Consider the following 144,179-nt stretch of genomic DNA (forward strand, 5'->3'; position numbering starts at 1 on the left):
GGCTCGATCGTAAGCCCTGAAATTAGGGTGGTTTGCCCAAATGAAAATTTCGGAAAACCAGTCTAACAACAGGGGCCTTCTTCCAAAATGACAGCAGAGAGAGAAGATAGAGTCAGGGGCTGGTCGAAGGAGAGAGTCGTGGGGTTGCAGAGAAAGCGAGAGTCAGGGGTAGGAAGAAAGCGAGAGTCAGGGATTAGCACATTGCACTAAAAATAAGGCAGATCTAAGTCTCAGGTGGGCCACACCACAGCGAGCAGCGGTGCTAAGGATGTCCATCATTGAAACCTTTTTAGACTCAAGTGGGCCTCAATCTCCACATTTGAAATATTTGTGGGGCCAAAGAAGTTTTGAATCAGACTAATATTTCGGTATGGATGACATGTAAACATCATTTTCGACCCTGGGAGGTTTCAATGGTGTGAATTTTCCTACCCACTTTTTCCTTTAGTTCAGCCCACTTGAGTCTTAGATCCTGCTTACAAAACGGATGGACGGAGTGGATTTCTCTCCAACATCACGGTAGGCCCTCCTAGGTTTCCAGCGCAAGCCTTCGGTAGAATATCCGCGTCCTAGACGGATTGGCTGGTGTACCACGCACCGCCAAACTGTCTGATGTGTTTATGGCACTAAGTTATGCAGGTCTCGTCCGTCATGAGGTATATATTATATCCTTACCGTCTGCCCATCTGACGAGCTTGTCATCATTCTTGAGCAGAAAAATAATATGGATTCAATGATCAAATGGACCACAATGCAAAAAGAAGGGATATTGAAGCTCTACCATTGACACCCTTTTGGGGTAATAGAAGTTTTGGATGAATGATGTTTGTTACTACCTTATGGATTTAAGGTTACGAATAGATTAAATGTAAAATAAATATTATGGTGAGCCCTAAGAATGTTTTAACTGTTAGAATAATTGTCCTACTGCCATTTGTGGTTTGGTCTACTTGAGCTTTGGATATAAATTGTTTATAGGCTAATGCTCTAAAATAATCTATCTAAATGGACGAGGGTGTGAATCTACGGTCATGTACCTTTGATCTCATTTCAACCTATCGTACAACGGAAGCGGACTGCCTGATGTGCCATCACCAACCTCCCATGCTTTAACGTAGCAAATTGCCGTGGGTCTACCATAATGTATGTGTTATGTCCACACCATTCATCTATTTTTCTGGATCATTTTAGAGCATTAGGCAAAAAACCAAGGCAGATTCAAATTACAAGTAGGCTATACTACAGAAAGTACTGGAACGATAAGGCCTACCGTTGAAAACTTTATGGGCCATAGAAACTTTGGATCAACCTAATATTTGTAATTTCCTTTCATCCTCGTGTGTGATACCTCATGAACGGGTTGGATTTCAAAAAAGCATAGTGGTGGGCACTATAAAAGTTTCAATGGTGGTATGTCGGTAACCATGCGTGAGAATCTCCCGAAAACGGACGCGGATTTCCCGTGAAAGCCTCTCGCAGAAAGTTCCTGCGCTGGGAACCAGGTGGGGCCCACTGATGTTTGTAAGATATCCTCCCTGTCGATTTGGATGGCATCTAAACATCACCGTCGAACCCAGTAAGGTTTCAATGGTAAGAGGCTCACTTTAGCTATGGATACGGTTCATTTTTGACAACATATTCTAAAACGAACTAAAAAAACGGATGGACGGGGAGGATTTCTCACAAACATCACAGTGGGCCCCACCCAAGTTCCCAGCGCAGGAACTTCTTGCGAAAGGCTTTCCGAGGAAATCCGCGTCCCCGGAGACGGAAACGGATTGGCTACTCGCCCTGCCACCAGCCAATGGCTGTTGGTCGGTGCTCTGTGGGCCCACCATGATGTATGTGTTTCATCCATGCCGTTCATCTATTGTTTTAGATTATTTTATTTCATGAGAGAAAAAATGAGGTATATGCCAATATCAAGTGGACCACATTATAGGAAACAGTGCTGAATGAATTTCGACCATTAAAAATTTTTTGGGGGCCATAAAAGTTTTGCATCAAGATGATCTTTGTTTTTTCCCTTCATCTGGGTCTGTATGACCTAATCAACATATTGGATGTCAAATAAATAGTACAGTGGACCTTAGGAGGATTTTAATGGGGGATATCGAATCACTATTGTTTTCGCATGGTGTGATGTACCTGAGATTTATATTCTTATCATTTTTTTGCATCAAGTTCATAAATGATCTGTAAAAATTAATGAACGTAATGGATGAAACATATAGGTCATGGTGGGCCCCACAGAGCACCGACCATCAGCTACGGAGCTGGCGGCAGGGGGAGTAGCCAATCCGTTCCCCAAACCGATATCGAACTCCTTATGGGACTGCGACCTACCCCGCCCGCCTTCCGCTGGTAACGAGCAGGAAAATTGAGTAGCCACCGTTATGTATGAGCCTTATCCACACCGTTCATCTATTTTTTTCATATCATTTTAATCATTAATTTCAAAAATAATAAGATCTAAGGCTCAAGTGAACCACACCACAGGAAGCACCGGTGATAATGATTCTCACCGTTGAAACTTTTCTACTACCCATTGAGATGTTTATTTTTCATACAAACCTATTCATAAAGATACATAGACTTGGACGAAAAGAAAACACAAATACAATCTCCATCCAAATCTTCTGTGGCCCCAGAGAAGTTTTCAACAGTAAGATTTTAATCCACATTGCGTAGCCCACATCTGTCTAGGATCAATATTAATTTTGGTCTTATACTCTAAAATGATACGAAAAACTGGATGGACGGTGTGGATTTGGCCCATACATCACAATGGCCACTCAAAGCTCTGACCGTTCTGCGAATGAGACAGGGCGGGGTAGCACGCAACGGTGTTTCCTTGTGTCTTTCTAATACCGTAAGACAGCCTATAAAAGCCCACTGCATCCTACTAATACCGTAAGAGATCTGAGAGCCTATAAAAACCTAAAACCGACTGCATATCCGAAAGGAAACAAAGAAAGTAAGAGAGAATCCGGAGAAAGAGAGAATACGGAGTTGAAGAGAGAGAGAGAGAGAGAGAGAGAGTGATCCAAGTTTGCTCAAGGTTAGCTGCTCAGGTGAGTTTCAAGGTTAGTTCTAATTCTAAATAAATTAGATTTTTATAATTTTCAGATTCTAATTCTAAATAAATTAGATTTTTATAATTTTCTAGTTAAACTGGACGAATCATTCAGTTGGTTCAACCTGTTAAGTTGAGGAGTCTATTGAATTGCTTATATGTTGAACTTATGTCAGATTTGGAACTGGTCCATATCGATGGCTTCGAAGACGGTGACCCTGAAAAGCTCAGATGGCGAGGAGTTTGTGATCGATGAGGCAGTGGCCCTCCAATTGCAGACGATCAAGCACATGATCGAGGACGACTGCACGGACAACGGCATCCCCCTCCCCAACGTCACCAGCAAGATCCTCTCCAAGGTCATCGAGTACTGCAACAAGCATGTCGAGGCGGCTGGCTCCAGCGACGAGCTCAAGGCCTGGGATATGGATTTCATCAAGGTCGATCAGGAGACCCTCTTTTATCTTATCCTAGCCGCAGACTATCTGTACGTAAAGAACTTGCTTGACCTGACTTGCCAAACAGTGGCTGACTTGATGAAGGGAAAGACTCCTGAAGAGATCCGCCAGACATTCAATATCAAGAATGATTTCACCCCTGAGGAAGAGGAAGAGGTCCGACGGGAGAACCAATGGGCTTTTGAGTAAATGAAACCTCTCATCACATCGCTTACCATATGTTGTTGATCATACATATACATGAGTCATTAAATTAGTAGGGTTGGCGTCTTAGAAGTTTTTAAGTGTATAGAGGGGTTGGTTGCAGAGGCAGACTATATGGATACTGGCTTCCAACCTCAGATTTGCTTTCTTTCCTTTTTAATCCTTTGCATTCTACAGTTGTGTTTTATACCTTCTTTCTAGTCTTCCATGCTTCGGATTCTTTTCACTTTCTTCTTCCTTTTTTTTCTTTTTTTTTTAAAGAACGCAAAAGAGAGAAATAAAAGAGAAGAAAACGATAAAGCTGCGATTCAGCCTGATGTATGGGCTAAAAATCTGAAAATCTGAAAAGTTAACCTATGTGTTTGAGTTGTAAAAAGGTAAAATGGAAAGTGAGATCTCAATTTTGAGTTGTAAAAGGTAAAATGGAAAGTGAGATCTCAATAAGGTGTTCCTTGGTATACTCAATGGCTATTAATCGGTGTTATGTGGGCCCCCACTATGACATATATGTTTCATCCATGCTGTTTATCCATTTTTTCAAATCATTTTATGATATGAACAAAAGAAAAAAATAACAAGGTAGATCCAAATCTCAAGTGGACTACAAAGGGTTGATTGAACGCACACCATTAAAAACTTTCTGGGGGCAAAAATAATTTGAATCAGCCTTATATTTGTTTTTTTGCATTCATCCACAATTTTAAATGACCTAATAAACACGTTCTGTCAAATAAATATTATCGTGTGTCCCACCTGAGATTTAAATCTCTCATTCTTGGTATAAAATGGATGAACGGTATGGATATAACATATACATCATTTTAAGGCCCCGAGAGCACCAGCCACCTAACTAGTAGCAGTGTTACTTGCCAAACCTTATCCTCGATGACCGGGTAGCCAGCGTACACCATGTCCATCCGTTTTGACGGTTGATTTAGGGTATAAATGAATCAGATTCAAATCTTAAGTGGACCACACCACAGGCAACATTGATGATTGAATGCCCGCCATTAAAAACTTCTTTATAGCGGAATGTTTATTTGACATCCAACCTCTTGATAAGGTCACAAAGACTTAGATGAAGGGGTCACACAAATATCAACTTGATCAAAAACTTTTATGGCCCTAGAGAATATTTTAATGGCTGGCGTTCAATCACCAGAGTTTCCTGTGGTGAGTCCACCTGAGATTTGGTTATGCTACGCCCTAAAATGAGTGGGAAAAACAGATGGATGACGGATATAAAACACACACTTTACTGTGGACCCACAGTCAAGGATCCTCTGAAGGCACCTCCCTCTGTTCATGGCGCGTGTTTGCCACTCGGAGCCATGCATCAGGTGGTTCATGTGGTAGTGGTACCCTCCGATGAATGGAAAACACAAATATTGGTATGCTTTAAGAGTTCTGTGGACCCCTGAGAAGGTTTCAGCTGTAGACACCATTTCCTGTGTAATGTCTCACTTGAATTTTGAATCTGACTTATTCCAGATATCACATCCTAACGTCAGCCAGAGAAACAGATAGACGGTGTGGATATAACACGGCCATCAGGGTAGGCCCTACAGAGCTTAGTGTTTGCGTGAAGAGGGATAGCTAGAGTTGTAGTTTTATTCTTCAAGGAGATGGCGAAGAGTATTCGATGGCGAAGAGGTATAGCTAAATAGAAGCTTTTTCAGGTTCCCGAAGTAGAATATCCTTGCGGTGCTGGTAGTGACACTACGAATTAAATCCATAGCCATAAAACTCATGGCTACCAATAATCCGCAGCCATAGAGCAAATCTTTTTCATCAACAGCAAGAAAAAAAAAGAAAAGGTGACCCTCATGTATCCTAGTTTTTTTTTATCATCCTTGCTCAGGCCTTCTCTTTCACTGGAGATGTTATCAAATGATGCAATGTGGTCGCTTGGACAACTGTGCTTGGACCTGAATCCCAAGAGCAGATCAAACTGGTGGGCTTGAGGCTGAAATTCCTCTCTTTGCCCTTGTGTAGAAAGGTCGCAGTGGCCGTGGAAGGACCGCTACCAGGCACGATGAACTAACAAGTAGAATCACCCCAATGATGATAAGCAGCCTGCAGGCAGACACATGGTACACTTGTCGTGAAAATGAAATCCAAGGGGGCATTTGGAGGCACGACACTCCGACATCCAAAATACAAAATGGGTGGCGTATGCAAATCAACCAGGGTGGTGATTAACTTTTACTGGTAACATTTGGAACTGATTTCAAGCCACAGAAATCTGAATTTGAAGAATGTAGAAGCTAATTTGAAACAAATCTCAAGGCATAAACTGGACTGAAGCAAAAAATCAATACAATAGAAGGAATCAGAAATTAAATAAATCGGTATAAGAACAATGCGACTCACACTAAATGATGGTGTAGGACTTGCATTAAACCCCCCATAACCATAATGTTAAGAGAGATGTCATTTAGTTGGTAGAAAATTTCAAATGTTGCAGATGTTGTGAGGTTTTTGGTTCTGTTTTTACCTGTTCTGAGGGTCCTTCCGTTTCAATCTACCATGGAAGCTTCTGATGGTGAAAGACAGTACTTTGATGAAGTTATAGAGTCCATCTCCTAGGATGAGAGCTATGGAGATAAAGACCTGCAAACCCAATCAGCAACTTATGGTTGAATGAGAAAAAAGACAATGGTTGATGACTTAAATCAATGATGCTGATGCTAATGATGATGTCTTTCAAAGAAACAATGCAGTCAACTACAACATTCAGAAACTGAAATTTGCATTGGTTATCTTTAGGCTGTGTTTGGATGCACTATTCAATTGTATTGCAATAATTTGTTCAACAAGAGGAAATGATGAAGTAGAAGGCCTCAAACGCATCTCTATTCCCTTCGACATCCAACTTGAAACTACCCCATGATCATTTCCACTTTGTTGAACTAATCGCAGTTCAATGCAGTTAGAAATCTGCAGTTAGAAATATACAAAACTGCTTCAAAGGAACACCTGAAATTTTTATAGCTTCCTTGATCAGACAAGAAGAGAATTGTAACAGACACTGGAAATGATTTACAGTTTTATCCCAGACCTTAAATAGAAAGGTAGAAAAGCAACCAATTCATGGTATTTTTGTTATTGAGAAGATATGTCATAAGAAGAACATACACAACAGGTGCAATGATCAGATGATGAGTCCAATGTAGGTCTGCTATGTATTCAACTACTCTCTGATTCTCTCAGTTAGAAAATATTTTCAATTTTTGTTATGTATTTTTCATCCCAATTATTTTCTGCTACACCATTATTTTCAGTCAGCATGGTTCTTCTTACACTATATCTTTTCAAGCAGAACCCAACAGGCCTGAATTACTCTATTCAAGATAAATTTCGATATTGGAGATGGAAGAATCTCTATTGCAGTCCAATGTACTTGTGACAGATGCTCCTCTGTGATCTTTTGCAGCCCACAAACTTCTTTAATCTCATGGTATAGACGGTCCTAGAACAACAATCGGAATCAGAAACATATAAAACTGAAAGGGTAAAGATGAAGAGATGATTGAATCTACTGAGAGAGCTAGAAAATAAAATCTGATATCCAGCTCATTGTTGTTCCTTCTTACCACATCAACCCAAAAAGTAGCACCTTGGACAAGTTCCCTTTGGTATAATGGCCATGGAAGGTTGTAATGGTAATGGTCTTAAGTTACAGAGATGTGAAGGCAATGGTTGTCAGTTGATTCGGAGGTGACTAAACTTTCTCTAATCATCATAATGGGAAAAATAGTGGCGGTTATGGATTGTTTGTGCTATAAAATGGGTCTTTAGGAACCCATGGAAATCATCCAAAAAAAAAAAAAATTTGTATGGTTCATTAGGAAAACCTATTGACAATCAGCAATTACTAGTCTTGTGACAAAAGTCACCTCTTCTGGGCTTCAATTCTTTCCAAGCATCAATGATTCCATTTTAACTAAGAGTAGTTGAGCAACAAAGTGCTCTACACAGTTAAAAAGAGACATGGGAAGAGGGGAGCAGTGCTTTTTTTTTTTTTTTTTGTCCACCTGAAATTTTGGCCTGCTACAGACAGCCAGCCTGATAGTTAGTTTCAAACCCAGCAAATAGCAGCTATAAATAGAGCTAGAGTCAGAGTCAGGCAGGGCATCAATTGAACAAATGTTGCAAAGTATTTGCCCAACCTAGCCCATTTATTTGTTAAGGCCTGAGCAAGCCAACAGGCTTAGAAGTTAAACCCAATTTCAGTCCATGTGGCTGAGCCCAAATAGCTAAGCACGCCAGTTCTTACCTCTGTTCAGCATTTTATATTTTAGTAAATATGTGCATGGACCAATTTACTTTGGAAATTATATTAACTAATTTGCTACTCAGCCCATGTTTAGATATATGCTAAATTCATTCTACAATAAATTAATGATTGATTATTTCAGTATTTTCCCACCAAGAAATGTTAGTTGTCTCTCTATATAAATGGCATTTCTTCTTCTTCTTCTTCAAATTCAACTTGAAATGGAATTAGTCAAATTCACTTAAAACAAGATGGGACTAATCCAACTTTAGGTTAGTTTCAGTTTGGGGTTGCTTAATTATTGCAATCTGAATCGAATTTCCATATCCAACAGTCTCTAGCTAACTGATGAATGAACAACCACTTACCTTGCTCTTGATGATAAGAGGACTGAAGTCAGGTTTGAGATGATCGGAAAGCAATACCCCCAAGAAAGCTGTGTCCTTAACCATTGCATTCGATTTCGCCGGAAAATTGATGTATTAGTCATAACAAGAAATAGAAAGTGTAGCTATACTAGCAATGCAATTGAAACATTATAACATGGATTAATTGATGACAAATTTGTCAAACCATACCATGACATCAAGAAGCTCATTCCGAAAATTCATCTACAAACATTGAGAGAGAGCAATCACTTGGCTTAGTCAGGTTGGTCAACTGCATATAAACAGAAGAAATTAGGTGAAAAATGGAAATGATAAATGAATTTGTAGGATTCAAGTTTTAAAGCTCCTTTGTCAAAGACAAACTTCCACTAATGTTGCAATAAAGTGCACCATCACCATCCATTTTTGTTCTTCTTCTTTCTTTTTTCCCTAATACATGCAAAACAGGTCTACGATTGACAAAATGGTCATATTAGTGGCCAAGTTCATTTCATGATGAATCATAACCCATGCCCCTTTCTATGATGCAATTTTACATATTGTAAATAGAAACACAAAGTAATGTAAAAAATAAAACAATGACTACCAACAATGCTCAACAAGAGAGGGACCTGATTTCATAAAATATCACTTAGTAATTTTCCATTAATTTCAACAAATTCTGCAGTTTTCAAAAGGCAACTAATGATTTTGTAACAATGGCATAACAAAGTAAAGACCCAAAGTAAGAACATGGAAGATGAGAAAAACTTGGATACTCTGGCAGTGTTATGGGTGAAACACAGGAACTTATAAATTACTTAGAAATGGCACATGTGGCATAGGCACAACTTATGGTATCTAGTGTAGATGTGTCATGAACCAAAAATTAAGCTTGACTGATTACATGGTGAAAAAAAAAAAAATGAAGAATGAAGCATGTAGAATTCTCCTTTATAGTCAAAAGGCCAACTCACCTGAAGCTTTGAAGCATTGTACATTGATATGATGAAAGTCATGCTTACACGTCCAACTTCCTTTGTGATGTTTCTTGATAAAGGAAAAAAGAAAAAAAGGGTGCAATGAAAGCATTAATACAAATGCATAGCATGTGCATGTGCAAGTGCATGAGCCTGTGCATGCAAACAAAAAAGAAAACACGTAGGATTCTAGATGTTCTATTCTCGGCAACCAACTGTTCTTGCTATGGCAATTCTAATGTGTTGCTACCGATGCAGTGAACGCACTACCTTTGAAGGCAATATTGTGTGGCAGTGCATGTGGTCCACTTTTATCCCTTTAAGGATGTCTTTTGTGCGTGTTTGTGTGCCGGGGCTTTCGTCCTTGAAACTGGGTTGTCTCCCAATGATTATAACCATTTAGACAATGAGTCTTGCTTTGTATCATGGATAGAAAACAATAAAAATCTTTTAGTTGGATTATCTTAACACTTCGAAATTCGGCTCTTTTGCTTTGAAAATGTTAATGGATGCTTACCTTTGTATATAATCAAAAGATTGAATCATTTAATCTGAGAGATTTTTTCAGGACTCCACCATCCAAGAGAAGCCTTATCTGATAAATGGATTGAGTTATTGATAAAATTCAATTCAAAAGGCTAAAGCACTGACATATCATATTGTAATACGTTGGGATGCATTCAACCAAACCTCTATCATGAGATCAAATCAAATGTCAAAAAAAAAAAGTTTATACAATGTCTTACCATTGCCATGTAATATTGTGTTGGGAGCTGCAAAAATCAAGCAAAATCATATCAATAAATGTTAGGATAGCATGTTTAGCTTGCAAAAAAATTATATGCTAGATGCACAAGGACTGATGAACTGTGCTTGGAACAAGAAAAGCTAGACCGTTGGTCAGTTTCTATCACTTAACTTGTTGTGATTCACTTTCTGTACAAGTGGTACGCATACAAGCGCCCTCCAATAGAATGGTTAGGATTGTCAAGGTTTTTGATTTGATTTTGAGTATGGCCCATCCAAGGTATAGCCTACTTGATGATTGGATTCAATCTCATACACCGCACTTACAAAAGTCAAATCACTGATAAGTTGAACAAAAAGAAGTGGCAAACACCATAATCTAGATACTTGGTATTGCTACTAATTTCAGGCTATCGATTTGTTATCTTTTCCTATGAATTGAATAAGAAGTAAGTAGCCCATGTAACACCTCCGAATCAAAGCAGTAAAGCAAACGCAACGGAACTCTACTGTGCTAGAGACGGATGGAGTTGAACTGGAATCAATGTTTAAAAGCTCATGGCTTCACTCAGATCTGTGCCAAGTTAACTCGGGATTGTTCAACCTCCATAAACCAAATATTGAGTCCAAATGATCATTTCATAAAATTGGACTGGTTGGTGATCAGCCCGACTAATTCTTATAAAAAAACCCAAACAATGATTGTTGATTTGTCGGGAAGTTGTCCCATGCGGTCCCACTTTGCAATGCAAGGGACATCCAAACATACCCTTTAAAAAGCTGGCCCAGATGGTCCACATTTGAAGTAGAAAACAGTTAACTAATAACAATGAGGTGAAAACAAGCTGGCTAATTCCAGAATGTGATGAGACATGTTCAGAGTCAGTTCAAAGAACACAAGAGATACTGATATTCTTATAGAATTCTCTAAATACAAACTATCTACATAGCTTGTAATGATACACATATCTAATAAATTACAACTAACGATGACCGCCATGGTGGTGGACAGTTCATGCCAATTTCAGTACTGAATTCGAAGATTCGAATGAGTTATATATGACCTCTATTTGTAAATGTACATGATAAGAAGTGCTGACTACAGATCAAAGCTGTGGATGTTGAAGTGGGAGATTGGTTGGTCTCGTCTGTCCCATATGTTTCGGGATCTGCACACTGCAGCAACACTAGATTGAAGGCTTGGTGGGCCGCATACAATGACGCCAATGTCGATGTTCCCCCAACGGTCTGAGACAGAGTTGAAGATTCAGAAATTTGAGATGGATCTTGATTCATTGATAATTTTGAAACTATTTAAAGATAGAAATATAAAATTTACCTAATCAGATGCTAAAATTTCAATTTTTTTTTTGGGGTGTAGATGATGAGGCTAAAGTAGAAGATGGGAATTCCTTAAGTCTTCTCATTGAAGGTATCTGATATGCAATGAACGTATTCGACTCCGATGATATCAGTGTTTTGGAAAATCCCACCTTGAGACAAGAATTCCCCCATAGTCAATGGTTGGGATTTTGTTGGCAAAAGGCCTGACTACAGCTAGTAGAAAGATTAGCCATCTACATTCTATTCTTCCCAAATCTGCCACATTAGGTGGGCCCCACCATGTATATGTAGTAGCCTGATACTGTTTGGGTCATGAAGTAGGCCCCACTGTGTATGTACATTGAATGTGGATCACTGTCACTCCTTAATTGTTGCTTTCTCATACATGGGTGGCCCACCTGATGAGATTTTCGGTCCATGGCACATGTAGATGAGCAAATATCTAACAAACACATACATTAGCTAATGTTCGGAGGCGGGATTTGTTTCAGTTCAACAGAGGCAAACTCTTTTGGCTATGCATCACCAGTTGAAGTGATACTTCAAACAGAGGTTTTCTATCTAGCAATGAAAATCTAATCATAAGCCAAATGGATATTCCAAATGATCAAGGACTGTATTTTTCAAGTTCATGATTTCTTGAAATAGGCGGTTAATGTAGGTTTTATAGTTACCTTGTATGTTCGGTCAGCATCTGTATTGTGTAGTGCTCAATCTATCAACATTTGTATTGCACAGGCCAATCTGCAACTTGAAGATGTCTGTAGAAACAACCATAAGGGCCTGTTTGGATTTTGGATAAAAAAGAGGAAATTATACTGGTTATCCACAAAATACAAGTTAATTAGGGATTCAACATAGTAAATCCCTAATTAGGAATTCACCATTGTAAAATCCTAATTAGGGTTTCAACATTGAAGATGCTCGATCTCAAGAGAGAGATTGAGCGTGAGAGAGAGAGAGAGAGAGAGAGAGAGAGAGAGAGAGAGAGAGAGACCTGAGAGAGGGAGACCGAGAGTGATTGTGCCACGGAGGTTGCTTCGCCGCTCGATTGAGAGAGAGCTCTTGCTTGGCAGATGGAGAGAGAGAGAGAGAGAGAGAGAGAGAGAGAGAGAGAGAGAGAGCCGCGGCGGGTAGCTGCTGGAGTTGCAGCAGAACGTGGTTCCCGCCGAGAATATGGGTCGTGGAGCTGCATAGAGAGAGAGAGAGAGAGAGAGAGAGAGAGAGAGAGAGAGAGAGAGAATCGGGGTCGTGGAGTTGCAGAGAGGAGAGAGTCGGGAGCTTTGATCCAATGAATCGTGATGTGTCACAATAATGTGGGGACTCTAAGATGAACCTGAGTGATCGGATGCTTTTTGGTTGCAGCATATATTTTGCAAATGCTAATGCAGGGGATGATGCGGATGTCTTCCAACTTCTGTCTCAGAAAGGGTAACACCGTACCCGGTGTGATAGTTTTTATATATAATTTTTTTTTTACTTTAATGATAATTGTATTTGCATTAATATAATTTATTTAAACTTGGGAATCAGATGGTCATAACATATTATATTCAATTGTTCATATCTTGATTTAAATATTTTGATTAATCGCCCTCTATCATGTCACTTAGGGGTGCACATGAGTTGGTTCGGTCCGGTTCTAGGGTGAAACCGTTCCTAACGGTTCTAGGATATTCGGAACTGGAACCAGACCGTTAGCACCCTAGAACCGAACCGGAACCGAACCATTAAAACTGGTTCGGTTCCGGATCAGTTCCACGGTTCTGGACTTTTTATAATCCAGCCCAATTGCATGTTTTATTTTATTATCTAGCCCATGTCCATTCATATTGTGATCCATTTGATGAATGGTTTAGCTATTGTATAAGGTGTGCAAAAATACATTTATAAAAACAATCAAATGGTGCATTATAAACTATAAATTATGAGTCAAATATGGAAACAATCAAAGGGTTTTTAGTTCGGTTCCAAGTTCGGTTCTACAAATCATTCACGGTTCGGTTCAGTTCTACATACTCCTAAACCGAGAATCGAACCGATGTAATCAGTTCATTGATTTTTGGAATCGGAACCGGAACCAATGCACTCTAGAACTGGACCAAACCGGATCGTTTGGTCAGTTTCGGTCCGGTTCAACGGTTCCACTGGTTCAATGTGCACCCCTAATGTCACTTGCTAAAACCATAGCAAAAGTATGGACAGTGAGGGAGATTCTGAACAAGTAGAATTATATGATACATGGCCGATTGTTTGGGGACGAGATGTATATGTTTTATCCATGCTGTCTATCTATTTTTATAGATAATTTTATAGTATGAGCCCAAAAATGAGGTATATTTCAATTTCAAGTAGAACACATTAAAGGAAACGAAACAATGTTGATTGAACGTCAACCATTAAAAACTTTTTGGGGGTCATAAAATTTTTGGATCAAGCTAATCTTTATTTTTTCCCTCCGTCCATGTGTAACGTCCTGGATTTTCACTGTTTTGGATTTCCGAAATTCCTTTCATTTTTTTTTAATTTAAGTAACTTATAATATCACTTAATGACCATTAGCACTCATAGTTAGTTTATGCAGGGGGTCGTACCAGTAAAGAACCGCACAAGTCCAATTAATCAGCCGTAGGAAGCCAACGAATCCGCCCGATCACTTGAACATCAGGTGTAACCTCATGATTTACTCACATAGGACCCAGATCTAACCGACTCATCGCTAATTAATCAAGACAAGCATAACTAAATTAAAGATCTAACCGAATCTGAGTCAAATAAGGCCCGGATCTTAACTAATAGACCAAATCAACCTTATTACTCTTTTAACCTAAAACCGACAATTTAGAGTAGTCATGACCATATCTCTACTTTCACTAGTTATAAATAGGTCACACTATGAAAATAGTTAATCCAAACCCTAATTAGTGCCCACGAAAAATCTCATTACCTAATTCATTCAAGAAATGCCCCGATTCTCTAAACAAGCTCTAGACTGCTCGTTGGTGGGCTGCTAGTTCCAAAACTATAGAATAATGTCCATCTTACTGAGCTTAACGTCCATCGCGGGAGTTAGACCAGGGTACTGTCCAGAACCGCTCAACTTGAGCAGAAGGACAGTGCATAAGAAGTGCAAATATGTAACGCCCTGAAATTCGGGGGTCGAGCATAACTCAGCTCCCGAGTTCCAAAACATCACTTATGCAACATAATTAATGAATGATGTATGTTGACTGTATTAGCACATAAACATGGGATAGATTAAGCCAAAACACAGATATGATTCAGGGATAAGTGAATAAAGCAAGCGGAAGACTTATAGTAAAATACGTGTACAAGTGTAAGTCCCTGAATTACATATACAACCAGATCATGTAAAAGTGTTATTTATCAAAATTATAAGTACAAGTTACATCATTTCAGTTCCCAAAATAATCATCCCATAGATCCCGCGCAACAGACCGAGGCTCGCTAGAACCCGTCTCAAAAACTGCATATAGGAGAAGGCGGCCTCGTCGTCATCCAGCTCCCGCTCTGCCTCGACGTCGCATCCACATCTGCAACATCGGGGCCTAAGACAGTCCGGTGGGTGTGCAACACCGCCCTGAAACATGGGAGTGAGTGATCAACTCGGTGGAACAATAAGGCCTTTGGTTAACATGTTATCACTCAATCAAACAAGAATGATAAAGCAGACAATTAAATAAATCCTAAGTACTCTTATTAATGCGTATGAATGCAATATGATGCGTGCCCTCACGCGTACACCCTCGCCGTCTTCATCTTACGTTACGCATGACATCGCCTCAAAGTGCGCCACATCTACAAAGCACATGCAAATGCGGTGCATGGATATGATTACCAAGTTGTTATTAGTCCATTTCACACGGCAGGATTGGGAAGCTAAGATACCTTCCTCATATCACCATCCAAACCATGATCCATACTAGGGTCGTCAATCCTAGACATCTCATACGATCATATAGTTGAGGTCCTAGCAAAGGGCACGTCACCAATCAATGCACGCCATTCATGCCCAAACTACCACAGATCGGCTCGTCACCTCCTTGCGGTATCCAGGTATGCTCGAGCTCACTACAAAGGGCTCGACACCAATCAATGTAGGCCGACAACAGCACGAATATAGTGTCCCATACCACCATAATCGGCTCACGAGTTTAGTTGCTCACCGGTCACTACGGGGAGGCTCGTCACCCCAGCGTAGGCCGACGGCTCGACCACGGTGTCCCATACCACCATGTCCGGCTCATGAGTCTTAGCGGATCAGGGTACCATGGTTATTAGGATTTCACTGGTAAGTTCGGTACCCTAGATTCAAGCAGTGGCGTCCATACATGGTTAACATACACTGGACAATCGGGTTAGTTGACGAACTCGACTAGCACGAGCGCACGTTGAATTGAACGACATAGAGTGCGCAAACACTCCGCGTGGCCAAACCACTGCCGCCAACTCTAATACGACTCGGGTTCGTCTAATGCGTCTCACGTGGCGAAAGCAATCTCAACCACGACCATAGGGTCAATTACCGATTTCCTGGACTAAGGCATAGTCCCAAACATCCTACACTACGACAAATATTCATATGGAATGTAAAACAGTAATGGAACAACCACTCAAATCATGGTGCATACACATCTGAAGAATATCAACTTAACATAAATGTAAGCATAGGAATGCTTGAATTTAAATAACTTGGAATGTAAATGCATAAGGGAAATCATGCGCATCCATAGAAGTATTGAGAATCACTTCTCAACGCCAGCATATAGTTTAATCATTTACACGTAGATCATTCATGCATTTCTACAAACACTTAGCATTCATGGAACAACATACATGACGTATGTTGAAACACATGCACTTAGACATTTCCTTTTCCCAAGGAGTTGTCATACATGCATCTAGCATACATACATGACCAATAATCATGGCAAGCACAAGTGCGTATTTTATACGTATACGGTACTTTATAAATACACTTAGAATACACAAATCTCAATATAGAAAATGCATATCAGAAAGCAATGCAAACATAACATTTGACATGTGAAATCTCATCCATAACAAGAATAAATCACTAACGGGATTGAAAGCCTTGAAAACCATAACCTAGACACTTAAAGTCCGCACCTTAAGCGAAGAAAGAACCGCCGAACTGATTTAGACGAGTTGTCTTCGTCAAAGGCGCAAGAATACCCTAAAATAAGGATAGAAATGAGATACAACAAAACCAAGTCTAATCTAAGATCTAACACAGTTAGGGTTAGGTTAACTTACCCAAAAGCTCACAGAATCGTCAGAGGAACGATTCAAAGTGAAGGTTCAAAGGTGAAGAAGAACAAGGAAGAATCAAGATGATTCACCAATCAATCTCTCTCACTAACTCTCTCTTTTCCACTCTCTTTCCAAGCTAGGGTTAGAGAAAATTCGTATGGAAATGAGAGCTAGGGTTTAAGGACTATATATAGGCCTTAAAATGATGGAAATAACCCTGGGTCAAGGTATACTTAGGTTATAACCAAAGTACGCCTTTCTCGATTCAACGAAGCACTTGGTGGGCCTATAACCACGAAAGGTCGGACTTAAGCTCACCGACCATGGATCTAGGTCAGCCTGAGTTTTCGTACCGACCGCTCTTAGATCAACCGTGGCGGACCACACTCAATTCAACGGTCACGGAATCTCGATCGAGTCCACAAGCACTAGGATATGCATGGGCCAAATCCTGATTCGAGGGTGAAATTGGGTCGAAATCCAACGGTCCAAATGCTTAAAATCGTCGCGCAAGCGACACGACTCAGATTTCATAAAAAGCTTATTAAATTCCAACCGTTCTCACACTCTTCACTCCGAACTCAACCAAATCGACCCAGAACATCAGATCGACTTGATTTTCGAGGTGAAGACCAAGCCCAACTCAGTGACCGCAACAGCCTAAGATCATCGCCATCGGACTTTCGACGCGCGGTCTAGGTCCGATCCAGATCTTCCAAAAATTCCCCAGAACAACTGGATTTAGCGATGGATCCCAGATTTCAGAGTAACGTAGCGCTCACTAATCTGCACGTTTAGAGCCATGCAGATACAATTTAAAGTGATTGATGCGAATTTCACAAGCAATCAAGTAGAGCGCTAATTACCCCAAAAACAACTACTTAAGGAAAGATTAGCACCAAAAATTCCAAGGTCGTTACAAAATACTCTAAAGGAAGAAGCTGAAACTTAAGTGAATTGGGTCGTCCACTCTTATGCAAAGTTGAGGATTTTGGACCATCAGTTTACGACCAAAATTTACCCATCGAGTAAAGATATGTCCCTTCTCATATCCGTATAGCCGCGGCCCCGATCGACTATCGGTGACCATTGAACAGACTTCTAATCATATCTGTCGATCAGCACATCCGAATGACGGGCCGATCATATACGTACATAGATCATCATTAGGGCTTACTATCTGGCGGTGTATATCAATATGTACACCCCATTGTGAGCCTTAGAACTTAGAAAGACCCTCCCATAGGTCTAGTATAGTAAAAACCTAGCCCTTGGGGCCATTTACACCAAATCCGATATTATAAAAGGGCCTCATTTGGGCACCCCCTCTCCCCATACGATTTTTGCCCTAGAGAAAAGAAAGAGAGAGAAAGAAAGAGGAAGAGAGAGGAAGAGAAGAAGAGAGAGTAGGGTGGGGGAGGCTTTAGTGCTTCCCTTCATCAGTCTCCTCCAATCAAGCCCTAGCGTAGATCATTTCCCTCCGCCGAATCCTCCTCATTCGCGATTAGAAGGTAAGAAACAAAACCTACTCCCCAACTTAGGTTTTTTTAAAATAAATTACATGAATCCTACCTAATTGCTTCTAAATTGATATAGAAATCATTTTCCCCAATTTTCTAACCCAAGGAGCGCCATGAGTTGGGCGAAACGTCACAAGATGCGGACTATTATCCTTAGGTGGCCTAGTATCAATTCTATTATGAGTCTAATGATTTTGATTGCTTGGATGCTATATTTGGAGAATCTAGAGGAACCCTAGGATTTGGATGTTTGCTTGAGGATTGTATGAGATTGTTTGCTTGTTTAGTTCTCATGTGATATTGTTCATGCTTCTCACATGATTCGACTACCGTGGATGATTACATGTTTTTGTCTTACTTGATCTCTTATACGATGTGTCTTATAACATGTAAGATTCTTTGATTTTTATGCATTTTAGTTCTAAGGGATGTAGGAAGTGCTTAACTTCCTCACCAACCCACACAACACACACATACCTTGTTCATGATATTGTTAGCTTTATTTGCTAGGAGAATCTGAATTGTATGTTGAGAAGTATGAGAACATGATATTGTGTATGCTAGATGATTCATTGATAGTTAGCATATTATGAGTCACCACCCCACCCTTGGGTTGGTCAGGAATACGAGGAGAGCGAAGGCGGCCCTATTGGTAGGACCGTCTCGAGGCTAAACCTATGGATTTGGGCAAGTGCGTGTGGGTGATAATAGTTAGGTTACATGGGTCGCTTGCATCCGATGCCGTTACGCCACGTACTTGCCTGGACTCATGCGGTCTAGTCTACTGGCTGACCAACCTTGTTTGTTAACCTTATTTATCTACATATGTATGGAACCTAGAACACCTTACAACCGTTATAGCCCACCGATAACTAAATTGAAATCGATCCACCGTCTCGTGAGCCGGGCATGGTAGAATGGGACACTGTGTCCGAGCTGTCGGCTTACGCTGGGGTGAAGCGCATCCCTGTAGTGAACGCGAGCGATCCCTTTCTCTCAGCACTCCCCTTGTGCTTGAAGTCGGGGATGGGGAATCAGACGGGATCAAGGATCGCGGGGTCTCGGCCTCACACATTGGGGGGCCTTGGCCTAGTAACCAGTTCAGGGCATTGATACGTGAGATGTATCAGTTTTCCTAACCCGCTGGATGAATGAAATTAATTAAGAACTTGGCTAACATTATCATCTCATCGCACTAGCTAGGTTGGTGACTAGGCAGTCGAGGTCGCTCTGAAGGAGTGTTGGTCATACGCGATTATTAGACGAAGTCGCTCGAGGAAGTGTTGTGGCGAGGGCATGCATCATACCATCCGTCATGCATGCACATTAATAAGATTAGTTAGGTGTTTGTGAACGTTTGTTTTTCATTAAATTCATAATATAACTAATGCTTGTTACAACTTAAGACTAATAGCACCCACTGAGTTGATCACTCACTCCCACTCTAGGACGGTGTTTTAAAACACTAACCAGACCCTTTTCTAGATGTAGGTGAGGCGGAGCTCGATGAGCCGAGCGAGGTAAGCAAGGATAAGGAAGATGAGCTTCTCTGCTTCCAGACTTTCGACAGATCCGTTTATTTGAATTCGGGCTACCGCAGGGTATGGACCAGGTCCCTAGTCGCTTTGGGTCATATATGGGTGGGACTAGTTCCCTATTTAGATGACTTTGGATTCATTATCTGGATATTTTTATAATTGGTAGCAATTAATACTGCTTATGACGTACTTCTACTTCATGCCTTACTAAATTCTTCATTGTTTATGAGATCATCCAAATGTAAGTAAAATATGAAGCCCATTAGGACACCCATGACACCTGGGAATTCGGGAGCCGAATTCTTACACGGCCCCTGAAAACCCGAGATGTTACACCATGTTTGTATGACCTAATCAATAGATTGGATGTCTAATAAATAGTAGAGTGGGCCTTAGGAGAATGATGGATATCCAATCACTATCGTTTGTTTTCTTGTGGTGTGGTCCACCAGAGAGTTATATCCCTCTCGTTTTTGGGATCAAGCCCTAAAATTATCTTTAAAAATGAATGAACGGCATGTATGTAAAATGATTTGCCTTAAAATAAGCTTTAAAAATGGATGAACGGTATATAAAAAAGACATACATCATGGTGGGTCCACAGAGCATCTATGATATCTGATGCATAGTCAATCCATGGTGGGACACAATAGATTACTGGTCTAGATTATCAACCATGGACACTGCTGACCTGATTTTTTAAATTGTTCCAATTTGGATAATCTATCTATGTGGCCCTACAATGTTCTCAGGGCACCGCAAATTGTAGTGCACTAGTTGCATAGGGACACCTAGACAGTCCAATCCATTGATCTAGACTATTTAATAGGTACAACTTATATTTCATGAGCAACCATGAAAGCATCACACTGGTTTGACAAATATGAATCATTTGATCAATGACGTTCAACATGGGCAATGGAGATCATCTAAAAAAATAACAAGCCTAATAAGCAATTTGATCCATCAACTGTGGACTTTTAATTATCACGTTTTTGGCTCACTTTACCTTTGGATATGGTTCATTTTTTGCAACATGTTCTAAAATAAACTCACAAAACAGATGAACGGGGAGGATGTCTCACAAACATCACAGTGGGCCCCACCTAGGTTCCCAGTACTGGAACTTCCCGCGGAAGGCTTTCGCGGGAAATCCGCGTCCCCCGCATACCGACGCCAAACTCCCGACGGGGCTGCGTCTTACCCCGCCCGTCTTCCGCTGGTAACCAGCAGGAAAATTGAGTGACAACCGTGATGTTTGAGCCTTATCCACACCGTTCATCTATTTTTTTCGTATCATTTTAACAATTGTTTAAGAAATAATAAGATTCAGGGTTCAAGTGAACCACACCACAGGAAGCACTGACGATAATGATTCTGACCGTTGAAACTTTTCTAGTACCCATCGTGATGTTTATTTTTCATCCAAACCTATTCATAAAGATACATAGACTTGGATGAAAAGAAAACAAAAATACAAGCTCCATCCAAATCTTCTGTGGCCTCAAGAAATTTTCAGCGGTAAGAGTCTAATCCACATTGTGTAGCCCACATCTGTCTTGGATCAATCTCAATTTTGGGATTATACTCTAAAATGATACGAAAAACTGGATGGACGGTGTGGATATGGCCCATACATCACAATGGCCACTCAAACCTCTGACCGTTCCGCGAATGAGACAGAAGGGGTAGTACGCAACGCAATCGGCGTTTCCTTGTGTCTTTCTAACATCAGCCTATAAAAACCCACTGCAGCCTACTAATACCGTAACCTGCTGCATATCCGAAAAGAAAGAAAGAGAGAATCCGGAGAAAGAGAGAAAGTTGAGTTGAAGAGAGAGAAAGAGTAATCCAAGTTAGCTCAAGGTTAGCTGCTCAGGTGAGTTTCAAGGTTAGATCAGACAGATTCTAATTCTAAATAAATTGGATTTTTATAATTTTCAGATTCTAATTCTAAATAAATTAGATCTTTATAATTTTCTAGTTAAACTGGATGAATCATTCAGTTGACTTATGAGTTGAGGTTAATTTCTATATGAAAGTTGGTTCAACCTGTTAAGTTGACGACTCTATTGAACTGCTTATATCTTGAATTTATGTCAGATTTCCAACTGGTCTATATCGATGGCTTTGAAGAAAGTGACCCTGAAGAGCTCAGATGGCGTGGAGTTTGTGATCGATGAGGGAGTGGCCCTCCAATCGCAGATGATCAAGCACATGATCGAGGACGACTGCGCAGAAAACGACATCCCCCTCCCCAACGTCACCAGCAAAATACTCTCCAAGGTCATCGACTACTGCGAGAAGCTCGTCGAGGCAGCTGACTGCTCCAGCAACGACAAGCTCAAGGCCTGGGATGCAGATTTCGTCAAGGTCGATCAGGCGACCCTCTACAATTTTATCCTGGCTGCAAACTATCTAAATATAAAAAGCTTGCTCGACCTGACTTGCCAAACGTGGCTGATATGATAAAAGGAAAGAGTCCTAAAGAGATCCGCCAGACATTCAACATCAAGAATGATTTCACCCCCGTGGAAGAGGAAGAAGTCCAACTAGAGAACCAATGGGCTTTTGAGTAAATGAAACCTTTGACCACCGCTTACCATGTGTTGTTGATCATACATATACATGAGTATGGAGATGGCGGTGGTGGTAAGCACATAGTCATTAAATTAGTAGGGTTGGCGTCTTAGTAGTTTTTAAGTGTATAGAGGAGCTGGTTGCAGGCAGACTATGGATACTCAGCTTCCAACCTCAGATTTGCTTTCTTTCCGTTTTTTTAATCCTTTGCATTCTATACCATGCTTTTTAGTCTTCCATGCTTCGGATTCTTTTGATCTTTTATTATTATTATTTTTTTAAATAACATAAAAGAGAGAAATAAAAGAGAAGAAAACGACAAAGCTGCTATTCAACCCAATGTATGGGGAAAAAAAATCTAACAACCTAGCTAGTGGCAGCGTTACTAGCCAAACCGCATCCTCAGTGACCGTGCAGCCAGCGTACACCATGTCCATCCCTTTTAGGGTATAAATGAATCAGATTCAAATCTTCAGTGGACCACACCACATGCAACGTTGATGATTGAATGCCCGCCATTAAAAACTTCTTTAGGAATAAAGAATGTTTATTAATCATCCAACCTCTTGATAAGGTCACAGAGACCTAGCACACAAATATCAGCTTGATCCAAAACTTTTGTGGCCCCAGAGAATATTTTAATGGCTGGAGTTCAATCACCAGAGTTTCCTGTGGTGTGTCCACCTGAGATTTGGTTTTTCTACGCCCTTGGGAAAAACAGATGGACGGCGTGGATATAAAACACATGTACTTTACTGTGGGCCCACAGTCAGGGATCTTCTAAAGGCGCCTCCCTCGTTCATGGCACGTGTTTGCCACTTGGAGCCATGCATAAGGTGGTTCATGTGGTAGTGTGGTACCCTCCTAGTAATGGCAAACACAAATATCGGACCGCTCTAAGAGTTCTGTGGACCCTTAAGAAGGTTTCAACGGTGTGCACTGTTTCCTGTGTAATGTCTCACTTGAATTTTGAATCTGACTTATTCCTGAGATCACATCCTAACGGAGCCGTGAGGGTTGCAAAGTCATTGGGCCCGGGCACGCTATCGTGGCAATCCTGTGCAACAATGGGACGAGGCATTCGAGTAAGTTCCACAATCTTCGGTACCTGTCTGACCTTGAATTGACACCAACTGCAACTGGTCTGGAGTTCTTGGGAACTGCTTGAAATGGGGCCGCTCGTTGTTGGTATGGTTCTACATATTACCGGAACTGAGTCGACTAGGCCGAGTTTTCTCAGTTTGGGCTTTCAATTCCAACAAGTTGGGTTCAGGAGCGATCCAGACCATTGGACTGTTGGACCTTAGAATGGATGAACCAGGTGGCCCAAAATTCCCCTAAACAGGCCAGCCCCAACATTTCAATTTGTGTCCTACTAATTGACGATTCAGAAGAGGACTGCAGCAGTGGTCCACGTTCAACTGAAATAGGCCCTAGATTGGCAGCTGGGATCTTTTTGCATGGTTCATCTAGGGTGGGGCAACAAACCAATGGTCTGCAGGATTACTAAACTGAGGGGCCCAGATGTCAACTGAAAACTTGAGCACAAGTCTCAATTTTAGGTCTTATAATTCCTTGTTTGGCACACCCAGTATCCAATTTTGTAAAAATGAGATCTGAGGAAAACAGAAATGCACTCCAACTATCTTTCACGAGGATTAGATGGCATGGAAAGGTGATCATTAATTTAGTTCAGCTGATTGGACCGTACTGTCGTGTTTAGATGCGATATTGATGAATTGGATTGCAATAATAGTCTGGTAAAGTTGAAAGAACCAAATTGCAATTTTTTTGCATCGCATTCCCAGACTCCAAATTCTTATTTACTTTAAACTCTGGCTTGAAGTCATCAATTTTCAACATTTTCACTTGATTAAGCTGAATATTTGCAATTATTCAATTTGTGCATCTGAATGCGACCAATCTCCAATCCAATTGCAATTATTCAATTCGATAAAGATGGGCTAGCCACAAAACTGTAATTACTATTGTCTCAAATCCCACTTGTGATATGTAGAATTTTAGTTAGAGGTATGGTTGTCATGGTAACATCTCATCTTAACATCTACAATTTCGATTGAATGAATTACAATCTGGTTGGGTCTCAACTCATGGCTTAGTGGTAGACTCACAAGAGTTTCAACACCAAGGTCATGAGAGTATGCATTGTGGCGGTGTGTGTGGGAGTGAGGGTGTGTGCGTTAGAGAAAAGAAAAAAGAATTGCAATATGGTTCATAAAACATCCAAATGTCAAATGACCACTTGCTCTAAAAGCTCTAGCTGCTAGAGGATGCACATGTAAGGGTGGAAGCGGGCCTGATTTTCCTGGCCCCCATGGGAGAATATACTACGAAGGCATATTTGTTGCTCTCAGGATTCAAACACTTAACCTTCCACTCTAATACCGTATTCAATAATTGCTTACTCTAAAAGCTTGAGCCATTAGAAGATGGTGTATTAATGTATGTCAAGGGACTTTAAGAGATCATTTGGATTCCACTTTGACAGGCTTAATGCCAATAAGCCAGTAATCTAGGCTAGTTGTGTTGTTTTTAATATAAACATTTAAATGACAGGGGACTAGCATGTGTTCCATTAACATGAAAGCGGCAAATGCATTATGGAGTTTAGGGTGTGAGGATTTTAAGAAGCTTTTATGATTAAGGCTGGAGTGGCTGATTCAATACCGACACATTTTCTCTTGGTGTGGATGTGGTAGGGAGATGCCGCGGTATTTAAAGTGTTGGTGGATCCTATTAGAATTTGATTTTCTCATTGTCAACCTTATATCGTCTAGTTGTGCATAGAGATAAGAACTGTTTGTTGTAATTGCTCCTATAGATAACAATTTTTTGTTGTAACTGTTCGTAGAGATAGGGATTAATCTCTCTATAAGTTGTACACATGATATAGAGAAATACTATCACTACTTTCTTTCTTTTTCAGATGGTATCATATCACACTTTGTTGTGTTCTTTATATATTTTCCTTTCTCATGGAACCATCTGTCAATTTTCTATAAGCATTCTTCGAAAATCAGGTCATCCTCTATTAGCTCAGGCATATCTAGAGTTGGAATCAACAAGGAAGTAGCTTTTCAGATACTAAGAATAGAAAGCTTATGCTGCCAAGCTACCGTTATTTTGTGCTCCTGCACGTGTACCACTGAACCGAAATCCATCCATCTCATTGAGATTTTTCACTTCCAAGAACAGAGCATTTGGAAGCAAATATCCATCAGCAGTGCCTTCATAAATCTTTTAATCTTTTCTTACCAAAAATGATCTCTTCATCTTCCAAAGAGAGCTACAACGACCCATTCTATTTTCACTCTTACAACCTTGGGAAAAACATGGGTTCATCGACAGCTCTCTACCCCAACATGAACTTGAAATTGCGCGATCGATGACTGGAGTTTCTCAGTTAGTGGTACTTTCTTTGGTGGCCAACTCCATGATGATAACTGAGATTGCAAAAATTCATGTAGTGTGGTGGTCGGGATGGTCTGATTAGTGCAATGGATGGTTCTGATTGTTGAAGATGTTTATTGTCTCTTTCTATTATTTATTTAGTTGGATTTGAAATTAGTCTAATGTAAGAAATGTTTTAAGGCAGACCTCACATTAGGGATGGGATGCCCATGTTAAAAACCTTCCTGTTTGTATGTGGGGCCCACCGGCTATTTTTATATGCCATCCAATCCATTTCAGAAGATAAGGGTGTGGATGCCCCAGTAGATCCTGAAACTTAGGTGGGACACACCACCCACACTGTCCATCCACTTTTCCATATCATTTTAGTTCTACTGAACCAAAAATAAGTCAGATCCAGTCTCAAGTGGACCAAACCATAGTAAGCAGCGGCGCTAAGGATGCCCACCGTTGAAACCTTTTTAGAGTCCACCGTGTTGTTTATTTTCCATCCACCCTCTTGATATGGTCACATACACCTGAATAAAGTGAAAAGGCAATTATCTTCTTGATCCAAAACTGTTCTTTAAGAGAAACTTCCGACTGTAAACTCAACCTTTTACGTATTGTCTTTTCAACTTTACTTCCCCAAACAAAAAAAATACTGTACGGACACATTATTTTCAGACGAAACTACCCTTGCATTCAGCATGGTTGTCCCATCCATTCGCTAGACACATAGCTACGAATTATAACCGTAGCCAGTAACAGCGTGACAATGGCTTCACAAGCCTTCGCACAGCACGCATGTATACCTAAGCTACAAATAGCTACGGGTTTCCATCCGTAGCTAAAGGTGTAGAAAATGCAACCATGATGAATGCAAGGGTATTTTCGTCTGAAAGTTTTATGCCCGTACATAATGGCGTAGTTTGGGAAAGTAAAGTTTGGGAGCTCTTGTAAAAGATGGTGGGCAAAAGGTGGGGTCTACGATGTGTAATTTCTCTCCCAAGAAAGAAGTTTTTATCTGTTTTAGCCTTCGATCTTCATTATTTTTTGGGTCATTATATAAGATGATTGACAAAAACGAATGGACGATGTGTGTCAAACAATCATTTACTTCAAAAGCTTAAGTTGTCAGAGTCCCCCTCCCCCTCCTTCTACAAGTGCGAGGTGGGAACTCCACACGAGAACATATTGACGAAGGTGGAGGGACACTCACACCATAAATAGGCTAGACTTAATTTCCTGATCTTTGGGTTGGACTTGATTTTCTTGAACCCCCATAAGAAAATAATATATTAGCGAACATAGAATCTTCTGCTCTGATACTATATCAAACAACCATTTACTCCAAAAATTTAAGTTGTCAGAGTATGGTATATCAATGTATATCAAAGGACTTTATCACTTCAACAATGTGGATAAAAATTAATACATCACATTGGCCCACCCCCAAGCCTCCGCCTCCGCCTCCGCCTCCGCCTCCGCCTGCCCCAAGCTCCAACATGCGGGGCTAGTACATAATCCGCGTGCTCATTTTAGGACATATGGACAAAAGTGAGCTAGATCCAATACTCAAGTGGGCCTCAACGTCCACAGTTTAAATATTCATGGGGCTGCATAAGTTTCGAATCCGGATAATATTTTGGTATGGATGACAGGTAAACATCATTTTCGGGCCAGGTAGGTTTCAACGGTAGTAGTTTTACTACCCACCTTTTCCTTTAGTGTGGCTTAGTCGAGTCTTGTATCCTGTTAAATTTTTAGTCCTAATGTCCTAAAATGATCTTACAAAACGTACAGATGGAGTGGATTTCTCACAAACATCAAGGTGGCACCACCTAGGTTTCCAGCGCAGGCTGCGAAAGCCTCCATAGGAAATCCACCCCTCCGAGTTTCGGAAACGGATTGGCTACTCCCCCTCCCACGGCTGGTGGCCAGTGCTCTGCGGGCCCCACCATGATGTATGTGTTTCATTCATTCCGTTCATCCATTTTTGCATATTATTTTAGGGCTTCATAACAAAAAATTATAGGGATATAAATCTTAGGTGGACCGCACCACCGGAAAACAATAGTGATTGGATATCCACCATTAAAATCCTCCTAAGGCCTACTGTACTGTTTGTTTAACATCCACTCTGTTGATTAGGTCATACAGTCCCAGATGAAGGGAAAAAAAATAAAGATTAGCTTGATCCAAAACTTGCATGGTCCCCAAAAGGTTTTTAATGGTCGACGCTCATTCAATACTGTTTCCTGTAATGTGGTCCACGTGAGATTGACATATATCTCATTTTTGTTCTCATAGCATAAAATGATATTGAAAAATAGATAGACAGCATGGATGAAACACTTAAATCATGATGGGCCCACATAGCACCGACCACAGGCCATTAGCTGGTGGAGGGGAGTAGCCAATCCGTTTCCGTTTCACAGGTAAGTGGATTGGATGGCGTACCCCACACCACTGAACTGGCGGGTGTGTTTACGCCACTAAGTCATGTGGGTCCCATCATGAAATATATATTATATTCCAACCGTCCGCCCATTTGACAAACTAGTCATCAGGCTTGAACAGAAAAAATAAAACAAATCCAAAGATATAGTGGACCACACTGCAAAAAGCAGGGTGATTGAACGTCTACCAATGAAACCTTTTTAGGGTCATAGAAGTTTTGGATCAATATGATATTTGTTATTCCTCTTCATCCATGTTTGTGTGACCTTATGAATAGATTTGATTGAAAATAGACATTATGCTGGGCCTATGATTATTTTAACAGTGAGAATAATTGTACCACTGCCATTTGTGGTGTGGTCCACTTAAACTTTGGATATGACTCATTCATAGGCTGATGCTCTAAAATGATCTATCCAAATGGATGGACGGTGTGGATATAATAAACACGTCATTACGAGCCATGTAACTTTTATCTCAGTGTCACCACCGAACTTCCTGGTATAGCAAACTGCTGTGGACCCACCATAATGTATTTGTTATATCCATACTGTCCATCCATTTCTTTTGAGATTATTTTAGAGTTTAGACAAGAAACTGAGGCACATCCAGACAGAAAGCACCGGGGACAATAAGACCTACCGTTGAAAACTTTGTGGGGCCGGAGCAACTTTGAATCAAGCAAATATTTGTAATTTCCGGATTGCAAAAAAGCATACGGCGGTCCGTAGGAAAGTTTCTAAAGAAAGCGGATTGCGTAGTGAGTAACTGACCACGCTTACTGTAGTGAGTAAACTCTGTGGGGTCCACCATAATTCATGTATTTTATCCACTCCATCCATCAATCTTACTAACTTTAGGACTTAAGTCTAAAAATAAAGCATGTATAATGTTAACCATAGGAAACATTTGAATTGAAAGTCTATCATTAAAAATTTCATGGGCCCACAAAAGTTTTGAATCACGCTTATATTTGTGTTTTCCTTTCATCCATATCTGTATGATCTGTGAGGCCTAGAAAGGTTTCAATGGTGGAAATCATTATCCCGCTGTTTACTGTGGTATCATCCACTTGATATTCGGATACACTTCAATTTTGGGCTCGACCCTTAAATTAGATGGCGTGGATAGACAACATACGTACAAGGTGGACCCAACTGAGATAACAGCGTACTGAGTACGCAATCCGATTTCGTTTCAAAAGGTTCTATTAGGACGCGGACTGCGTCCTACCCCCGCCCGGACGGTAATCCGCCCGGGCAGGGCTCTGTGGGGCCCAAGGTGATGCAGGCGTTTCATCAACACCGTTCATCGCTTTTATAAGATAATTGATGTAGGTGTTTTATCAACACCGTTTCATCGCTTTTATAAGATCATTTTAAGGTATAATACAAGAAACGAAACAGTTCTACAGCTCCAGTGGACCACACTAAAGAAAGCTGCAGTGATAATGACACCTACCATTGAAACCTTTCTGAGGGCCACCGTGATTTTTTATTTTTTTTACCATCCAACCTATTCATGAGGTCATGTAGACGTGGATGAAGTGAAAACACAAATATCAGCTTGATATGAAACCTCTCCAGAGTTCCCAAGAAGTTTTTAACGGTGGACGTTCAATCCCTACTTCGTGGTCACTTAAGACCTTTACCTTCCTCAATTTTAGGATGTTATTTTAAAATGATATGGAAAAAACTATGAACGGCGTGGATAAAACAAATACACCACGATGGGCTCCACAGATCCCTGCCCGGACGGATTACTGTCCGGGCGGGGGTAGGACGCAATCCGCGTCCGTTCTATTCGTGGCCATAACGTATCCTGTCTCCCGCTGGGAATAGGCAGGAGCTTTGAGTGGACACCGTGATGTATGGGACTTATCCATACCGTCCATCCATTCTTTCATATAATTTTAGATTATAATCCTAAAAATTAGTAAGATCCAACGGTCAAGTGGACCATACCACAGGAAGCAGCGGTTATAATGATTCTCACCGTTGAAACGTTTTTAGGGCCCACCGTGATGTTTATTCACCATGTAAACCTATTCAATAAGTTACATAGACATGGATGAAGAGAAAACACAAATATTAGCTTCATACAAAACCTCTGTAGCCCAATTAAGTTTTCAACGGTAAGATTTTAATCCATATCGTGTAGCCCACATAGGTCTTCGATCTACCTCAATTTTAGGATTCTACTCTAAAATGAAATGAAAAACGGGATGGACGGTGTGGATAAGGCCCATACATCACGGTGGCCACTCAAAGCTCCGGCCCGTTCCCAGCTGGAGACGGGCGGGGAATGGACGCAATCCGCGTTCCCTTTTCCTAGACGCGGGTTTCGTGCGAAAGCCTTTCGCATTAAGTTCCTGCATGTGATGCGAGGTGGGGTCCACCGTGATATTTTGGAGAAATCCACCCCGTATATCCGTTTTCTGAGATCAATTAAGAATATGAGACCAAAAATGGGGTGAATGTAAAACTCAAATGTCCCACACGAGAGGAAACAGTGGAGATTTAGAGATCACCGTTGAAACATTCATGCGCCAACAAAAACTTCGTATCAAGCTACACCTTTTTTATTTATTTCACTTATCTCAGTGGTAATGACCTTATAAACGGTTTGGATGGGATATAAACATCAAGGTGGATCCCAAAAAGGTTTCAATGGTATGAAACTATTTCCCCAATTTTCCCTCTCGCATGGCTCGCTTAAGTTTTAGATCGGCTTCATTTTTTTCCATGTATGCTAAAATGATCTAGTCAAACGGATGGACGGGATGGATTTCTCCAAAACATCAAGGTGGGCCCACCTAGCATCCGAGCGTAGGAAACCCGCGTCCGCTTGTTTCTAGTAACGTAGTAACGTACGATAGCGGATTTACTGCGAAAAGCTTTCGCAGGAAGTTGCTGGGCAAGGATGCTGGGTGGGGCCACCGTGATGTTTATGAGAAATCCACCCCGTCCATCCGTTTTAAGATATCAGTTTTAGGACGTGAAACAAAAAAAATGTGGAGCCCAGGAAGGTTTCAACGGTAGGAATTTCTTTCCACAATTTTTCCTCTGGTGTGACCTAATTGAGTGGTGTATCCACCTCAATTTTTTTGTAGAATGTTATAAAACGATCTCGAAAAACGGATGGACGGAATGGATTTCTCACGTACATTGCAGCGGGCCACACCCAGCATCCTTGCGCAGGAACTTCCTCCGAAAGGCTTCCTGCAGGAAATCCGCGTCCGTATATGAGAGCCTAGTATAAAAGAAATTCCTAAGATAGCTTTTGAAAATCGCATAAGAGAGAAAGAAATAGCTTTTAAAAAAGTGCATAAGAGAGAGAGAATAAGAAGCAATAAGAGAGAGAGAGAGAAGAAGACAGCTGAGTCAGTTCGAGTTTGGACTCACAGGTAGAGTTTTAGACTGATTCAAGGTTAGCACAAGTAAGTCGCCTTACACAGATTTAAATCTCAATCAAGTCAAACTAATTTCATATCCAATTCGTTTCATTAGTTTAATTTAATTCCTGTGATTTTATCTTTGTTAATTTACTTCTGTTGATATTATTAAAGTTCTACCAGTGTCGGTTTGGAACTTTAGTTTATGGTTTTTGAAGTCGATTTTCTATTGACTATTTCTATCCAACCTGACGGATGCGCTAAAAATCCGAAAGTCTGAAAACCATAATCTGAAAATCTGAAAAATTAACTTATTTTTGAGTTGTAAAAGGTAAGGTGGAAAGTGAGATCTCAATCAGGTGCTCCATATTGGCACGTGTGCAGCCAATGGCCAGTGATGTGTGTTTTGTAGGCCCCACCATGATGCATATTTTCCATTACATCTATTTTTTCATATCATAAAATGATATGATCAAAATAATAATAATAATAATAATAAGATAGATCCAAATCACAAGTGGACCACACAGGGTTGATTGAACACTCACCATTAAAAACTTCTTGGTGGTGCATAATTCAAATCAACCTTATATTTGTTTTTTCCTTTCATCTAAACATAATCGTGTGTCCTAGGATATTTTGAATGCTGGACATTCAATCACTACTGTTTTCCCATGGTGTGGTTCACCTCATATTTAAATCTGCCTCATTCTTCGTATAAAACCTTATAATGATCTAGAAAAATGGATGAACGATATGGATATAACACATACATCATTGTGGGTCCCACATAGCACCAACCACCACCGGAGTCCTTTATTTTTCTTCTTCTTCATATATCCACATGCTTATTTTTATTCTTCTTCATAAATCTACAGGCAGCGAAGGGAGGCTAAGGAAGGAGATGGCGAGGAGTCTAAAGAAGAAGGAGACGGCGAAGAAAGATAGATTAGAGAGATTAAAGGAGAACAGAAATCTATGGTTAAAACTTCCCACAGAAGTATTCGTCAATATTTTAATGCGTCTATCTTTGCTTGATTGCATTCGTGCCAAAGCAGTTTGCCTTACATGGCGGGCAGACGTGATAAAGATGGTGGCCTGCAATGCTCATCCTCCATCACATCAAGTCGCAATGCTTATGCCTACAAAAGATCGAAAAACCTTAATATACAGAGTCCTCAATTTACCAGATAACAACGTTTATAAGCTACATCTCTGGCAGTTTAGTCCAGCAATTTGTTTAGGATCTTCTGATGAATGGCTGATTCTAATGGATAAGAATACCAAGGGATGTTTTCTATTGAATTTAAGATCCAATGAACAAATCCAACTCCCTCGTCAGGCTACGGTTTGTAACTCAGGCAAGTACCGCAATGTGGAAGATTTTTGGAAGCACGGCACAGGGTTAAATGCTAAGGCTATTTTATCATTTGACACAGCTTCAGGTGAATATACGGTTGTAGTCGCATGCTTAGAAAATACATTAGCCTTCTACAGACGAGGAAATCCAGCATGGACAGTCCAAGAATCAGATGAACATCGATGCATAACCGATATCAAATTTTATAACAATCGATTACATGTAGTAAAATACCCTACAGAACTCATAATATATGAGTTGGGTCCCCATCCTAACTTAACTAAATCGAAGATTCTTCTGGGTCCCGAAGTAGAATATCCTTGTGGTGCTGGTAGCACTGATGTGGCACAAGTCTTTCTCGTGCAATCATGTGGGGAGCTATTAATGGTAATAAGAATATACCATTGGTTACCTGAATATAGACCAGAATCTAGGCAATATGATAGATTTCGATCTACATTCTGTCTTTTTAAGATGGGTCCAAGTGATTCTGGTTGGATTAAGGTGGAAAGCTTAGGTGATCGGATGATTTTTTTTGGCTACTCTAAGTCTATTTTGGTTACAGCATCATCTGCCGACGGCTACAAAGCTAATTGCATATATTTTGCAAATGCTAAGAAAGGCGATGATTCGGGTGTCTTTCACTTACAGGATGGTAGTATCGAGGTATTTCCTCCCAGCATTTCTTACCAGATTCTGTCTCAGCAAGGGTGTTACCTGTAACAGTTTTTATATATGATTGGGTATTTGTTTTTTATTTTTTTCCTTTAATAATAATGGTATTTGCATTCGTATAATTCATTTAAATTTGAATTTGGGAATCAGATGGTCATATATTCAATTGTTCATATCTTGATTTAAATATTTTGATTAATCGAGTGTTTCATTGTATTATTATTATATGGGAATTATGTGCCATTCCATTGCCAGAACCCATCCCCTTCCCCTTCCTAAAAACTGTGACTGTGGCTAAAACGGATGCCAGTTCGTTTTGTATTTTGTATATGGTAAACATGTGACTGTGGCTAAAACGGTATGGACAATTATTTGGTAATATGGGAAACGATTGGCTACTCTCCTAGTGGTCGGTGCTCCGTGGGCTCCACCATTATGTATGTGTTTCATCCATGCCATCCATTTATTTTTCTAGATAATTTTATGGTACGAGCCCAAAAATGAGGTATATCCCAATCTCAAGTGGACCATATTATAGGAAATAGTGTTGATTGAACGTCAACCAATAAAAACTTTTTGGTGGCCATAAAAGTTTTGGATCAAGCTGATCTTTGTTTTTTCACTTCATCTAGGTCCCTATGACTTAATCAACAAATTGGATGTCAAATAAACAGTACAGTGGGCCTTAGGAGAATTTTAGCGGTGGATATCCAATTACTATTGTTTGTTTTCCTGTGATTTATATCCCTCTCATTTTTGGAATCAAGCCCTAAAATGATCTTTAAAAATGGGTGAACGGCATGTATAAAAGACATACATCATGGTGGGGCCCACAATGCACCGACCACTGGCTGGAGTAGCTAATCTGTTTCGGATAATGAGGACGAGGACCATTGATTTGTTGAGTCCCACTGTGGATGGAGCACTCAATTAACAAATATAAGGAAAATTTTCAGTTGAATACATTGATGCTGCCGCCACAAATAAAAGATCCTAAGATGGATATCTGATGCATAGTCAATCCATGGTCGGACACAATAGATCAATGGTCTAGATTATCAACCATGGATGCTCCAATTTGAATAATCTCTCTGTGTCCTACCATGCTCTTAGGACACTATAAATTGTAGTGTCCTAGTTGCATTGGGACACTTAGACAGTCCAATCCATTGATCTAGTTTATTCAATAGGTCCAACTTATATTTCATGAGCAACAATGAAAGCACCACACTGGTTTGACAAATATGAACCATTTGATCAATGGTGTTCAACATGGGCGGCGGATATCATCTACAAAAACAACAGGCCTAATAAACAATTTGATCCATCTATGGATTGCTCATTACTATAAAGAATCCATTTTGTTAGTCAAGCCTAGCCCTCTTATCCGTGGTTTAGAAAAAAGGGAAAATAAAGGCCAAATAAAGTATGGTTAGTGCAGGATCCACAATCAAAAGGAATGAAATACTTGAAATACTTGGCAAACCCATTCAAAAAATCTTGCATAGCTTCTTTTCTTCTTCTTCCTTTTGATATTGTATGGTGAACTTAGCAAACCATAGCTCTAAAACTAGATGACTCGACTTGAAACTCAACCATGTCAACTTGACTTGGAGAGATTTTATTTTTATATTTTTTTTAAATAAAGAATTTTATTAAGAAAGTCCAATGGCAGAAAAAAATACAGACGGCCACCTACACTGAACCAAAGGCCACCCCTTAAATTAGAGAGCCGTCTCCCTGATATACATTAGTACCCTATAGAGGGCAGCTGAAAGGTACCCACTATATTTCTAAAACAGTGATTGTTCCTCTCAGCCCAAAGAGTCCAAAGGCTAGCAATTAAAGCCAACCGCCATTTTGGCACCTTCGTGCCAAGCAGCATCACCCAAGGGATTTTAAAGATGTCCTTCATGCCTTCCCACACTCCCCTGACAAAAGGGTAATGGATAAACAGATGATCCGTCGTTTCCACATCTTTCATGCATAGGAAACACACATTAGAAAGCATCATAACCCTCTTTCTTAAGTAATCAATAGTCAGCACTCTTTTCCTACCAACAAGCCAAGTGAAAGCTGCTACCTTAGGTGGGGTTTTCAGAGGACCAAATAGGGCCAGCATTGCTCGTCAGACGACGCGCTCTGAATATCAAACCCTTTTTTTTTTTGGTGAGAAGTGCCTTGGATATCAAACCACAGATTTCACAGTTTTTTTTTTTTGGTTATAGATATCAAACCACAGATTTCACAGAAATCTGTCCAATCTTTCCTTCAGCCAAACCAGCAAGTCAACAACCTCAGTCTCATAAAGATTGCACCTACAAGGTGGGGCCTGAACCCCACTAACGCTTAAGCCAGAGAAGCATCGGGCTATTAAAACATTCGAAGAAGGGGAAAGGGCAACAAGGTTAGGAAGCACCGATCTCAATGAAGACTCCCCAAGCCACATATCGTCCAAAAACCATATTCTCTCAATGGCCCCAACAGAAAAGCCGATACCTCAAAAATTTTCCCCGCCAACCGAGCAACTCCCTCCGAAGGAAAGAAGCTCTATAGAGGGAGTGCTAGATCCACAGTCTAAGTGTAACACACCATACATTCCTGCGATGATGGACCTCCAAAGACTAACCTCTTCTGACCCAAATCTCCAAGACCACTTCCCCAACAAAGCAACAATGATGTCCTCCAAACACCCACGCCCCCTTCCTCCTCTTCCATTCCAATAAGAGCCAAGTCATAACAAAATATCCTTTACCCATTCAAAAAACCCTTTATGGTGAAATTATCAAACCATAGTTTTAAAATTCGCTGACTCAACTCGAAACTTGGCCATGTCAACTTGACTGGGCAAGAAAGTCACTAGTAATTAGTAAAATCGAATCTTCCTAGCTCACAAAAACCCGTTGACTCACTAACTCGGGCAACTCAACACAACTAGCTGTGACTCAGGCCAAGACGCTTGCCTTGTCAAGGGTAAAACAGGGGGAAAAAAAAAAAAAACCAAAGGCAGGAGTTGAACCCACAACCCTTACAAGAGGTGCAGTGCAATCAACGAGGGAGTTATGCAGCTGATAGCAATGTTGTCAAAATCAATTATTGTATCGCAAATCATAATGGGGGTTGAATAGTATAGAATTGAAAATCATATCGTCAATCCTTTTTTTTTAATGATTTTCTTAAAAATTTGAAATAAAAAGTGAAAAATATAAATCAATAAAAAATTAAAAACTTATCAATCATCCTTTTGCCTTCAATATGCACCGTGTGATACCATGTCATGCTAGTGTTAAAGGATTCTTGTCTTTCCTTTATTTGTTTTTTCATTCAAGAAATTTCCCCAATAAAATATACAAAGATCCATTAATAATTTATGTTCTTGTTACCTTTCAAATCAGGTTGGAAAAGTGTCATTTTATTCTGCTGACTGACGAAAAAATATTTTTTGATTTCTAACCATTATTCCACAATACATACAAGTCAACATGATCATAACCATCCATAAAAACATTCTAGATAAATCATACATCAATTTAGTGTTTCGACCAAGTAAGAAATCATTAAAAAAAGTTCCATGATTTAACATTGAAAAGAATATATATCATTTAATCTCTTATAAAGAACAAAATAAAATAATTTACCTTTTCTAAACAATTATTGAAGCCACTACCAATTTAAAAACATAAAATGAAAGCCAAGTAAAGCTTAAAATAGAAGAGAACAAGCATAAAATAAATCGTAAATTGAGTTGACCTGAATCAAATGAACATCGAGTCGAGTCGAGTTTTTGAGAACTATGTATCAGACCACACTGAGATAATCCATCTATCAAATGAACTATGTTAGGAAAATAAAGAACAACGTAAAAGTGATCATGCAATAGGATGCGCATACCTTATCATTGGCAGACAAGGTGTACCAAAGCTCTTATATAAAGCATCAAAAGTTCCTAAACATGTATGAACATCAAAATGCAATTCCTTTCAAATACAATTGAAGAAAATACAAAGTGGGGCATCCCACCTTATAGTCTAGGCTGCAACTAGTTCCGGCGAACTCCTCGACTCCAACCATGACTCGGCTGCAACCTTTGTCGTCAAAAACCATCCTACCTTATCCGGCGCCTCATGAAATGGCGCATTCAATTCCCTCAAATGGGACTCGAACACAGCTGCCAGTCCATTTTCTGAGTACTTATGTTTGCCATGGCCCGTATGAATCCCAAGCAATGGAGGAAGCTCCTCACCACTCTCCACTGCTCTCGACAAGTCGTTCATCCAAATGTGCAGAGCGGTCAAGGCTGCCCCGAGCGAGAGGCTTCTCAGATGCAAAGACCATTGGGTTGGAGATTTAGACTGAATTGAAGTGTAAATCTGGAGTGCAAGCCCCAATTCTAGTAGCTCACAAGATTTCCCCAACAAATCAAGATTCACACACAAATCGATCATGCAATTACAGTAAGCTTTCCTCACATCCTTGCTAATGTTGTTAAAGAGTTCCTCGGCTTCCCGTTTAAACACCCCACCACCCTTTTCCTCCACCAAGAGCTTCACCACAGAACCCAATTCAGCATTAGCCCTTTCGATGCATCCGATCAGCTTCCCAAGCTCTTCCTTTGGTGTGTGTGTCATTACATTCAGAAGACACCCACAGAACCGGTCATCTGGAGCTATACCCAATTCCAAAAGCCGATCAAATGTCCGGACAACATCATCTGTCCGTTTTGCTTTCCCATAGCATTGGATAAGCGATGTTAGCACAAAGATGTTGGGCTCAAATCCCACTTCCATCATCTTGTTCAGTATCCTCTCTGCCTCCGAAACCTGCCCACTACAAGAATATATGGTAATCAGAGATGAGAAAGTCCAACTATCTGGCTTACAAACCTCTGATCTTTCCATCTCTTGAAAAATCTCAACTGCTTCATCGACGTATCCTATATCAGCACACATCGCTAAGAGTGTGTTATACAAAACCACATTCAATTCCATTCCCTTCTCCTTCATTTCCCTATAGACGGCGAGTGCATCGCCGGCATAGCGGGCCCTACCATATGCGCGCAAAAGCGCCGCATACGTCCCCCAATTTGGCAAAAACCCATTACTCCCCACTTCCCTATAGATGCTCTTCACCTGCCACGGCCGCCCAGCCCGCCCCATCGCATCCAACAACGTATTATATGTCACCAGATTCGGTTTCACCCCAAGGGCCTTCATCTCCTCATAAACATTCAACGCCCCATCAAAATTACCTGACATCCCATATATCCTGATCAACGTCGTGAACGTCACCAGATCGAGCCGCCACCGTTCCTTCCTCGCCCGATCATACAAACTCAATGCCATATTGACGTTCCCAGCCTGCCCATACGCGTCGATCATCGCTGAGTAAGTGACGTCATCCGGGTTACACCCGAACTCAGCCATCTTCTCAAACCACTCAATGGCCTTATTCGGCAACGAACACCGCCTCGCGCAGCTAATTATAGTTGAAAACGTGACGTTATCTGGCTTGATGCCTCTCTCAATCATTTCTTCGAGCAATTCCACAGCGCCATCCCAATTCTTATTCTTCCTATATACCTTCATCGTCACATTATAGAGAATGGCCTCCCTTTTCGGCTTCAACTTAGACTGGAAGTGCCGAAGAGCAAGGAGTGCAGTCTCCGCAGTCTCCATGTTATTGAGCACAATTACAGCGTCTTGCTCAGATGGTTTCTCACCCAATGCAGATAAGATATTCGATACATGTTCTTGGGATGGAATGCAAGAATTCAAAGATTCGGCAAGCTTGGCAAGAGAGGAGTACCTGAAGTCGGAGGATTGGCGACGGAGTGTTGAAGCTCTGGGGCTTTTGGGATTGATCCAGATGGAATTCTTGGATTTGGGAGGAGTTTTGGGGTCTTCTAGGGTTTGGGGAGGTGGGTCTTGGGGGGTTTGGGGAATTGGGTCTTGGTGGAGAGAGAGGTAGGGTTTTAGGAGGGTTTTAGACAGGGGAGAGAAAGGGGTGAGTTTTAGATTGTATGGGAATGGGGAGGGAGAGATTTGGAGGAAATGGGGAGAGGAGATGATGGGTTTGGAGAAGAAGAGAGGTGGGCCATGGGAGGGATAGATGGAGGAGAGATGAACGGCCATCCTTCTTTCTCCTCTCTGGGAAATGTTATTTGGTGGTGGTCGACTGAGGAGGAGGGGCCTTATCAACGGTTAGGCTATCGTGTTAGTTCACCACCGTTTTGGAAAGAGAGTGATATTGATACTCTGGCAGAGTGTGATCGTTGATACGCAGGCACTAACAAATTGTACGCGTCGTATACAAGAAGCTCAGCTTAAACCGTCCAAATAGTGAGACCTTATTTAGATTGGTTATAAACCAAAATTATTAATTTTTTTACAGGAGATTTGTGGACATTAATGGACGGAGACAGTGCGGCCCTTACTGTGGGGCCCACCTTGATGCATGTATTCTATATCCACGCCGTCCATCTGTTTTTCCAGATCATTTTATGGCATGAGACTAAAATTAAAAGTAGATCCAAATCTCAGTTGGACCATACTAAAGGAAATAGTGATGATTGAACACCCCACCATAGAAAACTTCCCTGGGTCCACCGTAACGTTTCCGGAATGTTTATTGCTATCCAACCCGTTGACAGTCACAAAAACCTGATGAAGGAGAAAACAAAAAAAAAAAACCAAAAACAAAAATCAGCTTGATCCAAAGCTTTTGTGGCCGACAAGAAGTTTTTAATGGTCAATCACCACCACTGCTTGGTATGGTCCACCTGAGATTTTGATCTGCTTCATTTTTTTTGTCTCATGGCCTAAAATGAACTGGAAAAGGAATGGACGGTGTGGATATAGAATAATACATCAAGGTGGGCCCCACTGTAAGACCAGGCCGCACCTAATCCGCTCCCTTAATTGACGGTTGATGTTCAATAAACAATGCCTCTTGATCGGAGGTTAGGATTGCTCAGTCAATCTGAATTTTAGATGCTGGCCTATCTGTGGGAGGGCTAGTAACTTGGACGGTCTGATTTGAATTCATTGGTACCATGGATGCAATTTAGGCGTGCCAGCGCATGGACCATCATCACGGTCCACCAAAGTATCAAATCACTCCCTTGAATTGAATGGACGGTCCGAATTTTTATGATCATCGGTGCAAATTATATTGGAAAAATTAACGGTCTAGATTGTTTAGTGTGATATCGAGTGGGGTCCACCATTTGATCGGTCCCGATTGTTGTTGATGTATGCCGAGTAGGTAAGATGAGACATCACCGTTTCTGAATGACAGTAAACTATCATCCGACTCACGTGTCCTTTACGCGTGTGTTGAAATGCGGACGCCATACGAGCGGCGGACTCGCGCGTACCAACCTGGAACACGTGTGAAGGATCCAGGCCGCTCGTCAACTGTTGACAGGAGCTTGGGCAACAGAAAGCTCCGTGGGACCCACCTTGATGCGTGTTTCATATCCACTCCGTAGATCATCAGCGCAAGCTCATGTTAGTACGTGCGCCCAAAAAATGTGACCGATCAGAATCGTTAATGGGCCACACCACAGGGAAAAGTGGGGATGGGAACACCCACCATTAATTCCTTCTTGGGCCCCACTTAAGCTTTGGATCAGGCTGGTATTTGATTTTGATCTTCTTGGGTCCATGCATTTCTCTAACGCCCTGAAAATCAAGAGTTATGCATACACTCGACTCCTGAGTTTCTGGGGTCACTTATAACCGGTTTCGTTAATATGCGTTTAAATCAAGTTTAAATGCGTAGCCTGGAATTTCTTGAAACATGAAGCACAACCACACAAGTCTACTGAAAAGGAAGAGATCTAATATATATATATACAAGTCCAAAACATAAATGGGTCGCACAAGGCGTTGCCCAATCAAAAATCGTAAAAGAGTAATACGTCCAAAAGAATAAAGCTGAGCCCACTGCTCAACGATCCAAATCCTGCCTATCAAACCGATAGAGAACCGCCCATCAGCTGGAAGTAAGACAACTCCTCCTCCTTGTCTAAGCTCGAGCCGCTAGGCTTCTCATACTCCTTGTCACCTGTAATTACGAGAGAGTCTGGTTGGTGTTTTAAAACACCGTCTCAGAGTTGGAGTGAGTGATCAACTCAGTGGGTGCTATTAGTCTTAAGTTGTAACAAACATCAATTATAATAAGAATTTAATGAAAAGCAGTCAATCATAAACACCTAACTAATTTTATTAATGCGCTTGCATGACGGATGATATGATGTATGCCCTCGCCACAACTGTAACGCCCTGAAAATCGGGGGTCGTGCATACGCTCGACTCCCGAGTTCCCGGGGTCACTTATAATCGGTTTTCATTAATATGCATTTAATTATGTTTAAATGTGCAGCCTGGAGTTCCTGGAATATGAAGCACAAATGCACCTGTCGACTAAAATGAAAGAGAACTAGCATATATATATATATATATATATATATATATATATACACACACACACACACACACATATACATGACCAAAAAAAAAAATAATAAAGGGTCGCACATGGTGTCACCCAACAAAGTCACAAAAGAATAATATGTCAAAAAAAGAATAAAGTTGAGCCCTCTGTACAGCGATCCCACGACCCATCTACTGATCTGACAGGGTCCTGTTCATCAACTGGAAGTAAGGGAACTCGTCCTCCTCCTCGAGGTTCGCATCGCCAGGCTTCATGAAATCTGTATCACCTGCATCTATGAACGGGTCTGGTTGGTGTTTTAAAACACCGTCCCAGAGTGGGAGTGAGTGATCAACTCAGTGGGTACTATTAGCCTTAAGTTGCAACAAGCATCAATTATAATAAGAATTTAATGAAAAGTAAGCAATCATAAACATCTATCTAGTCTTGTTAATGTGCATGCATGCAGAATGATATGATGTATGCCCTCACCACAACACTCCCTCGTGGGATAACATCTAACGATCGCCAATGCCAACACTTCCTCAGTGCGACCTCGACTGCCGAGTCGCCAATCTAGCTAATGCCATGCAATGATGATGTTAACCGGGTTCTTAGTTAAGTCCATTCATCCAGCAGATTTGGGAATCTGATACACCCCACGTATCAAATGCCCTGAACTAGTTGCGAGGTCAAGACCCCCCCATGTGTGAGGCCGAGACCCCGCGATCCTTGACCCCGTCAAGTTTCCCTCATCCCCGACTTCAAGCACATGGGGGGTGCTGAATGTGGAGTCGCTCGCGGTCACTACGGGGAGGCGCGTCACCCCAGCGTAGGCCGACAGCTCGGACATAGTGTCCCATTCCACCATGCCCGGCTCACGAGACTGTGGATCAATATTCCATCCGGTACTGATGGGCTACAACGGTGGTGAGGTGTTTCAGTTTCCATACATATGTGAGCAAACAAGGTTAACAACTAGGTGGGTCAGCCAGTGGACTAAACCGCATGAGTCCAGGCAAGTATGTGGCGGAACGACATCGGGTACAAGCGACCCATGTAGCCTAACTATTGCCGCCCACACGTACTCGCCCAAACTCATGGGTTTAGCCTCAAGGTGGTCCTACCAACGGAACCACCTTCGCTCTCCTCATGTTCCTGATCAACCCAAGGGTAGGAATAGTGACTCATAGCATACCAACCATCAAGAATATCATCTAGCATTCAGTATCATGTTCACATACATCTCAACATATGATTCTAACACTCCTAGCAAGCAAACTACAACAACATGTATAAGGTGCATGTGAGTGGTGTGGATTTGGGAGGAAGTCAAGCACTTCCTACACCTCAAGAGATCAATTACACAAGAACAATGAATTATACACACTAGAAGCAACATATATGAGAGAAAAGAAAATCAAACAAACATGAGCATGTGATCATCCATACACTAGATCATAATAAGCAAGATTTGACATCAAGGAGAACTAAACATGCCATTTCATACAATCCAACAACATATCATTCCTAGGTTCTTCTAGATTCTTCCATACAATATACCAAGCACACAAAATCATTAAACTCCAACTACAATTGGTGCTAGGCCACTTAAGGATAATAGTCCGCACCTATGGATCGTTGAGATCTTGAAAAACGACCTAGAAGTGCCAAACTCGATGTTGATCGGCCGGAATCCTAAGACAATGCACTTTCATGTTAGGATTTCATGTATTTCCTAACTCAAACCCAAATATTACCAAAAATGATAGGTGCTTACCTCCCCATTCGGATAGAAGTGACTTGTAGTTGTGCATATGGGAAAGGAAAGATATTTCTCTAAGGCCCCAAGCTTCCTTGGGCCTTACCTCCTACCACACACCCCTTTCCTTTCTTCTTCCTCTCTCTTTCTCCTCCTTTCTCCTCTTCCTCTTCTCCCTTTCTCTCTTTTCTCTTTCCTTTCTCTAGGGTAAATTCGTATGGGGAGAGGGGTGCCCCAAATGAGGCCTTTATATAGTGCCAGATTTGGTGACAATGGCCCCAAGTGTTGGGTTTTTACTATACTAGACCTATGAGAGGGTTTTTCTAAGCTCTAGGGCCCACTATGAGGTGTACAAGTCAATATACACCGTAGGATAGCTAGCTCTAATGATGATCTACGTATGGATATGATCGGCCCGCCATTTGGATGTACCGATCGACAGATATGATAAGAAGTCTGTTCAACGGTCACCGATAGTCGATCAGGGCCGCCGCTATACGGATATGAGCAGGGAAATATCCTTACTCCAAGTGTAAAGTTTGGTCACAAACTGACGGTCCGAAATCCTCAACTTTGCATAAGAGTGGACGACTCAATTCACTTAAGTTACAACTCATTCCTTTAGGGTATTTGCACTTCTCATGCACTCGTCCTTCGGCTCAAGTTGACCGGTTCTGGACCGTACCCAGGTCCAATTCCCGCGATGGACGTCAAGCCCAATGAGATGGACATTATTCTATAGTTTTGGAACTAGTGGTCCACCAACGAGCGGTCTAGAGCTTGTTTGGATAACCGGGGTAGTTTTGGTGGCCCTCTGACCATGAAACTTATAGGATAGGTGCTCCATGGCCCGATGAAGGGCCATGCAAAATTTGGGGATGATCAGATATGGGGTTTGGTCACACGGGTCTGATTCGCGATCAACGGTCACCGTGCCACGATCGGGACCCAGATTTTTGTGGGTAGGTGTAGAAAAATACATTAGACCCTCATCGTAAATTATGAAGAAATCTGACAGCTGAAATGTCTTACATTTCAGTTTTATTTACACGTGCCAGATTCTAATTTTGGCATTGGTGGGGCGCATCTGGCAAGTGCCAGATTACACTTCTGGGTGTCCACTGGGTCCGTGGTCCGCGATGGTCCCCAAGCCCAGTGAGATCTATGCTCCCCTCAATTTTTATAATTTTCTGACCTTCCTATGTTGCGGTATAGCCCGCACGGGCTGCTGCCAAGTGTAAATGGCCATTTGGCTTGACGGCCCGCACTTGGCCCAATCACAACCCGACTGGTTTACTCTAATGGGCTAATCCTAACTTAATTTAGTTATGGCACCAAACCATGAGTAGTTTAAACGAACGGTCCTGCGGCAAATCCTACGAGGACGCCTCAGTACACTGTTCTGGTTGGACAGGACGTTACATGATTAACCGGACTTGTGCGGTTCTTCACTGGTACACCCTGTATAAACTGACATTGAGTGCTAATGGTCATTAAGTAATATTTATATTAATTAAATAAAATAAAAATAAAATTGATGGATTTTTTTGGAAATCCAAAACAGTGAAAATCAAGGATGTTACATGATCATCCATACATCGAATCATGGGAGAAACATAAACGACATCATGAGAGAGAGAGTCAAACATATAAATCCATACCATTTCAACCAACATACAATTCCTAGGATTTCCTAGGCTTTCAAAAATAACATCCAAACAATCAAAATCATTAATCTCGTATTAAAATTGGTGCTAGGTCACCTAAGAGTAATAGTCCGCACCTCCGGATTGTTGAAGGCTTGAAAGACGACCTAGGAAGATGGATTTTTGGAGTTGAACGGCTGGAATCCCTAAAGCAAGCATTTGTATGTTAAAATCCATGCCAATCTCTTCTCAATACATGGATTTTAAGAAAAAAGGGTGAGAGGTTTTACCTACATGATCAACGGATGATTCTTGTGGTTGTAGTGGAGGGGTCTTCCTTGAAGAAGAGGTAGGGAGGTGCAAGATTGAACTCCCTTGTGTCCCACCTTGCCTATGGTCCACTTTCACTCTCACCTTCACTCTCTTCTTCCTCTCTTCCTTCTCCTTTTTCTCTCCTCTCTCCCTTTGTTCCCTAGGGCAAATTCGTATGGGGGAGGGGGTGCCCCAAATAAGGCCTTTATATAGTCACAAATTTGGTGTAAATGGCCCTAAGGGATGGGTTTTCACTATACTAGACCTATGAGAAGGTCTTTCTAGCTTCAAGGGCCCACTATGGGGTGTACAAGTCAATATACACCATAGGATAGCTAGCCCTAATGATGATCTACGTATGGATATGATCGGCCCGCCATTTGGATGCACCGATTGACAGATATGATAAGAAGTCTATTCAACGGTCACCGATAGTCGATCAGGGCCACGGCTATACGGATATGAGCAGGGAAATATTCTTACTTCATGGGTAAAGTTTGGTCGCAAACCGACGGTTCGAAATCCTCAACGTTGCATAAGAATGAACAACTTAATTCACTTAAGTTCCAACTCATTCATTTAGGGTATTTGCACTTCTCATGCACTCATCCTTCAGCTCAAGTTGACCGGTTCTGGACCATACCCAGGTCCGATTCCCGCGATGGACGTCAAGCCCAATGAGATGGACATTATTCTATAGTTTTGGAACCAGTAGTCCACCAACGAGCGGTCTAGAGCTTGTTTGGATAACCGGGGCAGTTCTGGTGGTCCTCTGACTATGAAACTTATAGGATCAGTGCTCCATGGCCCGATGAAGGGCTATGCAAAATTTGGGGATGATCAGATATGAGGTTTGGTCGCACGGGTCTGATTTGCGATCAACGGTCACCGTGCCACGATCGGGTCCTAGAGTTTGCGGACGGGCATAGAAAAATACATTAGACCCTCATTGTAAATTATGAAGAAATCCGACGGCTGAAATGTCTTACATTTCAGTTTTTATTTACACGTGCCAGATTCCAATTTTGGCATTGGTGGGGCGCATCTGGCAAGTGCTAGATTCCACTTCTGGGTGTCCACTGGGTCCGTGATTCGCGATGGTCCCCAAGCCCAGTGAGATCTATGCTCCCTTAAATTTTTATAATTTTCTGACCTTCTCATATCGCGGTATAGCCTGCACGGGCTGTCGCTAAGTGTAAACGGCCATCTGGCTTGGAGGCCTGCACCAGGTTCTATCAAGGCTCGTCTGGTCTATTCCATTGAGTTAATCTTGGTCTAATTTATTTATGATACCTCACTATGAGTGTCTTAAATGAATGGTCCTGTGACAAATCCTACGTGAACGCCCAGGACACTGTTCTGGTTGGGCGGGACGTTATACTACACCTGATGTTCAAGTGATCGGGCGAATTCATTGGCTTCCTACGGCTGATTAATCGGACTGGTGCGACTCTTTACTCGTACCACCCCTGTATAAACTAGCATTGAGTGTTAATGGTTATTAAGTAATATTAGGTTAATTAAATAAAATTAAAAAAAATAAAAATTGATGGATTTTTGAAAATCCAAAACAGTGAAAATTCAGGATGTTACAACAACTCTCCCTCGAGCGACACCATCTAACGATCGCGTATGACCAACACTCCCCCAGAGCGACCTCGACTGCCGAGTCACCACCCTAGCTAATATGATATAATGTGATAATGTTAGTCGAGTTCTTAGTTAAGTCCTTTCATCCAGCAGATTGGGGAATCTGATACACCCCACATATCAAATGCCCTGAACGAGTTACGAGGCCAAGACCCCCCAACGTGTGAGGCTAAGACCCCACGATCCGTGATCCCATTGGGTTCCCCATCCCCAACTTCAAGCACACAGGGAGTGCCGAGAGAAAGGGATCGCTCGCAGTCACTACAGGGAGGCACGTCACCCCAGCGTAGGCCGACAGCTCGGACACAGTGTCCCATTCCACTATGCCCCGCTCACGAGACGGTGGATCAATTTCAATCTGGCTAATGATGGGCTACAATGGTTGTAGGGTGTTCCAGGTTCCATACATATGTGAGCAAACAGGGTTAACAAACAAGGTTGGACAATAAATGGGTTAAACCGCATGAGTAAGGCGAGCATGCGACGAATGACATTGGGTACAAGGGACCTATGTAGTCGAACTACTGCCGCCCGTACACACCCACCCACACCCACGGATTTAGCCCTAACATAGTCCTACCAATGGAACTACCGTCTCTTCTCATGTTCCGACCAACCTAAGGGTCCAATGTTACTTCATAGTATACCAACCATCAAGATTACCAACTAGCATAATAGTACCATGTTTACATACATCACAACATACGGTTCAATTATTCCTAACAAGCATGCTACAACAACATGAACAAAGTGCATGTGAATGGTGTGGATTAGGGAGGAAGTTAGGCACTTCCTACAACTCAAGGGATCAAATACACAAGAGTAGTGAATCATACGCACCATAAAGCAACACATATGAGACAAAGAAATCAAATAAACATGAGCATGTAATCATCCATATACTAGATCATGAGAGGAAAGATTAACATCAAGGAGAATTAAACATGCAATTCCATACAATTCCAACAACATACCATTCCTATGTTACTCTAGATTCTTCCATACAATATCCCAAGCAAACAAAATCATTAAACTCCTACTATAATTGGTGCTAGGCCACCCAAGGATAATAGTCCGCACCTATGGATTGTTGAAGACTTGGAAAACGACCTAGAAATGAGGAATTTTGGGTCAATCAACCGGAATCCCTAAAACAACATTTACATGTTAGAAACCCAAGCAAATCTCTTCTCAATCACGTGGGTTTCAACGAAAATGGGTGATGGATCTTACCTAGATGATTAACGGAGAGAAAAGGGTGGTTGTGAATGAGGGATTCTTCTTGGAGAAGATGTAGGGAGTTGTGGGGTTGAGCTTCCTTGGGTCCCACCATCAACAACACCCTCCTTCACTCTCTTCTTCCTCTCTTTTTCTCTTCTTTCTCTTCTCCCCTTTCTCTCCTCTCTCTTCTAGGGCAAAATCGTATGGGGAGAGGGGGTGCCCAAATGAGGCCCTTTTATAATGCCAGATTTGGTGGAAATGGCCCTAAGTGTTGGATTTTTACTATACTAGACTTATGAGAGGGTCATTTTAAGCTTTAGAGCCCACTATGGGGTGTGCATATTGATATACACCGTAGGAAAGTTAGCCCTAATGATGATCTACGTATGAACATGATCGGCCCGCCATTTGGATGCGTCGATCGACAGATATGATTAGAAGTCTATTCAACGGTCACTGATAGTCAATCGAGACTGCGGCTATACGGATATGAGAAAGGAAATATCCTTACTCCATGGGTAAATTTTGGTCGTAAACTGACGGTCCGAAATCCTCAACTTTGCATAAGAGTGGACGACCCAATTCACTTAAGTTTCAGCTTCTTCCTTTAGGGTATTTGCACTTCTCATGCACTCATCATTCGGCTCAAGTTGAGCGGTTCTGGACAGTACTCCGGTCCAACTCCCGTGATGGGCGTCAAGCCCAGTAGGATGGACATTATTCTATAGTTTTGGAACTAGTGGCCCACCAACGAGCGGTCCAGAGCTTATTTGGAGAATCGGAGCATTTCTGGAATGAATTATGTATTGAACTTTTTCGTGGGCACTGATTAGGGTTTGGATTAACTGTATTTATAAGGTGACCTATTTATAACTAGTGGAAGTGGAGATTTAGTCATGATCACTCTAAACCGTCGATTTTAGGCTAAAAGAGTAATGGGGTTCATTTGGTCTATTAGCCAAGATGCGGGCCTTTTTTGACTCGGTTTCGGTTGGATCTTTAATTTAGTTATAATTGTCTTGATTTATTAGCGATGAGTCGGTTAGATTTGGGCCCCCTGTGAGTGAATTATGGGGTTAAACTTAATGTTCAGGTGATCGGGTGGATTCGTTGGCTTCATACGATTGATTACATGGACTTGTGCGGCTCTTTACTAGTTCTACCTGTGTTTAAACTATCATTGAGTGCTAATAGTCATTAAGTAATATTATAAGTTAATTAATAATAAAAAATTTTAAGGATTTTTGAAAATCCAAAACAGTGAAAATCCAGGATGTTACAATTTCATAGGCCAAAATAAAAATTGAGTGGGGCCCACCAATTCTGCCATTGGGCTCTGGTGACTAAACAATTCTGTATTATATGGATTACTGATTCAAGTCCTTAGTTACATATTCAGACAAGTCAGGTAATTTTTTACTATAGACGCGACTTTCCATCCACCTTTTGCTTTTGGACTCGAACAAAATCTACCTTACCAAGACTCCTACATGTACGGACAAACCATTAAAGATGAAAATGCACCTAATTTTTAAACTACTTTTACCCGAAAACCAGGAGTATTTTCATCTAAAACTTTCTTTTTGTACTTGAAAAATCTACTTTCATGACATAAGTTCTCGGCCGTTCACAAAAAATTACCACATAAAAGGTAAACGTCTACAGTGGTAATTTTGTCTTCAGACAATCACCTGCAACCCTACACTTTGATAGTCTTCATTTCTGCTTACGTGTCACTTTAATGAACATCCGAGCCGTGAAAAGGGTGGGCCACACCATGAAGATCACCCGTAGAGAAAATTGGAACAATGTGCTCTTCAGGTGAGCTACACACATACGTTGAGTCAGACCATTGGCTGCACATTGATTTGGGTGGTGTGCCCCACATGCTGATTGGACCATCTCAGATTTTGTCCGAGGTGATCTTGATGCAGCCCACCCTTTGAATGGCCCGGATGCTATATACACAAGTGAAAAGTCAGCATAAAATAAAGCCGAGTCTATATATGTAGAGCTGTACACGAGTCGAGTTAGCTCGGTTAGCTCGCACGACTTGCCCCGGTTCGAAATTGGATTCGGACTGAGTCGAGCTGCTTTTTCGAGCTCAAAAAATTTTTCAATCCGAGTTCGAGCTTGCCCGAGCTCAACTCGACTCGGATCGAACCTCAACTCATATCGACTGTGATCAAATCAGCTCGGTGACTTGGTTATTTTGATATTGATGCTGCTCACTAGGTGTTCGATGAAATGACTCACCGAGCTATTGTTTCAGGGTGTGTACATTCTCCACAGTATCAGTTGTGGCAAGGAAGGAATGAATACAAAACAAGCTACTAAAAAAATTTACATCGCAGAACTATTCCATATCTTGATTTTGATTTTGCTTACCAAGTGTTTGATGAAATACCTGTTAAGAGTTTTTACTGTTTTGCATTATGTGAGAATTTGAAGATGCATTCAAGTGTTTGAGAAAATGTCGCACAGACTCGAACTCGACTCGAACTGGCCAAGCCACTGACCGAGCTGAACCAAGTTTGAGCTAGGGTTAGCTAATGGCTGAGCTTGGACCGGATCGACTCATGTACAGCTCTTGGGATGCCGATTGCGTGTTGTGCCCCACACACCACCTGCATCGGTGGTATGTTAAAGTCCCCAAGTTTTGTGGGGCCCATCATGATGTATGTGTTATATGCACACCGTCCATCCATTTTACGAGATCATTTTAAGACATCGCCCAAAAAATGAGGCAGATCCAAAGCTCAAGTGGACCACACCACAGAGAGCAGGGAGATTAAACATCTAATATTGAAAACTTCTTGGGGGGCCACACAAGTTTTGGATCTAGCTGATATTTGTGTTTTCCCTTCGTCCAGGTCTGTATGACCTTATGAACTGGTTGGATGGCAAATACGCATCATAGTGTGCCCTAAGAAGGTTTCAACCGTGGACCTCATTGCCAAAACTGCTTTTATGTGGTGTGGTCGCATCTGCCTCATTTTTTAGCCCATGCCCTAAAATGATCTCACAAAATGGATGGACAGTGTAGATATAACACATCATGGTGGGCCCCACAGAACTTGGTGATGTCTATCAGCACCCAAAAACCAGTCCATTCCAGAACTCAGGTGGGCCATACCACATGATTTCAGAGGTTTTAGGTATGATTTTAAAAGTTGTGGCCCACCTGAGCTTCAGATCAGGTTGATTCTTGGGTACTGACATGAATATTAGGGAGCGCACATGATGGATGGATGGATGGATTAGATGTCATACACACATCACAGTGGGCCTCCAGATTGTAGTGAAGACAACCTCCCCATTCTCTACTCATTGCAATAGTCAGTTTCTTTCCCACGTGTGTTCTCCAACAACCAGGTTGGTTAGCTTCTGTGTATAGATAGAAATGTGGCTGTATTGAGCATCAGCAAGCAGCTCCAACCACAAAAAACAACAAAAGATCTAAAATAAGCCACTTAAATGGACTGTTCTTCTAGGAATTATGTGATCAGAAGGCCGGGTGGCATGCAAAAAATAGACCACGCATGCAACTATGACACCAGTATCAAAGCAGCTATTTTTCCATACTGCACCAAGTAGAAGATTCTGGCAACTAAAACCCGTTCACCATCTGGAAGCACAGCCCAAGTATAAAAAGCGATAGCCAACGATGCCAACGTGCTTATCCAAGTTTCAACTGAAAACATGCTCATGGATTCGTTCCACCAAGGTTTTCTGCTCCCACATGAAACAGACGCTTCCCTACCCTGCACCCAAATTTGATAGCACCTGAAGGAAAAGAGTCATGCAACTATAAGCCACATAGAAATTACAATGACATACTTGTTTTTGGTGAATGACTAGAAATTTTATTCCAACATAATTTTTTTTTTAAAAAATAAAAATAAAAAAAAATCAAGGGCCACAAGTCTTGATATAGATAATCAATTTCAAGATCCCATCCTCAACAGAGACTGAAAAGTGTTTTCGGAATCCGCCATACGTTATGCATGGAGACTAAGCACAACCATGCCTTGGCCACCTTGTCTGTTCAAAGATCAACCATATTTAGAAGAATAATGATCTAGCTTCTAATGCCAATAAGCTAAATGTCTGCTACTGTATGTTCTTGTCTGTCGCCAGGAGTCAAAGGTAAGGCTGCAACTTGGGTTCAGGTCAACCCAAACCTGACACCCAACTCGAGTGAGTTCCACTAGTTTGTCATCATCCTTGGGTTGGGAGACTCCAACCTGATTTGTAATCGAGTTGGGGTCGGGTTGGCCAAATTCAGGTCGGATTAGGTCAGGTTGAGAATAATCACATTTATTTGGGTTGAGTCGGGTCGATTGTGGGTTGGGTCATCTTGAGGTCAGGTCATGCTTGAGTTGACTTTCAACCCAAACCGACCCGACCCAAGTTGCACAGTAGTCGACAGCATCCAAAGACCAGCAAAAACACAACTTCCTATCAGGCTAATGGAAATGCACCTTTCGAAGTCCCCGAAAGGGTCCCACACATGCCAACATATGCATTACTCAATTGACACAAACTAAAAAAAATGCCAATTTGTTTGTACAGTACGTTCAAGCTTTTCATCGTGTACAACCGGGGCCCATGATTAGGTGATTGAAAAAATGTTGGTCTGATGGGTCAGGAAGTGGATAGCCCATACACTGAAAATCTTCCAGATTGAAAGATCCTAGCCACAGACTTTTTTTTTCATGTTTTTTTTTTTTTTACACATGCACACACACACTGTAGTGGGATTTCACCACCTATGGGTACTCGAACCCTTGACCAGGTGTTGAAACTCCTGAGAGTCTACCACCAGAGTAAGAGTAAGGACCCACCTAGCCACAGACTGTTGAGCCTTTTCATCATTGAATATGAACATGCATTATGTTTTTTTTCATCACCCATTGAAGGGTTGGGACTTCTCCAATGCGGGGATTTCTGGTACACAGGCCATCTGTGGTGAGACACATCAGATCAACAGTTTGAATAACCGAACCATGGTTCTCATTTGTAGCAACTGAACCCAAACAGCACTGTACAAACATTCAACCAAGGCCACATATGTTTCGATCTTAGGATTGAGTAATATATTGAGGGGAATCGTCTCTCCTGTTTCTTTGTGAGAAAGGTACCAGATCAATACCAATCCAGCCCATTTCTGATCATCGCTGTAAAACACGGTGACTCAACTTGAAACTCGGCAGAGTAAACTCAAGTAGATGATATCTTGATCCAAGTCACCATGAAACTCAATTATGACAGTGACTCGGTCAACTTCACATGACGCACAATGACTCAGACTGAGTCACTCGCTTGAAAAGCTTTTTTTTTTTAAAAAAAAAAAATAGAAGGGAGGATTCAAACTTTCAGAAGTAACAACATCTCTAACCAACATGCCAAACAGTGCTGGTTGGTTTTTTTTTTTCTTTTTCTTTTTTACTTTTTAATCCTTATACAACTACGTAATATATTTATAACAATTATTACATGTCGAGTCAAGTAAAGACTTGTCGGAGTCTTCGACTCCACCCACACACCCCCCCCCCCCCCCCCCCCAAAAATAAAAATAAAAATATAATAATAATAATAATAATAATAATAATACTTGTTACAGACAACATCATATTGCTGCATCAAAACATATAATGTTGACTAATTTGGCTAATGTACAGCTCAGTAAAATGAAACGGTTGAATAATGGAACGATGAGACTATTCAAGAATATATGGTACCTCCCTTAGAGAATGAAAACTCAAATGTTGTATTTGGAAGGCATGAGAAGAAGAGGCCACAGCTGAAAAATCATCATTGCAAAGAGCTTACAACTCCCAGTTCAATTCAACAGACTACATGAGGATATTAGAACGGCATTACCAGTTTTCCTAAGAGTGCTGAGAGACCTTGTCTAATGATACTAACGATACTTACCATGATATAGTTTTCTTAATTTAGGTTCATATACACTATGCTTTGCTCCTTAAGATCCTTAGCTATTGGTTGGCATCAATACGATTCATTGGAGGATTCAAGTCCGTCAAATGCAGATACATCTATGCACCAAAAGTTGCAATTGTCTTCGAATGCCCGGTGAACTTACCTAATGTTGATTCACTTTATGATAACATAACCATGGCATTGAAGGGTTAGAACAAGAACCATCTAGAACCCACTACGTGAGACTTACCGTAGCAGATTTTGGTTGTTATGCCTGTGAAGTCCCATGCATTTGGGTTCCAAGAGGACATGAAAACCAGGAAATGATTTGAGCTCAACCCGAAAAAAGCACTTCGGGATCTACATCATGCCAAGATAAAGAGAAACAAGCATCACCATCTATGAAGCCTAGATACAAATATGAATAGGGATAAGCACTTGGTGAATGAACCCTTAGCAAAGTATGATTCTAAATATAGGTGACTCGACTGGAAACATGCCCAAGTCATCTCAACTCAACAGGATTTCGAGCCAAGTCACAGGGGAACTCAATAAGATGCGCAACTCAGTTTCTACATTGATGACTCGGGTGACTCACAACGACTTGCAGTCTTGCACCGAGTCACTGATTGGAAACAATTCTTTGTCAAAAAGAAAACAACACAAATCGACCAAACAGCCTTCACCTACATGAGAAAACTTCCAACCAGCACCCACGCAAGCTGCTCTCATTATGTCCTTGTAGCTATTTTATCTTTCCTTTACAGCTAAACATTTCAAATATTTCTTACTCCCCTAAAAACAATTGAGGTCTCAAGTCCAACTGGTTGGACAACAACTTACAGTCCACCCTGCAGGTAACTTCCAGCCTATTAAGTACATGCAACATCCAACCCTCACAATAGGTTTGCTCGTGAGGATCACCTAGTGCAAAAATCAGCCCCATCTACTCATCAGGGGAGCCACACCATAGGAAACAATATCTAGAGTTGATAAATAGCAAAATACAACTGTGGTCCACTCAACGAGTTGATGTGGCTGATTTTTGCATAAGGCGATCCTCATGGTAGGACCAAGATGCCACACGCACATCAAATGTCAGAAGTAATCTGCTGGGTGGAATGCAACTTGTGGTCCAACATGTTGGACTTGAGATGTAATTAATCAAATACCATACTGAATCAATTCGAGTAAAGACCCATCCAAGTCTTTGTGTCGACCCAACTGGCTGAACATACAACTTGTGTTTTTGGGTTTTTTAACCATGTAGCCAACAGATGGGGAATACCATTGGGCTCTGTGGAAATCTGATGGAAACGACTCTCCATAGAACAGAAACACAGCCTTAAGCTATTAAATACAAAGGGTCCCAAGGGGGATAGCATTTTTCAGAAGCTCAACCCATTGCATTTCAAGATTCCCCTTCTACCATCAATAAACTGCTAATCCAATCAACAAACTCCCACCCATCTGGACAGCCAACAATTCAGCTCTGTTTGACAATCCAAAGTCGCTCATCTTGGAGAATGTAAAACTTGATGAAACCATGCTCATCAGAGGACTTAGGTTTAGGGCTGAAACCTGGGTTCGGGACACAAACCAAGTTTCGATTGGGTTGTCGGGTTTGTTAGGTTTGGAGGAAAAATCTGATTGGGTTCAGTTTGAGCAAATTCAGGTTGGATTGGAAATAATCACATGCTTTTGGATCGGGTTGTGCCGGGTCGGTTTAGGGTTCAGTAGTGTTTTCAATAGCTTATGCTATGTAGCATGTAGCTTAGCCTAAATGCTATGTTGCTTGTGAAAATAGCCTAAGTCGCGTGTACCTATGCAAAATGATAATTTCCATAAACGCTACATAGACTACCATACATACTACGTAGCTTACATTACAAGTTATTTTTCAGTATAACAATAAAATCAATTAGCCTTTTCAATGATTTGTTACATTTTTCTATTTTTAATAAAAATTAGTAAATTTTTTCAATGCTTTTAGTAAAATAATATAAGGAACAGTATTGAATCAATTTTGTTGCTCTTTCTTTACTTCTATACTAGATCATTGCCCTTTCCTATTACTTTAGGTTGCATTTCGTTGCACTAAATATCATGAAATTTTGTTAAATTTCATTATTAATAAGCACGATTTGGTGCAAAACATCATAAAATTGGTGCAACCAAGCACGACCTTGATTAAAAATCGAGTAGTGTATAGCTTATGCTACATGCTGTGTAGCTTTACTCCTCACGCTTTAGAGGGTGAACCTTACACACTATTCGCTATTTAAAACATTGGCGTTGAGTACAGAAGAACTCAGGTTGGGTTTAGGTTGGACACCTCGGGTTGGACCTTAAGTTGGGTTGCGGGTCGTATCGTCTTGAGGTCCGGTTGGGCTCGGGTTGACCTTCAACCCAACCCAACCTGCCCACGTTGCACCCCTATGGTTACACATTCAAGTCCATCCATATTGAACTTCAATTGACCCAAAGGGGGAGAGACCCACTATCTAAGACCAATTCCCATCAATTTAGGTCCCGAATATGGATATGAGCATCACATCTTATGATTAACATAACAAAAAAATTGCTAAAACTTAACAAATAATGGTACTCAATCCACACTAAGATACAATTTAAATTGCATCTTACAAGTATCTATGCAACATCCGGTTCTGGCACCAATATCAGATATGAAACCATACTCCAAGCATTTATAGTATCTAGTTATCCTAGTTCAGAGTAGATTTGAGCATGTATGGAGATAAGAAGAGCTTTGCTAATCCCACACGCGTGTACATGGCAGCTCATGCACTTGCCACCACATGTGCCAGGGTGGCACACCAGTGCAATATCCAATCCATTCATCAGGTGGGTTTCACCATGTAAATGTTCATGCCCAAAAATGAAGGCGGTCCATTCATCGGTGGGTTTCACCATGTAAATGTTCATGCCCAAAAATGAAGGCGGTCCATTCATCGGTGGGTTTCACCATGTAAATGTTCTTGCCCAAAAATGAAGGTGGACCATTCATCAGGTAGGCCACAATATTGGAAAGAGATGAACACATTAGAAAACTTTCACCGACTTTTTCATAGCTGTACATTTATTTATAAATTTCGGCCGACCTGATTCTTGAGCCAAGGTATATATGTAGTGGTTCCCCTCTAATGCATGGATTGGATCTCACACCTCCGTGCCATGTCGGCACATGTTTGGTGCGTACATGGGTGGGCTTAGCAAAGATCGAGATAACAAATAGGAACAACTCACAGGATTTAAGAACCTTGTTGCAACATGACAACATCAACAGGGAGAAACTGACAAATGAATTCACTAACAAAGAAGAGATACTTATTAGAAATATGAAGATCCAAGAGAAATCATGGTTTCTCACAAGAGGAAGAAAGCAGAAGCAAACAATCATTAGCTTTCCTTTTTTTCTCCTCTGCATCATATAACTAAGGAAAATGAAAAAGATTAAAAAATAAATAAAACACCCAACTCTCATTTCCAGTTTTCCACCTTGATGGCAACCCAAAGCCATTCCAAAGGGAAAAGAAAGACCCTTGCTTCCCCCTTTCACTACACCCTAACTGAGAGAACAAAAAACCAAGGCCAAGTAACCTTTTTGCCATAAACTTTTGAAAAATATCTTCATCTTAAAATGAAGGTATGTGCCATTTCAACCAAAACCATGGAATGGCCACCTAATAAGTAGGATTCAATTAGAAAATACGAGCTCACGATAAACCAACAGAAAATAAATATGAGTTATGAATAATTTACACGGTATAAGACTTCCAGAGAAAAAAAAAAAAAAACTGATTAGAAGTGCATTATCATAGCACCCCAGAGATGAGGGGTGTGATTCAATGAGGGGTCCCTCATATGAGGTGGCAGAACATGTGTTAGAGATCCAGGTGGACGGCAGGCGTGTCAGAGATCCAGGCCATTCTTCAGGTAGGGAACACCACAAACGTGCCATGGACTGAAAATAATGTTGGTCCACTGATCAGGATGGTCAAATTTCAATGAGATAAATGGGCAGTTAGAAAAGAAAAAGCCCAACAGTCCAAAATCAATGTACATGTGTGGATAACTTGATGAATGCACTACCTGATAAATGGACTGGATCTCTGACATGTATTCCACTCCCTCACATGAGGACCCCCTCATTGAATCACGGCCCTTTACTCGATGAAGTTTTTTGGATACCAATGCAATTGTTGGAGCAGGTATTTGATATTCTTAGGCACCTCGTAGTTGTAAGGCAGCATGTTGCCTAACTGAAAGAGCAAACTTGCCAGAATCACAGGAGCCAACACGTACAATGTACGTCAATATCATCAGTCTTGTCCTGGCTGGTCAGCTCTAGAACCCTGTTTTGCCAATCATTTCGATCTATGGTCCTATCCTCGATAAGTAAACAAGCCCATCAATAGTATGCAAGTGCACTCTTGATCACATACATGCTTGTATCTGATTGAAATATAGGCATACTAACATATCAACAGACACAATGCAAAATGCCTTGGTAGACTCCTTAAAAAACAAGGTACATGCACATACATGCATGGAAAGATGTAAAGTACAACTTTCTTGATGTATAGCATGTAAACAGGAGAGAATCTGACCCCAATACACAACATATAGAAATAAACACATGAAATCTCAGCACAAACATGAAGGCTGCGTGTGGATATTACTAAATTCCAGTCGAGCAGAATGGCCATCCCCCCAAATGGCCACTATGATCACTCATTTGCAATTTTGGGCCAGTTTGACAAACAAAAAGTCCATCCTTTTGCTATCTGCATTTTCCAAACAATGCCTTTCAAATGCCGGTAGACACCATGAAAATTGGGCAGTATCCGCTCATTTCAGTGCCTTCTAAAATACAGCCTAAAGCATGCATATGACAGTAGAATTGACGAAGGCCCAAGGCATGCCATGAGGCCCAACATGTGCTCAATTTGGGCTGTTTGTTGCTAGTTTTGGGCGTTAAATGTCAGTGACTACCATTTACTAGAAAAGAGGGGCTCAGTTTGAAGATACAGTTGTTGATTCTTTGAAGGATTTGAGGATTGTTTTCTAGATTTGCTTTTACTACTTTTAGGCTTGTTGTTATATTAGATATAGATTAGATTAATTTAAAATCAATTTAATAATTGAGGGATCTCAATTAAAACTTCGTAGGGATTTTATCCTATTCCATTTACAATAAAGGAACATTGATCTAGGAGGGAAGGCATTCCACATTTTCCAAGTTTTATTGAGTTTTTGCTTAAGTATTTCTAAGCGTCAATTCAATAATGTTTTGCTTCTTCCTCTCCACTTCAACATTCTTATGGGTGTGTGCTCATACATTCTTGCGATTCAAGTATCGAGCTCAAGGCCTCATAGATTTGATAACCGGATTGCATTAAGTCAAACACATCCGCACAACATGCAAGTAAAGATGAAAGCAACTAAACTGGGGGGGTGGGGGTAGCAATATGCATATCCTTCAGCAAGAGCTAGTAGAATGCCATGAAGAGATATCACCAATTCCATCAAATGCAATTATGCAACCAGAAAACATGAAAGCAAACACGTGGGAATGCTTGTGCTAGCAGAACACAAGTGAGGACTTACTGCCTGCGCCTCAAAGATTTTAATCCAAATATGTATATTAAGTTTCTTTGAATTTTGGCTACAAAGAGAGGACCCTTTTTCTATGTGCAAGGAGTATGGCATGTGCAATGCACATGGAGAGGGAAGGGAGCAGGGAGATATCCATGGGAGGGAAGGATGTAGGCTATACGCAAAAAGAGAGATAAGCTGCAGGCTACATGCCGAGAGAGACTGCTACTTGCTGCAGAAAGCGAGGCTATGGGTTACACAGAGAGAGAGAGAGACAAGTTGCAGGCTACATGCACTGAGAACATGCAGGGATATACTTACAGAGAACAATGCGGGCTCCACACAGAGAGGGTCGTTTGCAAGCACATGCCTCCAAATTACAAAAATACCCCTATCCTTCTTTAAATATCTCCCCATCTCCTTTGAATATTCAAAATTCCGTCCTCTCATAGAACTAATTGTGGGGGTAAAATTGTCGCCCGCTACTTCTATATGGTGTAGATGCACCTTGACCACATAGAATGATCAAAGGGCAATGACAACCAGAAAAGCAAAATGTGCCACATATAGAGAGAAATGTATATAGCCATCAATGTAAAAAACCAAAGAACTACCAAGGAACCAAGCTAGCCATAAAGAAACAAAACATTTTAGCCTAATAAGATCACTTTATGATTGTAAACCACTTAAAAGAACTCCCCCAAGTTATGATTCATCTTTCCTCACCATGTAATAGAATCTACTAATACCACTACTCCTGCTTCATGCATCCATATGGCCCATACCAAATATCAATGCCATGTATGGGACATATGGGGTGGGGCCCAATGATCTCAGACATGTGCTAGTCAAAATTGACTAGTTCCATATTAGCGCAATGTACCTATTATATTTCAACTAAAACGTAACTCAGCTTGCAAGCCAGCTGACAAGAGAGCATGGTCCAGGGTCCAGGTGGGACGCAATGCAACATTTGATGCACCAACTAGAAGATACATTGTAGAAAATCCTCAAGGTAGTAGAAAAATAACTATAATTTCTTTAAAATGCAAAAGAAAAGAAAAGGTATGCTTTGGCTATTATAAAGAAATTGATACAATGAGGAGACAGTAAAGAATGTTCATCTACCTTGGAGATGCGCAAACTCGACTCTTCAGTTGGCTGACTTGTCTGCAACGTGATACATATCCGCAAAATCCAAGCACAGCTTCCGGTCCCTCTCATCGCCCCAGCCTCCCCAACCTTTAAATCCACCTTGATAGCCAGCTTGCCGCCTGATCACATGGACATCCCAATCCGGTCTGATGTTAACAACCTTGTCGACCTCTTCCATTCCAACATTCACCTGACCGTTATCGATGCAAGTACCGCTCTCCTGCCCCTGATGCAAACCACATTTCCCAAAATGAGCTGCGCTTCTCCTAGGCCCTCTCAGCGTGTAAACAGGAGTTCCCCACGATGGATAGACAGTTGCCCACATCGTTATATCCCAATTGTAATCGTCGAAAGAGCAGAACTCTTTGGCCCTCGCATGGATCTTCCTCCAAACTGTCCTGTTAAAAGCATAACCGACATTCCCGATCTTCTCTGCAATCAACCTGTCCCATCCTTCTCCCTTAGAAGTTACATCAGAAGGTGCCAAATTCGCCGCATAGCAATCAGAACACTTCTTCTCCTTCAGGCCCGTAAGCAGCTGGAGACTCCTATATGCATTAGGAAAGATGAAATGATCTTCCTCTATGAAAAGGACATGGCCCATGTGCCTCCGCATCTCATCCAAACCGTCCCACACTGTATTCATCATCCACCACCAGTGATGCTTCAATGATACAATCTTCGGAGACCGATGGTGACCGTATTGATCCGCATTCCCTTTGCAATTTTTCACCGACAGATTGTCTTTTTCCTGACAGTCACCTGGCGAAACACCAGGAAAGCTGTCAGGAAAAAGATGTGGCGAGTACGGTGCAAATATCTGTTTCACTTGGCAGAACCTGATGCTCTCAATGATTTTATTCATTTCTTCAAAGTACCCATCGTGGCTAACGATCAGCAACGTTTCACCAATCCCCTCTACCTTAGACAGACTATCGACAACCACTTGAAGATACTGAGGCCGGTTATGTACGTATAAAACAATCTTAATATGATCTTTCTTTAAATTTGGGAAAAGATCCAAGTTTCGGGACGGCAATTGATTCCGTTTCTCTAACAAAACCGACAACTCTGTCTGTTTCGGGAATTCAGGTTTCTCTCTAGAGCCCAAGAAAACAGTGTTATAGTTAGAGACAAAACTTTCATCGACTTCATCTGGAGAACGGACTATAAGACGGGAGAGTGTGTTTGTTCTAAGGAGGTAAACCAGAACCAAGGTCCCAAACAGGACAGCCAAAACCAGGGGGAGCATACGGCGGAATCCGGCATCTTTACCGCGGGATTTCCGGTAGAAACCCATGAAGACTAAACGCTCAAAAACCTCAAAAACCACCTGTTATAGCATCAATTATGTCAAGAAAACAAATCCCACCTCAGATAAACTACAAAATTGCAGAACCCCCGCCTAGGAATAGATTCAAAAACTTTCAATTCCATCTATCAAGGGAAGAATTTCAGCATCCATGGACTGAAATGAACAAAACCAGTTTGCAGATAAGTCTAGGAACACCTGCTTTAGTATTTTAATATCGAACCGATCCAAAAATCTCCAAAACCATCCGTAGAGAACGAATTCAGCATTTATGGATTCAAATGAACAAAACCCTATCTCAGAATCCAATCTTTCTTCAGAAATCAAAGGACTAGATACTGCAATATGTAAACAAAAAGAAAATTCCACTTAGGAACTGATCCAAAAACCTCCAAAACCATCCATCAAGAGAAGAATTTCCACATCTATAGATTCAAATGAACAAAACCCACGTCTAAAAATCCATTCTTACTTCCAAAATCAAGTATTAGAAATAGATATAAAAACCTCCAAAACCATATATCAAAAGAAGAATTTCAGAACCTATGGATTCAAATGAAGAAAACCCAAGTCACAAAATCCTACCTTTCTTCCAAAATCGAGAAGCAGAGATTGAAATCTGCAAACCCAAGTAGGTTTCTACAGCAGTAATCAAGGCCTAGAAAGTCGGAAAAAGAAGCAACAACCTCGAAATTGATTTGATACGGAAATCTGTGGCATGAAATCTTCAAAGTCGAGGATTGATTCCTTCAAAGGATTGGTTTCTTAGAAGTCGCGATGAAGACTGGATTTCTCTCTGTCCTTTCTCTAGAAAGCGTGGAAGATTCGGTTCCGGCTATCATGAGCATTGAATGATAAAAACTCGCGACGAATGATACTCGCAGCACACGTGGATTATATCGAGACCATTCCTCTCGTAGGGATAAACGGACGGGAATTGCCTCTACCCACCCGCCCCTACGAGAGCGGATTAGGTGAGACCCCAGACTCGGCGCTGAGTAGCTAGTACGCTTTTATCGTACTGAGTAAACTATGTTGGGCCCACCGTAAATGTATGTCTTTATCCACGCCGTCCATCCGTTTTTCCAGATCATTTTAGCCGTTGATACCAAAATTGAAGTATATAAAAATCTAAATTGGACCCCACCATAGAAAACAGTGGTAATAATGATTTCCACCGTTGAAACCTTCAGAAGGCCTATCTTGATGTTTATTTGTCATCTAAACTGTTCATAAGACCAGGAAGAAATAGATGAAGGGAAAACACTAATATCAGCTTGATTTAAAACTTCTGTTGCCCACGAGAATTTTACAACGGTAGACATTCAATTCACACTATTTCTTGTGGTGTGGTCCACTTGATATTTGGATATTCTTCTATTTTAGTGTAATACCGTAAAATTATCTGGTAAAATGGATGGACAGATTGGATAAGATACATACATCACGGTGGGGCCTACACAGTTTGCTCAGTAAGCCTAATGAGTAATGAGTTACTCGGTACGCAATCCTTCTCACCCGGAGTTACTAAAGACGGTTCGGCCCTCACCGTGAGGCCCACATTGATGTATGTATTCTGCATCCACGCCGTCCATCCGTTTTTTCAGATAATTTTATGGAATTATCCCAAAATTGAAAGAAATCCAATTATCAGGTTGACCATACCATAAGAAAGAGTTTGATTGACCATTAATGGCCCATAAAAGTTTTGGATCAAACTTATATTTCTTTTTTACCTTCATCTAGGATTATGTGACCTCGTCAACAGATTGGATGGAAAATAAACTCTGCGAAAACATTAAGGTGCGCCCTAAGAAGTTTTTAATGACAGGCCTTCCATCACAACTGTTTCCTATGGTATGGTCCACCTGATAATTGAATCTGATTCATTTTTTATATAATACTCTAAAATGATCTAATAAAACGGATGGACGGCGTAGATACAAAAATAAATACATCAACGTGGGCCCACGGTAAGGGCCGCACCGTCTTGGGTAAGTCCGGGGTCTCACCTAATCCGCTCCCACCGTCTGCACCAAGTTCCTTTAAGCGGAAGTTATGTGGGGCCCACATACCAAAACGTCCACCATTGAAAACCATCCTGCCAAAATACATGACCTGCGTAAAATCCACCCCGTCCATCAGGTGAATCACCCTTTTTTAACCCATGATCCAAAAGTTGAGGCTGATTCAACACTCAGGTGGGCCACTTCACAAAACATTACTTAAAAATTCATAAATTCAGGTAGTATTTCCCCATCAGAGTTCTTTAATACTGTGTTTTTTTTGTGCTAATTCGTTCATATAAAAGCCGTGGTGGGCCCTACACAAAATTAGTGGTGGGCATCCCATCCCATTTTAACTAGTTTGTGGCCTACTTGAGTTTTCGATCGTCATGAGTTTTTTCATGCAAAGTGAAAATGAGGCACCGTACCTGATGTACGGAGTGGATCTTATGAAAACTACATCCACGTGGCTCTCGGTGCACTTCGTCCGTTAGAAAAACTGTCCAACGGTCCATATTTTGTGTAGACGGTAAAGGTCTGATTTTTTGGGCCACATCATGATCGTATGGAGCACTAGCAACCGTCCAGATGTTGCACGTGTTATCCCTGACTCCATCTCAAGCGAGTTGAATATGCGGGCCTCTCTTTATGTGACTGAGTTGTCAAGCACAGTACCGAGGGTTCTGTCAGCCCATGGCCCAGCTTGATGTATGTATTTTATATCCACGCCGTCCATCCATTTTTACTGATCATTTTAGGTTATGAGCCGAAAATTGAAGCATATCGAAATCTTACGTGGACAACACGACATGAAATAGTAGTAATTGAACGGACAACATTAAAAACTTCCTAGGGCCCACTGTAATATTTATTTGCCATCTAACCTGTTGATAAGGTCACACAGACATAGATTAAGGGACATGACAAATTTCAGCTAGATCCAGAACATTTTTAGCCCACAACAAATTTTTAATGGTGAGAGTTTAATCAACACTGTTTACTGTGGTGTGGTCCAACTGAGATGTAAATATGCTTTATTTTCTGAAAATTTCCATAAAATGAGCTCGAAAATACGGATGGACGGAATGGATATACAATACATAGATCAAGGTAGGCCCCACGGTCACTGCCGGACTGAACTCCGTGTTACCCCGTCCGGACGGAATCCGCTCCCGATGAGTCTTGCCCCAAAAAGATCACAGCCATTGGACGAGGTCAGTGCACTTTCTCCCATTGAATGCAACTATTGGTTGGATATATTTTTACTGTCATCGAACGGATGGGATCACCAGATCGGTATGATTCTCAGGATAGCAACCTGGGAGAAGCGGATTGGCTACTGACCCTGCCACTACTAGCCAATGGCTAGTGGTCGGTGCTCTGTGGGCCCACCATGATGTAATTTTTCCATCCATGCCGTTCACCCATTCTTCCATATCATTTTATACCATGAGCCCAAAAATGAGATTGATCCAAATCTCAAATGGACCGCACAGTGTTGATTGAACACCCACCATTAAAAACTTATTGAAGCCACAAAAGTTTTGGATCAAACTGATATATTTTTTTATCCCTTCATCCAAGTCTATATGACCTAATCAACAAGTTATCTGTCAAATAACCATTACAGTGGGCCCTAGGAGGTTTTTAATGGTGGACATTCAATCATTACTGTTTTCCCATGGTGTGGTCCACATAATATTTAGATCTACCTCATTTTTGGGATCAAGCGCTAAAATTATCTTTCAAAACGGATGGAAGGCGTGGATAAAACACATACATCATGGTGGAGTCCACATAGCACCGACCACTAACCAGATGGCTGATGGGAGCGTCACTAGCCTAACCGCGTCCCATCTTGGGTAGGGTCCCTCTGATTAACAGACCGGATCTAGAAAATGCCGCCCTTCCGTACGGAAGCAAGGGGTGTCTCGGAATGTCCGGACAATTCATTAAAATAAGGACGCCTGGATATGGACATGGACATCCATGTATTGCGTTTGGGTACGTGGACACCGTTGGATTGATCGGGTCAAGCTATAAGTATAATGTTTGGGGGCTGTGATCTATCCAGAGTGGGTCCCACACTTTCGATGGTCTAGATTTATGTACATGCGTGCCTCTTCCACAGTGAGTGAATCACCACCATTTAAGAAATGGTAAAAGATGCACACAGCAGCTCCTTTCCTCAACTGTATTACTTGGCGGAACGCTAGCTCACGTGAGATGGACGGGATCTTCGCGGCAAATATGCCAACATGGAACACATGTGCGAGATCCGAACCGTTCATCATGTAGCTAATAACGTTTTAATATCCTAAACCGAAAATAAAATTTTAATTTAAAGTCCATTCCACTCATCAGGAAGGATATGCATGTTCATTGAATATACCAACTATCCATTTTCTGTTGCAATTGTCCGGCATTATAAGTTTAGCCGTCTGATTTCACCCAGATAATTCTTATCATGTGTCCTACCTGATGAACGACCCGATCTTGCGCACGTATGCCATGCTTCACGTGTATCATGAACTAACCGTGCAGTCCCACATGCTATTACTGTTACCTTTATAATCAATTTTCTAACAACGATAGGAGATGCTTCTTGAAAGGGCCATAGCCAGAATAGTACTCATCATCCAACTGAAAGCTAGGCCTGTCGATGGGCCAGATCTATGGCACGGCCTGATTACTTCAAAAGGCTCAAATCAACGGTGGAAACACAACCTGCAGTCAAAGATCCACAAAGAAATATTGAATCCAGTTAGAATTTTTTTGGGTATTGCTCATGCAAGACATGGCCTATCAATTAATGATCGTGATAAATAGGCATATGTGCCAATTGGACGGTAGGGATTGTCCGTACACCAAGATGTGCTTTCAGGACGAGGATTGGCTACTCCCCCTGACACCAGCCAATTGCTGGTGGTCGGTGCTCCGTGGGACCCACCATCATGTATGTGTTTCATTCATGCTGTCTATCTATTTTTCCGGATCATTTTACGATATGAGACCAAAAATGAGGTATATCCCAATCTTAGGTGGACCACATTACATGAAACAGTGTTTAATGAGCATCGACCGTTAAAAAAATATTTTGTGGCCATAAAAGTTTTGGATCAAGATGATTTTTGTTTCTTCCCTTCGTATGGGCCTGTATGACCTAATCAAAATATTATATGTCAAATAAACAGTACAATAGGCCTTTGGAGGATTTTAATGATGGATATCCAACCACTATTGTTTTCATGTGGTGTGGTTCACCTGAGATTTATATACCTCTAATGTTTGGGATCAAACTATAAAATGATATTTAAAAATGGATGAACGGAATGGATGAAACACACGTCATGGTGGGGCCCACAGAGCACCGACCACCAGCCCCAGGGCTGGTGTCCGGGGGAGTAGCCAATCCGCGTCCCGTACAATCCATCCGTGCTGCTAACGACCACAAAGCATCACCTAATGCTTACGTACGTGTGACGTCCTGGTGGTCGAAGAATGGGAAGCGGACCCCACACCAGCTATATAGCTGCTGTATTGACGTCGGTAAGTTCTATGGGTCTAATCATGAGGTATTTGTTATATCCAAACCGTTCATTCATTAGGAGAGCTCGTATTAAAGCTTGAGACAAAAAATAAGATAGATCTAACTATCAAGTGGACCATATTGCAAAAAAGCAGTGGGGTATTGAATGTCTACCATTGAAACCCTTTTGGGGTCACTGAAGTTTTGGATTAATATAAAATTTGTTTTTCCTCATCATTCAGGTCTTTGTGACCTTATGAACAGATTGGATGGAAAATAAACGTTATGGTGGGCCCTATGTTTAACGGTGAAAATCATTATCTCCGCTTCTATTTGTGGTGTGGTTCAGAGGATCTTTGGATATGATTCATTTTTTGGATAGTGCTCTAAAATGATTTCTAAAAATAGATGAACGGTATAGATATTATAAATACATCACTGTGGGCCCATGTAATTTTGATCTCCTTTGAACCGTTCCTACAACTCGGAGCCGGAGGAGCGTCAATGTTCGTCTTCCCGCGACACGGACCTACAGCAGCTATATAGCTGGTGTGGTACACCAGCCAATCCGCTTCCCATAAGGTCTCGTAGACATGGATAAAGAGGAATAACAAATATCAATCCAAAACTTTCATTACCCAAAAGAGGAATAGCTTTTTCTATTCTTAGTGTCCGAGAAGTTACTTCCTTGCTGATTCCCACTGTAAATATGCCTCAAGTAATAGAGGATGACAAGAGATTTTCTAAGAATGCTTATAGAAATTTGACAGATGTTTTGTAACGCCCTGGAAATCGGGGGTCGTGCATCCGCTCAACTCCCGAGTTCCCGAGAGTCATTGTTAACAGATATTCATTAATATGCATTTAATCTATTTAAGTTGCGCAGCCTGAAATTCTCTGAACATGAAGCATGAACACACAAGTCTGCTGAAATAAAGAGATCTATGTATATATATATATATATATATATATATATATATATATATGTATATATGTATATATATATATATATATATATATGTATATACAAGTCCAAAAATATAAATGGGTCGCACAAGGCGTTGCCCAACCCAAACAACAAAAGAATATGATGTCCAAAAGAATGAGGCTGAGCCCATTGTCCAGCCATCTAATCCCGCCCCTCAAGCATGCGGCGAACCCTCCATCAGCTGAAAGTATGATAGCTCGACCTCCTCGTCTAGGCTCGGCTCACCAGGCTCCTGCAGTCCCGAGTCACCTGCATCTACGAAAGGGTCTGGTTGGTGTTTTAAAACATCGTCCCAGAGTGGGAGTGAGTGATCAACTCAGTGGGTGCTATTAATCTTAAGTTATCACAGGCATCAATTTTAATAGGATCTTAATGAAAAGCAGACATTCACGTAAGTCCATGTAATCTTATTAATGGGCATGTATGCAGTATGAAAATGATGCATGCCCTCACTACAACGCTCCCTCGTGCAACAACATCTAACGATCGCCAATGCCAACACTCCCTCAGTGCGACCTCGACTGCCGAGTCGCAACCTAACTAATGCGATGAGATGCGCTCGTGTTAGCCGAGTTATTAGTTAGGTCCATTCATCCAAAAGATTGGGAATTCTGGTACACCACACGTATCAACGCCCTAAATTGGTTGCGAGACCAAGACCCCCCAATGCGTGAGGCCGAGGCCCCGCGGTCCGTGATCCCGTCGGGTTCCTCATCCCCGATTTCAAGCACATGAGGAGTGCCAAGAGAAAAGGGATCGCTTGCGGTCACTACGGGGAGGCGCGGTACCTCAGCGTAGGCCGACAGCTCGGACACAATGTCCCATTCCACCATGCCCGGCTCACGAGGCTGTGGACCAATTTCAAGTGGGTTATCGATGAGCTACAACGGTTGTAAGGTGTCCCAGGTTCCAAACAAGTGTGAGCAAGCAGGGTTAACAATCAAGGTTGGTCAGATAGTAGGCTAGACCGCACGAGCCTAGGCAAGGGCATGGCGGAACGACATCGGGTGCAAGCAACCCATGTAGTCTAACTACAGTCGCCCACACACTCTCGCCCAGATCCATGGGATTAGCCTCAAGGCGGTCCTACCAGCGAGACCACCTTCACTCTCCTTGTTTTCTTGACCAACCCTAGGTTTTGGATGGTAGTTCACAATATGTCAACGGACAGAGCCATCAACTAGTAAAAATCATAATCATGTTCTTACACCTCAATGATATAATTCAGGTTCGTCTAACAAGCAAGCTAAACAATTTATGAGCATTGGTGCATGTGTTGTGTGTGTTGGTGAGGAAGTTGCTCACTTCCTACAACTTATAGAAGCAACTACATAAGAACTAATAAGGCACACATACTATAGGGCATCATCATATGAGCAATCCAACAAGTCATCCACAAGCGATAATCGAATTTCTACAAGTCATGTGAGGAGCAAGAATAGCATCATGTGAGGAAATCAAATAAAACATACAATTCCATACCATTAAAATAGGCATAAATTCCTAGGTTTTCTCTACACTCTCTAAATGCATCAACCAAGCAATCATAATCATTAAACTCTTATTGAAATTGGTGCTAGGCTACCTAGGAGTAATAGTCCGTACCTATGGCTCGTTGGAGATTCGGAAAACGCCCTAGGAAAGAGGGCTTCCGGGTCGATCGGTCAGAATCCCTAAATCAAGCTATTGCATGTTAGAATTCCAAATCAAACCCACATTACTACATGAATTTCAAGAAGGATGGGTGAAAACCTCACCTAGGCAACCCACGGACGGTTGTTGAAGCTAAGGAAAGGAGTTTTCTCCTTGCAAGAGAGGTAGGGAGTTGGAAGGGGTTGGCTCACTTGGGGCCCCACCTTGATCTAGGGTCCACCTTGGATCTCTTTCTTCTCTCTTTCTCCTCTTTACTCTCCTTCACCCTCCTTCTCTCTTGGTGGTTGTAGCAAATGGGGGAGAGAGTTATGAGGGATAGGGTTTATGTAACATCCTTGATTTTCACTGTTTTGGATTTCCAAAAAATCCATCAATTTTTATTTTTATTATTTTTATTTATTTTATTTAATTAACCTAAATATTACTTAATGACCATTAGCACTAAATGTCAGTTTACACAGGGTGTACCAGTGAAGAACCGCATAAGTCCGGTTAATCATGTAACGTCCCGTCCAACCAGAACAGTGTCCTGAGGCGTCCTCGTAGGATTTGCCGCAGGACCGTTTGTTTAAACTACTCATGGTCTGGTGCCATAATTAAATTAAGTTAGGATTAGCCCATTAGAGTAAACCAGTCGGGTTGTGATTGGGCCAAGTGCGGGCCGTCAAGCCAAATGGCCATTTACACTTGGCAGCAGCCCGTGCGGGCTATACCTCGACATGGGAAGGTCAGAAAATTATAAAAATTGAGGGGAGCATAGATCTCACTGGGCTTGGGGACCATCGCGGACCACGGACCCAGTGGACACCCAGAAGTGTAATCTGGCACTTGCCAGATGCGCCCCACCAATACCAAAATTGGAATCTGGCACGTGTAAATAAAACTGAAATGTAAGACATTTCAGCCATCAGATTTCTTCATAATTTACGATGAGGGTCTAATGTATTTTTCTACACCCGTCCACAAAATCTGGGTCCCGATCGTGGCACGGTGACCGTTGATCGCAAATCAGACCCATGCGACCAAACCCCATATCTGATCATCCCCAAATTTTGCATGGCCCTTCATCGGGCCATGAAGCACCTATCCTATAAGTTTCATGGCCAGAGGACCACCAGAACTGCCTTAGATATCTAAACAAGCTCTAGACCGCTCATTGGTGGACCACTAGTTCCAAAACTATAGAATAATGTCCGTCTCATTGGGCTTGACGTCCATCACGGGAATCGGACCTGGGTACGGTCCAGAACCGGTCGACTTGAGCCGTAGGACGAGTGCATGAGAAGTGCAAATACCCTAAAGGAAGGAGTTGGAACTTAAGTGAATTGAGTCGTCCACTCTTATGCAAAGTTGAGGATTTCGGACCGTCAGTTTGCGACCAAACTTTACCCATGGAGTAAGGATATTTCCCTGCTCATATCCGTATAGTCGCGGCCCTAATCGACTATCGGTGACCGTTGAACAGACTTCGTATCATATCTGTCGATCGGCGCATTCAAATGGCGGGCCGATCATATCCATACGTAAATCATCATTACGGCTAGCTATCTTACGGTGTATATTGACTTGTACACCCCATAGTGGGCCCTAGAGCTTAGAAAGACCCTCTCATAGGTCTAGTATAGTAAAAACCTAGCACTTGAGGCCATTTGCACCAAATCTGGCACTATATAAAGGCCTCATTTGGGGCACCCATCTCCCCATACGAATTTGCCCTAGAGAAAGGAAAGAGAGAAGAGAGAAAAGAGAGAAATGGAGAAGAGGAAGAGGGGAAAGGAGGAGAAAGAGAGAGGAAGAAGAAAGGAAAAGAGTATGTGGTAGGAGGTGGGGCCCAAGGAAGCTCAAACTTGCAAACTCTCTACCCATTCTCCAAGGAAACCTCCACCAAACCCACCCATGCCAAGAAGAGGAGGTAAGAATGGTATATTTCCCTTCAATAGAGCAACTTAGTGTAGATTTATAGGCATTAATGTTTGTCTTCTTGATTTTGATTTAGGAAATGGTGGTTTTACCCAAATCCCCAAATCCTAATATCTCAAAGAATGGAACTCTCCTCTTAAGGTGCGGACTATTACTCCTAGGTGGTCTAGCACCAATTTCATTATGAGATTAATGATTTTGATTGCTTGGTTGATGTTTTTAGAGAATATAGAGAAAAACCTAGGATTTTATGCATATTGGAGTGGTGTGGAATTATATGTTTTATTTGATTTCCTCACATGATGTTGTTCTCGCTTCTTACATGACTTAGTGTAAATTTGTTGATTACTTGTTGATGTCTTGTTGGATTGCTCTTATGATGTTGCCCTATAGCATGCATGCCTTAATTATTTCTTGTGCAAATTTGATTTCCATAAGTTGTGGGAAGTGAGCAACTTCCTCACTAACACACACAACACACATGCACCATTACTCATAAATCATGATAGTCTGCTTAGTAGATAAATTTAAATTGTATGTGGGTGTGTGAGAATGTGATGATGATTTTGCTAGATGATGACCCTGTCCGTTGACTTGTGGTGGACCTTCATCCAAACCCTAGGGTTGGTCAAGAAAGCAAGGAGAGCTGAGGTGGTCCCGTAGGTAGGACCGCCTTGAGGCTAAACCCGCGAATTTGGGCGAGTGCGTGTGGACAATAGTAGTTGGACTACAGGGGTTGCTTACACCCGATGTCGTACCGCCATGTACTCGCCTGGGCTCGTGCGGTCTAGCCTACTGTCTGACCAACCATGTTTGCTCACATCTGTATGGAAACTGAAACACCCTACCACCGTTGTAGCCCAATCGATACCGGATGGAATATTGATCCACAGTCTCGTGAGCCGGGCATGGTGGAATGGGACAATGTCCGAGCTGTCGGCCTATGCTGGGGTGACGCGCCTCCACGTAGTGACCGCAAGCGACCCCTCATTCAGCACCCCTCATGTGCTTGAAGTCGGGGATGGGGAAAACCCGACGGGGTCAAGGATCGCGGGGTCTCGGCCTCACACATTGGGGGGTATTGTCGTCGCAACTAGTTCAGGGCATTTGATACGTGGGGTGTATCAGATTCCTAAATCTGCTGGATGAATGGACTTAACTAATAACTCGGCTAACACGATCGCATCGCATCGCACTAGTTAGGGTAGCGACTCGGTAGTCGAGGTCGCACTGAGGGAGTGTTGGCATTGGCGATCGTTAGATGTTGTCGCACGAGGGAGCGTTGTTGTGAGGGCATGCATCATATCATGCTGCATACATGCGCATTAATAAGATTACTTAGATGTATGTGATTGTATGCTTTTCATTAAGACCATATTAAAATTGATGCATATGATAACTTGAGATTAATAGCCCCCACTGAGTTGATCACTCACTCCCACTCTGGGACGGTATTTTAAAACACCAACCAGACTCGTTCATAGATGCAGGTGATACAGATTACATGGAACCTGGTGATGCGAGCCTCGAGGACGAGGACGAGTTTCCCTTCCAGTTGATGAGCGAGATCTCATCGGATCAGTAGATGGGTCGTTGGATCGCCGAGCAGCGGCTCAGCTTTATTCCTTGGGGCATGCCATTCTTTTTATGATTTTGTTGGGCGTCACCTTGTGCGCCCGTTTGTATTCTTTGAACATGTATATATATATATAGGTATAATTGATTTTCAGTAGGCTTGTGTGGTTGTGCTTCATGTTCCAGGAAATTCCAGAATGCGCATTTAGACTGGATTAATCGCATATTAATGAAAACTGGTTATAAGTGACCCCGGGAACTCGGGAGTTGAGCGTATGCACGACCCCCGATTTTCAGGGTGTTACAGTTTATTCCCTAGACTTGGGCCCTTTGGCCTTAAGTTCCCTCAAATTCCCAAAATGGCCTACTAGGTCTCATTTTTTTGAGTTGGAGTGGCCCTGACACTCCTTTGGCCACCAAATTCGGTGGGTAGGTGCCTTACAGCCCAATTAGGGCCCGTGAAAAATTTGAGAACAAACAGATGGACGATTGTGGGGTTCGAGTCAACGGTTTTGATCTTTAAACGGCCCTGTGGGGTCCATTCTGGTGATTTGAGAAATTCTGGTGGTCCTCTGGCTATGAAACTTCTAGGATGGATGCTTCATGGCCCGATGAAGGGCCATACAAAATTTGGAGACGATCGGACCTGGGGTTTGATCGTACGGGTCCGATTTGTGATCGACGGTCAGCAACCCACGATCGGGTCCCAGAGTTGGTGGACGGGTGTAGGAAAATCCATTAGACCTCCACGGTAAATATGGAAGAGATCCGATGGTCGGATAGCCTGGAATCTCGGTTCCATTTGCAAGCGCCAGATTTGGTCCTGGCATGGGTGGGGTGCATTTAGTCAGTGCCAGATCCTACTTCTAAGTGTCTGCTGGGTCCGCGGTCCGCGATGGTCCACAAGCCCAGTGAGCCCTATGGTTCCCTAAATTTTTAGATTTTTCTGCCCTTTCGGCGTCGCGGTACAGCCCGTACGGGCTGTTGCTCAGTGTAAATGGTCATCCAGCTTGGCGGCCCGCACTTGGTTTCGCCATGACCTGTTTGGTTTATTCAATGGGCTAATCCTAGGTTAATTAGCTTATGATACCCCTGCCACGAATGTTTTAAACGTTCGGTCCTGCGGAAGATCCTACGTGGACGCCCCGAGACACTGTACCAATTGGACGGGTCGTTACATGTTTCCATGAACACACACACACACACACACAAAGAACACAGCAAAGTGTGATATGATACCATATGAAAAAGAAAGATTAATCCCTACCTCTAGGAACAGTTATAACAAATAATTGTTATCTATAGTAGCAATTACAATAAACAGATCTCATCTCTATGCGCGGCTAGAAGATATAAAGTTGAAAATGAAGAAAATCAGATTCAAATAGGATCCACCTCCACTCTAAATACTGCGGCATCTCCCTACTGCATCCACACCAAGAGTAAATGTGTCGGTACTGAATCAGCCACTCCAGCCTTGATCATCAAAGCTTCTTAAAATCCTCACATCCTAAACTCCATAATGCATCAACAGCTCTCATACTAATGGAACACATGCTAGTCCCCTATCATCTAAATGTTTATATTAAAAACAACACAGCTAGCCTAGATGACCGGCTTATTGGCATTAAGCCCATCAAAGTGGAGTCCAAATGATCTGTTAAAGTCCCTTGACATACATTGATACACCATCCTCTAATGGCTCAAGCTTTTAGAGTAAGTGATTATTGGATGTGGCATTAGAGCGGAAGGTCAAGAGTTTGAATCCCGAGAGCAACAAATATGCCTCCGTAGTATATTCTCCCACGGGGCCAGTATAATGAAGCCTGCTTCCACCCTTACACGTGCATCCTCTAGCAACTCGAGCTTTTAAAGCAAGTGGTTGTTTGACATTTGGATGTTTTATGAACCAGATTGCAATTCTTTTGTCTTTTTTCTTTTTTCTTTTTTTGTTTTCTAATGCACACACCCTCACTCCCACACACACACACACCACCACAATGCGTACTCTCGTGACCTTAGTGTTGAAACTCTTGTGAGTTTATCACTAAGCCATGAGTAGAGTCCCAACCAGATTGCATTGCATGCAATTCATTCAACCGAATTTATAAATGTTAAGAAGAGATGTTATCATGACAATCATACCTTAAACTGAAATTCCACTGATCACAAGTGGGATTTGACACAATAGTAATTGCATTTTTATGGCTAGCCCATTTTTATCGCATTGAATAATTACAACCATTGGATTGGAGGTTGGTCGCGTTCAGATGCACAAACTGAATAATTGCAAATATTCAGCTTAAACAAGTGAAAATGTTGAAAATTGATGATTTCAAGTAGGAGTTTAAAGTAAATAAGAATTTGGAGTCTGGGAATACTATGCAAGGAAATCACAATTTGGTTCTTTCAACTTTACCAGACAATTCAATATCACATCTAAACACAACAGTACGGTCCAATCAGCTGAAGTAAGTTAATGATTACCTTTTCATGCCATCTAATTCCTGTGAGAGATATAGTTCGAGTGCATTTATGTTTTGCTCATATCTCATTGTTGCAAATTGGATACTGTGTGTGCCAAGCAAGGCATTATAGGATCCTAAAAACTGAGACTTATGCTCAAGTTTTCAGTTCTGACATCTGGGGCCCTCAGTTCAGTAATCTAGACCATTGGTTTGTTGCCCCACCCTAGATGAACCATGCAAAAGGATCCCAGCTGCCAATCTAGAGCCTATTTCAGTTGAACGTGGACCACTGCTGCAGTCCTCTTCTGAATCATCAATTAGTAGGACACAAATTGAAATGTTGGGGCTGGCCTGTTTAGAGGAATTTTGGGCCACCTGGTTCATCCATTCTAGGGTCCAACAGGCCATGGTCTAGATCACTCCTGATTCCAACTTGTTGGAATTGAAAGCCCAAACTGAGAAAATTCGGCCAAGTTGACTCAGTTCCGGTAATACGTAGAACCTTACCAACAACCGAGCGGCCCCATTTCAAGCAGTTCTCAAGAACTCAAAACCAGTTGCAGTTGGTGTCAATTCAAGGTCAGACTAAATCGGATTCAAAATTCAAGTGAGACATTACACAGGAAACAGTGCATACCGTTGAAACCTTCATAGGGGTCCACAGAACTCTTAGAGCAGACCCATATTTGTGTTTTCCATTCATCGGAGGATACCACTACCACATGAACCATCTGATGCATGGCTCGCTATGAGTGGCAAACACGTGCCATGAACGGAGGGACGCACCGTCCATCTGTTTTTCCCACTCATTTTAGGGCTTAGAAAAACCAAATCTCAGGTGGACCTACCACAGGAAACTCTGGTGATTGAACACCAGCCATTAAAATATTCTATGGAGCCACAAAAGTTTTGGATCAAGATGATATTTGTGTAATCCCTTCATCTAGGTCTTTGTGACCTTATCAAGAGGTTGGATGGCAAATAAAAATTTCAGTATCCCTATAGAAGTTTTTAATGGCGGGCATTCAATCATCAATATTGCATGTGGTGTGGTCCACTTAAGATTTGAATCTGATTCATTTATACAATAAATCAGCCGTCAAAAGGGATGGACATGGTGTACGCTGGCTGCACGGTCACTGAGGATGCGGTTTGGCTAGTAAAAATTTTGTAAAAAAACGGATTAAAAGAATAAAATTAAATTAAAAATTAAAATAAAATAAATCAAAAGAATCCGAAGCATGGAAGACTAAAAAGCATGGTATAGAATGCAAAGGATTAAAAAAAAAAACGGAAAGAAAGCAAATCTGAGGTTGGAAGCTGAGTATCCATAGTCTGCCTGCAACCAGCTCCTCTATACACTTAAAAACTACTAAGACGCCAACCCTACTAATTTAATGACTATGTGCTTTACCACCACCGCCATCTCCATACTCATGTATATGTATACGTATGATCAACAACACATGGTAAGCTGTGTGGTGAGAGGTTTCATTTAATCAAAAGCCCATTGGTTCTCCCGTCGGATCTCTTTCTCTTCCTCAGGGGTGAAATCATTCTTGATGTTGAATGTCTGGCGGATCTCTTCAGGAGTCTTTCCCTTTATCATATCAGCCACTCTGTCGCAAGTCAGTTCGAGCAAGCTTTTTATATTCAGATAGTTTGCAGCCAGGATTAAATCGTAGAGGATCGCCTGATCGACCTTGACGAAATCTGCATCCCAAGCCTTGAGCTCGTCGTTGCTGGAGCAGTCAGTTTCCTCGACGTGCTTCTTGCAGTACTCGATGACCTTGGAGAGGATTTTGCCGGTGACGTTGGGGAGGGGGATGCCGTTTTCCGTGCAGTCATCCTCGATCATGTGCTTGATCGTCTGCAATTGGACGGCCACTGCCTCATCGATCACAAACTCCTCGCCATCTGAGCTTTTCAGGGTCACCTTCTTCGAAGCCATCGATATGGACCAGTTGGAAATCTGACATAAGTTGAACATAAAAGCAGTTGAATAGAGTCCTCAACTTAACAGGATGAACCAACTTTCATATAGAAATTAACCTCAGCTCATGAGTCAACTGAATGATTCATCCAGTTTAACTTGAAAATTATAAAAAATCTAATTTATTTAGAATTAGAATCAGAAAATTATAAAAATCTAATAATTTATTTAGAATTAGAATATGAAAATTATAAAAATCTAATTTATTTAGAATTAGAATCTGCATAAGTCGACTTACCTGACCTAACCTTGAGCTAACTTGAATCACTCTTTCTCTGCCTTCAACTCAACTTTCTCTCTTTCACCGGATTCTCTCTTTCTTTCTTTTTGAATTCGCAGTAGGTTTTTATAGGCTCTCATACGGTATTAGTAGGATGCAGTGGGTTTTTATAGGCTCTCTTAAGGACTAAGGTATTAGAAAGACACAAGGAAACGCCGATTGCGTGCTACCCCGCCCCGTCTCATTCGCAGAACGGTCAGAGGTTTGAGTGGCCATTGTGATGTATGGGCCATATCCACACTGTCCATTCAGTTTTACGTATCATTTTAGAATATAAAACCAAAATTGAGATAGATCCAAGACAGATGTGGGCTACACAATGAGGATTAAACTCTTACCGTTGAAAACTTCTTGGGGGCCAAAGAAGATTTGGATGGAGCTTGTATTTGTATTTTCTTTTCATCCAAGTCTATCCAAGTCTATATATCTTTATGAATAGGTTTGTATAAAAGATAAACATCACGATGGGTACTAGAATAGTTTCAACGGTGAGAATCATTATTACCGGTGCTTCCTGTGGTGTGGTTCACTTGAGCATTGGATCTTATTATTTTTTAAACTGGTAATTAAAATGATATGAAAAAAAATAGATGAACGGTTTGGATAAGGCTCATACATCACAGTGGCTACTCAATTTTCCTGCTCGTTACCAGCGGGAGTCGGGCGGGGTAAGACGCAGTGAGTCTGATGTCGGTTTGCGGGAGGTTCTCACGGACGCGGATTTGGATTTCCTGCGAAAGCCTTTCACAGGAAGTTCCTGCGCAAGGATGATGGGTGGGGCCTACTGCAACGTATGTGAGAAATCCATTCCGTCCACTCGTTCTGAGAGCTCAATTTAGGACGTTCTATTGAAAATTAGTGGATTAAAGCCTCAAGTGGGTCACACAAGAGGGAGAATCAGGGGAAGAAATTCCTACCGTTGAGACCTTCCTAGGTTCCACCTTGATGTTTATATGCTATCCAAACCGTTTATAAAGTCATTCCTAATGCGATGAAGTGAAAACACGAAAAATATGGCCTGATACAAAAGTTTTATGGCCATGTGAATGCTTCCACGGTTCTTACTGAATTTCCACTGTTTCCTCTCGTGTGCCCATTTGAGTGTTGGATACACTTAATTTTCGGTCATGAATCCTAAATTGATCTCTAAATTAGGATGGACGGGGTGGATTTTTCAAAAACATCGTGGTGGCCCCACTCGGCATCCTGCGAAAGGTTTTCCCAGGAAATCCGCGTCCGGTTCTCACGCATGGTTACTACCGACATACCAGCATTGAAACTTTTATAAGGGCCACCACGATGCTTTTTTGAAAGCCAACCTGTTCACGAGGTATCACACACGAGGATGAAGGGAAATTACAAATATTATGTTGATCCAACATAATAAGACTGATTCACAAATGAGTCGGGATTATATGTGTATCAGTCTTATTCAATTATTAGAAATATCTTATTATAATATCAAAGCATATAAATGGTGGGTCCTGCCCGATGAGCGTTTTAGAACGAACCACGTTGGCACAATCGAGTGGCCCGTACTCATGTAGTCCACTCCCACATCTGCACCTTAGCGGGGCTCTCCATTACAGCTGGCCCTGAGCCCCGGTTGAGTTGGGCACGGTACGACCCGGCGCGTCAAACTCATTACTCATTAGACTCAATTCAATCCGAATCTAATGGATGAGTCGGTTGAAACCGATAACCCGATCTAATTTGATCCAAAACATTCGTGCAGAACTTCCCTCGACTTGACTCAAATTGGATTTTATATATATATATATACAATTTTTAAGTATCTCTAATTTTATTCGCCGCACTCAATTTAGACCCCGACCCAAACTCTCTCTCCCTCCCTCATCCTCCTCTTTTCAAGTCCGACAATCACCATCAACAACAATACCCTCCTCCTCTCTTTCTCATCTGCACTCTCTCACTACCTTCTCTTCTAAGCCCGACAGCCACCCACCACCATTACCACCCTCCTTTTTCTCTCCCCAACGCTCCCTCCCTTATCTCTCGATATGATTCAGTGCCAAGTTGACGCAACTTGGTACTTTTGACAAGGTCGAACTCGGTCCAAGTTAATCCAGGCCAAACCTAGACTTGGATCGGGTCAAGCATGTTTGACTCGGTACCAAGTCAGGTCGAGTTTGCATCAGGCCTATTTCAAAACCGGATCAAGTCGGGTAGGCCCTAACTCGGTCCGACTCGACTCAATGCCATTCCCGGTCATTCGTAGGAGCGAGTGAAGTAGGGTAACAATGTAATTAACTCCCCATCCGGCTATCCACAGTCTCATTGGCTAATTCACCACGCGCGTACAAGCCCTGCCCACCCACACGCAATAACACGTGCCAATTTTGAATACACGTGTGAGATCATCTTTACATTTAGATGGTCTACCACATTATACATTTTATATACATATCAGGTCATTTCACAGTTAAGATGGGCCACAGCCTAAATTTTTTCTTAACCGTCAAAATTCTCTGGGTATCGGGATCACCGGCTAACCATGGTAAAAATTCCTCATTTTGAATCAGAAGGTAGAACCTTTGATTTTTAACCAGATGGAGAGCTCAGATCACCCACATATGTTCCATATCGTCACGTGTGCCTGCGTGTGGATGGGCAGGGCGAATTATCAAACTCCATTGCAAGTGAGAAAAACTTGATACTCCGGCAGAGTGGGATGGATGATACACTAGCGTTTAGAAATTACTTATAAACAGCATAAGTGGAGTACCAGTAATTCAAATTAAACTTTCTAAATTATGTGGCCCAATTAAGATGTATCGAAACCCAAAAATTAGACTTATGTGATGATCTGACTATCGGATTAGTGGACATTTATTTAACGGTTGTAAATAAAATTATTCTCCAAAACCAAGGGTCCACGAATCAGAGGTTAGTATTTGTTTATAAAATCTATGAATTTGGCACTATTACGTATCTACATGTGCTCCACATGTACAATATCTGATTGCCTGTGTATCAAGCATCATGGGCAGCTGGAGTATCAAACGACTCCATTCTATCCATAAATGAGAAATGATCCGATGGGCTAAGTGCATGGAAACCTGTCCATGCACCCACTTCATTTTGGTATTGTTACCACCCATATCATCAATCTGAGCCGTCCGTTATGTCCATTCTACTACTCCTCTCCTACCATTAAAAAACCATAATGCGAACTATCCAAACCGTCCCTTTAGGGAAGTGAAGAAACAGACGGACTAGATCATTCGTAATCATAGGTCCAGTTACGAATGTTTAGAACATTTGATTGTTGTGATATTTTCCAAGTAGCGAAAGTAGAATAGACTGGACCTAATGGACGGCACCGATGGATAGTTTGGATTCCAACAAATCCAAATGCAACTAGGTGCATGGAAAGGTTTCCATACATTTAGACCACTAGATAATCTCTATCCATCCATACAGAATTTGAGTGATTGGGCAGCAGATATTGTAACAAAGGCAAATGGCTAAGGTTCTTCTTTCCTCCTCACCCATGTCAGCTCTCCTCCCCAAGCCATCTCCAATCTTTTATAAGGCCCACTTGATTGCCCCTAAGAGGATTGGACGTACCAAAATCCATGCAAACTTGGGTAAAAATCGAAATTTCTTGAAGTGTACCAAATGGGTGTATATTTTTTTATTTGTTCAAATTCTCTCCTCTTTATAATTTGATACATATGGATTAAATCAACGGTGGATACTGTAGGTGGAGGAGATGGAGAAACCAAACGTGCCGAGAAGAAGTTCATCACCAGGGAACAAGAGCCAGAACAGTGAGAATTTTTTTTCTCTCTCTTACTGTGTTTTCTTTCTTAATTTAATTTAATGAGTTTTTATTAAATTCCATAGTTTCTTTATTTTAGGCTGAAATTTGGCTCATCTTTGAGAAATTGAGATTATAATGTATTAAAAATGGTCATGTAATCATATAACGGTAACGATGGAAACTGTTACGGCTGTTATATAACGGCAACGGTGGGAACCACTACGCGTTGCAGAAAAATGGCCCATGTAACGGGCTGTTATGGAGCCGATAGAGTTTTGTAACGGCCGTTATAGCTCGTATTGTAATGGTAAGTACCCACTATTGAAATCTTAATTATAACTCATCATAGGATTTTCAAAAATCATGATATGATATTCTTGTGGATATGAAAGGGATCTTCTTTTACAATGTATGCATGAAAGAGCACCATTTTGTGATTATTTTTTGAAATTCTATTGAGAGAAAAAAATAGTTATCTTGCATATAGCTTGGGTGAAGAGAAAATCGGTAAGTGATTTTTTAAAATCCTACTTAGGATTTTTTAGAAATTACGAAACGTAGTCGCGTGTGTAGAGAAAAAAAAATAATCATAGAATCCTTATTTCTGCATTCCACCTCAAACTAATATAAGGTGGAACAACAGTAGTTTGTCTACCAAATAATCATGGCGAGTTTGAGTTATGGTCTTAACATATTGATCAGTAATGAAAAGGATCTTATTTGGAAAACAACACGAAAGCTCCCCATTTCATGATTTTTGGAAATTTTATTGAGAGCGAGAGGAGGAATGGGATTTTTAACTAAAAATTCTCAAGGTTTCTACTTGTTTTTTTCCTAGAAAACCGGCCTTAACTTGTTTAAAGGCCTAAAACAATTTCTTTAAAGAGTGAAATGATCAAATTGCCTTGGTCTATATTTCTATTCAATGGTTGTCTCCACTTTCTCTTCTCTTTCTAGTAGTGTTTGAGGCCATAAGTAGGACGACCAGTAAGGGCTAGCTGGTGGGGCTGTTTGAAGGCTTCAAAGTGTCGAATGTTTACATCCGCATTTTCCATCTTCAATTTGCAGATGACAACTTTCATTTTATGTGGGGCATTAGAGTGAAATGCTAGGAATTCATTTGAAAGAAGAAGAAATCAAATTGCTGATTGCTATTATGCATTTCCGTGCGGGATTGTTCCCGTCTTCCTATTTGAATCTCCTTCTATGTATTGGAAAACCAGTGAAGCATTTTTGGGATGTTATTTTAGAGAAATTGGAGAGGAAAATGCCCCCTCGGAAAGAATCACCTTAATCAAGTCTGCCTTACTGAATCTTTCTCTAATTTTCATGTCCCTATTTTGTTGTCCAAAATTGATTATTCCCCATATCGATAAATTGTGGAGAGATTTTTTTTTGGAGCTTTGAAAGGAAAGTTTCATCTCCTAGGTTGAGAGGATGTCAGCAATGTTAACTCATGTATACTTATGTGTATGTTTGTGTTATTTCATCCTTCAGCCTCTGGCCTACGCTGGGCTGTTATTCTTTAAAACGGGTATTCTTATAATTAGTCTTATATATTTATATGATTTTTTTTCTTTGAGTGTTGTAGAGAAATCCATCAACTTAGGGCTTGTATGGGGCTTTGTTCTTGAGATTCTCTATGAAAAAGGTAAGCTTTTAGAGTAAGTGGCTACCTGTCATGGCCTTAAGGTGGAGCGGGTATTAAAAAGCTGGAGGATATTAATTCAGCTTTGTTGGGAAAATGGGTATGGCAGTTTGGGATGGAGGAAGGAAATTTGTGAAGATCTGTTGCAGCCGACAAACACGGTATATTAAAAATGGGGTGGTGGATTAAGGAGTTGTCCTTATACAGAGCTTCTTTCTGTTGGAGATCAATTACAAAGTTGGCTGAAAAAGTTCTTCCCCAAATTGGTTTTTCAATTGAAAGTGGTGAAAAGATTGATTTTGGTATGACATTTAGCTAGGAAATTCCACACTTGGAGTGGAGTTTCCTTCTGCGCCCGATTCAAAAGAATTTGCAAGGTTGATAGCTTGATTGGAGGGTGTTTATCCCATTGAAGGCGAAAGAGATTCATTGAGTTGGCTCATTGATCGATTAGGGCGCTACTCTATTCACTCTCTCAAGGTTTTATCCTCCTCTGCTAGTCCTTCTAATTCTTGCCACATGGGCAATGTGTGGAGATTCGAAGCCCTGCTAGCAGTGTTTGCATGGCTTATCGAGAGGAATAGGATCAGGATAGTGGACACAAAGTTATGGAACTTGGGTGTGGGTCTTTTGTCAAAATTGAATGGCCTTTTTTTTTTTCTTTTTATTTATCGTGAAGTATTATCATTACATATAGTATGCCCGGCCCGAATCAGCATATTTGTGTTTTACTCCCCGTAACTCTTCCTCAGCCAGGCTTGGGCAGAATAGCAGAGCAAATACAAGTATTAGTTAATAATCATTGTAAAAGGGAAATGGCGATTCCAAATGCCTGTGGTCCTTGCTTGCGGAATGAGGAATCTATGGATCACCTATTCATCTACATTGAAATAAGTGTGCCCTACCATGATGATCAAATGACATAAAAATAAAGGTATTTCAGTCATTTTAATTTATAAAAAGATTATTTTAGGAGTTTAGAAAGCTCAATCATTAAAAAATAAAAATAAAAAAATCAAGGATTTCTACAGTGAAAATTCCAAAAATAATTAACTCTGTTATAAGATTTTTACTCTTAACAAAATTTCTAAAATTCATCAAACAATACCCCTATCAATATAAAGAAATCCTAAGAACCCCATTTCTCAATTTTTGGAAATTCATGTGTAACCCAACCACAACCGTCCATAGACCTGTTGTAGATGGGGCATATCCCTGAAATTTGATTTATTAAATGGTCCTGACCTCTAATTAACAGATACATCCAATCCAGATCATCTTTAATGCAGGGGCATTTTCACACCGGGCTTAAGTGGGGTAGCCTGTGGGATGCTGGAACACACTCGGGGTGAGCGTTTTGTGAGGTGGGTAGCTCGTATGAGGCAGGCCCCACCTATGTGAGGCAGGTGACTCATGTGAGGCAAAACCCATGCGATGCGGGGATCACAAGAGGGTTCGGCCAAGCACCTAACCTGTGAGATGTGGGATTTGACTCGTTACCGGGAGTTCGGCGAAGACCTAACATGACTAATTCTCATGGATTGAATTTTTCTCTTACTATAAATTTCATTGTTGTCTGTATTTAAATGTAAAATGAGACTATCTTTATTCTCATTGGATTACTGAATATTCAATTCTTCCTTGGCAATGTAGGTATTGGCAAACAGCAGGAGAGAGAGAAGGGGAGAACCCCATGAAGACACCCTTACCATACATTATCATCTTTGGTATGTCCACACCCTTTGTAATCCTAGCCATTGCTTTTGCCAATGGGTGGGTCAAGGTCCCTGTCAGATAATTCATGTGCCCAGCTACGTACCATGGATGGCAAAGATGCTTCTCTCCGACCTTCAAAACTAATCTATATGTCTATGTTTTCGATTGCTAATTCCACACACGTGTGGAGCCCTGCGCATCCACACACGTACACGTGCAAGATCAGCTCTTTCTTTCAGGTGGGTCATGTTCTTTCAAAACTCAGGTGGGCTAAAGCATATAGAACAAATGGATGGATAGAAAGCATCCATATGATTGTCAGTTCACTTTGCATATTGTGGCCCACCGAGGAGTAAAACTGCCTCACTTTTGAGGCAGAATATCTAGGAATATCCCCAACCAGATGGAAAGCTCAGATCTCACACACATGCCCGTGATTGGACGTGCAGGGCTCCCACATGTATGGAATTAGCAAACCTAATGTTCCTATGCTTCTGTGTTTTTGAATTTTGTTTTCCTTCTCATGTCTTTTGCTCTTGCTATGTTTGAAAGAGAATACTCTCAAAATGAATTCAATTTCCATGGAAATCAATATTACAACTGTTTGTGTGAAAAGTATGGAAATGTGGAATTCAATTTTCATTTATGAGGTTTGACACAACACATATATACATCCTCTCTCTCTCTCTCTCTCTCTCTCTCTCAATTCTCATGAGAAATCGTGAGAACTTTTGACACATGATATAAGTATAAAATTCAGACAGGAGTCCCTTTTGAAATCCCCCAGCTAACTTTTTGACCTGATTCAAAAATCTGGTGGGCCATAACAAAGAGTAAGCCAAGCTTGGCCCACCAGATTTTTGGATAGACAAATAAGTTAACATTGGAGGTTTCATGAAATAACTCATCTAGGGGACCTTCTAGAATTTGTACTATCAAAAGTTCCCATGAGAACTAGTTTCTATGAAAGGCATCTCTCTCTCTCTCTCTCTCTCTCTCTCTCTCTATATATATATATATGAGAAATGGTTCTATGCAGTTGAGCTCACAGGAACTTCCCATGAGGTCGAGCTGTGTGGGCCCCACCGTGATGTGTGTCGAACATCAACATCGTGCATTTGATGGTCCCCTTTAAATTATGGGATTTGCCAAAAATCAGCTGTACATGGAACTCAGGTTGGCCATACCATCTAAAATCATATGAAGACATGCCTAAAATATATCAAAGCACTTAGTGGGGCCCACCTAAAATTTGGATGCATCTTAAACTTGTTCTGACCCCTCATCCAAGTGGGACACACATAATGGATGGGCTGGATTTGTGAACCACATCTCCGTGGGCCCAAAAAACGATTATGAATGTTTTAATGGGAGGATAACCCCTCTCAAAATTTGTATGTGGTGTGGTCCACACAAGTCATGGATTGACTTTAAGCCCGAGGCCCACCATGGAATGGTGCATCTAACTGATGGGGTAGATGTTCGAAAAGCATTACGGTTTGGCCCACACAGCTCGACCTTGTGGGAAGTTCTCATGAGTTGCACAGAACTATATATATATATATAAGATTTTCATGATTATAATAAAAAGAGCTTTCATTTTTTTTGATAGTTGACTTTTTAATATTTCTATGGAAAATTGCATTGTGACTTATATAGAAAAATGAATGTTTTTGTGACTTGAGTTAAACTGGACTGAGTCAACTCAATTCAATCGGAAACCAAGCTGAGTGACTATGAAACTCACTAAGTTGACTCAGTTGAGTCCACACTACTCGAACTGAGTCAGCTTAAGTCAGGTGGTGAGATTTGAACTCACAACCTCAACTAAGCTGGCCACAAATATCATACTATGTTAAGTGTCCATTATTAATGTAATTAAATTCATAGTTTATCAAATATCAGATGAGACGAATTGAATACTCTCCCCCAGAAGCGGATTGCATACTGAGTAAACTCTGTGGGGCCACCATGAATTATTTATTTTATCTTACCAGATAATTATAGTGCTTGAGCCCAAAAATGAAGCGTATCCAAAGCTCAAGTGGACCACAACATAGGAAACAGTGTGAATTGAACATATGCCATTAATAAATTCTTAGGGTCATAGAAGTTTTGGAGCAAGCTGATATTTGTGTTTTCCCTTCATCCATGTCCATGTGATCTTATGAACAGGTTGGATGACAAATAGCCATCACTGTGAGCCTAGGAAGGTTTCAACGGTGGAACAGGTTGGATGACAAATAGCCATCACTGTGGGCCCTAGGAAGGTTTCATTGGTGGAAATCATTATTCCCACTGTTTCTTGTAGTGTGGTCCACTTGAGCTTTAGATATGCTGTAATTTTGGGCTCAACCCCTAAAATGAGCTGGAAAAACGGATGGACGGTGTGGATAAACCTTATACACTCACAATGGGTCCAACAGAGACTAACCTAGCTTTTGAACTGGGCTTGGGCTCAATCATTATAGACCAATCCAGCCTGCCCAGCCAGCCCAACCCAATTTCATATATGTAAATGTTTTACATACTATAAAAATATGACATTCTAATCCTCGATTAGGCAATCCATGCATCTTGAAAGTAGCCTGCAGATTTCATTCCTCTTTAAATGTCTATTTCTTTGTTGTTGCCCATTTGATCAATAGAGAGATTAAGAACATTCAAGTGGGAAATTGGGATTTCATCAATTTTTGGGCCAGATGCAAGCAATTTTAAGCCTTAATGTTGAGCCAGGCCCATTGCCACTCAATAATCTAAAACCTTTTGGACGATGGACCTCACACCCAAAAGAAATCTCCGCCATTGGAATATTTCAACTCTAGCATTATTTCGAAAATGAAGCGTCTTTGTAGCCATCATTTTGTGGTCGATCGATTGAAAGGTTAGGATCTTTGACATGTCATAATTTTTTCAGCCCTCCATCAGTTGGGCATTTCATCTGATCAACGGTTTGGATCACCCAACCATGGGGCCTCTCCAACCCTTCAATGGTGGGATGTGGTTTGGCTGGTGTCAAAGCTCTTTGGCCCCACCATGATGTATGTGTATTATCCATGCCATCCATCCATTTTGCCAGCTCATTTTAGGGCATGAGCCAAGAAAATGAAGCAAATCCAAAGTTTTAAGTGGACCACACCACAAGAAAAAGTGGGGATTGAAAGCTTACTGTTGAAAACTTCTTAGGGGTTGAAAAGTTCTTAGGGGCCCACCGAAATGTTTTTAAATTTTTTCCATCCAAACTGTTCATAAAGTCACATAACCCTGGATAAAGGGAAAACAGAAATATCAGCTTGAACCAAATCTTCTATGCCCCAAGAAGTTTTGGATCTGCCTCATTTTTGGGTTAATGCCATAACATGAGCTGAAAAAATGGATGGACAGAGTGGATAAAATAGATACATCATGGTGGGACCAACAGAGCTTTGACACAACCCCACTCCAATGGTGGAAATACTCATTTTTTATCAAAGCCATCCACTGGCCTGGCCACCTTTAGATAGGCCATTGTCCAAAACCCATATTTGAGCTGCCCTCTCTCTACCTCACAACGTCCATTAATTAGATGGCCAATACAAATGGGCTGAAATTGCATCAACTATAGTTTAAAAGCTCAAAAACTCAACTCAAAAGGTCTGTTGAGTCAAATCAAGTAACTCAGATGAGCCAATCAAGTTTCTCTTGATCTCCTTTCATATTAAAAGTATAATAACATGTAATATTATCAGGTCTTGATGACCCAATCAAGTTTCTCTTGAGTCTTGATGAAATCTGTTCGAGTTGAGTTGAGTTGACTCGCTGAGTTGGGTCGGAGATTTTTCGAGTTCCTAAATTATGGTATTGACGGTCCAATTAATGGATATTGTAGACAACTTTCTTGCTTGGTCAAAACCAACAATCTAGGTTTTTAGACCAATGACTTAATCAAGACAATCACATTCGACAATGGCAGGTGAAGGTCGACAAACATACGAATGTGGTGAAAATTAACAGAACCCAGAAATTTCAAGCTCCCAATAAATTCATTCAAACAGTAAAAATCAATAGCCAGTGTTTATAACAAAGATGCATAGCTTCCAAAAAGCAAATGCTCCAATTGTAGTATTGAAAAAGCCAAACACAAGTATACTTTTAAGTCACTCTAACAAGATTTTCAGTGAGCATACCTCTCAAATTGTGATTCATGGCAATGTGGGTCGAGCCAATCACGAGGAGATGAGCCCTTTGACATGGTGACGCCTACCTTGCCTCCACCCACGAGCTCTCGCAGGCTTTCCATCTTATTCTCCCGCCCCGTTCCTGCAAATCTCCTATCCGCTTCCTTTAGCTTATGCTTGAGCCGCTGTTTACGGCCTGCAGCATTCAACTCCTGCTGCTTGGCTTGAGAAGGTGGAGCCCCGTGCGGCCCCAAGTAGATCTTTTCCTCGGTGACCTGGTGAAGAGAAATGCAAAAGGCCTTAAAATGGGGTTCCAGAAGGCTATGTGTGGGAGGCAAATTTCAGAGGAATGAAAAGGCCCTGTTTGGTTGCCACTTAAAAATAATTTCATCATTTTAGTTAACAGTAATTGTCTTTAGAGATCATAGTTTACATTTTAAAGTGGCAACCAAACAGGGTCTAAGGGTGTGTTTGGATGCCACCCATTACATTTTCCATTAGCAAATGTGCATTCGTCAAGAAGGCTGCCCCCTCCCCCTTTCTAAAAAAGGCAGGCCTTGGGCCAGCAAGGCATTGACTGATTGCCTTTGACACACATGCTCGTATTTGCCATGCGTTCAAAAATTCAAACCATTCTTCAAATTGACCATCACCAAAAAAAAAAAAAACCACCCAATGAAATTTCAGGCCAGTTGGATACCAAGGTGGGCCACAATCTTAGGTTTATCCCAGCCATCTTTATGCAAGCCAACAGCAGCTGACATTGTTGTCAAGGCCTTCGTGGCTCAGTGGTAGACAGATTCATTTCAAAACTGAGATCATGGGATTGAGTGCTCATGTGGTGTGTGCGTGTGAGTGTGTGTGGTGCGTGTAAAAAAAGAAGTCAAAACACATTTTTAGTGGCACCAAAACACACCCTAAGGCGACCACATGTGCCAATGTGACATGTGTGCCGGATCTGGGACATTCATCAATTGCGGCCCACCATAAACATGCCCAGGCACAGAGGTCTGTCCACTCATCAAATTGTCCACACGTGTGCATTATGGATTGTTGGTTAAATTCCTTCACCTGTCAGCTTCTTTTGACATGTGTGGCCCACCTAATCAGAAGATCAGCCTGAACTTTCGGTCAAGGAATCTGCAGTGGGAGGATGTCGTTCACGTGTGCCGCATATGAGAAGCGAGTGCTGTAAGTTTACCCTCGCTTAAAGTTCCATTCCTATAAATTTCGACTGACGAGAATAGAATGGCTGCATTGATCAAGGCCCAACATCTGATTTGAGCTTTCCAATAGAAAAACAGAAGTTTTTGAGGCTGACCTTGGGAGAAGAGGGTTTCTTGTCCGTTATTTTTGGCACATCTGGGTCACCAAGATCTGAGTCTTCGACTGTCAAGCTTGGGATCACGAATCCATCAGTATCTGAAATATCACGGATTTCAACATTTAAAATTTGTTCTGCAGCCAAAAATAATCCACGAAATAAACAGAAGATATGAAATTAGATGTGCCCTCCAAAGTTTGATGATTGACACTGAACCTTAGAGTAATTAAATGATCCTCCAGCCAAGGCCATCAAGTCTGGACTGGATGGCTTGGAAACATGGTTCAAAGATCCAAGAGGTTGATCTGATGGACCTCACCATATATGGGGAATTTTGAAGGTGGGTGATCCATGTCCACTTTTTCTAGTGCAATTACCCACTCAAAAGATCTGCTTAACTTTTGGGCTGACATCCTAAAATAAGCCAGCAGACAGATGTATGGTTTGGATGTTACAAAATCATCTCGGTACGGAGCCTTGGTTGCATCGTCCGCTCAAACCAAGCTTACATGCGGGCCATACGCAAAGAGGAAGAGAAGTGGGAGGGGCTACTCTTATTAATGAAAATAGACAAACAGAACCTTGGTGGGCCAGCCACACCAAAAACTAAACCCTCCCCACAACTTTTTTTTCTTAATAAAATGTGCAAGTGCCCGCGTTTGTCAGCTGGCTGAAAAGCCTACTAGTAAAACACGCGTTGGCACTCGGTAGTTTTGAAGCTGGGTCAGGTCTGGTTGTTATCAGCAGGTGTTGTTTTGATTGGTTAATCATTTCACAAGGCATGAACGAGTACCCTCCCTACAAGTAATTGCAGGTCAGGCATAAAATTGGCCAAACGCTATTCACATTTTATACAATATAGATTAGACTCAAAAAAATAAACACCTGTAGTGGTTTTCTTTTCTTTTCTTTTGTTCTCCTATAAACATCTAAATATGTACATTTAATGAATAGTCATATATGCAAATATTCACTACCAAAAAAGGAATATATGAGTCAACACGATTGAACATCCATGCGAGAAAATAAAAAAATCATGAACATCACCAATTTAACAAAATTGAAATTCAATGCCAAAATCAGGATTTTTCTCAAACACCCAAATCAAGACTCCTCAAATTTTAAACAAGACCCAACCAGTAGAATCCTGGATGAGGCCCCTAGTGTGTGTTCTTTGCGATTGTGTGGTAATGGTTGACAAGATGGGAGGGCATTGGTGCTAAATTGGAGGTTCAGAGGGAACACTCTAGAGTATAAGGGTCTAAAGATGAGAACCAATGTAGGGTTTGGAATGTAAATTTAATAGGAATAGTTAGAGATGCAATGCTTTATTTATTTTACTTTTTTTAACGGGAAGGGTACATGCAATGTTCTAGTTATGAATGATGGGCATGAGATTACTCAACGTGATTTGTTTCGTTATTAACTACACCATTTAGAAGGATGCAAGACTGATGATATTTCCAACAGATTTAGAGCGGTATAGATGAAATGTAGATGTGCCTCTAGGTTACTGTGCAATGCCCGCATGCCCACTGAAATTCAAGGAAGTTTTCAATAAAATAGCTGTTTGACAGGCTATGCTATTACAGGTAGAGTGTCGGCAAATTATGAGGCAACTTGAGCAAAGGATGAGCATTGCAAAGCTTAGGATTTTTGTATTTTTATTTTATTTATTTATTTATTTATTTGAGAGATGCAAAGCTTAGGACATTGAGATGGATTTACGGGAAGAGTAGAAAGGATAGAATCAAGGATCATGTCATTTGAAGTAATATAACAGACTAAGAAGATCTAGAAGTGATTGAGGTGGTCAGGTATGGGCTAAGTTAGGAAACCGAAGACAGGCCCCAGCAAGGAACTTTTATTAGGGTCGAAGGGCCATAAATGGAATATTTGGTGAAACGAATTCATAAAGTCCACACGCAAAAAGCTCAGGTAAGGTGGAACTAGTATCTAAACACAATATTGGAGTTTTTCTACAATCAACTAAATTAAAGCCTTTCCACGATAGATCCTAAAAGGATAAACCAACAAAATCAAAATTACAAAACCAAAAAAAAAAAAGCACATACACCAGGAAAAATTCAAATCATTATTGTTAGGATATCTAAATCAAGATTCCTACACATTTTCTCAGATTCTAAACAACACCCATTTTTTCCATTAAATTAGAGTATCCACGAAAGCAACAAAAATTTAGGAAATCTGCAAATAGGATAGAATGTGACTAGAAGAGAAACTAATATATCCAAAATCAGGAATTTTTTGAGAAAACTAAACCAGGATTTCTCTACAAGTACCAAGATTCCAATATAGGGAGGCTTTGTTTGGTAAGCAAGGTATTCCATAATGGTAAAGGTGGTTGTAACTGCACCACCATTACTTTTACAAGCTGTAACAGCTGTCACGGTCTCTCTCTCTGGTTTTTTTTTTGAAAAAGAAAACCAAAAATCTTGTATCGACCCCACAATGGACCATTACGGGGACGTTACAGCCTTTACGGGGGGCGTAACGGCCGGTTACAGGGGCTGTAACGGCTGTTACGGGTCATTTTTTCCATAAAGGTCATTATGGCCATTATAACACCATAATGTGTAACGGTTGCCACCATCACCTTTATGTAACAGCCTTTACAGCCCCGTTACGGCAAACCATGTTGGTAAGTTCTCTTATTATTATTTTTTTTAATGGAAAAAGAAACCCAAAAAACCTATATTGGCCCCATAATGGACCGTTACATGGCTGTTACAACCTTTACGAGGGGCATAACAGGCCAAAATCATATTGGTTGAACAATCCTGACCTCTGATTCATAGACACTAGTTGAAATCGGACCATCGGATATTTTAAAATTTTAACTGTCTGATAAATGTACATCCATCTGATAGATAATTAAGTGTAATATTTGGTTCATGAAACATCTAATCTGGGACACATAATTTGGATAGTTCAGACCGAATAATTATATGCAATGTATGCAATTTACAAATGCATACGAATTACACATCACACTCAACCAGAGTATTGATTTTATTACCCATCAAGTTTCATATATACTTATGACCCACTTTACCCAGCATAGACTGGTCCTCATGCCCAGAATTACTACCCATCTGTGGGCAATAGCTTTCCACACTTTAGAACCTTCATTCCTTCTGAGGTTCTGCAGAAACCAACCCCCACCACCTGAACAACTACTCTTGTGGTTAATCACCTCTCTCCAGAGAGCATCCAGTCCTTCACCGAACCCCCACCACCATTTCCCGAGAAGCAACCGATTCTTCTCTTAACTTTCCCAGACCACGACCTCCTTTCTTCGGCTCTTGGATGATATCCAAATTAACAAGGTGGAACTTCCGACCTTCTCTACCTTCCCATAAATATCTTTTCAAGTCTTCTCACAACACCCACCGGCATCTTAGAGAGAGAGAGAGAGAGAGAGAGAGAGAGAGGCAATACACCTGAAGGTTCAAAAGCCAACTGAATCAACCGTAATTCTACCAAGGGTAAGATACCACTTCTTCAACTTGGCTAACCTTTTCTCCATTCTCTCAACAAGTTGGTCCCAAAAAGCATTTGCATTCTGATTTCCTCCTATAGAAAGACCTAAATGACTCATCAGGAGATGCAGCACCCTGCAACTCAACACCGCCACTGAGAAGGCCAAACTTTCCTCATCCATTGTGACCCCTGAAATGGCACCTTTTTCTCAGATTCACCCTCTGGCATATACCGCTTCAAAAAATCTGACCATACCTTTAACTATAGCAAGGTGATATGGAGATGTTCACCATCAAAGGGGGTCGTACTAGTACCCACGTCTCTCCATACATCCATGTCTCTCTCCCTCAACCCAGATTTCCCTCCTCTATCACACAAAATAACCAATCCCATAACTCCCACTTCTATTCTTGACCTTTTTTGAACATCCCATCTATTCTCTACCGCAACCACCCATTTTCAAAAATCTCCTTCTTTCTCAACCTCATCTTTACTTCAAACGACATCTCCCTCACTGCCAATTATGTTTTCTCAATCTTTATGTGTTTCCACTTTTATTTCAGGTAATTTTCCTCTTCCATACTTTTCTCTCTTTTTTGAGAGGTATTCCATCCTTTTCCCTTCAAGTCAAATCACTACAATTTCTCCTCTCCAAAACACAAAGATTTTTCCTGATTGATTGGATATCAAGAGTTCCTATGTTACATTTATCGTGTTTCATAGGATTGAGAAAGGCTTGATTGGATCTTTGTGTCATTCTTCATTGCTCTTTTCTGCTCATTTTCATATGAGAATTTTTGGAGGAATTCATTAAGGAGTTGTATAAACCTTTTTCTCCTTAGTGATCTCGAATTGGGTGAAGAGAAACTGAAGAGGCAGTCCAAAGCACACATCTGATGTGGCTAACTTTTGAGATCCATCCACACATCAGGTGGGTCCACCAAGAACATGCCCTGGCCTGCAAATCAAGGCAACCCGATCATTGTGCGGGGCACACATGTACGAGAAAAACAGACAATTAGAAAAAGACAACTCATGGTCCTTAATCAACATCTACAAGGAGCCCAGAGGGACCCACCTACTGAGTGGCCCAGCTCTCGCACAGCTGCACAACAGAGCTGCTTCAGCCTTCAGTGCATGTGCTGCCAATCAACTCTAGCATTTCTTCTCACATGAATTCATTTAGCATTTCTCTTCTTAAAAATATCCAACACACCCAAAAAACACTAATGAAAAGAGATCGTGCAGTGCAGCTGGTAAAATGGGAATATGGTGGAGCCATCTCTCCAAAGCACAAGTGGCAGAGTGACATGTTGATCAGGACCATCCATCTAGTTTCCCAAATTGCCTAATGTTTCAAAACATACATAGATTGGATGGTCATGGACATCTGATAGTTGGGCCTCAAAGCAACATTACAAAACAGAAATGCTCAATAGGCAATTAACAGTCTGGTAAAGTAAAGCCAATTTACGTATAGGATTGTCCCATAAGCATGATGTTTGAAACATTGGCCATCAAGGGCAGAGCCCACTACATAGACAGTTCTGATTGAAACATTTCATGACCAGCTCTACAGTATCAACACCCTCTTATGAAACATTCAAACTCAGGATTTTCTTCCATAGAAAAAGAAATTCCAAATCAGGGTTTTTCTTAAAAAAGAAAACCCTCAGGATTTTTCCTACATGTACTGAAATTCTAAGAAACACCCAACTTCTTCAATGAGATTGTAATATACACAACCAGAAATAAAATAAAAACATAAATAAAAATCAATATATATATATATAGAGAGAGAGAGAGAGAGAGATGGAATATACCCCATTCATCTTCTTCGATAGAGGGATTGGATTGAGCTGAAGATGGATCCATGGAGCGCAGCTGATCATGGATTGCAATCTCAGCAGGGCGAAAAGGCCCACCACTTCCCACAAACACCCAACAAGAGAGAAATTTCAAAGAATTACAAAATTGGAAAAAAAATGTAGTAAAAAAGAAGAAGAAGAAGAAGAAGAAGCAGATGCGATTTTAGGAATGAAAAGAAAAACCCGATCGATGGAAGTTATTAGACAGACAGCAGGCAGACAGATTTCAAAAAATTACAAAATAAAAAATAAAGGCAAAATAAATTTTTTTTTTTTAAATAGCAGATACGATTTCAGGATTGAAGAGAACAAGGCCCAAATCGATGGAAGTTCCGGAAGAGAGAGGGAGAGAATCTAGTGCATTGAAGAGGATTGCAATTGCCACACGCGTGAGGAGCTTACTCGCCTACACACGCAGGCACACGTGCCAATCTGAAAATGACGTACAAGATCTAAACCCTCCATCTGTCTGAAAGGATCTCCTGCCTCTAACTTCAGCTTCACTCCTCAGGCAGACCACGAGTTCTGAAATGACCTGACTTTTAGGCCAGAAGTTTTTTAAAAAGGCGTATAGGAAAAATAATAATATCTCTCACGTGTACTCTATGTTGGCACGTTCGCCTGAAGTGGATGGCAGGGATCTGACACGCGTGTGGAATTAGGAAGCGAATTCGGTACTACCCACACCTCGGGCTGTCAACGGGCCCAGGCATGGGGTTGGTCTTGGCCCGGATTTTGAACTGTTTCGGCCGGGTCGGGCTATCTATTTAAAATTCGAGAACCGAGCCCAGCCTGTGATACTCTAGAGCTGTACACAAACCAAGTTAGATCAGTTAGCTCGCTCGGCTCGATTGAGTTGGAGCTAATTCTTTTTGGTTCGTAAAAATCTCAAGCTGCCCAAGCTCGACTCCACTCGAATGACCCCAGCTTGAATGGAATTCGGATTGAACTAGTTCGGTGACTTAGTTACTTTGATATTAAGTGTTTGATGAAATGACTCAGTGAAGTGTCAATTGGTGGCAGGGAAAATATATATACGAAATAAAAAAGAAATTACTTTTATTTTTATTTTTTTAATATTGCTTATAAGATGTTTAATAAAATACTTGTAAACAACTTATGCTTGTTATACATATGGTAAGAAATTGAAAATGTGCTCCATATATTTGTAAAAATGTCGCATAAGCTTGATCTCGGCTCGATCTTGATGTGAACTGGCTGAGCTGCTGACCAAACCGAGCTGAGCTGAGCTGGCATCAGGCTCGAGGACTGACCCAAGCTGAGGTCGAGTTGGGGTCAGCTAGTGGCCTAACTGAGTTGAGCCGTGACAAGCTCGACTCAGTTTGACTCGTTTACACCTTTTAGGTTATAAGCCCAAAAAGAATACAGACAGAGGGATCATGTGGACCGCACGCAGTAGGTATATAAATGATATGTCGAAATAAATGATATGTCAAAATAGATGCCTGTTCCACCGTCTCAATGGACCATTGGAAAGGTCTGTACCACTTTAGGAGAATAAATGGGGCGCATCCATCCATCATGTGGCAACACTTGTACATTCTAAAAATCATAGACCGTACATCGTTCTCGGCCTGATTTACGCGCGGAAAGATCTTTCACGGTGGCCTACATTTTCAAAGGCTGGGATGTCTTACACGTATGACACGTGGGCTGTAGCGCTTGAGATGGGGGTGACTCCCCTCCCCAACATTTACATGCGTGTGTACTAAAGCCCACACGCATGACTACACGTACGGCCGCGTGTTAAAATTTTGAATCGTTCATATGGATCCCAACGTTTATATATATATATATATATATATAATAGGGCATTTAGTTGGTAGGCCTACACCCCTGATGGTCAGCTTGGATCAGGTGGGCCCCTCGTCAGAAGGGTTTTCAACCAACTGACCCAGGTCAAAGAAAATGTGAACAGAAATGGGCAAAGGCCGGGCCCAAAATCTAACCCCAAGCCCTGCCCGTTGGCCACCCTACTTGAGGATGCATTGTGGACCCGACCTGATTTTAACGAGTCCGTGCCCAGTTCCTCGGATCAATTTAGAAATCAGGCCGGATTTAGGTCCAACATTTTGGACCAGATTAAATAATCAGATCAGTTAAGGTCAAAGTATATAGTAACACCATATATATACACACACAGACACACACACACTGACGTGAGATAGACTACCGTGAATGACCAAACACTTTGACTATCATAACAGAAGTTCAAACTACCACCGGGCCAACCAATGGGCTGTGACTTTGATCATGATGCATCAAGGATGACCTCAAGGATGACCTCAAGTATCGACCTCAGCCTGAGGTGACCTCGACCAACAGCGGTGAATACTAGCCTCAACCTCTGAGGTCGGCCTTGGACCTTCAACCACGAATACTAGCATCACTTGTTCGAGGTAGGCCATCTAGTGTGACCTCCTCCCACCGATCTCGACCTATTGATTTTATCACTAAAGTTGTTCTAGGATCCGAATCTTGGAAGGCAGCTGCTTGCCAAGGGAGCTTTCCATATAAGGGGGGCACCCCATGGCTATAAATAAAGGTCTATTCTACAGTGGAAGGTGCACATTGAAACCCTAACACTTAGACTTAGATTTAGATTCCTTATCTAACTTAGGCATCAAAGGATCCCCTATATTAGCCAAGGTCCAACCAAATTTCTATATATTTACGGTCTCTATTGTTGTTCTCCCTGGAGAACCCTCCAAGATGTGGTTAGGACAACCAAATATATATATAAAGAGAGAGAGAGAGAGAGGAATGCTCACCTATGCACCTTCTTACATGAGCACCTGTCTGCACCTTTGCACACGTGTCTTACGCATAGAATCTGAACGGTCCACATGATGCAGCACCCTTAAAACTCTATGGGCCCAATTTCATACGTATCCAAAACTCTAGTAGGCCATAGGAAAGAGAAATGCAAATCAAGGAAGGAAATTGCTTCCTTTTGCCACGGCCCATTAGAGTTTTGTATTAGGCTGAAATTTGGGCTCATGGAGTATATATATGTGTGTGTGAGAGAGAGAAAGAGATAGAGAGGAATGCTCACCTATGCACCTTCTTACGTGAGCACCTCTTAGGAATACAATCTAAAAGGTCTACATGATTTGACGCCCTTAAAACCCTATAAACCCAATTTCAGACTAATCCAAAATTCTAGTAGGCCATAGCAAAGAGAAATACAAATCAAGGGAGGAAGCTGTTTCCTTTTGCCATGGCCTACCAGAATTTTGTATCAGGCTGAAATTTGGGCCCATGGAGTTTTTATTTAGGCATCCTCCATCCATGACAAGTCCCATCAGATAAATGGTTTGCATCATTGAAACATAGACCACCTATTCAACTGAGTGTCTTTAAAACATCGATTCTTTTTGATCGATGGCCAATTTGATGATTGGACCAGGCCAATGGGCCATTAATCAGTGGCCCAAACATAGCCCACTTGGACACCATGCCTGTATTTCAAAACTGGGCCCGACCTTCTCACAAAGTTTTCGGGTCCAACCACTAGATCTACAGGGTGGGGCTGCAATTTCCTGTGTGGGCCACCTCTAATTTGGGCCATGGCTAGCAATGGGTGGGCCTACGGCCCGGATTTTGAACCAACGGGCCGGGCCTATTCAAAATATTGACAATTCCATGTCAGGCCCGGCCCATTGCAAGGTCTAAACAGTACCAATCTGTGGGCCCCACCTAAATGGGCCATGTCCAGAACCTTGTCAGAGTATTATGATTCTCCCACCAGTGTAGCTTTTGTACTTGTCCCATTGATAGTGGGGCCCTCCCTTGGGAATTTTGAGGACAGCTCATTTCCCACTCCATCAGCTTCCTTTTTCTAGGGACCACATTCCTCAAATTTCCATCTCTTTTGTTTTTTTACCAGCTTTTCAAGTGGGCCTGAAGACTTTTCCAACCACTTAAGAAGACCCAGACTTCCACAGGGATCATGCCACGTGTCTTACATGAACAAGTGGGCCATCCCTCTTTGACATGTCACTGTTGACGTGGGCCCCACGAGTCAGTTTTAGGACATGCCATTTGATGTGGATTGACCTTGTGGGGCCTGATCACAAGCACTTGTGTGGTAATTACCACACGTTTGAGCTGTGTGGGGTAGACCCAAGATGTTTATGTGGAATCCAATCCGTTCATCTGGTTCGCCTTGTCAATGATACCGTTTATATCCCAATATCATACCTATAAAAAAACTCAGGTGGGACACATCATCACAAGGAGCAATAAATAATCACCCCTAAAGGCTATAGATTCACTTGTTGTAGGTCCACCTAAAACTTGGAAATTTTCTAGTTTTGGGATGTCCCTTCTTTCAGATAGATCTCACCTGATGAATGGCTTGGATGACATATAAAAACAATGGTGGACCCCACATTCCATCTCCAAGTGCGTCCCACTGTTTCCTTTGTTGTGGCCAAAATGAGTTATTGATGAGGCTGGATTTTGGGCCAGAGAAATAAAATTCGGGGGCCTTATCGAACGGATTGGATGACAGTACTGACACATCAAGGTGGGCCCCACATAGCTCGAGTGCATGGTTACCTAACATACGTGTGAACGCATGTTGCCTTTGATTGACTTTGGAGAAAACGGCCAAAAGGGCCCTTATCAAAAAGTTCTCCTGCTGGAAAATGTGAATAGAGATGGGGCCCACCAGACCCTTATTCATGTTGTAACCTACCTTGACGTTTATAGAGATAAGGCCCACCTATTTACTACATAGAATACTGCAGATTCCCTTTGATCTTGTGATCTTGTGCCCGTCACACCAACCATGCATGCATCAGAAAATATAGTACTTCAATTGAAGTAGACTGAACCTGCGGTGCAAGTTGTTGGATCTGAACACGTGGGTGGTCCAGAACTCCAGGTATAATTGCTCTGGTGGCATTTTCCAATACTCGGGCCGAGGACAAGTGGGACGGTCGGGTGCACTATTCAACAGTAATACTATTAGATTTGGGCACGGGACAGCTCAACTCGGCAAACTGGACTCGTCCGACACGTTTAGATCCAACTCGATTCGAACCAAGCGGGTGAGTCCCTCCGAATCGAGTTGACTTTGTCTAATCCAAACTTAAATCAAGTTGAGTTCAAATCACCCAATAACTAGACTCAACTCGACCCAAAATCTAACTCAATATTGACATGACTTGATCTGAGACTTCATTCATACAAAAAAATAAAAACTTGAGAGGCTGCAATTCTAGCAAGTGAATTTAGGTTGATAGTTGTGAATTTAGCCCGTGGGTACCCGCTACACTCGACCCGACTCGGTGCCGGCTCGACTCAACTCGGTACTTGTGACTGGGTTGGAATTGGTCCCGATTAATCTAGGCCAGACCCAGACTCAGATTGGGTCAGGCATGCTAGACTCAGTACCGAATCGGAACGAGTTTGGGTCAGGCCTATTTCAAACCGGATTGAGTCAGATCAGCCTTAACTTGGTCCGAATCGACTTGATGCCCACCTCTAAATACGATGTACACTGTGGGTTAAGAAGAGTCTACGCTCAGATCGACTCATCTGGTCTCAATTGAGTTGTAACTCGTTCAAGTCAAGGTGAATTGGCCCAGGTCAGCTGAGTCAAGGATGACTCATCTAGGCAACTCGACCATGTTCGACCTGACCTGAGTTGACTCAGACGAGTCACACCATACATCCTCGATGGCCCATGCACCCCAAAAAAAGAAATCAAAGTGAAAGATCATGGCCATAGAAAATTTGGCCCTTTTGTTGGTTGAATGTGAACAGTTGCTGATTTAGTTCAATTCAAGCATAGGCATCCTACCTTCCATGATGTGACCCACCAAATGATTAGATCCACTCAAGCATGGGTGGGCACCATTAGACTTTGGAGGTTTTAAACTAGGCAACCTACCTTCCATGGTGTGGCCCACCAAATGATTGTATCCTTCTTATTTTTGGAACATTTTATTTTCGTGATGAGGTAACCGTGTTGGATGTTTGGATGGAATTTACAAACCATATTTAGCTCCACATGCAATTATTTACGTAAGCTTTTTATTTACAATGAGAGACTTACCATTGTTAGGATTTAGTGAAATGATAGGCTGTAATAAAGAGACTTTCCGTTAGGGTTAAAAAGAGTCTGCGGCTCGGATCGACTCATTTGGTCTCGAGTTGAGCTGCTACTCATCTGAGTCGAGGTGAACGGCCCGATTGGCTGAGTCAGGATCTAGGTGGGTCGTGGTATTCAACAGGATCATGTTCAACTAAGTCTGAGTCAAGATAGACGAGTACAACAGTTCAAGTTGACTCAGACGAGTTGCACCCGGCTGTGTGGTGGCCAAATGATTTAGGAACGGTTTTCAACCGTTTCTAAATAGGGATTTTGCCTCTCTCTCTCTCTCTCTCTCTCTCTCTCTCTCTCTATATATATATATATATATATCAAAGCAAAAGAGCCTAGACATAACATTGGACCTTTTAACCAATGATGATTTTTTTATGGTTTGAAATTAATAAAAAGAGAATTTAGGTAATTTTGAGATTAGGTTGTATGCGCGGAAATTCTTACTTTTGATTAGGAATATATTAGAGTCCACTATTATTTTTAAAATGATGGTGACTCTTCAACAATACAAATTTGGAAACTTACATTGAGAAGAAAGTGACCACCTACTTTTAACCATCCATTTTGAAAGACATCATTTAAATGGTTAAGACGTCTTGATCAGTGTCATTTTAGAGATATGATCCATCCAAACAATTTCTCACAGTTCGAATATCTATACATCTCACAGGATGATTACTAAATATAAAATTTAGTGAAATTAAGACTTGATTGAGTTATTGAATTGACTCAACCTGGTCTAGTTGAGTTTTGAATTTTTGAACTAACATTTCAATTGAAATGACTTGCATGTCTGTTTTATGTTACTACGGACACGGCAGGCGGCATAACATATAAATACATTGACTGGAATTGTTGTTTATGACATCTAATCTATAATTTAGTTCAATTCAAACATAGGCATTCTATCTTCTATGGTGTGGCCTACTAAATGATTTGACCCACTCAAGCATGGGAGGGTACCATGTGACTTTGGAGGTTTCAATGTAGGCATCCTACCTTCCATGGTGTGGCCCACCAAATGATTGGATACGCTTGAGCATGGCAGGGCACCGTATGATTTTGGAGGTTTCAAAGTAGCTAGGCATCATACCTTCCATGGTATGGCTCACCAAATGATTGGATCCTTCTTATTTTTGAAATTTTCTATTTTCATGATGAGTAACTATGTCGAGGGTTTGGATGACATTTATAGGCCATATTTACCTCCATATGCATTTAATTTTTTTTTTGCATAAGCTTTTAGTCTACAATTGGGGACTTTGCATTTTTCGGATTTAGGAAAATGATACCCTATAACATGATGTAGTGTAATAGGATGAGCTAATTACTTATGAATGCTGGAAAAGCTTTGTGAGCCCCACCATAATGTATGTTTCTTATACACAATGTCCATTCATTTTGCCAACTCATTTTAAGTCATTAGTCTGAAAATGAGGTATATTAGATTCTAAGGTGGATGAGGAAATAGTGGTGATCATTAGACGCCCACCATTAAAAACTTCCTAAGGTTGATTAGGTCACAAGGACCTAGATGATGGGAAAATGCAAATGTCAGCCTTTTTGCGACCCCAAATATATTTTTTTTAATTATAGGAGTTCAATCACCACCATTTCCCACGACATGGTCCACTTGAGATTTAGATCTGTCTCATATTCTAACTCATGCCATAAAATGATTCGGATAAACGAATGGACAATGTGCATAAAAGACATACATCATGATGGTCCCACAACTTTTTCCAGCACCAACTAGTACTGAGCTCAGTAGTAGTGGGGCCACTACGAAATTTGGGTCATGATGTAAAAAAATTCACCTTTTTTTTGGGGGGGGGCCGGGAAACAAGATGATATTTTATATCAATTTTTTTTTTGGTAAACAAGGTGATGTTTTATATCATTTTTTTTTTTTTGGTATATAAAATACACGATTTTCAATACATTGCTTAGCACCAATGAAAAAGTGTCATATATGCATGGTGCCTGCAACAAAAAAGTTAAAATGATTATTTCAAATATAGATTTTTAATTTTTTCCATTGTGGGCCCCACACACATGGTGTTTTTTCAGGAGTTAGATGCAACAAAAGACAATCCATGTCCTATTACGATACACTAGTTATATAATATGCCTTTTTAACTAATTGTTGACCCTTGTTAGGCCCGCGTAAGAGTATAATACAACTAATATGCATGCCACACGTGTGCTAGCATGGAACGTCGGTCTCAGATCTAATCCAGTCTCTTACATTTTAAATATTTTCCCAAAAATAAATCTAGTCCACTCATCAAGAAGGCTTCATTATTGGAAAAATGAGGATGAGTTAGAAAACTGTGGCCCACCGGACCGGTGGATAGGATAGTGGTGCCCTTTTGATGGGTGGATTGGATATCAGACCTCCCATGACATGCTAGCACACGTGTGGTGTAAATATATATTGCATACACGTGTGAGGTTATGAAAACTCACAAATCTCATTAAAATTATCTGCAATGGAACGTTACACATTTCTTTATAAATTTCGTTTGTATTGGAAATGTGAACCATTTCTTTGTAAATTCGTTTGCATTGGAATGTATAAAAAATATAAGTAAATAAAATAATATTTTTTAATAAATATATTAACAACTTGTATTTTTTTAATAAATATATTAACAACTTGTCATTATGAGCCATTCACACGTTTGGAACATGTGGGTGGACGTATCATATATAGGACCCTAGTGGGGCCCATGGTTCAAAAATATATTAAACACCGTTGATGTGATGGCCTTGAATGTGGATGGCCCATGCATTTATATTTCAGTCGATCTGGCCGTGATGGGCCACACATTTTGGATGGTATGGATATCCATTCATCAGCGTTGCATTGGAGAAGGATGAGTCCCATGATCTTCACAATTCTAGTTACACAAGTTTACAAGTTCTAATCAATAGATCGGGACTGTCCATTAGGTCCAGCCCATTTTATACAAGCCACTGTACGATCCCATCCATCCACAAGTTGGCCATCGTTTTTATACTCTCATCCGTGCATGGATGCAACGTTAACATGATCTAATCAAAGTGATTAGCTCTTTATCTGTATGCAATACCTGATGCGTCCCATACAACTAATAGTACCAGAGCACTTTCCCAAAAACTGTTATTCTTTGTTACTGTTAGGTAGGGTTGCAAATCCAGCCAAGTGGAGCCGAGGTGGGCCAAGCTTGGCTTGACTCATCCTTGCTCTCCTCGAGTTTGAGCTCGGCATCCCGCTTACCTTTGGAGCTTGGCTTGTTTGTCAAACCTTTCGAGTCGAGCTCGAGGTAAGTTAGTGGATCGAGTTGATGTGAGTTTACCTCGAGTTGAGTCTACTCCCAACCTGACCCAACCTGCACTTGACTTAACCTCCAAATCAAATATTCAATTCATAATATGTGTGTGTGTGTGTGTGTATATATTAGACAGAGCCATAAATGTACCTTGTTATTGGTGCTGAAAGAGAGAGATAGAGAGAGCTTAGCAGAGTGGCCGAGTGCAGGCTGTACGGCTGAGACAAGTTAGGCAGACATTGAGTCGAGCTCGGTCAAATGGGGAAGAGAGAGAGAGAGAGAGAGAGAGAGAGAGAGAGAGAGAGAAGCTTGGGCCTAGTGGGTTGGGTAAGAAAGAGAAAGGATAAGAAATGGACGGACGGATAGAATAGGGTTTAAGTTTTAACTTCTTTTTTTAATATATATATATATATATATATATATATATATATATATATATATATATATATATATATATATATATATATATATATATATATATTTGAGTTGAGTTAAGTTCGAGTCAAGATTCAAACTCCACTATGTTTGAAGCTGAGTTATATGAAGCTTGGCTCACCTCGATTCGTCATTCAAGCCGAGTCAAGCCAAACTAGATTGAGCCAAGCCAAGCGAGCTTTTTAAGCTAGCTTGGCTCATGTACAACCCTAATGTTAGGATGAGTAGTGCACCGTGGTGCTTGGTACCGTGGACTACCAAATAATTTTGTATTAGTTTTAATATTAAAGATAAGAAAGGAGAGCTAAAAACCCTAGATTCCTAATTTCTAACTTATCAGCTAAAATGTTTAATTTATCAATCAATGTATTTTTTAGCCTTTGCTAAGTGTCGGCTTTTTTTTAAAAAAAAAAAACTCACTTAAGACAAGGATATCTTTATCAAAAAAACTTCAATGACTTTTTTAACGCAGCAATTTCTATCATAAGGATATTCAATTAGACATGGTTATCCAGATAGTTGATATTGACACCCGTGACTTAACTATATTTGTGGATTGGCCTGAAGTAGTTTTATCATAGAAATACGTGAACAATGCTTTTATAGGTTCTGATCAATTTAGTGAGGATTGAATCGGTCGGGTTCCGATTTGCAAATCTGGCATATCAATTGTTTCCACGACATATCGAAAATGCTCTTCATTTGACATGTTTGAATTTTTATGATTCATAAATTAATAAAGATAATTTTATCAAAGCCAAGTTGAAACTCAAATATTACTTTATTCATGTTTTGAGTGGAGTGTCTACAATTGTATGCAACCAATTGCGTTTGAATCCACCATGATGTGTGTCTGACATCCAATCCGTAATTTAATTCAATCAATGCACATGTCATCGCCATGTGAATTTGGAGGTTTTTCGAGCTGGTATCCTTGATTTCCATGGTGTGGCCCCATTAGATGATTGGATTCGCATTATTTGCATCATCTCTTTTCCAACAAACTATTGCAAGTAAGACTTTTCATTGTTGTCATTTATGAAAATGATAACAACATGATGTAGTGTAATAGGATAAGCCACCAATCAATGAAGGACAAGTGGCATGCAAAAGTCACTTTGTTATTTTTCCCATATCTTTTCCCCTTTTCAGGTTTTAAGATATGACATGGGATATGATGGTTGGTGGCCCACCCTATCACATGTAACATGATGTGTCATATCATTCTTTTCAGGTTTATTGGATGGCAATTCTTCTCTGCAAGGAGCTCGCTAATGAAAAAGTATCATGTGTGCTTGTGTGGGCATGAAATTCGTATAGAAAATAGTCATTTTATGTTTGAAAATTTTACTTATTCACGGTAAGTCTATGTCTTACATGCGTATATGGTGCTTTTTTATTGACCCATTTGAAATACAATACAACTAATATACATACCACACATGTGCCAGCATAATGCATCGCGCGTTTCAAAATTAATATCCGGTCCAACCATATAGATGTTTCCCTAAAAGTAAATCCAGTCCACTCATCAGGAAAGCTTTCATTTTTGAAAAAAGAAGATGTGTTAGAAAACTTTGGCCCACTGGATGATGTAGAGCGGGTCGCGGACAGTGTCATGGCCAAAATGGATAAGAAAAGGCCCGGTCGACGACAGAAGTGATCCGGACCATTGGACCTTAGATCGGACGTATCTCGCAATCCGGAATGAGTTATCTAACGTAAAATATATGATTTTGGGGTAAAACGAGCTACTTTAGCCAACCAACCCAGCTATGCTGGGTTACGCAGCCCGAAATTGCGAAAAATCCCTTGATCGACGGTCGTTTCCCTGTTTTAAGTTCATTTTTACTATAAATAGTAAGTTTTAGTTTGATTATAACTCTTCATCCATCGGGCTTTAGGAGTTGTGCCCAACGTGAAAAGAGCTTAGAATAATTAGGAGAATGGTTTGGTGAAGCCAAATAGGACACTTACTATTTTTGGCCGAAAACCTTGCGCACTAGTAGACATCACGATCGTCTATAAATAATAAGTTAAACTATTTATAGTAAGTCGCGAATTTTAGGAGTTTTAGTTGTAGTTTGATTCTGATTTCTTTCCCATTGCTTGGTACCCCTATTTAAAGGGTTGTGAACTCGTTTTTACTCATTCATTAATCAATTTTGAATTTATTAGAATTTATTTCTATTTTCTGCTTTCTTTCCTCGTGGATTCGAGAAGTCTCTGTGAGGAGTCCAGAGAAGTTCCGTGGATTCGGAATAGTTATCCTCTTGAGGAAGATGGTGCTTGACCTCACGTCCTCCCCTGCGTCAATTTGGTATCAGAGCGAGGTTTCTCCTCGAATTGATGGCTTCTAATGATGGGTCGGGCAACAATCACATGGGCGGTGCTCCAGGAAATTTACCTTTAACGGCGGCAGCTTTCGAAGTAGTGCAATGAGAGAATCAGCAAGCCATACAAGGGCTGCAGGCTTCCATTGACCGCATAGCGGGTCTCTTGGCGAAAAACCTAAGGCAACTCCGTGTTCCTTGTGATAATCCTACACCCTCAATTAATCGCCCTGATCGCAGGTAGTACTGGCACTGCATCCAAGGGCCATTCCTGAGGAAGGGGGCTCCAATGAAGAGAAAATCGACGACATAATCTTCCAACACCCCAGACATGGCGGTGATCGAGTAGATCAAATAGATCGAGAATTCAAGATGAGGGTTGATATTTCTAGCTTCAATGGCCAGCTACACATTGAGGATTTCCTCGATTGGCTTTCTAAAGTTGAGCGATTTTTCGACTAATGGACATCCTTGAAGCAAAGAAGGTCAAGCTTATGGCCTACAAGTTGAAAGGAGGAGCTTCAGCTTGGTGGGAACAACTGTAACTCGCGTGAACCAGACAGACGAAAGCACCAATCCGCACCTGGCAGCGGATGAAGCAGCTACTACGTACTTGATTCCTCCCTAGCGATTACGATCAAGTATTATTCCAACAATACCAAAATTGTCGACAGGGTAGTCAGTCGGTGAGAGAATACGCAGAAGAATTTTACCGCCTAGCGGCGCGTAACGATTTGGTCGAGATTGAATCGCAGCAAGTCGCCCGATTCAACGGTGGATTACGTATGGCTATCCAAGATCGAGTCCAGATGCAATCCGTCTGGACGATGAATGATGCGATCAAGTTGGCTACTCGGGCAAAAGTGCAACTTGAACGTCCTAATACACGGACCTATCCTACTGCAAGGATCCCTGTGGCAGGTCTGCCCCAGGAAACTGCACAGCCTAAGGGGAAGGAGCTCGTAGGTGCACGCACTCAACCTCCTACATTTGAGAACCGAGATCAGGGAAGCGGGCAAGCTAGACCCCAAAGGGGCTTATCGACTGCTGCTAGTCCAAGTAGAATCCCGAACCCCTATGCTCGGCCAAGGCCTGATAACTGCTATCATTGTGGCCAACCGGGCCACCTATCAAATACTTGTCCCTAGCGAAAAGTGGCAAACCTCACCATCAATGATGGTAGTGCTGATAATGCTTATGAAGATCCAGATATTGAAGAACAGGAGCATACCACCAAGGACGAGACAGATGATTTAGGTTGGGTTTAGCAAGACCACAGCGAGTCACTCGTCATGAGGCGACTATTATATGCGCCAAGAAAAAAAGTGCTTTCACAGCGGCATAACATCTTCCGCACTAGATATACGGTGAATCGAAAGATTTATGACGTGATCATTGACAGTGGGAGCAGCGAGAACATCGTCTCCAAGGTCATGGTGGAAAAATTACAATTGAAAATGGAGCGTCATCCCTCTCCATATACAATCAGTTGGATCAAGAAGGTCAGCGAAACAAAGGTAACTGAACGGTGCACCATATCCTTTTCAATTGGTAAACATTATAAGGATGAAGTAGTATGCGATGTGGTTGACATGGAAGCATGTCACATACTACTCGGTCGGCCCTGACAATCTGACCGTGACGCCACTCATAAAGGGTGAGATAACATATATTTCTTCGTCAAGAACGGTCGGAAGACCATATTAGCCCCTATGGATCCAGAGGGACCGCCTGAAACTTCTAAAGTGGAGAGCCATTTTCTCTTAATCATACGGGACTTCATGGAAGAGTCCAAAGAAACAAGATAGACTTATGCATTAATTGTAAAAGGGGAAGAACTCGAACCTACCATCATTCCTGAAAGATTAAGGCCCCTACTACATGAATTCAAAGAAATCTTACCCGATGACCTTCCCGATGGGTTACCCCCATGCGGGATATCCAACACCATATCAACTTTGTCCCTGGGTCCAGTTTACCTAATCGTCCTCATTATCGAATGAGTCCGAATGAGTGCGAGATTCTACAGGGACAAGTAGAGGAGTTGATCCGTAAGGGTCTTATTCGAGAAAGCATGAGTCCATGTGTTGTACCAGCTCTATTAACTCCAAAGAAAGATGAGAGTTGGCGCATGTGTGTCGACAGCCGAGCCATCAACAAAATCACCATAAAATACAAGTTTCATATACCACGGTTGGACGATATGCTGGATATGCTAGAGGGTGCAAAAATATTCTCTAAATTCGACCTAAAGAGCGGCTACTATCAGATTCGAATACGGTCGGGTGATGAGTGGAAAACGGCCTTTAAGACCAAGGAAGGATTATACGAATGGATGGTCATGTCCTTCGGTCTTTTGAATGCGCCTAGCACATTTATGAGATTGATGAACCAAGTTCTGAAACCTTTCATTGGGCGGTTCGTTCTGGTTTACTTCGATGATATTTTGATATACAGTCAAGATGAAACTACCCATATGGAACACCTCAAGAAGGTCTTTTAAGTGCTCACTAAAAATAAACTGTACCTCAATTTAAAAAAGTGTAGCTTCATGACTGATAGCCTATTGTTCCTGGGTTTTGTCGTAACATCTACGGGCATTCGGGTGGATGAGGAAAAGGTGAAGGCAATCAGAGAATGACCGGTTCCTACAAATATTCACGAAGTGCGAAGTTTTCATGGACTGGCGACATTCTATCGTCGGTTTGTGAAAAATTTCAGTACCATTGTGTCACCAATCACAAATTGCATGAAGAAAGGATAGTTTCGGTGGACCGACGAATCCGACAGGAGCTTTGCCGAAATCAAGCGCAGATTATCCACGACCCCGGTTCTTGTACTTCCCAACTTTGACAAACTATTTGAAGTCGAATGTGATGCCTCATATGTCAAAATTGGGGGAGTTTTGTCTCAAGAAGGTAGGCCGGTAGCCTTCTACAGCGAGAAACTTAGCGATACACGCAAGAAGTGGTCTACATATGAGATCGAGTTATACGTGGTGGTCCAGGCACTGGCGACATTATTTGATTCAAAGGGAATTCATACTTTACACGGACCATCAAGCTCTCAAATTCATTAATAGTCAAGCTAACATTAACCGTGTGCATGCTAGATGGATCTTGTTTTGCAAGAATTCATGTTCGTACTAAAACATAAGTCAAGATAACAGAACAAAGTAGCTGATGCACTGAGTCGCCGTGCAACTTTATTAGTCACTATGAGCAATGAAGTTGTCGGGTTCGAGCGCCTCAAAGACATATATGCCGATGACGACGACTTCAAGGACGCATGGGTTAGATGCCAAAAAGGTCACCCCGGTGACTTACATATGCAAGACAGGTTCCTTTTCAAGGAAAATCGACTGTGCATCCCAAACAGTTCGCTAAGGGAACAGATAATCCAAGAGCTACATTGAGGTGGCCTCAGTGGACACCTTAGGCGAGACAAGACGCGAACTCTCGTGGAAGAACGGTATTACTGGCCGCAATTGGTACATGATGTGGGAAAGACAGTCCAATGTTGTTATATTTATCAAACCTCTAAGGGGCAATCTCATAATACGGGCCTCTACACTCCATTACCAGTGCCTGACGGCCCTTGGAAGGATTTATCTATGGACTCAGTGTTAGTGGTAGTAGATCATTTCTCTAAGATGGCGCAATTTATTCCATGCAAGAAGACTCCCGATGCAACACACATGGTGAATCTATTCTTCAGAGAAATTGTGCGGCTACACGGGATTCCCAAGACTATTATTTCTGACTGTGATACGAAGTTCATAAGCCACTTTTGGCGGACTTTGTGGACTCGATTTGATACACAACTTCAGTTCAGCAGCGCCTACCACCCACAGACTGATGGTCAAACTGAGGTTGTGAATCGCACGTTGGGAAACCTCCTTCAATGTATTTCAGGAGAAAAACCAAAGCAGTGGGATTTGGCCTTGTCTCAAGCGGAGTTTGCATTCAACAATATAGTGAACCGCTCGACAGGGAAATCCCTGTTCCAGGTTATCTATGGACGAGTACCTCGCCACACACTAGACTTGGTCCCTCTGCCCAAGCTCCCAGGCATGAGCATTACAGCGGAACATATAGCTGACAAGATCATGGGCATTCATGTGGAGGTACAAACCAAGCTATATGCCTCGAACGAAAAGTACAAGGAGCAAGCGGACAAGCATCGGCGACAAAAAGTATTCGAGGTGGGCGACCAAGTAATGGTCCATCTGCGCAAAGAACGATTTCCGACCGAAACGTACAACAAGTTGAAGAATAAAAAGATTGAACCGGTACCAATCATCCAAAAGATCAATGACAACGCTTATGTTGTTGATCTTTCAGATGACATGGCAATCTCACGGACTTTCAACGTCGCAGATCTGACCGAGTATCATTAACCAGCGCAGGATGAAAACTTGAGAACGAGTTCTTTTGAAGTGGAGGGGACTGATGTACACAGGTCACGGACAGTTTCATGGCTAAAATGGATCCGAAAAGGCCCGGTCGACGACAGAAGTGATTCGGACCATCGGACCTTAGATCGGGCGTATCTCGCAATCCGGAATGAGTTATCTGACGTAAAATATATGATTTTGGGGTGGACAAGCTACTTTAGCCAACCAACCCAGCTATGCTAGGTTACGCAGCCCAGAATTGCGAAAAACCCCTTGATCGACGGTCGTTTCCCTGTTTTAAGTTCATTTTTACTATAAATAGTAAGTTTTAGTTTGATTATAACTCTTCATCCGTCGGGCTTTAGGAGTTGCGCCCAACGTGAAAAGAGCTTAGAATAATTAGGAGAACGTTTTGGTGAAGCCAAATAGGACACTTACTATTTTTGGCCGAAAACCTTACACACTAGTAGACATCATGACCTTGCGCACTAATAGACATCATGACCATCTATAACTCTTCATCCGTCAGACTGATTCTGATTTCTTTCCCATTGCTTGGTACCCCTATTTAAAGGGTTGTGAACTCATTTTTACTCATTCATTAATCAATTTTGAATTTATTAGAATTTATTTCTATTTTCTTCTTTCTTTCCTCGTGGATTCGAGAAGTCTCTGTGAGGAGTCCAGAGAAGTTCCGTGGATTCGGAATAGTTATCCTCTTGAGGAAGACGGTGCTCGACCTCACGTCCTCCCCTGCGTCACCGGACCAGTGGAGCAGCCCATTTCTTGGGCTAGGGTAGTGGTGCCCTTTTGATGAGTGGATTATCAAACCTCACATGATACAATGGCACGTGTGGTGTAAATGTGTATTGTATACACGTGTGAGTTTAGCAAAACTCAAGAATCTTATTAAAATTATCTATAATATTGAAATGTTACACATTCTTTTATAAAATTAATTGGTATATTGGAATCTATGCAAAATATAAATAAATAAACATAACACTTTTTTAATAAATATATTAGAAATTTGTTGTTATCGAGCCAATCACATGTTTGGACCATGTGGGTAGACGCATCGATCATAGGACCACAGTAGGCCCATGGTTCAAGAATATATTAGATCGAAACCGTTGATGTGATGGCCTTGATTATGGATGGTCCATGCATTTATATTACTAATGAATCGATGTTATCTTGGCTGAATCAGCTTGGTGGGTGACATTTTAGAGATATGATCTGCCAGGGTGGGCCACACATTTTGGATGGTATGGATATCCATTCATCAGCGTTGCATGTGAGAAGGATGAGTTCCATGATCTTCAACATGGTGGTGGGCTATCGTAGAAATCTTGCCCTTTTTTGAGAACAGCTGCAGCTCTCTCTTTCTTAAATGTCTATTGTTATCATACATTTAACGGTCAGGATTCTTCATATCCTGGGACTTTTGGTTAGTGGACCATCCACAACAATCGAAGTAATGATCACTAAACCATGGCCCCAGATGTACTGAGCAATATAAACTACAGAAATTTTAGTTACACAAGTTTACATGGAGATCCGATCAATAGATCTGGACCGTCCATTAGGTCCAGCCCATATCGCACAAGCCACTGCACGATCCCATCCATTCACAAGTTGGCCTTCTTTTATACACTCTTGTCAGTCCATGAATCCAACGGTTAATGTCATCCAATCAAACTGATATTTACCTAAATGCAATCCATGATGGGTCCCATGCAATTAGAACTTAGGATGAGTAGTCCACCCTAGTGCATGGTACCGCAGACTATACCAAATAACTTCGTGTTATTTTTAATAAAATAGATAAGAGGGGAGAGGAAAAACTCTAGTTCTCTAACTCATCGTTGTAGGCACTTGGGTTTGTTTTATGGCACGTGCAATGTGCATGGCGTGCCAGAATTGATGAAGCGCACTCTCCAAATTGATCAACTTCGTCCCCAAGCATCAAAATAAGCAGATGCGTTTGATACGAAGATCAGTCGCCTACTCAAGAATTTCATAATGATCAGGAGATAATTAGAGGGTGAGATTTTTCCTCCAAATATGAGTTGTTTTATGCCTTCTACAAAAGAAGACTTTCATAATACCAATGCAATCAAAAAAAAGGAAAAACTAACAATCAGTCATTAGGAACAACTGCAAGAATGCATCCCTTGAAAAAACCCTGTGATATTGAATAAAAGACGAATCCAATGTATAAGCGTATATTTTTATTACAACTAAACATTATAACTATGAATTAGTGCTACTTGATTACCGCTACCACTACGATAAGCTAAGTAAATTAGTACATTTATTTGGTTTGATTGGTGTGAGACTTGGGTTATTGTATTGGATGATTTCACCTGCTATTTATAAAGTTTTGTTGCATCTTGTTCTTCCAAATCCTTCTTCTATTACTACAATGGTTACAGTAGCCGAAAACCTTATTACTACAATGGTTACAGTAGCCGAAAAACTTTTCTCTAAATCCTTCTTTTAGTACGTTTCTTCTTTTCAACGGTTCCTCTTCATTTGGTCAAGCTTTGTTCCATTTCTCAGTCATTTACTCTGCTTTCGTACTGCTCCTGGCCACTCTTTCGTACCTGCTTAGTCTGCTTTTGGACACCTCTCGGTTGCTTTCTGGATGTCTCACATCCACTTGGTTTACTTTTAAATACCTCCAAACTATTCTTTGTCTTATCATCCTGCCAGCTATGATTACGTAAAAAGCACTTCAAGTATCCTTAAATATCTTTAGCATGTTATATCTTTAATTTTCATATTATAATACATGTCCTTTTCAATTGTGTTTTTCAAAAACGATCAGAAATATGGTACATCATTGCCCCCCACGTCGTTTCACCTTTGGTACAGGTGAAACCAATGTTGATTCGATGTTTAACGCAAAAAATGTGACTGCTCGACCGGGTAAAAATATCAATTTTTCCCATTTGATTGAATTTAGCCATTTCGGTCAAAAAATATCAAATTCAAGCATCTTGGTCAAACTCGACTGTCGTAGTCCAAAAATAGCAAATTCAACTATCTTAGTCAAATTCGATCATCTCAGTCGAAAAATAGCAAATTTGGTCATCCTGGTTAAACTCAATCATCTTGATCGAGAGACGACTAGTTTGGTTGTCTTGATCGAAGCAGACAATCTTGTTTGAGAAACAAGAAATAAGACCATTTTGGTTGTACTTGGTTGTCTTGATTGATAGATAGCAAATTCGGTTATCTTAGTTGAACTCGATCATCTTAATTAACAAATGACAAATCTAACAACCTTGGTCGTACTTAACTATCTTGATCGAAAGACAATAAATTTGGCCATCTTGGTCGAACTTGACCATCTTGATCAAAAAACGACAAATTCGACTATAATAATAAAGACTATTGGTCAATCTATTCTAAATAGAGCATATGATTGACTGAGGTAGTAATATGGCTAAGAACTTGGCCTACCACTTCCTAGACCATTTGAATAATTTACTCACAATTTAAACGGTGAGATTCAACCATTGGAGATGGTTCAAAGCCTACCTAGTTTTGTCTTTTATAATACAATGAATTTCCAAGAAAGGGCTGCCCCCAAGTATACCCTAGTTTCCTCCTTCAAGAACAACATTCCTGGCCTCCCATTCCGGTTGCTTAAACTCAGCAGGTGGCAGAAGATTCTACACTTCATGTACTGGAAGAGGCGTATTCCGCTGCAAAATAGGTATCCATGGTATCGGTTGTGGTGTTAGCGCCACAGCTTGTATCGGTGGTGTCGATACCATATTTCCAACAAAACTAGTATCGACATGTTGCTGAGGTGCAACAAGTGTTCTTTCAGAAAAAAATCATCATCATATTCATGTTTTTAGTATTATTGGCCATCCATCTGCCTAAAGACTCAGCCTGAACTCGTGACTGTTTAGCGATATGTTGAATTCCTCTTTACATGTCGAGCATTTCAGTCGATAAAATCACAGGAGGCTCAACGTGAGATGAGGATGCCATATCTAGGTTTAATAGAAAGGGTATTTAATTCGATGTAGATTTTCTTGTTCAGGTACTTGTTGAACTTACAACTCCCCATCGTGAGCAGGAGGTTCGTTGCCTACCACAATATTAGTAGCGGCTGTTGAAGTATTATGATCACCCATTCGGCTTATGATTATGAGAAATTACTATACCAGAAAGTATACTTGTATGCGAAAATTGTTCTTTTTGTAAGATCAATGCAAAATGAAAAATGATGACAGTTAAGTAGTTTTGACTCTCATCGGGCGTACAAAAAATATTGGCACTTCGGTTTGCTTTCTATCACATGTAATATGCGCAGGCATGCCAGAATCGATAAAGTGACTCGATCCAAACCGATCAACTTCGACCCTAAGCACCAAAATTAGCAGATATGTCTATTATAAACATATATAACCATATTCTAAAAAGATTGGTCGCTTACTCAATCACTTGCAAATTTTTATAGTTATCAGTCAATAATTGGAGGGTGGGATTCTTCCTCTAAAGATGTGTTACTTTATGCCTTCCACAATAAAAGACTTTCAAAATACCAATGTAATCAAACAAAATGAAAAAAGCCACAATCGGTTACCAGGAGAGACTACAAGAATGCGTATATTAAAAGAATTGTGTGATATTGGATAAGTGACAAATACAGCGTATGAGCATAAATTTAGATTATAACTAAAGATTATAGTTAAGAATTACTATTATTATCCTTCTTCCATTACTACAATGGTTATAATAGCTAAAAAGTCTTTTTTTTTATACTCTTCTTTTGTTATGTTTCTTCTTTTTAACGATTTTTCTTTTCTCGGCCGTTCTTTCTGCTTCCGTACACTTTTTGGTCGTTCTTTCTATTTCCGAATGCCTCTAGACCATTCTTTCAACTTTCATACACCTCTTGATTGCTTGGTTTGTTTTTGGACACCTCTCAGCATCCTCCTAAATGATTCTCGGCCGCTTAATTTGCTCTTGAATACCTTCTAGATACTCATTACTAGTGCACACAGGTCGGTTCGGTCCGGTTCTGGAGTGAAACCGGAACCGAACCGTTCCTAACGGTTCTACAATTTTTGGAACCGGAGCCAGACCATTAGCACCCTGGAACCGAACCATGAAAAACGGTTCAGTTTCGGATCGATTCCATGGTTTTGGGCTTTTAAAAATCCAGCCCAGTTGTGAGGCTACCTTAAATGGTTTTCTACAATTCCCACCGCACATATGGCCAAGTAAAATGATCAGAACCTTTAAACAAGTGGGCTCCAACAAGGATGGGCCAAGACCCAAAAATCACGACCATTAAAGAACCCAGTCTGATCAATGGCCTCCATACAAACAGTTTTAAAAAGTAGAAGAAGAAGAAAAAGAAGAAGAAAAAGGCTAACAGTTAATATTAGAAGGCAGAATCCATTTATTAGACTTTGTGGCCCGTTAGATAGATGGCAACAATCAGCAGGCATTAGCCATTTGTGCAGTGGCTATTGTGGCAAGCCTCATTCTGTGTCTTTTTTTCACATATCAACCAATAATACCAGAAAGAAACCTTACTTAAAATTGGGTCCGATGTAAGGCTTTGCCACCATCTGATCACGTTTAAGCATGAAAACCTTCTGAATCTCCAAGCTATCAGACCACGTCGAGCAAATGAATTCCAAGACATTGTCGCAATTCTCCCCCTTTAAGACATCAACAATCAAGCTGATGTGCAGCTTAACATCATCACTGTTGCCATCAATACCCAATCTCGCAGCAGGAACAGAGCCATCAAACATCGTAACTTCAACTTTGATCTCTTCCTTCTCACCGTGTTTACCTCTCAATCGAATCCATTGCTCTCCCGGCTTATCTTCAACCGTGAATGAATTGAATTCCGTAACAAGCATTATTTAGAAGAGCAGATAAATCAAGGGTCTTGATATAACATAGTTAACCGTGTTGTGCCTAGGATATAGGGGCGGCAGTCGGCGAGAGAGAGGGTAGGGGCAGGGCAAGGGCGGCAGCAGTCAGGCTAGAGAGTTTAGATATTTAGGGTTTTTTTTTTTTTTTTTTGGTTTTAAAGTTAAGGTTCGGATCCACAATTCTGGTCACGGTTCGGATCAACGATTCGGTTTACGGTTCTACAGGGACCTAAACCGGAACCGATCCGTATCCAATGATTCTCAAGATTTTGGAACGGGAACCGAAACGGTGTTGTCTAGAACCGGACCAAAGCAGACCGATCCAACGGTTCCGGTCCAGTTCTACGGGTTCGATGTGCACCCTTACTCATTACCTTATCATTTGAGGGTTGTAATTACTTTAAAAGCACTTAAAGTATTTTAAAAACCTTTAACATAGTCTATCTGTTTCTTATTATCACACATATCCTTTCTAATTAGATTTTCAAATAATAGTTAAAAATAGGGTATAATTTTCAACAAACCCATAAGAGCTCGTAAAAATATTTAACTGTCTAAATCCAAAGGGTAGAATCTTGTAATTTAAATCATTCAATGAGGGTGATTTTCAGCCTTTGCTACAACGGTCCGTTAGATGCACTGACAACTCACTTAAGACAAGATATCCTTATAAAAAGGCTTTTACGGCTTTTGGACACGGCAATTTTTATAATAAAGTTGTCCATTGAGACAACGGAGGCGGATTCCTTGGAAGTTCCTGCACTTAGAAGCTACATGGGGCCCACCATGATGTTGGTGAGAAATCCACCCTGTCCATCCATTTTTCCAGCTCATTTTTAGGGTATTAAACGAAAAATAAAGAGGATCCAAACCTCAAGTGGGCCACACCAGAGGAAAAACTGAAAATTGATCAACCACAAATATTCAATAGGGCCATAGGAGTTTTGTATGAGGCTACGCTTTTTGTGTTTTCAGTTCATCCAAGTGGGAATGACCTTATGAATGGTTTGGATGGAAGATAAACATCAAGGTGGACCCTAGAAAAGTTTCAACGGTAGGCATTCCTTTCCCCAAATTTTCCTCTCGTGTGGCTCACTTGAGCTTGGATGCGCCTACTTGTTTACCCCTTGTCCTTACAATGAGTTGGCAAAGAGGATAGACGGAGTGGATTTCTTACAAACATCATGGTGGGTCCCATGTAGCTTCCAAGTACAAAGAACTTTCTGCAACAGTCCTCAGACAAGGATCTCCCAAAACCGAACATCATTCTGCAAAAGAGGATGCTGCGATGCAGTTGTCATTGATCACCTGGGATGAAAGTTGGGCCGTCCACTCATTTGGTGGGCCACACCAGTAAGTCATACTATCGGATAATCATTGATATTGATGTTGTGTCCTGCTCTATTTGTGGTTTGGCCTGGTTTTCAATCAGGTCATCATCATGGTCTGGCGCACCTTTGCATGGATAACATATTCTACCTAGTTAAAAATATGTTCTAACTGGGTTCAGGCCGGGTACATCACCATAGACTTATCCACATATATATTCTAAATATATTGCCGTAGGACGTGGCACAAGTACATTTCTAAGTATGGTTGGACAAAAAAAAGGTGAATCATAAATTAGCCATAACTTTTGATCCGAGTATCGTTATGAATGCACAACCTATCCATCTTTATTGAAATGAGTCATCCGAGGTGAACTGATCCATAAGGTAGGTCACATATGTCTGTTTCGTCAGAAAACATGCCTTTTTGACTCAAAAATGAATTTTTAGAGAAAAATTACTATTTTTAATATTTTCAATTTTTTTAAATATTTTCTTATTTTTAGAATTTTAAATTTTCTTCTTTTTTAAAAATAATTTGTAATTATGTTAGGACACTTCTAGTAAAAGTTTACTTGAATTTTTTTTTTTTAGATATTAGGTTTTAAAAGAGTTTTATTGGAACTAAAATATTTATTAAAGTTTTTTGGTATTTTTAATAATTACGAATTTTATTTTATTTTTTTCTATATTAATGGTGTAACAGGGACACATACCCATTAGACAATTATCAATCAATTTATTACGAATTTCTAAAAATTATTTTATTTTCTTATTTTGCTCATAGATTGGAGACATCTATATATGTGAGGAGTCCAAAGATGTTCTAAGGAGAGGAAGACGGAGTTCGACCTCACGTCCCTAATTCCCTACATCATATATTAATAATTATATTAGAAACTGAGTAAAGTTTGCTGAGACCCAGACATGAAAAACGGCTTGTTTTTATTTTATGCATGTGTGGAAGTGGCACATATGTGATTGAATCCATTCGTAGATCACAACCATGCATGGGTCCGTCAACCGGGACCAGGTTACTGATGAACCAAACTCAATTTTAATAGGGCCAGGTTCATTTTCTAGGGATTGTTTAGGAATCAGGTTGGGTTCGGGTCTACATTTTGGGACTCGATTAAAGTAGTAGTCTGGTGGGATTCAAGTCAAGTCCGAAATCATGGGCTTTAAACGTATATTTTTCAGTTGCTAGTATAATTAATATACTTAAGATATCTGTGTTGCCGAGTATATGATGTTGGACCAAACCCGAACCCGATTAGACCCCATTTTTAACTAGGGTCCAAAATGATGGACATCCATCAAGCATGTAGAATATCTTATCCATGCAAAGTGTGCCAGACCATGATGATGTCCAGATTGAAAACCAGGCCAAACGCCAAATAGAGCAGGACACAACATCAATATCAATTACTATCCCATAGTATGACTTACTATAGTGGCCTACCAATCATCATCGGAATCGATCGATCAATGGTTCAATCGACGGTCTGTTTTGGTTTTGCATAAGTGTGTTAATGTTTTGTTTCTAATTATATAATTGATTTATATAATGTGTATTTATGCGGGATTATACCGTAATATCTAATGGTTAAAAACGTGACAGCTTGAGATTGAGAAGGTTTTAAAGGGAGAAAATTAGGGTTTTTGAATATTTAAGTTATGCATCTTTTATAACTTTCTTTTCATAGTTGAATTTATTATTGTCTAGTGTCGTAGTTTTTTCACGTAAAACTTTTATTTCTTATGTGATCGTTTGAATATTTCATTTCTCTATTGCATGTTTAATTCATTCTAAAGTTGACTCTACACATGACGTGTAACAAATGTGCACCACAAGTGGCATAATAAATATATGCTGTCGCATATTGTCTCATTAATTATTTCATAAGTGCATGACTGCTCTTTGTTTTCGTATATATGAGTACGGGAAAACATATGCAGAGAAAATAAAAGTATCCAATCAAAGACAGCATGCTACACTATTCCTCGCCCCAACAATGACCGCCGCCCCCACACACATGCGAAGTTGCTCCAATTGCATTCTCTTGCTTTTCAATACAAAAAATTAATAAGAGATTTTAATATAAATGTTTATTTTTTTCTAAATACATGTGATATATAACTAAATACAATTAAAAGTTAGCAAAAGTGAAATATATTTTTTTCTTGATTTTTTACTTCTTTTTTTTCCATTTATGTGCGGCTCAACAAAACCTAACTCATCAACTGAGACATGATACTCTAAAACTTAATCTTTATGTCATGATTCATTGGACGAATTCACATATATGGATAAGATTTCAACAGATAACACATTGACATTTTAGAATTTATTTATCTATGCCATAGTTAATCTGCATACTTGCCGTATTTCACCTCTTTAATATATCTACCCATTCACACGTCCACGTGTCCAAACGATCCATAAGTCCACGATGGGTTTCAACACTTGGACGGCCTAGATTCGTATATATTTGTGCCACGTGTAGCATGGTGGTAGTTTTCATAAAGCAATATCACGTGACAAACGCACAATAGGAGCAAAGACCCAGAAACAGTTGAGGGGACTGATGCTAACGATCCTCCCAAGTAGTGGTTGTTATTAAAAGAGCGGCTCAAAATGTTCCGAGAGTGTTTGTACCACACCTGTCAGGTCTTCAGTTTGTACCACTGATGCTCATTGTTCTTTGATCTAAACCGTTGAATTTATGGGCCCACTATTAAGGGCCCACAATCCAAAAATCTCCCACGTGGAGGGATCCTAGATAACCAGCAACAAGTTCCCTTTCAGCTAATAAAATAACAGGTAGTCTAAAGCTAGGATATTCCAATTTTCTTTATTTTGGGTATAGAGCTGTACACGGGTCGTGTTAGCTCCGTCACCTCGCTCGATCCGACTCAAAAAAGCTCGACACGCATCGGCTCGAAGTTGGATTCAAAGTGAGTTGAGCTTATGTTTAGAGCGTTTAAGTTTACCTGAGCTCGACTGGATTGGGATCAAACCTCAACTCAAAATGACTTGGATTGAATCAGATCAGTGACTTGGTTATTTTGATGGGGATGTTGTTAGCTGGGTGTTTGATAAAATCACTCAACGAAGTGCTGGTGACGAAAGAATAGATATGCCTAGTGTTTGATTTTGATGTTACTTGCTGAGTGTTTATTTTTTATGTTGCTTGTAAGGTGTTTGATTTTGTTTGATTTTGATGTTACATGTCAAATGTTTAATAAAATACTTATAAAGTGTTGTGACTGTTTTGCATTCTATTAGAAATTTATGATACATCATCGGTGTTTAATAAAATGTTGCATAGGCTTGAATTGGTTTGAGTTGTTAACCGAACAAAGTTGAGCCGAACAAATGGGATCAGGCACTGAGCTAAGTGGAGTTTGAACTGAGGTTAGCTACGGTCAAGCGGAGCTGAGAAGTGCCAAGCTGACTCAGATGAACACGTGTGATGCTCTAATTTTGGGTGCTTGAGCCATACATGACAACCCCATCGTATCAATGTCTGGATCACCAAGCAATGGGCCCTATTTGCACGAATGCGTGATTTCCTTTCGGGGCCTGTTTGATTTTGAGGGAATAGAAAAATACCTTTGAAAAAGGTCATTATTACCTTTTCTCCTTATTGAATTTTCAAGAGCATTTTCTTCTCGAAAATTGGTTTGAAAAAGATGGCTCACATTTGTGGACGCCACTGTGATGTGCATGACATATCCACACCGTCCATCTATTGTATCGGAAGATTTTAAGGCCTAAGTCCAAAATTAAGACAAATGCAATACTCAAGTAGCCTATATCACAAGAAACAATGGCCTTAAACATCCGCTATTAAAAGTTAATTTGTTTATTCGGCCCACATTAATGTTTATATATCATCTAACATGTTCATGAGGTCATAAAAACATTAATAAGGGGTAAACATAAATATCAGTCTCAGCCAAAACTTCTACGGGCTATATAAATTTTTATACGGCAAGCATTCAATTTTCAATGTTTTCTATAGTGTGGTCCACTGCAGCTTTGGATCTGCCTCATTTTTTGTTTCATGGCCTAAATTAGACTGATGTATAGAATGACCGGTGTTGATACGTCACATACATCACTGTGGGCCCTATATTCATTTGGCAGTCATCGTCAAATTTAACGCCAAAAAGCTAAGCTATCAATGCAGGCATAGGAAACGATAGCATAATTTTCTAGTAAGTAATTATTATTTATTCACCCAATAATTACCATTTCCTTCAAAAATTAAACAGGCCATTAGAGAAAAGCTTGACTACTCGGGATCCTTACTCTTGTTAAGGTGGTCGGGAGTTTCAACAACCAGTCAAGGGCTCGGGTATCCACAAAAAATATAAATAAATAAATAAAAAGCTTGGATACTCAGGCAGCATGATGGATGATACAAAGTCACTTAAAATTTACTTCAAATTATATAAATAGGAAATAATTAATTCAAATTAAACTGTCCAAATTATGGTTCCAGCTCAGATGTATCATGGACAGAAGAAAAAAAAAACAATATTTATTTAATTATCTGAATTATCTGATCGGTGGACACTTATTGGACGGTTAGAAATGAAAAGCATCCAATCGTTCTCTTTGCACGAACAAGTGTCCACGAATCAGTGGTCATGATTATTCAAATAATCTGATTTCGATCCTGTGAATTAGTAAGAGTAGCTGCAACAATTTAGTCGGTTCATCTTGGGTTGATGCAGATCACATGTGGGATTTCTGAGTGCATGTGTATCAAGCTGAGTAAGTTGACAGAGTATAATATGTATTGTCAGTTCCAAAAGGACTCATGACCTTGAGAGCTGTTCCAATGTCAACGTCGGACTGGACTAACGAGTCACCCGGTCGACGACTGTTTGCTCAACTTGAACATAAAGATCTGCCACGTGGAATACCACCTACCCCTGTGGAAATTATTCAGGGCCGCCCCCACGTGCCATCCTGGGAGAGGAAACGGGCTACTCCGCCTGCCACCAGCCCCGTGGCTGGTGGTCGGTGCTCTGTGGGCCCCACCATGATGTATATGTTTCATTCATTTTTACATATCAATTTAGGGCTTCTTCCAAAACATGAGAGGGATATAAATCTCAGGAAAACAATATTGATTGGATATCTCCAATTAAAATTCTCCTAAGGCCCAATTTACTGTTTATTTGACATCTAATCTGTTGATTAGGTCATTCAGGCCCAAATGAAGGGAAAAAACAAAAATCAGCTTGATTCAACACTTTTATGGCCCCTAAAAGGTTTCTAATGGTCGACACTCATTCAACACTGTTTCCTGTAATGTGGTCCAGTTGAGATCTGCATATACCTCATTTTTGGTCTCATGTCATAAAATGATCTGGAAAAATATATGGAAGGCATGGATGAAAAATGTACATCATGGTGGGGCCCAGAGACCACCAACCATCAGCCATTTGCCCGTGGCAAGGGAGTAGCCGATCCGTTTCCCCTGGGGGATCCAATCAGATATGGAAGCGGATTGGCTGATGTACCACACATATGGTATGTGATATATCCAAACCGTCCATCCATTCTGCAAGCTCGTCTGAAGGCTTGAACTGAAAGATAAGGCAGATCTAAAGATCAAGTGGGCCACACTGCAAAAAGCAGTGGGAGGTTGAACATCTACCATTGAAAACCTTAGTGGGGTTACAGAAGTTTCGGATCGATATGAAATTTGTTTTTCCTCTTCATCCATGTATTTGTGACCTTATAAACATATTGGATGGAAAATAAACATTACAATGGGCCCTATGAATTTTTTAACGGTGAAAATTATTATCCCTGCTGCTATTTTTGGTGTGGTCCATTTGAGCTTTTGATGTGATTCATTTTTTGGTTAATGATCTAAAATGATCTCAAAAAATGGATGAACAGTGTGAATATAATAAATACATCATTGTGGAGCCCATATAACTTTGATCTCCTTTTAACCGATCGTACAATTTAGAGCTTGATGAGCGTCGGTGCTCATCTTCGTCATCGCAGGACATCGAATTGGCTGGTGTACCACACACCAACTATTTAGCTGGTGTATAGACGTCAACAAGTTCTATGGTTTAGCTAGTGTATAGACGTCAACAAGTTCTATGGGTCCCATCATAAGGTATGTGTTATATCTAAACTATCCATCCATTTGGTGAGCTCATCGTAAGGCTTGGGTCAAAAAATAAGATAGATCTAAAGATCAATGAGACTGCACTAAAAAAACATAATAGAGGATTAAACATTTACTATTAAAACCCTTTTAAGGTTACAAAAGTTTTTGAATCAATATGATATTTATTTTTCCTCTTCATCTAGGTATTTGTGACCTTATGAACAAATTGGATGGAAAATAAACATTATGGTGGCCCTACGAATGTTTTAATGGTGAAAATCATTCTCCCCGCTATTATTTTTGCTGTGGTCCAGTTGAGCTTTGGATATGCTTTGCCCTTCTTTTGTATCCTTTTTTCTTTTCTAATGCTTTAAAATGATCTCAAAAAATGGATGAACAGTGTGGCTATAATAAATGCATCATTTGGGCCCCATGTAATTTTGATCTCCTTTGAATCGTTTGTGCAATTGGGAGCTCGATGAGCATCAAAGCTCATCTTCATGTTTGGTACACCATCCAATCCGCTTCCATCTCATCGGGCCAAAAATAACGCACCACGGGTTGGCTACTCCCCCAGCCACTAACCAATGGCTAGTGGTCGGTGCTTCGTGGACCCTATCATGATTTATGTGTTTCATCCATGACATCCATTTATTTTTCTAGATCATTTTATAGTATTACCCAAAAAATTAGATATATCTCAATCTCAAGTGGACCACATGACAAGAAACAGTGTTAATTGAACCTCGACCATTAAAAACTTTTTGGGAGCCATAAAAGTTTTGGATCAAGCTGATCTTTGTTTTTAAACTTCATCTAGGTCTGTATGACGTAATCAATAGATTGGATGTCAAATAAGTAGTATAGTGGGCTGAAGAGGATTTTAATGGTGGATATCCAATCACTAGTGTGGTCCACCTGAGATTTATATCCCTCACATTTTTGGGATCAAGCCCTAAAATGATATGTAAAAATGGATATACCACATGGATAAAAGACATACTTTACAGTGGGGCCTGCAGAGCACCGACCACTAGCCATTGGGCTAGTGGCAGGAGAGTAGTCAATCCGTTTTCAAAATAATGTTGGCCCTCATCTTCGGGCCTGGAAGCGGATTGGCTTGTCTACCACGCACGGCCAGCATGGCTAGTGTGTTGAGGTCACAAAGTTACGTGTGTCCCACTATGAGGTATGTGTTATATCTAAACCTTCTGTTCATTTGGCGAGCTCTTTGTAAAGCTTGAGCTGAAAAATAAGATAGATATAAAGATTAAATGGACCACACTTCAAAAAGAAAGCAGATATTAAACATCTACCATTAAAACCCTTCTGGGGTGATAAAAGTTTTGGATCAATATGATATTTATTTTTTCTCTTCATCCGGATCTTCATAACCTTATGAACAGATTGGATGAGAAATAGACATTATGGTGAGCTCTACAAGCTCTACAAATACTTTAATAATGAGAATTATTGTCCCACTGTAATTTGTGGTGTGGTCCACATTAGCTTTGGATATGACTCGTGTCTGGACTTATACAACAAAATTTCCGCGTCAAATGAATGAGCAGCATGAATATAATAAAATAAATCAATGTGGGGACACCCTAATCCATATAGCTCAAGTGGTAAACTGAGTGAAAGATACCTCATTTCAACATGGAGGTCTTGGTATTGGTATCGATTCCCTTGTAGGGGTGGCTGACGACCTAGCTGGTGTGTTCATCCATCCATTTGGCTAAATCATTTTAGAGCATGATCCAAAAAATGAGTTATATCCCAAGCTTGAGTGGACCACACTAAAATGGGGCGAGACTCAACATAATATTTGTTTTCTATCTAATCAGTTCACAAGATCACACGGGCATAGATGAAGAGAAAAAACAAATATTATATTAAACCAAAACTTCTGTCATCCGAAAAGGCTTTCAATTGTAGACGTTCAATCTCCCAATTCTTTTTGAAGTGTGGTCCACTAGATCTTTAGATCTATCTTATTTTTCAGCTCAAGCCTTAAAAGTAACTCACCAAATGGACGGACAGTTTGGATATACCACATGCCTGATGGTGAGACCCACAGAACTTAGTTACGTCAACACACCAGCCAGTTTGGTGGTGGGTAGTACACCAGCCAATTCGCTTCGGGAGATTATACGGTGGATCCACCTGATGTACGGCCTGGATCTCGTAGATGTGGCCTGTGGACGTGGAAGAGCTGAGAGTGTTTTATGATCGTCCATCAAGCTTTCCACGATTGTAGTCTACATGGATTTCGAGCTATGGACCGTTAAGGTAGGGGCCACTAGATCAATGGCAAGAGTTTTGTATAAGGATTATATTTGTTCCTACTGAGGGGTAATAATTCTATGAACGGTTTGGATGGCAAAAAAATATCATGGTCAGCTCCAGGAAGGATTTAACAGTGGACGTTACTCTTCCCACTATTTTGTTTGTGTGGCCCACCTGAATTTTTAATCTTCTCGATTTTTAAAATCCTCGCCTAATGTGGTTTTTCAAAACAGATGGACAGAGTGGATTTGTCAAGGTCATCTCTATTGGCTCCACATGTCCTCGAGCACATGCAATCCCCTTAAGCCAAACTTAGGTTATTTGTCCAGGGCCTTATAAGGTGATGTCATCTGGTCCTGTGCCAATTCCACTCCATGTTCGGAAGAGCGGAAAAGCTTGGAAGTAGGCTCGATGGAATCGTATCGGGTCCCGTGCTAATATCACTCAATGTTAGCAAGTTGTGTAGGTCCCACCATGATGTGTGGGCTATATCCACACCGTCCACCCATTTTTGAAGATCATTTTAGAGCAAGGGCCAAAAATCCAGGTAGATCTAAAGCTCAAGTGGACCCTACCATAGAAAGCAATGGGGATTGAATACTTACCATTGAAAACTTTTTTGGGGTTACATAAGTTTTGGATCTGGTTTATTTTTAGGCCCATACCATAAAATGAGGTTACAAAACAAATGAACGGTTTAGATATAACACATGTATATTATTGTCAGCAATTTCAAATGAAGGTGATACATCCTTTCAATATACCACCGTATTACAAACGAAAAAGGGAGTTAAGCTTATCCCATGACCATGGGTAATAATGATGTTTTGAATACCATCCCACCTAATACCGTGGGATCGGTCCGGCCTAATTGCCCGGTCGGATTGGAAGGGACGGGATGGTATTGGAAGGGATTTGGAAGTTAAATCCCGGATTGGCCGGGCGTGACAGAGTCGGTGATGTGATCCCAATCCCATGGATCTTGAGACAATCCACCGACAACACCATCGTTACTTTTAAATGGCATCCAACCTTTCAAGTTTGCCTGGGACGTGTTTGGTTCTCGGGATTGGAAGGGATGGAAAGGTTTAATACCGAGATTGGCCGGGCGTGCCAAACAGATCGGATATAGCAATCCAAGGATATAACAATTCCATGGATCTCAAGACAATCAACTCGACAACACCATCATTACCTGAAATCCACGCCATCTACCCTAATATCATTCAATCCCTTCCACATGTCCTCGAGCACATGCAATCCCCTCGAGCCAAACTTAGGTTATTTGTCCAGGGCCTTATAAGGCGATGTCCCTGAGGCAAGAGCACCGTGCATACCAGAAATAAGGAATTTTAGTCCTGAATCTATTTTTTTTTCACTTTTTAGATGACGAAAATGCCACTATTCACTGTAGTCATGCCTCGTACGGTAGGCTCTTGTTTTAAAAAGTGGAAGACACTTTTTTAAAATGATGTAAGTCCAGTCGAAATTGAAATTTGGCCCACCATTGGTCAAGTTAATCTGGTCGTTTTAATCGGATAGCAGTGAACCCGTAAAATAGTTTTTTTAAATTTCTATTTAAAGTTCTTTATGGCCCACAACTACAATAATATTATACATTAATTTTGAATTGTTTTCTTCAGTGTGGTCTATTTGCGATTAGTTTTGCCCTAAAACTTGAACTAGTGACATGAAGGAAATAAAAAAATAAAAAACTCCTTACATGTGGACAGGTTGAATTTGTTTTACATAACCTAGTAGGCCCCACATAAGATGTGGATGGGTTCAAAATATGTTGCCCTTACCACACAAGGTCGTTTGACCATTCCCCTCCTCCTTCCTTGGCTTTTTCCACAAGTGGGGAGGAGGGCGTGAAAAGGAGGATAATGTTATTGGTTCATTTTCTTCTTCATTCTTCCTTCTTTGGTTTACTTTATAATTGTTTTTTGAATTTTTATTAGGTATATGATGAGAGTTTATAAAAGGGAGAAGGGTGTGGAAGAATACTGTAATGGATAAATTTTTATAATGGAAAGATGTTGTAATAGATAAATTTCGTAACAAAAGAAAGTTGTAATGGATAAATTTTGTAATGAAATAATGGTGTAATTGATGAATTTTGTAATGTAATAATGTTGTAATAGATGAATGTTAGAATAAATGATTATTGTAATAGATGATAGTTATAATTGATGAATTTTTATAATGAAAGAATGTTGAGATGAAAGTATGTTATAATGAATGAATGTTGTAGGTGGATCATCGATATTTACTGTGGATCGTCCATATTCATTGTGAATCACCGATAGTTCGTCAATTTTTAGTGTATATCATCGAAATTTAGTTTGAATCACTAATATTTACTGTGGATCGCAAATATACACTATGGATTGCCGATATTCTCACTATGGATCGCAAATATTTTCATTGTGGATCACAAATATTCACTATGGGGCACTAATCCCACAAAAATGGCTATAATCCCTCGCTATATATTTGATTTGGGTGATCTTGTACTCGTTGAAAATATAATTTGACGAACTTTCAAATGGCTTTGGAATCATCTCATTTGTACACTATTTGATTGTCCAAAAGTGTGCCCAAATTTTATTATTCATTACGTGTTATTAATCTTAGGAAAATAATCATAACTCCCATGTTACATGTTCAATTAAGATGATCTTGTACTCGTTAGAAAGATAAATTGATGAAATTTCAAATGGATTTGTAATTGTATCATTTAGACATCATTTGATTGCCCCAAAGTAAACCACAATATACGATAAGCGTTGAGCTGACTTTTGAGCAATCAAATGATGTCCAAATGATATAATTCCAAATTCATTTGAAAGTTCATTAAGATATATTTACAACGAACATAAGATCACCTAAATCAGATATGTAACGAAGAAGATATGGTCATTTTTGTCGGATCATTGGCTCACAATTAGCTGGACATCGGACCGAGTCAGATCGGATTGGGTCCAACTCGATTCGGTCCAAAATCTACATGGGTTGACCCGAACTCGATCCGATCAGGGACTGAGTCCGGGACATCTGACTCGAACCGATCCGATGCACGATTGGTCTGACTCGAACCAAGTCTGACTCGGTAAGGGAAACCGAGTCGAATTGGGTTGGGTACGATTCGGATTGATTTTTTTAACGGTGAAAATCATTATCCTCGCTGCTATTTTCGATGTGGTCCATTTGAGCTTAAGATATGATTCTTTTTGTTTTTCAAATACTCTGAAATGATCACGAAAAATGGATAAACGGTATGGATATAATAAATACATCATTGTGGGGCAAATGTAATTATGATCTCATTTGAGTCGTTCGTACAACTCGGAGCTCGAGGCGCTCTCTTCTCGTCTTTACACGACACGTGTCTACACAGCTGTGTTGATGTGTTGTGCATGAAAGTGCAGCTGTGTAGTTGACGTGCTGTGCACAAAAGACGAAAGTGCAGCTATGTAGTTAACGTGCATTGTTGTATGGACGTCAGCAAGTTCTGTGGGTCTGATCATGGGGTATGTGTTATATCCAAACCGTCCATCCATTTGGCGAGCTCATCTTAAGGGTTAAGATGAAAAATAAGATAGATCTAACTATCAAGTGGACCACACCGAAAAAAGCGGTGGGGGATTGAACGTCTACCATTGAAACTCGTTTTGGGGTCACAGAAGTTTTTGATCAATTTAAAATTTATTTTTCCTCTTAATTCAAGTCTTTTTGACCTTATGAACAGATTGGATGGAAAATAAACGTTATAGTAGGCCCTACGAATTGTTTAATGATGAAAATCATTATCTCTGCTGCTATTTGTGGTGTGGTCCAGATGATCTTTGGATATGATTCATTTTTTGGATAATGTTCTATAATGATCTCTAAAAATATATGAACGGTGTAGATATAATAAATACATCACCGTGGGGCCCATATAACTTTGATCTCCTTTGAACTGTTTGTACAACTCGGAGCTCGAGGTGCGCCCGAAGCTCGAGGTGCGCCAGACGACAGGCGGATTGGCTACTCCCCCTGCCACCAACCAATGGCTGGTGGTTAGTCCACCATGATGTATGTGTTCCATCCATGCCCTCCATCTATTTTTACATATCATTTTATATTATGAGGAAAAAAATGATGTATATCGAAATCTCAAGTGGACCACATTATATAGGAAAGTGTTGAATCACTCCGGATCGGGTTGGATCGGATCGGTCCGGATTGACCATAACTCGATGTCGATCCGAAAAACTGTCGGATCTTAATGGTCGTACTCGATTCGCACCGATCCAGGCCATCGATTCGGTTCAGAACGGGTCTGATCGGGTCGGATCCACCGGATCGAGTCAGACATGCCCAGCTCTACTCACAATAATGATAAATTTTGATATCACTTTTGGACAATCAAATGGTATCCAAATGAAATGATTGTAAATTTATTTGAAATTTCGTCAAATTATCTTTCTAACGAGTATAATATCACTCAATTCGAACATGTAAGAAGAGAGTTATGGTCATTTTTGTGGGATTGGTGCCCCATAGTGAATATCTATAATCCACAGTGAGAATATTTGCGATCCATAGTGTGAATATCGGTGATCATAGTGAATATCTGCGATATACAGTGAATGTTAGCAATCCACACTAAAATATCGATGATCGACGATGCATAATGTAAATATTAATAATTCACAATGAATAACATCGATCCACAGTAAAATATCTTTATCGACGATCCATAATGTAAATATCAGTGATTCACAATGAATAACAGTGATCCACAGTAAATATCGGTGATTCACACTAAATATCAGCAATCCACACTGAATTTTGGCAATTTACACTATGGATTACACTGAATATTGATGATTCGACCGAAGGGACCGCGAAAGCCTACGGAACGGTACGGATTAGGATACGGGTCTTATAATATTTATCCGTTATAACATATTTTCATCTTAACATTCTTCCATTATAAAAATTCATCCATTACAGTATTAATCACATTAATCCATTACAAAATTCATCAATTACAATATTCTTCAATTATAAAATCCATCAATTACAATATCATTTCATTATAAAAATCCATCCATTACAACGTCATTTTATTATAAAAATTCAACAGTTACAACATTCTTCCACAACCTTTTTCATTTTTAAAACTCTCATCATTCATTCTTAATAAAAAATCCAAAAAACAAAGATAAAAGAAACTGATGAAGGAAGGAAGAAGGAAGAATGAAAAGAACCAAAAACACCATCCTCCCTTTCACGTCATCCCTCCCCTTCTATGAAAAAAATCAAGGAATAAAAAAAATGACCAAATGACTTCGTGCGGCCAGGGCCTTACATTTTAAATCTATCCACATCTTATGTGAGGCCCGTTAGGTTATCGTGAAGCAAATCCAACCCATCCACATTAAAAATGGGTTTTGATTTTATGTAATCGGTTCAAGTTTGAGGGTAAAAATCATTATAGATGGAACACAATGAAAAAATAATTCAAAATTAATGCATAATGTTAGTTTAATTGTGGGTCACAAAGAACTTCAAAAAGAAAAATAAAAAAATAAAAAATCTTTTGTGAATTTACGACTATCTAATTAAAATGAATGGATCAGATCAAACAAAGGAATGGGCTAAATTTTAAATTTTCACGGGGTCTATGTCCATTTCTTAAAAAGCTTTTCTGCTTTCGAGACAATAGCCTCCCATGCATAAAGAGTGGTAGCAGACATTTTCATCATCTAAAAAAACAGTGATGAATAAATTCTGACCATCCATCTAAAAGAACGTATGGTGGATAAAAAAGGAATGATAGCATAGATAGATATTCTGATTTCAAATATCTGTTCTGTTCATGGAAAAGAATCAGTTCATGGAAAAAATTCATTCAGCAGCTAAAACCAAAGAAAATGATGTATGGAATTGTCTTAGGTCCATCCATGATAAGACACACAGATGGTGGTCCCAATTAACCCATCACTCTCACTCTGCCACGTGTATCATTTAGAGGCCGCTCATCATATTCCCTCTATACGTCTGCCAGGGGCTGTGTAGGACCCACACAGATGTACATGACAAATCCACTCCGTCCATCTGTTTTGAAGGACTACAATAGAATAGTATTCTAAAAATCAGACAGATCCAAAGCTCATGTGGGACACACCAAAGAAAAAGTGGAACAAAAACTTCCACGATTGAAACTTTCCTGGAGCTCACCATAATGTTTATATGCCATCCAAACTGTTCATATGGTTACTACCACTGAGATAAACTGTAGGAACAAATATCATCCTGATATTGCCCAGGCGTTCTATCCCCACTTTTCGATTGGTATTGCCCACGTAAGTTTTGGTCCGCCCGTTTTTTTGGAATCCTATCCTATTGTGATCTTTCAAAACAGATGGACGGAATAGATTTGTCACGGACATCTCTGTGGGCCCCACACAGCCCTCGAATATCTCCGTGCGGGGTCACGGCCAATCCGCTTACATCCACGGAGGAGAACGGGTAAGGTGAAGCGACTGTACATGAACGTCCACGTTCTGTCATTTCTTTTACGCCAAAGATTCACACGTGTAGAATATCCGATCCGTAAAAACTGGTATACCACAACAAGATGATCATCTACTTTGAAAAGAGGCTGATCTATATATCGATTGGGACACAAATTTAATACATGGACAGCCGTAGATTCAGTGTACAGATATGGTCAATCCAATGAATGGATAAGCCTCATATTTATATCAAGTGACTTTCACGACGCGTCCCACATTTTTAACGTTTCTGATGTTTTACAAATATGATGACTTGGCCTATAGGTAATGGTTGTACTTGATATTTCACATACAGCCGCTGCATGTGTTTCTCCTCGCCCAGGTGCCTAACTGGGAAGACGAAAAGCATACGTCTGTAAGTAGGAGGCGGATTTACTGAGTAAACTCTGTGGGGTCCACCGTGATTTACGTATTTTATCTACTCCGTCCATCCATTTTAACAGATAATTTTATGGCTTGAGACAAAAAATGAAATATATCCAAATCTCAAGTGGACCTCACCACGGAAACAGTGTGAATTGAAATTCTACCGTTGAAAATTTCTTGAGGTCCACAGAATTTTTGGATCAAGATGATATTTGTGTTTTCCTTCATCCATGTCTGTGTGATCTTATGAACAGGTTGGATGACAAATAAACATCACTGTGGGCCCTAGCAAGGTTTCAACGGTGGGAGTCATTATTCCCACTGCTTCATTTGGTGTGGTTCACTTTAGCTTTGGGCATACTTGTATTTTGTACTCAACCACTAAAATTATCTGTAGAAACGGATGGACGGCGTGGATAACCCAGATACATTCATAGTAGGCCCAACTGAATTTACTCAGTACGATAGAAGCGTACTGAGTTACTCAATACGCAATCCTATTTCATATAAGGGGTCATCACCGTCGCAGAAAAAGTGGGGCCCACTTATGGACCACTGGATATAAGTGAAAAGTGGGCCCCACACAGTTGAAAAGGAGGCGCAATGAGCCTGCATGATGGGAGGGGGCGGCCAATGGTGCCCGCCCGGCAAATGGATGGACCAGATGAAAAGAGGCAAATTCGGTAAACGCACACGTGGGCAAAAGGACGTGGAAAATCTCCAACCTGTGGTGAGATTTGCCACCTGGACGGCACTGAACTTTGTCTCATGTGCGGAGGGCACAAGGCCTTCGTCCTGCCTGGCGTACACGTGTCAACTGCCGTTAACGGCAGCCCACCGTTCCGTCGGCCGTGACGCCGTTCCCTGTCCGTCATTGGAGTAGCGGTGAAGGCATCCCCCGAAAGTGCCACGTCGGACACGTACGACGTGACATGGACACTTCCTGAGTGGGTCCCACCCTCCTAAGCCACATGTACTGTCTGACTAGCCTCTCATGAGAACTAGACAAACGCGTGCCAGCCGTGCGAAGCACGTGACACCCATGCGCCCGCCAAAATACGCCCACTAACATCGCTTTATGCGCCAAAAATACATCGAGATATCCCAGCTTCTATTTTGGCCAAACTCCAATGTGCAAATTACTAACATACCCTCGCTTCTTGGATTTTTTTTTCTGGTTTTGTAAAATATATATATATTTGCAGGGCTACTTACACGGAACGAAAAGGGTAGTTTGCCGTTTTGGCAGAGATGGTATGGCATCGTGGAAAGTATGAAAACTAGAGAGTGATTGGAGAGTAGGTGGGATCCCTAATCAGGGATGTTTCTTGCATCCACGTCGTCCAACGGTTTGGACAGCTCATTTTAAGGAATTATTTAAAAAATGAACTAGATTTATATCTTAGGTGGACCACAAAACATGAAAATGTGGTGATTGAATCCTGACCGTTAAAAACTTTTTGAGGGATGTTTATTTATCATCCAACCTTTTGATTAGGTGACATAGACTTAAACAAAGGGCCACCTAAATATCAACTTGATTCAAAACTTTTATGGCTCACAAAAAGCTTTTAGTAAGTAGTCATTACAATTTGTTGTTCCACTTTTAAGACCATGCCTTAAAATGAGCTGTTAAAATGGTTTGGACCGCATGAATGTAAGCAACATACATCATAGTGGGTCCCATGATACCTGAGTGGATCTGGGAATCTGCAGAAGCCATGCCTGAAAGGGACAGCCCTAGCTAGTGGCTCATTTTTGCAGGCATGAATGGTTGTTTCATCTGAGCCATTGATTAGTTATGCCAAAAAGATATTTTAATTTGGAAGAAGCTAGCCATCCAATCTCTGGTTGAATGTAGGGTGCATCACTTAATTTGGAATCAATTTTGATCAGACTAAGAAAACATCAAGTTGGATTAGGTAATGACTTGACATCATTTCATTCTCTTTCATATCGGAGAGGGACCACATATTTTACCATGTCGAGACAATGAAATAGCTCCACGGCTTCACCCAACGGAGCTCGGTCTCATCCTAACTTGATTGACTCCACTTTCACTTTAGATTGGGCTTGGACCTATTATGGTGGTCCACAGGCTGGCTTAGGCTTTAAATGGATGACCCAATTAAATTTTGGACTTAATCGTGAAGGAGAATTTAATTTTATATATACATCTTTTATATTTTACAAATATGTCATTTTAATTTTAAGTGTCAAAGAAATAGATCATTAAAATTAACTCCTTATTTGAATTTATAAAAAGTATGAGAAAGTAAATAGTGTTTTTGAAAAACTTTATTTATAAGAAACTATGTGAAAATAAGTATTATTTTTTCTTGTTTATTTTTTAACAAGATTTTTGTAGAAATTTAAAATTTATTTTCAAGTTCTTTATTTAGCAAAACAAGATAAAAAAAATTTTGATATATATATTTTTTTAAAGTAGTTACTAACACATGCCAGGTTAACACATGTGGTACATAGGGATGCTTAGAGATGAATAGTGGCACATGTTGCATGCCGAACATATATGGACACTTGAAATTAACTTATAGCACGGATGACACATGTAAGGTGTTCGAAGTTGTATAATAACATATGTGGCATAAGATAAACATTGATGCATTTGACATATTGGTACTAAAACTAGATGATAATTGATCTTGTGCACATTAGCATCATTGGCACATGAATTTAAAACAAATAATGGTGTATGTTGCACATTGGTGCATGTGGGGTTGCTTTGCACGTATAGGACAAGGAAGATGAATTATGATACATGTGGCAAAAAAAAAGCGTGTGAGCGCGAAAGAAAATGGATGGCAATACATATGGCATATTAGCACATTGAGGGCCTTTTATATGTGGGCCACAAGATAAGATGGATGATGACATATGTGGCATGATGTATGTGTGGGGTATGATTAAAGATTAAAGATGAACAATGTCTTATTTGGCATAACGTGGCACATGTAAGGTGATTGAATATACATGAAGTATATTTAGTATTTAATTATGAAGGAAATTATGTTTCTTTTACGGTGGGAAAATAAATTTCTTAAGAAAATTGGTCGAAAAATAAATAAATTTATTTTAGTCGAAAAATAAATAAATTTATTTTCTAACAAAGATAAAAATATAAGAAATTGCATACAATTTTCTTCGAAAAGTTAAGAAATAAAAAATAAAAAATCTTAACAAACAAGCAAAGTGAGTTTAATAAGAAATATTATTTTTTTTCTTGCACTTTTCACTAGTATAAGCGTTAATTGAAAATTAAGAATTTTACCATATATTTTTTTGACTTTATTTGGCTTTTGAGGCAATCCCATGTGCACCTTAAAGGCATGTTTGGCCAATGAGATTAAATGGTATTTAATTGTAATAAATGGAATTAACACTATTATTGTCCAATGATTATATGTTTAAAAATATATTGGTTTTAGACATCCAGCCCTACGTTTGAGATAAAATTCTTGCCAGAGGAAAATATTGAATTAAAAAAATACTTATTTGATAGCTAAAGAATTGTAATCAATAAATCAAATTCACAATAGACTTCGGTTACGTGACCTATATAACTAGAATGTCACATGTAAATAGTATATATATGGATAGGTAAACACATGCATTAATATGGGGCCCACGTGTGTAATAGATTTCAAAATACATAAAAACCGCGCATGGGACCAAAAACAATTCCATGGGACCAAAATGTAATTCCATGTTGATTACAGCATTTGAATGATTTTATTTAATGGTCCAGGGACATAATGATAAGATCATTAGGTTTAGCATTTTTCAGTTGATTCCCCGTTGGTACAACAGTTTGAAGGGTGAAGATGAGGCACGTGTGTTCCACACGTGAATTGCAAGTATGCATGTATATGGATCGTGATACCATGGCGGTGTATAAAATAACTCCTCGTACCGTAAATGGGAAACGGATTGGCTACTCCCCCATAAATGACTGCTGTAGGTGGCAAAGCACGTGACAGTAGCCGTGGCATTGGTTTTCTGCACGTGAGCGCGCGAAATCCACATGTACGCCGCGAGCACCAGTAGCACGAATACTCGGGAGCATGCGACAGTAGGACGCGGATTGCGTCCTACCCCCGCCCGGAAGGTAATCCGTTCGGGCAGGGCTCTGTGGGGCCCACCGTAATATAAGTGTTTTTATCAACGCCGTTAAACGCTTGTATCATATTATTTTAAGGCATTATTACAAAGATGAATCAGGTCCACATCTCCAGTGGACCACATCAAAGGAAGTTGCACTGATAATGACATCCGCCGTTGAAAGCTTTTTAAGGGCTAACGTGATCTTTTTTTACCATCCAACCTATTAATAACGTTATTTAGACGTGGATGAAGTGAAAACACATATATCAGCTTGATCCGAAACTTCTCCAGCTCCCAAGAAGGTGTCATTATCACTGTAACTTCCTTTGGTGTGGTCCACCGGAGCTGTCTACTTGACTCTTTGATAAGATTATCCCTTAAAAATGATCTGATAAAAGCGTTTACCGGCGTGGATAAAACGCTTACATCACGGTGGGCCCCACAGAGCCCTGCCCGGACGGATTACTGTCCGGGCGGGTAGGACGCAATCCTCGTCCGCGACAGTAGTCCGCAAGGCCACTCCATTCGATGACTCCCATCGATTTCTACTCGCATATTACAGACTCGCTCCTGCTTAATACGTCCGCAAGTGTTAAGCAAGGCTGGGCCAGCCTAGCTTTAGCAAACCCAGCCTATTTCCACCTCTAATTGAATGGGTCGCACAACCTCTAAGTAGATTCTGTACTATAATCCTGACCGTTGGATTTGAGGGAAAGGATAGACGGTTGGATTAACCGCCAGTTTTTAGTCACTCAAATCAAGCCGTTGCAGTTATCCTACCTGCCTGTATTTAGTATACCTTGACATCTATGGTGGGGCCCCCATAACAATCGGCTCGTATCTCATACATGCTTCTCCCGTTTACACGTGCCCCGCGATTGCAATACGAGAGTAGCAAACCTGATCATCTAAACGATTCCCTTTAGTATTTTATCCAGAAAAAAAAGCATATTTTCGGATATAAAATGGTAATTTAAAGAAGGGCATTTCAGTAATTCCACCTTTCCTGCCACCAAATCCTCCACCCGTGTCTCTGTGCAGTATGTATACTCGGGTTTTCAATACAGACAAATGGGTCCAATTTTTAATCAATCCACACCATTGAAATGTTTCATCATGCCGTCAATAGGCTATATCCATAAAATCTCCAATCAAATATATTAGATACATCTAGGCCATGTCTTCATTTCTAGTTTCAGCCATCCATTTTATCCAACAAATCAAGATGGTAGGATTCCACCATCCATGATAAAATACAGACGCCGGATGGATCCCACCGTACAAAAGTCCAGGATTACTCAACAGTGGGCCCCACTTCTCATAAATGAATCCCACCGTACATATCTATTTTCGACCATCTATTTTAAAATGAACAATCACGAAATCTAGATTCTCCAATCGTCAATAAAATATAAAAACAGTTCATTGAAAACGAATACCACCATACCAACGGTCTGGATTACTCAACCATGGGCTCCACGTGTCAGAAATAAAAAACGGAGTACAATGTCAGGCTCGAGTATCCCAATTTCCCCTCCTTATAAAAGAACCCCACCCCTCTTCCACATTTCAAATCAGAGAGTTAGAGAGAGAGAGAGAGAGAGAGAGCGAGAGAGTTGCAGAGGTCCTGCAATGGCGTCTAACGACGGAAAGAAAGAACCTCAAAGCTTCCAGAAGCATCCAGAAGATCCCACCTCCCCCGATCGACCTACGATTGAGGAGGTGGCCCTTGTCGTGCCGGAAACTGACGACCCGTCGCTCCCCGTCATGACATTCCGGGCATGGTTCCTCGGAATCACGTCCTGCACTGTCCTCATGTTCCTCAACACCTTCTTCACGTATCGGACGCAGCCGCTGACGATTTCGGCGATCCTGATGCAGATCGCCGTCCTTCCGATCGGGAAGTTCATGGCGTCTTCCCTCCCCACCAGGCAATACAAGCTGATGGGATGGGGATTCTCCCTCAATCCTGGACCGTTCAATATGAAAGAGCACGTGATCATCACCATCTTCGCCAATTGCGGTGTATCCTACGGTGGCGGGGACGCCTACTCGATCGGCGCGATCACAGTCATGAAGGCCTATTACAAGCAGAGATTGGGTTTTTTCCTTGCCCTCTTGATCGTCTTGACTACACAGGTACTCTCTCTCTCTCTCTCTGTTTTTTTTTTTTTTTGAGATGGGTTTGAAGATTGAAGTAGAAGGGGATGAGTGGGGCCCACTTTTTTTTAAAGGTAATCCTGTCCGTTGGTTTGTTGGGTGACTTTGAGTCATACTGTTTGGATGGAGTAAGAGTGACTGAGGTTTTTTCAGTTGAACTTCTGGAACCTTTTTTGCAGTTCTCTTCTTATCCGTCCATCTGTGTAAGGTGCTAATCGAACGGTTAAGATTGGATCCTGTTGAGGTTCCTTTTTATTTTGTAGTCTATCCATGGTGGGAAACAACAGAACACCGGTCTGGATTATTGATACGTCGGACCCAAATGTCGGAACTGAGAAAGCGTGTGTACGGTACAACTAGGTGCGCCACGCAATATGCGCGCGGTACAAACCTGAGGGGATGGGTTTTATGATTATCGAGTGGGAAGAAATTATGTGGGGCCCACCGTTTTTAGGTTATACAGGCCGTTGATCTGTTGGGTGACTTGAGTCCAACCGCTTGAACGGAGCGTGTCCCCATAAATCCATCGGTTGAACTTTCGGACCGTTGTTGTAGTTCTCTTTTTATCCGTCCACCTGCAAGTCGCTAATCGAATGGTTAGTTTTCGTTCATATTGAGGATATTTTTATTTTTAGTACATCCATGGTGGGCCAAAACTGAACAACGGTCTGGATTACAGATCGGTGGGCCCAGCATTGCAGAACTGAGACCGCGATGTACTATAGAAATTTGCGGGTCTTACTAAGCAGAGCTACTTGAGTACGTGTTACACTTTCATTGACAAATACACCCTTTTTCTACTTTTGGTATTACAAGTGTACTTTTATGTACTGATTTATTACAAAAAGTAGAGAGACTGGGTGCGTCTACCAGAAAGAGTGGCTTACGTGTTGTCTTGTGTCAGTTATTACTGGTACTATTCTTGTTGCCTGGTCACTCACGGACAAGAACCCATGTTTTGTACTCGCGCGAGTAGAGTTGGATTTCTACTCGCGGGACGCAAGTGCAGTATCAGCGCACATGTGTGAGATCCGAGGCCTTTATCTTCCTGGGTCCGGTACTTATGTCCTCTTGCCCAAAAATTGCATTAGAATGCTTAGCAATTTGACCGGAGACATTCGTTGGATATCGGTTTCTTTTAACCGTTCATTTCTTTCTCATTCATGTGGGCTAACTGATGACTGGACCGGATTGGTTTTGGGTGCCGGCTGATGAACGGATCGGATCCCATACATGTTGAGTGTGCTATGTGTGGGCATGCCCTTGACTATGTTTATTTCCTACTCGCGCGAGTAACTGTAGAAATGTTCATATGGATAACGTCGACTGTCGTTTTTTTCTTCTGGGGTTTTATTATTTTTAATATCTTCTATGATTTGATTTTGAATTTAGATAGATTCGGAGATTTGAAGATTTATTTTCTCATTTGTTGGGTTTTTTCGGTTGTGATATTTTGTTATTTTTAATTATTTTTTGTGTTTTTAATCT

General features: G+C 40.8%; 10 protein-coding genes and 1 pseudogene across 18 annotated transcripts in view; 5 read left to right on the forward strand and 6 right to left on the reverse strand.

The window, feature by feature from the left end:
• Positions 1 to 2,942: 2,942 nt before the first annotated feature.
• Positions 2,943 to 3,912, forward strand: LOC131219474 (SKP1-like protein 1A). Of its 2 annotated transcripts, none has more exons than XM_058214627.1 (2): positions 2,943 to 3,074; positions 3,253 to 3,912. In XM_058214627.1, exon 2 carries the CDS (start codon positions 3,274 to 3,276, stop codon positions 3,721 to 3,723), a length of 450 nt encoding a protein of 149 aa, XP_058070610.1. In that variant the 5' UTR covers positions 2,943 to 3,074; positions 3,253 to 3,273; the 3' UTR covers positions 3,724 to 3,912. The 2 variants fall into 2 exon arrangements, with proteins under 2 accessions (XP_058070610.1, XP_058070611.1); XM_058214628.1 differs by having other exon boundaries at positions 3,057 to 3,086.
• Positions 3,913 to 5,381: 1,469 nt separating this feature from the next.
• On the reverse strand, positions 5,382 to 9,875 carry LOC131219476 (iron-phytosiderophore transporter yellow stripe 1-like). Of its 2 annotated transcripts, XM_058214629.1 has the most exons (7): positions 9,363 to 9,875; positions 8,803 to 8,835; positions 8,608 to 8,677; positions 8,386 to 8,496; positions 7,142 to 7,210; positions 6,236 to 6,351; positions 5,382 to 5,814 (listed from the first exon to the last, which is right to left on the reverse strand). In XM_058214629.1, the coding sequence occupies exons 3-7, from the start codon at positions 8,626 to 8,628 to the stop codon at positions 5,685 to 5,687; spliced, it is 447 nt and encodes a 148-aa protein (XP_058070612.1). In that variant the 5' UTR covers positions 8,629 to 8,677; positions 8,803 to 8,835; positions 9,363 to 9,875; the 3' UTR covers positions 5,382 to 5,684. The 2 variants fall into 2 exon arrangements, with proteins under 2 accessions (XP_058070612.1, XP_058070613.1); XM_058214630.1 differs by lacking the exons at positions 7,142 to 7,210; positions 8,803 to 8,835; positions 9,363 to 9,875 and having other exon boundaries at positions 8,608 to 8,733.
• Positions 9,876 to 21,596: 11,721 nt separating this feature from the next.
• LOC131219473 (SKP1-like protein 1A) lies at positions 21,597 to 22,603 on the forward strand (annotated as a pseudogene).
• A 9,779-nt stretch (positions 22,604 to 32,382) lies between these two features.
• On the reverse strand, positions 32,383 to 39,969 carry LOC131219477 (pentatricopeptide repeat-containing protein At4g16390, chloroplastic). Of its 2 annotated transcripts, none has more exons than XM_058214634.1 (2): positions 37,713 to 39,969; positions 32,383 to 32,799 (listed from the first exon to the last, which is right to left on the reverse strand). In XM_058214634.1, the coding sequence occupies exon 1, from the start codon at positions 39,821 to 39,823 to the stop codon at positions 37,721 to 37,723; it is 2,103 nt and encodes a 700-aa protein (XP_058070617.1). In that variant the 5' UTR covers positions 39,824 to 39,969; the 3' UTR covers positions 32,383 to 32,799; positions 37,713 to 37,720. The 2 variants fall into 2 exon arrangements, with proteins under 2 accessions (XP_058070617.1, XP_058070616.1); XM_058214633.1 differs by lacking the exon at positions 32,383 to 32,799 and adding an exon at positions 37,559 to 37,638.
• Positions 32,562 to 33,740, forward strand: LOC131218199 (probable F-box protein At4g22060). The gene is made up of 2 exons (XM_058212880.1): positions 32,562 to 33,102; positions 33,583 to 33,740. Exons 1-2 carry the CDS (start codon positions 32,562 to 32,564, stop codon positions 33,738 to 33,740), a joined length of 699 nt encoding a protein of 232 aa, XP_058068863.1.
• A 12,210-nt stretch (positions 39,970 to 52,179) lies between the features above and the next one.
• Positions 52,180 to 63,674, reverse strand: LOC131219479 (alpha-1,6-mannosyl-glycoprotein 2-beta-N-acetylglucosaminyltransferase). 5 transcript variants are annotated; one of them, XR_009158217.1, is made up of 4 exons: positions 63,337 to 63,674; positions 61,413 to 63,089; positions 61,198 to 61,293; positions 52,180 to 52,505 (listed from the first exon to the last, which is right to left on the reverse strand). XR_009158217.1 is itself a non-coding variant. In XM_058214637.1 (3 exons), exon 2 carries the CDS (start codon positions 62,737 to 62,739, stop codon positions 61,438 to 61,440), a length of 1,302 nt encoding a protein of 433 aa, XP_058070620.1. In that variant the 5' UTR covers positions 62,740 to 63,089; positions 63,438 to 63,665; the 3' UTR covers positions 52,180 to 52,505; positions 61,413 to 61,437. The 5 variants fall into 5 exon arrangements, 4 of the variants coding, with proteins under 4 accessions (XP_058070620.1, XP_058070618.1, XP_058070619.1 ...); XM_058214637.1 differs by lacking the exon at positions 61,198 to 61,293 and having other exon boundaries at positions 63,438 to 63,665; XM_058214635.1 differs by lacking the exon at positions 61,198 to 61,293 and having other exon boundaries at positions 63,337 to 63,665.
• Positions 63,675 to 78,154: 14,480 nt separating this feature from the next.
• On the reverse strand, positions 78,155 to 79,186 carry LOC131218468 (SKP1-like protein 1A). The gene is made up of 2 exons (XM_058213028.1): positions 79,122 to 79,186; positions 78,155 to 78,862 (listed from the first exon to the last, which is right to left on the reverse strand). Exon 2 carries the CDS (start codon positions 78,839 to 78,841, stop codon positions 78,386 to 78,388), a length of 456 nt encoding a protein of 151 aa, XP_058069011.1. The 5' UTR covers positions 78,842 to 78,862; positions 79,122 to 79,186; the 3' UTR covers positions 78,155 to 78,385.
• Positions 79,187 to 82,614: 3,428 nt separating this feature from the next.
• On the forward strand, positions 82,615 to 86,914 carry LOC131219480 (uncharacterized). Its single transcript, XM_058214639.1, has 3 exons — positions 82,615 to 82,774; positions 82,891 to 82,957; positions 86,252 to 86,914. The coding sequence occupies exons 1-3, from the start codon at positions 82,648 to 82,650 to the stop codon at positions 86,394 to 86,396; spliced, it is 339 nt and encodes a 112-aa protein (XP_058070622.1). The 5' UTR covers positions 82,615 to 82,647; the 3' UTR covers positions 86,397 to 86,914.
• A 3,386-nt stretch (positions 86,915 to 90,300) lies between these two features.
• Positions 90,301 to 97,616, reverse strand: LOC131219481 (uncharacterized). Its single transcript, XM_058214640.1, has 3 exons — positions 97,123 to 97,616; positions 91,793 to 91,893; positions 90,301 to 90,746 (listed from the first exon to the last, which is right to left on the reverse strand). Exons 1-3 carry the CDS (start codon positions 97,172 to 97,174, stop codon positions 90,468 to 90,470), a joined length of 432 nt encoding a protein of 143 aa, XP_058070623.1. The 5' UTR covers positions 97,175 to 97,616; the 3' UTR covers positions 90,301 to 90,467.
• A 21,732-nt stretch (positions 97,617 to 119,348) lies between these two features.
• Positions 119,349 to 119,687, reverse strand: LOC131218200 (uncharacterized). Its single transcript, XM_058212881.1, has one exon. It carries the CDS (start codon positions 119,685 to 119,687, stop codon positions 119,349 to 119,351), a length of 339 nt encoding a protein of 112 aa, XP_058068864.1.
• Positions 119,688 to 142,098: 22,411 nt separating this feature from the next.
• Positions 142,099 to 144,179, forward strand: part of LOC131219482 (oligopeptide transporter 3-like) — a 14,323-nt gene continuing 12,242 nt past the window's right edge. For both annotated transcript variants that reach the window (XM_058214642.1, XM_058214643.1), the window contains exon 1: positions 142,099 to 142,670. In XM_058214642.1, the coding sequence (XP_058070625.1) occupies positions 142,164 to 142,670 (507 nt within the window). In that variant the 5' untranslated portion in view covers positions 142,099 to 142,163. The remainder of the gene's footprint in view (positions 142,671 to 144,179) is intronic.

Source organism: Magnolia sinica, chromosome 11, assembly GCF_029962835.1.
Source record: "Magnolia sinica isolate HGM2019 chromosome 11, MsV1, whole genome shotgun sequence".
Taxonomy (NCBI): domain Eukaryota; kingdom Viridiplantae; phylum Streptophyta; class Magnoliopsida; order Magnoliales; family Magnoliaceae; genus Magnolia; species Magnolia sinica.

Excerpts from the sequence above, each read along its gene's own strand:
- LOC131219479 (XM_058214637.1), bottom strand. The coding sequence starts at position 62,739 with ATGGGTTTCTACCGGAAATCCCGCGGTAAAGATGCCGGATTCCGCCGT.
- LOC131219474 (XM_058214627.1), top strand. The coding sequence starts at position 3,274 with ATGGCTTCGAAGACGGTGACCCTGAAAAGCTCAGATGGCGAGGAGTTT.
- LOC131219481 (XM_058214640.1), bottom strand. The coding sequence starts at position 97,174 with ATGGATCCATCTTCAGCTCAATCCAATCCCTCTATCGAAGAAGATGAA. Across the intron at positions 91,894-97,122 it reads TATCGAAGAAGATGAATGGG|ATACTGATGGATTCGTGATC; the intron begins GTATATTCCATC and ends GTGATATTTCAG. Across the intron at positions 90,747-91,792 it reads AGAAACCCTCTTCTCCCAAG|GTCACCGAGGAAAAGATCTA; the intron begins GTCAGCCTCAAA and ends TCTCTTCACCAG.
- LOC131219477 (XM_058214634.1), bottom strand. The coding sequence starts at position 39,823 with ATGGCCGTTCATCTCTCCTCCATCTATCCCTCCCATGGCCCACCTCTC.
- LOC131219480 (XM_058214639.1), top strand. The coding sequence starts at position 82,648 with ATGGCTAAGGTTCTTCTTTCCTCCTCACCCATGTCAGCTCTCCTCCCC. Across the intron at positions 82,775-82,890 it reads CAAAATCCATGCAAACTTGG|GTGGAGGAGATGGAGAAACC; the intron begins GTAAAAATCGAA and ends TGGATACTGTAG. Across the intron at positions 82,958-86,251 it reads AGGGAACAAGAGCCAGAACA|GTATTGGCAAACAGCAGGAG; the intron begins GTGAGAATTTTT and ends TTGGCAATGTAG.
- LOC131219476 (XM_058214629.1), bottom strand. The coding sequence starts at position 8,628 with ATGAATTTTCGGAATGAGCTT. Across the intron at positions 7,211-8,385 it reads CTCTTATCATCAAGAGCAAG|GACCGTCTATACCATGAGAT; the intron begins GTAAGTGGTTGT and ends TTGTTGTTCTAG. Across the intron at positions 5,815-6,235 it reads CGGAAGGACCCTCAGAACAG|GCTGCTTATCATCATTGGGG; the intron begins GTAAAAACAGAA and ends GTCTGCCTGCAG.
- LOC131218468 (XM_058213028.1), bottom strand. The coding sequence starts at position 78,841 with ATGGCTTCGAAGAAGGTGACCCTGAAAAGCTCAGATGGCGAGGAGTTT.
- LOC131218199 (XM_058212880.1), top strand. The coding sequence starts at position 32,562 with ATGGCGAGGAGTCTAAAGAAGAAGGAGACGGCGAAGAAAGATAGATTA. Across the intron at positions 33,103-33,582 it reads ATCATTTGACACAGCTTCAG|CATCATCTGCCGACGGCTAC; the intron begins GTGAATATACGG and ends TTTTGGTTACAG.
- LOC131218200 (XM_058212881.1), bottom strand. The coding sequence starts at position 119,687 with ATGCTTGTTACGGAATTCAATTCATTCACGGTTGAAGATAAGCCGGGA.